General features: G+C 32.3%; 20 protein-coding genes, 1 long non-coding RNA gene and 3 other non-coding genes across 38 annotated transcripts; 15 read left to right on the top strand and 9 right to left on the bottom strand.

Moving 5' to 3' along the window:
- Positions 1–1701: 1701 nt before the first annotated feature.
- On the top strand, positions 1702–4115 carry LOC114184070 (1-aminocyclopropane-1-carboxylate oxidase 1-like). Its single transcript, XM_028071308.1, has 3 exons — positions 1702–2331; positions 3304–3661; positions 3758–4115. Exons 1-3 carry the CDS (start codon positions 1889–1891, stop codon positions 3965–3967), a joined length of 1011 nt encoding a protein of 336 aa, XP_027927109.1. The 5' UTR covers positions 1702–1888; the 3' UTR covers positions 3968–4115.
- Positions 4116–13597: 9482 nt separating this feature from the next.
- Positions 13598–14511, bottom strand: LOC114183976. The gene has a single exon (XM_028071195.1). It carries the CDS (start codon positions 14410–14412, stop codon positions 13807–13809), a length of 606 nt encoding a protein of 201 aa, XP_027926996.1. The 5' UTR covers positions 14413–14511; the 3' UTR covers positions 13598–13806.
- A 3589-nt stretch (positions 14512–18100) lies between these two features.
- On the bottom strand, positions 18101–19141 carry LOC114185947. Its single transcript, XM_028073923.1, has one exon. It carries the CDS (start codon positions 19061–19063, stop codon positions 18500–18502), a length of 564 nt encoding a protein of 187 aa, XP_027929724.1. The 5' UTR covers positions 19064–19141; the 3' UTR covers positions 18101–18499.
- A 1408-nt stretch (positions 19142–20549) lies between these two features.
- Positions 20550–27698, bottom strand: LOC114184920 (homeobox-leucine zipper protein ATHB-15). The gene is made up of 18 exons (XM_028072321.1): positions 26757–27698; positions 26490–26649; positions 26233–26333; positions 26040–26130; positions 25727–25822; positions 25533–25646; positions 25373–25456; positions 25054–25209; positions 24907–24981; positions 24587–24693; positions 24313–24505; positions 23667–23852; positions 23499–23579; positions 22702–22836; positions 22296–22621; positions 21686–21791; positions 21003–21152; positions 20550–20878 (listed from the first exon to the last, which is right to left on the bottom strand). Exons 1-18 carry the CDS (start codon positions 26960–26962, stop codon positions 20732–20734), a joined length of 2514 nt encoding a protein of 837 aa, XP_027928122.1. The 5' UTR covers positions 26963–27698; the 3' UTR covers positions 20550–20731.
- A 5436-nt stretch (positions 27699–33134) lies between these two features.
- LOC114185742 (nuclear pore complex protein NUP35) lies at positions 33135–37679 on the top strand. The gene is made up of 4 exons (XM_028073628.1): positions 33135–33292; positions 34091–34696; positions 36725–36836; positions 37044–37679. Exons 2-4 carry the CDS (start codon positions 34119–34121, stop codon positions 37347–37349), a joined length of 996 nt encoding a protein of 331 aa, XP_027929429.1. The 5' UTR covers positions 33135–33292; positions 34091–34118; the 3' UTR covers positions 37350–37679.
- Positions 37680–38484: 805 nt separating this feature from the next.
- LOC114185089 (probable inactive ATP-dependent zinc metalloprotease FTSHI 2, chloroplastic) lies at positions 38485–44571 on the top strand. Its single transcript, XM_028072593.1, has 11 exons — positions 38485–39955; positions 40204–40376; positions 40643–40744; positions 40839–41003; positions 41147–41287; positions 41910–42068; positions 42839–42924; positions 43126–43204; positions 43694–43816; positions 43925–43981; positions 44074–44571. The coding sequence occupies exons 1-11, from the start codon at positions 38566–38568 to the stop codon at positions 44287–44289; spliced, it is 2691 nt and encodes an 896-aa protein (XP_027928394.1). The 5' UTR covers positions 38485–38565; the 3' UTR covers positions 44290–44571.
- A 2972-nt stretch (positions 44572–47543) lies between these two features.
- On the top strand, positions 47544–48180 carry LOC114184794 (mavicyanin-like). The gene is made up of 2 exons (XM_028072101.1): positions 47544–47688; positions 47804–48180. Exons 1-2 carry the CDS (start codon positions 47544–47546, stop codon positions 48178–48180), a joined length of 522 nt encoding a protein of 173 aa, XP_027927902.1.
- A 2049-nt stretch (positions 48181–50229) lies between these two features.
- LOC114185917 (ankyrin repeat-containing protein At5g02620-like) lies at positions 50230–52835 on the bottom strand. The gene is made up of 3 exons (XM_028073872.1): positions 52089–52835; positions 51541–51956; positions 50230–51364 (listed from the first exon to the last, which is right to left on the bottom strand). The coding sequence occupies exons 1-3, from the start codon at positions 52540–52542 to the stop codon at positions 50324–50326; spliced, it is 1911 nt and encodes a 636-aa protein (XP_027929673.1). The 5' UTR covers positions 52543–52835; the 3' UTR covers positions 50230–50323.
- A 2755-nt stretch (positions 52836–55590) lies between these two features.
- LOC114186343 (tetraketide alpha-pyrone reductase 1) lies at positions 55591–57646 on the bottom strand. The gene is made up of 6 exons (XM_028074411.1): positions 57498–57646; positions 57230–57399; positions 56486–56674; positions 56247–56409; positions 55984–56173; positions 55591–55855 (listed from the first exon to the last, which is right to left on the bottom strand). Exons 1-6 carry the CDS (start codon positions 57604–57606, stop codon positions 55696–55698), a joined length of 981 nt encoding a protein of 326 aa, XP_027930212.1. The 5' UTR covers positions 57607–57646; the 3' UTR covers positions 55591–55695.
- Positions 57647–58905: 1259 nt separating this feature from the next.
- Positions 58906–61153, top strand: LOC114184148. Of its 3 annotated transcripts, XR_003604551.1 has the most exons (6): positions 58906–59048; positions 59166–59250; positions 59453–59546; positions 60224–60401; positions 60492–60617; positions 60810–61153. It is a non-coding gene; the product is annotated as an uncharacterized LOC114184148 (long non-coding RNA). The 3 variants fall into 3 exon arrangements; XR_003604550.1 differs by having other exon boundaries at positions 59166–59546; positions 60482–60617; XR_003604549.1 differs by having other exon boundaries at positions 59166–59546.
- A 243-nt stretch (positions 61154–61396) lies between these two features.
- TRNAR-UCU lies at positions 61397–61469 on the top strand. The gene has a single exon. It is a non-coding gene; the product is annotated as a tRNA-Arg (tRNA).
- A 117-nt stretch (positions 61470–61586) lies between these two features.
- Positions 61587–61659, top strand: TRNAR-UCU. The gene has a single exon. It is a non-coding gene; the product is annotated as a tRNA-Arg (tRNA).
- A 5579-nt stretch (positions 61660–67238) lies between these two features.
- Positions 67239–68316, bottom strand: LOC114184147 (dehydration-responsive element-binding protein 3). The gene has a single exon (XM_028071404.1). The coding sequence runs from the start codon at positions 68076–68078 to the stop codon at positions 67428–67430; it is 651 nt and encodes a 216-aa protein (XP_027927205.1). The 5' UTR covers positions 68079–68316; the 3' UTR covers positions 67239–67427.
- A 1275-nt stretch (positions 68317–69591) lies between these two features.
- On the bottom strand, positions 69592–73700 carry LOC114183725 (protein MODIFIED TRANSPORT TO THE VACUOLE 1). Its single transcript, XM_028070844.1, has 5 exons — positions 73329–73700; positions 72494–73219; positions 72180–72335; positions 70632–71534; positions 69592–69970 (listed from the first exon to the last, which is right to left on the bottom strand). Exons 1-5 carry the CDS (start codon positions 73533–73535, stop codon positions 69929–69931), a joined length of 2034 nt encoding a protein of 677 aa, XP_027926645.1. The 5' UTR covers positions 73536–73700; the 3' UTR covers positions 69592–69928.
- Positions 73701–73909: 209 nt separating this feature from the next.
- LOC114183272 lies at positions 73910–87192 on the top strand. Of its 7 annotated transcripts, none has more exons than XM_028070220.1 (14): positions 73910–74062; positions 74256–74328; positions 74611–74755; positions 75088–75287; positions 75665–75702; positions 76311–76390; positions 76839–76906; positions 77048–77369; positions 77688–77800; positions 77879–77944; positions 78254–78344; positions 78513–78580; positions 79218–79255; positions 79353–79826. In XM_028070220.1, exons 1-14 carry the CDS (start codon positions 74034–74036, stop codon positions 79537–79539), a joined length of 1518 nt encoding a protein of 505 aa, XP_027926021.1. In that variant the 5' UTR covers positions 73910–74033; the 3' UTR covers positions 79540–79826. The 7 variants fall into 7 exon arrangements, with proteins under 7 accessions (XP_027926021.1, XP_027926020.1, XP_027926027.1 ...); XM_028070219.1 differs by lacking the exons at positions 76311–76390; positions 76839–76906; positions 77048–77369; ... (4 more) ...; positions 79218–79255; positions 79353–79826 and adding exons at positions 83954–84033; positions 84484–84551; positions 84693–85014; ... (4 more) ...; positions 86651–86688; positions 86804–87192 and having other exon boundaries at positions 73911–74062; XM_028070222.1 differs by lacking the exons at positions 73910–74062; positions 74256–74328; positions 74611–74755; ... (9 more) ...; positions 79218–79255; positions 79353–79826 and adding exons at positions 81108–81320; positions 81518–81589; positions 82010–82111; ... (9 more) ...; positions 86651–86688; positions 86804–87192.
- Positions 87193–90209: 3017 nt separating this feature from the next.
- Positions 90210–91616, top strand: LOC114183327 (aquaporin TIP2-1). Its single transcript, XM_028070303.1, has 3 exons — positions 90210–90573; positions 90677–90924; positions 91042–91616. Exons 1-3 carry the CDS (start codon positions 90447–90449, stop codon positions 91411–91413), a joined length of 747 nt encoding a protein of 248 aa, XP_027926104.1. The 5' UTR covers positions 90210–90446; the 3' UTR covers positions 91414–91616.
- A 2489-nt stretch (positions 91617–94105) lies between these two features.
- On the bottom strand, positions 94106–95952 carry LOC114184176 (photosynthetic NDH subunit of subcomplex B 3, chloroplastic). The gene is made up of 6 exons (XM_028071445.1): positions 95527–95952; positions 95333–95443; positions 95090–95146; positions 94809–94871; positions 94619–94681; positions 94106–94316 (listed from the first exon to the last, which is right to left on the bottom strand). The coding sequence occupies exons 1-6, from the start codon at positions 95755–95757 to the stop codon at positions 94224–94226; spliced, it is 618 nt and encodes a 205-aa protein (XP_027927246.1). The 5' UTR covers positions 95758–95952; the 3' UTR covers positions 94106–94223.
- A 2402-nt stretch (positions 95953–98354) lies between these two features.
- Positions 98355–103538, top strand: LOC114185451 (tRNase Z TRZ3, mitochondrial-like). Its single transcript, XM_028073174.1, has 12 exons — positions 98355–98725; positions 98820–98909; positions 98988–99032; positions 99108–99162; positions 99336–99379; positions 99461–99931; positions 100110–100375; positions 100466–100610; positions 100704–100754; positions 101359–101762; positions 101838–102492; positions 103033–103538. The coding sequence occupies exons 1-12, from the start codon at positions 98420–98422 to the stop codon at positions 103348–103350; spliced, it is 2850 nt and encodes a 949-aa protein (XP_027928975.1). The 5' UTR covers positions 98355–98419; the 3' UTR covers positions 103351–103538.
- Positions 103539–104442: 904 nt separating this feature from the next.
- Positions 104443–106651, top strand: LOC114186030 (putative ALA-interacting subunit 4). The gene is made up of 8 exons (XM_028074028.1): positions 104443–104615; positions 104739–104797; positions 104884–104958; positions 105059–105175; positions 105284–105354; positions 105503–105803; positions 105901–106190; positions 106289–106651. The coding sequence occupies exons 1-8, from the start codon at positions 104561–104563 to the stop codon at positions 106347–106349; spliced, it is 1029 nt and encodes a 342-aa protein (XP_027929829.1). The 5' UTR covers positions 104443–104560; the 3' UTR covers positions 106350–106651.
- Positions 106652–107999: 1348 nt separating this feature from the next.
- Positions 108000–109780, top strand: LOC114184808 (protein JINGUBANG-like). Its single transcript, XM_028072116.1, has 2 exons — positions 108000–108848; positions 108931–109780. Exons 1-2 carry the CDS (start codon positions 108021–108023, stop codon positions 109666–109668), a joined length of 1566 nt encoding a protein of 521 aa, XP_027927917.1. The 5' UTR covers positions 108000–108020; the 3' UTR covers positions 109669–109780.
- A 1725-nt stretch (positions 109781–111505) lies between these two features.
- Positions 111506–115238, top strand: LOC114186359. The gene is made up of 4 exons (XM_028074427.1): positions 111506–111970; positions 113051–113495; positions 113597–113712; positions 114664–115238. The coding sequence occupies exons 1-4, from the start codon at positions 111553–111555 to the stop codon at positions 115077–115079; spliced, it is 1395 nt and encodes a 464-aa protein (XP_027930228.1). The 5' UTR covers positions 111506–111552; the 3' UTR covers positions 115080–115238.
- Positions 115239–116981: 1743 nt separating this feature from the next.
- LOC114186152 (auxin-responsive protein IAA27-like) lies at positions 116982–119524 on the bottom strand. Of its 2 annotated transcripts, XM_028074181.1 has the most exons (6): positions 119264–119523; positions 118673–119178; positions 118157–118386; positions 117736–117877; positions 117562–117623; positions 116982–117385 (listed from the first exon to the last, which is right to left on the bottom strand). In XM_028074181.1, exons 2-6 carry the CDS (start codon positions 119146–119148, stop codon positions 117348–117350), a joined length of 948 nt encoding a protein of 315 aa, XP_027929982.1. In that variant the 5' UTR covers positions 119149–119178; positions 119264–119523; the 3' UTR covers positions 116982–117347. The 2 variants fall into 2 exon arrangements, with proteins under 2 accessions (XP_027929982.1, XP_027929981.1); XM_028074180.1 differs by having other exon boundaries at positions 118673–119524.
- Positions 119525–132779: 13255 nt separating this feature from the next.
- TRNAS-CGA lies at positions 132780–132861 on the top strand. The gene has a single exon. It is a non-coding gene; the product is annotated as a tRNA-Ser (tRNA).
- A 2171-nt stretch (positions 132862–135032) lies between these two features.
- Positions 135033–137832, top strand: LOC114183597 (transcription factor bHLH68-like). Of its 6 annotated transcripts, none has more exons than XM_028070671.1 (10): positions 135033–135276; positions 135513–135849; positions 135934–136008; positions 136207–136272; positions 136455–136520; positions 136691–136747; positions 136868–136912; positions 137170–137217; positions 137328–137463; positions 137753–137832. In XM_028070671.1, the coding sequence occupies exons 1-9, from the start codon at positions 135152–135154 to the stop codon at positions 137436–137438; spliced, it is 930 nt and encodes a 309-aa protein (XP_027926472.1). In that variant the 5' UTR covers positions 135033–135151; the 3' UTR covers positions 137439–137463; positions 137753–137832. The 6 variants fall into 6 exon arrangements, with proteins under 6 accessions (XP_027926472.1, XP_027926473.1, XP_027926471.1 ...); XM_028070672.1 differs by having other exon boundaries at positions 137563–137819; XM_028070670.1 differs by having other exon boundaries at positions 137328–137819.
- The last annotated feature ends 2380 nt before the right edge of the window (positions 137833–140212 follow it).

The raw sequence follows: 140212 nt of genomic DNA on the forward strand, positions 1-140212 counted from the left end.
TTTTTCCACGTAGATAAACAAGGATGCACATATAATTTGCGTGAATGTTTTCTTTCTTTGTTTCTAGAAGCCGTTACATCAATCTGATATGATTTTTTTGGTTGCATATCTTATTTCTACAACGATGTCTATTAATTGATCCGTTGACCAACACATAAATAGTTTTAATAATAATTTTCTTCAACTGTGGAAGTCACTTGACATGGAAGTGCTTGGTGGAATGAAAGACAAGCTAAAGTAAACAGACATGGTTTTTCCAACTTATGACTAATAATATTCAACTTCCATGTTCTATTTCATCATGCTTCACAACCATTTAGTCAAAAGTTCCACATTTTTCTCCAAAACCAAGGTTATGGTTTGAAATAAAAATCTATGGAACAGCTTTTCTGTATTTGTGCTTCTTGTGGGCTTTGAATTTAAAGTATGTAATTGAATTGGCATAATCTTTATTCAACTTTATGACACCTTATTTCATTTTTTTTATTTAATATCTCTAAGAGAATACGAATTTCCTTTTGAGTTTCTTTAAATATAGTTCATTTATAGTTTTCCTTAGAACAACCTCTATAGATTGATTTATTCATGATGATATTATAATGTATGAATAAATTATATTATTTAAATAGGATCAAAAACATTTTTAAAAAATTTATTTTATAGGATTGAATTAGATTGATTCTATTTGCTAAGAAAAAAATCATATAATTTTAAACAAATTATATGAATTGAAATTTGAAACTTCAGTCTCTCATTTATAAAACCAGTTGGTGGAAAAATCAAAGTCGATTTTTGAACTAGTTTCCAATCGATTATACAATTGAATATTGGAAAATTAATATTAACTTAAATTCAAAGCTAATTGAGCAAGCTGTTTACTAAAACGTAAGATAAATCTAATTTGCAACGTTTGAATATTTTAAATTTAGTTTCATTTTTTCACTCTCCTACTCAGGTTTATTTTAGTGTATTTCCTTCAAGATCGTTTGTTCCGTTCCCTTCATATATTTTTTTCACTACTCTTATATTTAAAAAAAAATGTTTGTTTTGGATGGTAAAATTTGAAAGTTGAAAAATGATTTCTGAATTGTATAATATAAAAATATTTTTTCTTAAATTTATTTTTTATATTATATGATCTAAAAATAAAAAAATATCTTGTAGATTGTATAATTCAAAAGTCAAAATGTACAATTTAAAATTATTATTTTAATCAGTTTTAACTTATAAATCGAGTAATGTAGAAATATTTTTTATTTTTATACTGTGTCATCGGAACATTGAAAGTCATTTTCTCTTTTGAATGATACAATCCAAAAATGACGAGGAGAAAATTGTTTTGTATATGGAGGTGCCGAAAGAAACATACGGATGTACAAGAAGAAACTGCCTTCCTCGAGTAAGCCCATTATTTCTTGGGCTACTCTTCGGTTTTGAAGTTCAAAGTTGGGTTTAAGAAAATGGCCCACTATTAGTGAAACAATGGCATGTTCTCACCACATTTTTGTTGGGCTATTCAACTTCCGCGAGGATTTTTTTTGATAACTATCGATGCCACTCCTCAATATGCTATTCAAACCCCTCATCCTATGAAAGTTAGCACCCTCCCCCTCTTCCTTTTCTCTCTTCAATTCTAGTTTTATATTTAAATGGAGATTACATTTAATTAAAAGGTTAATTAAGTATGAAAGCACTGGTATAAACAATTTTATAGTTAAAGAAATGTGTCTGTGATGGTGTAAAGTGCAGGAAAGGTGGGACATGGTGATTATAGACAGGAATGGTGCTTCACTGTTATTTCTCTTCTTTTAATAACAAAAACAACACTCACAAATGAATCAAGAAAGTTGATTCGTATCGTATTCCTTCTCTCCTCTGCCGGACTGCAATGGATTTCCGTGCCCCGCCGCCATCTCCTGTGGCCTCCGCCAGGCGAACGTCCTCGCTCTCCAACGACGACGTTTTCCGCCGATTCTTGGAGACCTCTCTCCGTCTCCCGAACATTAACAACAACCACCGAAAGCCGCTTCCAAAGGTTGACTTTAGCTCCTTATGTTCCGACGACGCTCTTCGTCACGTCATTTCGGACTCTTTCGCAACTGTCGGATGCTTTCAGCTGCTCAACCATGGAATTCCACTGGACGTGATCGCGTCGCCGGCGGAAGCTTCTATCGCAATTTTCCAGGTGCCGCCGGAGAAGCGAGGCGGCGCAACGAGGTCAGCGGAGAGTCCGTGGGGTTTCGACGATGAAGATGAGTTCGTTTGGGGAAGAGATAAGGAGTTCAACCTCAGAATGCAGCAACTTTCGCCAACCGGATATTCCAATTTCAAGTAAACTAGTTAACTAATTAATTAATTAATTTAGCATGCATTTCATTTCAGTTGCTATTATCTAAGTTGCAGGGTATTTTACTACTAATATATGAAATATTAGGTACAATTTTTTATTAATATAATAATAACAAAAATGTCTAAATTTTATATTTATTATTATTTTATTAAAAATTAAATATGTTTTTATCTATCGAAACATTTTTAGAATTAAATATTATTTCATATGTAATGAATTTTGGAATTAGTCTCCCTTCAAAATTTTATACCAATAATTAGTCTCCCTTCAAAATTTTATACCAATAATTAATCTGTAGAAAAGTGTGAATTTAATATTTTCATTTTAAATTTGTTTGACATTTTAAATTTTGTAAGAATAGATCTCCGTATATAATTGTCGTCTAATTAGGTTAATGTGATGGATTTTTTTACATCAAATGACGTAAATTGTTTTTTAAAAACATAAAATTGGTAATTGTCTGGTTTGAAAGGTCTAAATTAAATAGAATGGATTAAAATGATTATTTGACTAAGTTGACGCGTGGACGATGTGAGTGTTGCAGATAGGTAATATAACTTCTTTTATGGAAATGGAAATGTGGTTTTATAGTTTGCAAAAGAGGTAAGGAAGAGAAAAAGGAACACATTATTGCGTGGAGGTGGAGTGTTTGTTTGGAGAAAAGAAGTGTTTGGTTGAAAACTTTTGGTCACGGGAATTCAGTTCCTGTTGCGTGTTACACCCAAAACGTTAGCTGAAACTTCACAATTGAGATAGAACACGACCAAACTACTTTATGGTTTATACATCAATATCAGACCACTGTTTAAAAGCACACGCAAGAATGAGTGTCTATGCAACACAAATTTAATTTAATTATCTCTTTTGCAGTGTGCATGCACTGTGAAACTTTCCGTATGGTATGACAGTTGATGAAAAAAGTGAGTCTGATTTTAAATTTCTTGAACATTCAGTAAGAAGATGGAGAATCTTGTGGCCAGGATAGAGAATGTGGCCGAGAAAATTTTGCAAGTGATACTCCAAGATTCTCCCCCAAAAATTGCAAACTCTGTGGACATGATTTGTGGGCATGAACGTGGGACACTTTGTTCTGTTTATAAGCACTGCTCAGATAACATGTCAGGACAATGTGCTAACTCTTTAAACTATGATGTGATCAGAATGCTGGTGAGGGGAAACCAATCCTCTCATTGCTTGTGCTTGCATCTATGTGACGGGTCTTCTGAGTTTCAGGTTTACTCTAAGAAAGGGTGGCTCTCTTTCTTTCCAGAAAAAGGAGCCCTTGTAATCACAGCTGGAGACCAAACTCAGGTTCATTCAAACACAGAAAATGAAATTAATTTACAGAACAGTTTGAGTATATATAGTACAAACTGATTTAAGAAGCTTTGCATTGGTTTGTTTCAGATGTTGAGTGATGGACACTACAAGGACGTGATTGGAAGGCCAATATTTAAAGGTGAGAAAGAGGACTGCATTTCAATGGCTTTCCTCTATTCACCGCCAAACAAGAAGAGCAATTTTCAGAACAGTGGGGAAAGAACTATTTCTCTGGGCTTGCAAGTCCTATTGGCCATGATTTTGACCCTTGTGTGTCATGTCCTCTTTTATGTCTAAATTTTTTTTTGATGGTGTCCTTCTTATTCAATGCAAAATACATCAATACGACTTTGGAACAAAAAGATTACTACTATAAGTAAATTTGCATGTAATTAACTCGTGTAAAATGGACAGATTCTCTTCCATTGTGTCAAAAGTTTGGTAACAGTTATCCAAGCAGCATTTTTTAACCACTGTAAGATACTGCATTGCAACTATGTTTGATGACAAAAATTAAACAACATATAAAAGAAAAAAAAACAAACCTATTTGAGTTATAAGTGTGAGACATTTGATGAGTGAAGGTTTTTATACAATGGAGAAAGATGAACCTCAAACTGAGTGTTTATGACTCAAAATTTTAGCATAAAAGTTATGGGGTGACAATGCGAACTCATTACCCTGATCTGTCGCACATTTTTTCTGCAGACTTGCAGGCCGACTTGACGGGTCAGTCTCTAATTGTCAACCCTGTACAAAAGAAGACTGTGTCCGTAGTGTGCCGGGCAAACATGGGCAAAGTCCAAACCAAAATTGTACCCCTTATCCGTGATATTGACACCCCTTTTTTGAATTTTTTTAGAATTATTTTCAAGATACTCGAGAGAAGTTCATTTTATGAAGATACTCAATAAAAAAATGTTTTCAATAAACAAGAAAGTAATGTGGGAAGATAAAAGAAAAAGTGGTATCCGTAGGGAGTTAGGGACAGTGCTGGAAAAGGGCTACAATCTCAAAACCATTGGACTGCAAAAAAAGAATCCAAACCAAAATTAAGAGTAAAGTAATGCTTTATGAACAGCATGTCAAAACACATTACTTTTTATTCATATCATGGTTGTAAAATGTTCGTTATGAATAATTTACCAAGAAATAAATGAAAGAGTGAAGCTTTTTGGCTTTGCTTTTCGCTGTAAATGTTGTGTTTGCCATTATGGATAAACAAGTTAATAATAAGAGTGAACTTACGATTATTGTTACCAGAAAAAAAGAAAAAACCACAACTGAAAAAGTAGGTGCAATTATAATACTGGAGAAGAAAAATAAAGCAACGAAATATGCATCTTCTTTCCAATTTCATACTGAGACGTAGATGTTGGTGGGCCTGATTGTTGGCTTCATTATGCACTTTTAAGCATCCCATTGGATAACCTAATTTTTCTACGGAGACACATTCTTAAGGAAGAGTTAATCTAGATTCTGAACACAATCATAATCTTTATTTTATGATGATAACAAAAGCGATTCTCAGAAAAATGTATTCAGCCAAGTGGATAAGACTTCATTTTATCCAAACCTTTACTTCTGGATTCTCAGATGATCCATGAATGCTTTGTCATAACTCCAAAAGTAAAGCATCCTAAACCCTAACCATTTTAAGGTCTAAAATAACAAAAGATGTAATTTGATAAGAAAAGTTCAATTTGGTAAAATATAATGTTTATAGATATTAAATGAAGGAAATAATATGATAAATATTGATTCATTTATTTTTGTTATAAGAAAAAAATTATAATCTTTATATAAAACTTTAATTTTATTAATTCTGTTTGAACTTAATATGGTAATTGAACACATGTTAAGAACCTTAAGTAGTAGTTGTTTAAGACAATTGAACTCTTTACTCTTTAGTTTTGCTTTATAAATGAAATTTTTTAATGATTTCTTCACTGTTAATTACGTATTAACGTCGATTTTATTTATTTATCTTTTAATAAAATAATTATTAATAGTAAAATCACCTAACTTTTATTTTGAAATCGTTTATGGTAAGAAATGAATTTTAAGTTTAACTCAAATATGTTTAATATAAAACAAATTTAATTATAATAGACTCTAAACTATGACTTTAATATTATATTAAAAATAAATTTAAGTTTAATTAAATTTATTGTAAGATAAAATTTATATCTATTTATATTTTATAAAATCGTCTTATCTTTAATTGACGTAAAGTCTTCGACGATATAAGTATACAAAAGAAAGGTGTTATTTTTTCGTTAAATTGTATACAATAATTTGCCTTAAGAAAGTAGGATAAGTATAGTAAAAGCAAAAGAAACGTATTTATATAAAACTGAATTTGGAACGCGGCGACTCGATTGGAATTTGCCAACTGCAAGTCCAGCAGCTTCATTCAATAACAAAAACATGATTTTGCTTAGTCTAATGGTCTTCATCTTTTGATTGATTGCTAGTTTCTGGCAACTATATATGCTCTATGTGGTTGAGTAAAAATTTTAAATTGGCCAAAAGCACTTTTGACATTCATTGTATAAGCTTTTTGGGAGCCTCACTTTCGTATCCATTAATTCTACCCTCTTTCCTTTTTATCCCTTCTCAAACTTACTTAAAACAATCACAATCCACGAAACCTTTCTTCCTAAACAAAATAAATTAAATTTAGGCTATTCCACGTCATTTTACCTCTTCATGAAACTTTTAAACCTCGAATATTATAGTAGGTTGCACAATTGTCCCGTGACAAAAAGTTAGGTAGACCAAGTTATAATCCAAGTAAGATTTCTAGTACGACAATTGTTGAGCAATAAATTGTTACAAGTGACATCAATTGTACCGTGACAGAGGTCAAGTGAACCGGGTCACAATCCAATAAATTGTAACAGTTTAGCTTGTCTTATATTTTTAAGTAAATAGAGTTGTGTCTTGACTAATAACTATAATTTTGATCTAGTGATAAGCTTGGATCCTAATAAATACAATATTTGATTTGAAATTGATAATGCTACAATGATACATTGTAGTAAACGAAAATTTATCATACAAGTGCAATTTTTAATCAAAATTATTCAAATAGATAGATTTTGAAAATTTTATCTATATGAGTAAGTTGTGATTTGTTGTACCATTTTAAAGTGCCGTATTTTTAAGAAACCATGATTTGTGTGAGATTTTTATGTGTCATTTATTTATTTTTATAAAATTGTGTTTGAATTTACTAATTCAACGACCTTAATTTTTTGCTTTATTGTAAAAGCACCGGTCCAAAAAAAAAGTTTGTTAAAAGTCGTGACTTCTATTTGTTTATTATTTTGTCCGGGTAACTTTTTCTGATAAATGATTTAAATTTTGTGTTGTGTGCTAAAGTTTTCGCCCATGTTTCTTTTTATTTTTATATCATACCGTTTATGTGGTAAATGATTATGTGTCTTTAACTCTTTTAATGAATTATAGCTTCTCAACTTCAAAATTATGCAATGAAGTATATATTATGAAGTCCTAATTTTGAGCATGACACACTTGTATGTATACACTTTTCAAACTTTATCCATTTTAAAAAAGTTATTTAAGACTACAACCGGTAAATTTTTTGTGTGAAAATCTACTTTGAATGTTACTTGCCTAAGTGTTTTTTGTTTTATTAGCTAGGTGGATATATGTGTCTGCTACAAGTGTGAGAAATATTAAAAATGGATTGAACGTGTAATTTTATAAGTTAGTGTGTAAGGTGCATTATATAGTGATAAGATGAATCTAGAAATTAAATCTAGAAGGGTCAATTACTCCACCTGAAAAAGTGGTTTGGTAGGTATTATAAACATTGTTGCCCTTATGGACAAATAAAGAGGATGTTTTATAAACAACTGCAACTCCAGATTTCCACTTCAATAATTGTGCACTCAGACGCCTCACTTTAATGTTATTTTCAAACCAGCTTTTGTAAGAATCCAAAATTCAAAAGAGGCATGTAGCAGTAAATTTAACGGTTAAATATGTTTCTATCTTTAATTTTTTTTTAAATTAATTTTTTTTTAATTTTAAATCAATTTAATCACTTATTTATTTAAATGTGTGAATTTAGTCTGTTAAACTAAATTTTTTAAGTTTAGTTCACATTTCAAATGCGTTTCTGAGTTAATATTGAAGCGAAAATATGTCAAACGATTCAAACAAACTCAAATACTATCATAAAACGTGATTGAAATATCAAATAAACTTAACAAAATTTAGTTAAAAGAACTAAATCCATATTTTTCTGGAGTTAAAGAATTAAATTAGACCAAAATTTTTAAAATGGACTAATTCAAATTCTCACATAAAGTTAAAGGACCAAAAATATATTTAACCTCAAAATTAAACCGACCGATAAAAGAAAAAAAATTAATTATGAGACACATTTTTTTACCATTTTATTCCTCTTCCCTTTTAATTTCAGTCTCATAAATTTTACCTTTTTCTTCATGTCACTTGTTATATACAGACTTAATAATGTTTTTATTCCTAAAACTGTGATTGTTGAAGTTATGGAGGAGAGTGAGTTGAGTTTTGTAGCCAAAGATGGGGAGAAAATTGGTAGTGGAAGATGAATTGGAGAAAGCTTAACTTGAAAGAAAATGAGCTTTTTTTTTTCCTTCACCCACCTCTTTTCCTAACTCCACTTTTTCCCTCTACCCCTAGATTCTGGAACCATTATGCTCACTTTCCACCTTTTTATTTTTTTATTTCTTTGTTTTTTCTAAATCTGTCTCTTTTAATGTGCTGTAATCAAGTGTTAACATTTATTTACATTCCACACCATGATTTTGGTTCGTCATTATATATCTCAAACAAACTGTGTTAAATAAAAACTAGTTGCTCATAATTAATTATAAGTCTGGTTATCCATAAACTATTTATTAAGTGACTAGTTTAATTTTTCAAACAACTTTATTATTTGAGTTTAAAACGTAAATATAAGTAATATGGTTTAAAAAAAGATAAATAATGTTAATTCATGCAAATCACATCCACAAATTCCACTCAATCTATTAAATTGTTTCTAAATGGTAGAAAAACATTTGCCCATTTTAATAAGAGATTTTAAAAAATATATTAATTAATATTTCAACCAAAATAATAAATATTAAAAAATTAATAGGATAAATATTTTTTTCTTCTTATGATAGAAGATTAATAAATATTAAAAATTAATAAGATAAATATTTGGATTTACTTATGATAAAAGAGTATGGATAACCATAAATCGAAGTTTCCATTCCACTTTATATACTATTTTTGATAAAATATTTTAGGCTTAAATATTAATTTGTTTCCATCTTATTCATGAATTTTTTCAATGAGATCTTAATTTTTTTAATTAAATTTTAATTTTCGTTTTTGTTCGATTTATTTTTTTTAATACAATTTAAATAGTTAAAGACATAATATATTAAGTGTGTGTTTTTTTAAAATTGTTTAATTTAAAAAAAATAGTTCACGTGACAAGTCAACATCATTCCGTGTGGTAGTAGTAATATCACATTTTAATGTTAGGATCACGTGTCAAGGTTAGTGTTATGTGTCAGAGTTAGTGTCATGTGTCAGGATTAGTGTCATGTGTCAGTGTCTTGTATTCAATTTAGTATGACATTTATATAAAATTAAATTTGTCTTAATTTGGAGAGAAACAAAATTGTTCCATTTAAAAAAATGGAACTGATTTGAAATAAGTTAACATAAATTTGAACTAAATTAAATATAAGACACTGATACGTGACATTAACATTGACATGTGACACTAACGGTGACATGTGATACTAACATGATTATGTTATTGTCCCGTGACACAATGTCATAAATAATATAAAAAAACAAAAAATTATGTATTGACATATGGCATACACAATTCAAATGTTGTTAGTATTTAGTGTAAACAAAAACAACTAAGGAAAAGAAATAAATCTGAGAGGAAACTTAAAAAGAATTACAGATGAGTTCAAAGATAACAAAGACAATAATAGTCCATATTCAGTAAGATTATCTGTTATTGAGTTGATTTCTCTAAAAACATGATTCCAACTAATGTAATTAACCTTTGTACCCATATGAATTATTAAATTAGTTGGAATCATGTGTTCAGAAAAATTAACTTGGTAGTAGATAATCTTGTCAACTATGGACTATCATTATTTTTAAACTCACTTGTAACTTTTTTTAAGTTTATTTTCACTTCTACTTTATTTCTCTTGTATATGGATAAAATTAAAAAGATGTATTCTCGCTAAATATATTTTTTCATGAATAAAAACATATTTTAAATTTTCTTAGATTAATTATTCTTTTTATATTAGACGAGGGAAAATACATACGTACGTGTGTCCAATTTTTTTAGTGGAGTAAAAATTTATTAAACTATAAAATATTTTTTAATAAAAATAATTATTAAAATAAATAATTTGTATGCTTTTTTCATTACAGAAATACTTTTATAAAATTGAAAAATAATTATTTTCTTACAAGTGATTATTTAAATTTAAAAAAAATGTTTACAATAAAACTGAAAAAGAAAATGTAACATCAAAAGATGAATCCTATATATAATATAGATAATATAACTCCATCTTTATTAGCATCTTGTAACTTTCAACATCACTTTGCTTTTAAACTGGAAGAAAAAGAAAATCAACTACTTCAGCACCCAGCTGGTTAATTAATCATTTTATAATTGCAGTGCACAGAGAATTTAATAAATAAATAAATGCTCATGACTTTTGTTAATTACTGTGGATTCTCATTATTTTGCACTCCATTAAAGTCTGTCTTTCTTTTACTATGTAATTATTCTAACTTTATTATTTGATCACGAATTTGACCAATTATTTTCTTCTTTGGACCGGGGTAGGTGTAGGAGGTTATATACAAACTTCGTACCATCTCTAACTAAGAATTAAACTTGTTTAAGTTATATAAAAAAAAAAAAAACTATATACTTATGTACTCTGCAACATTCTTCCAACAACAATTAAATAAAATATATTATCCCATTTTAAATTTCCCATTTAGAATTAAATGATTAATATATAAACAAAATTAATTATATGGTTATAATTTATGGAACAAAGATTCATCTCAAAGTTGGGTGTACAAAATGACAGGGTTATGATCTCAAATCATAGATTTTAATACCTTCACTTCAACATCATCATCATCTTGATTAATTAATTAAAAATTTCATGAATGCTGTGATTGCTCCATGATCCATGTCCTCATGCATTATAATGATTTCGACTTATCAACCACTTCCAACCATAGAAGACAAAACAATGTAAAAACAAACATTCCATTACAAAAAGTGTATGAGTGTATTTATTTTACGTTTGAAAGTGTTAGCAAAATAGAGTACAATAATAATACACTTAAGTTCAATAATTGAATTGTAATCAGTTCCTAGATTCGGGTTGTGACATAAATATCTTACACAAGAAGAGATAACATACGTTGAATAAAAAAAAAAAGAAATAAAATCGCCATTCAAACATACACACATAATTGCGATATACGTGGATAAAATTACGCCACGTAATTAACTCATCTTAATGACTAATTATTGTTCTGATTATTTAATGTTTCTGATTGTTCTGAATAAATTAAGAATTCTCTTACAGTTTCATGAACAAGAGTTTTTCCATGAACCCCAACTCTTTGAAACATGTCTGGTAAAAAAGCATATAGAAGCAAAATTTGAGTTGAGGAGAACCTATATGTGTGTTTGCTTTAACCAAAGGTCGTAGAAAACAAGGTATCATGTGGAATTTTAGTCAGGGTCAACCGTTGAAACTTGAACTCCATAACTCATGCTTTTCAATGGTGCTAAATAAAGGGAGCTATTATGGACCAAAAAGCAGGGCTCAAAAGTAAAACCAGACATATACTACATAATTTTATGCTCAAAATTTTGTTGGTAGACAGCTAAAAAGGTAAAAAACATATACGGTTACTTTGATGCACGTAAATGATGGTAGAAGGGATTTATTTTTGAGTGGAAGATGGTTGGAAATTCAAGTGTGAGTCTAAGTCTCACATTGGTTAGAAATAAGAAAGTAGAGCATTATATAACGATAAAGACTCATAAACCTATTGTCTTAAGATTTTGGGTTGAAAGTGGTGTCTATATGATTTTGATAAATGATAAGCATAGGAAGTGGTTGATCTTAACTATACTGATAAAATGTGAGATTTTATTTGAATTTTTTGTATGTAGTCTAATCAATGTAAAATTTTAAATGAGCGTGAATTGGTAACATATACAGAAGAATGTGATATATAGTATGAAATAATTATTACACGTGAAAGGTATATATATTAAAAAAAAAAAGATTGTGAGTTGTAAAATCTACACGTGTCTCTATATGAATCTCTCACACATCCTTAATTTCATAGTTTCTGCACACACTTCACCTAAACTTTTGGCTTTACGCTGCCACCTTTCATTGTGATTGCAAAAGTTAAAACGACTGGGTCACTTGTTTCCACCGTTTCTTCTTTGCCCGCAAGAAACAACAAAATAAATCAGCCACCTCACTTTGCTATTGCAACAAATTGTTATAAAAATATTAAATGCGAGATAAAAATACATATTTATAATTTTATTTTGTTTAAAGGCGAGTACATGGTAATGGGAACATCAAAAGCATTATTTATTAAACAATGTCAATTTGGTCGCCCCATTCTTTATTTGTGGGTCATCTTCCTGTGGAGGCGTGGACACTTTTTTCATAACCAATAACCAGCTTAAGCAACCCCCCCAAAAAAAAAAGAAGAAGAAAAAAAGTGGTAGTTTAGAAAGTTTGCATTAACTGGTTAATGCGAGTGAAAAAAAGTTAAGTTAAAGGGAGAAAAGCAAAAGGTGTAGTTAATAGTTTAACTTGGAGGTGTCAGTGGAATCATTTATGGGGACAGTAGTAGAAGGAAAGTGGGAGTGTATGTGTTGTTGCAGTAAAAGCCATTTTCACTTCAAACCAAACTACCCTCACCAATCACACCAACCAAATGTCATTCGTACAAACCCTAATGCAATAATTTGTTACCAAATATTTTCTATATCAAGTACTCTCCATCTTACACCATACATAATAGATTAAAAATTTAAGCGTGAATCTAAATTTTATATTGGCTAAAAATAAAAAAGTAGAACATTATATAAGAATAAAGACTCATAAACTCATTTTCTTAAGATTTTGGATTAAGAATAGTGTCAATTTTTTATGTGATTAGACTAAATCTTATTAATATTATATCTCCCCAATAAAACTTCTTCTATAAAATCTAACAAGTGAGATCATAAAAACCGACTCAGACGCACAAATCATATTTCAAAAATATTAAAATTCTCATAATTTGCTCTACTCGGTCAATCTTTATATTACATATTATTAAGGCTTGAGAATTCAGCCCAAAAACTCTGCAAGGTAGTGCTGGTATTAAATCTAATCTAAAGATTCAATATATTCTAGTAAAAAGGGGTACGAAGGAAGGATACCAAAGATATAGATTCTAATAATTGTTTCCAAGTTTGTCAGAAATCAGAATATTTAATAGAAAAATTCGTATATTCACTCGTATATTTTATAAGTTCAATTATCCTCTAATCTTCCAAAGAATGTTTTTCTGATAAGGTTTTCGTTCTTGTTCAAATTTTTACAACATTATCTTATACAAGTTCTCCTTGGTGGTGCTACTAGCTTCAATCATTAATTCTGCTTTTCATAAAGTAGGTTTAATTGAGCTTGCACGACTATCAACTCCATGGACAAATAAAAGGAAAAGGAAAAGTGATAGCTAGTTGAGAGTAACAATTCAAAGAGAGAAAAAAAAAAACACTAAATTTTAGCAAAATTTGATTTAGTTAAAAGAAAGAAAAAATGATAGTTTGATAGAAACAATTACACTCTGCAATTTTGTGTTTTATTGTATAGAAGCAGTAATGAAATTAAAGACATGCATGCATCGATATTAAGTGTGGTGGGGTATATATGTGATGAAAATATCCAAAAATTGATAATGAACAACAATACTACATTTATTATGAACATAGGGAAAATAAACACAAGGAAGTAATTAATTAAGTAATTAATTAATTAATCCTGCTTTCTGAGCTCCTTGTAAAACCTCTTAATGAACTCTTCCGCCGCCTTATCGACCTGGTGGTCGTTGTCTTGGTCGGAATCCCGCAGAGGGAACGGCGAGTCCGTCACCCTCAGCTGCCTCACCATGGGGCTCCGCCCGAACCCTGGCAGCGCAGGGGACGACGTCGTCTCGACCTTGACGTCGTTGTTCAGCATCTCCAACACCGTCTTGACTGCGTTCATGGTGACGGAGTCGTCGTCGTGAGTGGGAGGCGCGTGGACACACGCGAAGAAGTGGCGGTGGCGCTTCCCTATTGCCGGGAAGGAGAAGGCGCTGGGCGTGTTGCTGCAGCTGAACTCGTACTCCCTCGGGGCGGAGAATTGAAGGTGGGAGTCGTGGGAGGCGGCGGCGTGGTGGTGGTGGTGGTGGTGGTGGGACATTAGGTTTGCAATGGCTTTTCCGGCGAGCTTGCTTCGGCGCTTTAGCATGACGTTGAGGTCCATCATGAGTTTGCCCTTGGATATACCTTTTCTCATCATGAAGAACATGACACGTACCATGTCCCACACTTTCTTGGCTACTATCGGTGCCTTGCTTTCCATTTCTATAGGTTTCATTTGTATGTGAAAGGTAGAAATTTGATTTTGTTGTTTGAAATAATTTGAGAGAGAGAGAGAGTTAGAAAAGAGAAGAAATGGTTTGAGAGAAGAGGGTGAGGGAGGGTGTGTTTATATAGGGGGGGAGGGACAGAGGGAAGAAGGAAAACGTGGAGGTAATGTGTTGATTATTGAATGGAGATTAGAATTAGAATGACCAATGGGTGCATGCATGTTTGGTGTTACTTTATGTTATGTGGTTATTTTATTAGATTTGGAGGGTATGATTATTGGAGGGAAGTGAGAAGAGAGGACGAAAGGAGTACTATGGAGTGGAACCTTTTTAGGTATACAAAAGTCCCACATTGTACATCCTCTTCACGTTTCAGATTCTCTGCTTCCATTTTCCTTTTTCAACCATAAATATCTTTCCTCCAACATAACTTTATTTAGGATGCCAAATAAATCACGCTTACTATTTGGATCCGAGTTAATCTTTATATTGATGGGATATGAATTAGTATAAATAAAATTTAATCTTTTAAATTAAGTATAGAAACCTGAACCAATATATACGTATTTCTTTTGTTCTCGTACTTATACATGTTAGGTTTACATAAGGAGTTTTACTGGATGAGTCTAACCACATAAAATATTGACATCACTTTCAATTCAAAACCTTAAGACAATGAATTTATGAGTCTTTATCCTTATATAGTGCTCTACTTTCTCACTTTTAGTCAATGTGTGACTTAGACTCACACTTGAATTCCTAACAATCTTTCCCTCAGTGGTTAGTCCCTTCAACCACATTGGTACACTCCCCCTTTCAGCGGAAGCAATCCCAACTATGAGTACTCATTTTCTGTCATTTTTTGTACCATCGTTCTTCTTAATGGGACACGCTTACCTGGAACCCTTGTCCGAAAGACTTTCGATACTAGAACCATACTACACTCGTTTGAACTGGTTTTAACCATCCACTCTTATATCACTTGTTAGGTTTAAAGAGGGAGTTTTACTGGGAAGAACAAACACATTGTAGTCATGGATGTAAGCATACATATTTTATGTCGAACTACGTTAAATTCTTGTGTCATTTATTTTTCTCTCCTTATTTTTTTTTTTATTGTCTTGTTCCTAACAATACACATCTCAATATTAGTTATAGATAATAAAAAAAAAACTTATATTGAACTTTTTTCCATTAATTTTGTAATTTATTTTTAAGACATGCTTTTATCTTTTTTTTTTTATAATTATATATTTGATTTATATATAATTGTTATTTGATATTTATCAATTATAATTTCTTTTAATATTTGAATTTTAGAAAAATAACATTGAATACTTTATAAAATTATATTTTCTGCATTAAAATTTTTATTTTTTGTATAAAAGTTACATAAGTAATATTTATAACAGTAAAGGGTATGCCGCATCCTTAATTTTCAATGGGGACGGAATAAGAATGAAGATGAAACTACACATAGCTATGAAAATGAATTTAATTTCAAAAATAGTTAAACTCTTAACCTCCTTGTTACCGGTTCAACTCTTTTTTGTATTTTGTGGTGCAGTCTAACATTGTTTCTTCAAAACTATTAAAAAATTAAAAAATATTTAAATGAATAATGATAATACAGATATCTTTGAAAAAAATAATAAAAACAGTAAAACTAACTGTTTATTTCTTAAGATAGAAGGATGAGATTTTGAAAGAAAAAAAAATAGAAGAAAATTTTGGGTCGAAGAAGGCAACACCCACCTAAAGTTAATTGGTATTAAAATCAATCATTGGGTTTTAATTATGTAAATGAAATGATTGAAAATGACGTTAAAACGGATGATTATACGCAAACTAAAAATTCACCTCCTAAAGTCAGATTAGTTTACTTTAATAGTGAGTCATAGAAGTTTGATTTGTCTTCGTCAATTTCGTATTTTCTCTCTCTTAAGGTTAATCATAGAGTTCCTTTCGGAAACAAAGTCAAGAATAAAAGTAAAAAAATATATGGGGCCGTTAAACATGTTTCACGATATACGTAAAATGGAACATTAAACTTTCCCAAGTTTAAGTTAAATACGCAGAAAAAAAAAAGTCTTTCAAGGTAAACTTTTGAACTGAGAAACTTTGCTGCAAAAACTTGTTGCCATGGTCTCCGTTGAAATCATATATTGAATTTAGTTCATATTCTATTTATGTTTTTACTTAGAACTAAAATCTTAATTAAAAATAAATATTTTTACGACGAATTTTCTTTGACTTATTATATGACGTCTTTTTTAACTTATAATTATATTATATGATGTTTTTCTTGACTTATCAATCGTATTGATTATGACTTTTTGGTTGATTTATCAATTATTTTGATTATGATGTTCTTAATTTTGCTTTTTTCACAAATTAGATAGATAATTTAAGCGATTGAATCATGTGCATCACAAATGGATGTAGTCCACACATAACAAATGAGATGTAGAATAAAATTATATATCTAATGTTATGGTTAGTTATGATAATAAATGGTTGAAGCATAACAGTGAAGTTAACAAAAGAAAATATGAAATATTTGTGAAATTAAGGATCTCTATGGGGAGATTGAAGTTAGGTATTTTCTGTACTAATGGAAAATTCATATTTTACAATAATAAATTATATCGGTTTCATAAAATCGTTGTAAATAAAAAATGTGATCTGATTTTCGAATATAAGTGAACAGATATCATATTGGTTGAATTTAAAATCCAAGTAGTGTAATATAAACATTTTACATCTGTTCTCAATCCAATCGATGTAATATGTGTACGAAAAGTTTTCTTATATTCAACTTCTTCGAAGAGAAAAATAAATTTTATAAAAGTTAATAAATTTATTTAGGTTTGATATCCTTTTCGTAGTGTTTGTTATGGATAATTTTCATTTTGACAGAATGTTTAAAATGATCTTCATTTTTTACCGAATATTTAAAATGGTCCTCATTTTCGCAATTCGTGTTTTATTTGGTCCTTTTCTGTAACGCCGTTTAAATCAGTAACGGAGTACCGTACAAGTGACACTGTTGCATTGGGTGTGTTATATGTACTGTACAAATGTGGTAATTTAGTGTCGGGAATAGTTTAAGTGTGAGTCAAAGTCTCACATTGGATATAATGAACAAAGTTAAACACTATATAACAATAAAAACTCATAACAAAATTGCCTTAAGGTTTTGGGTTAAAGTGATGTCTAAGATTTTATACGTATAAGACTAATATCATATAACTATATAGAACTATAGTCTCCTAATAAATGCGAATTTCTTTTATTATATTCGTTTATGTATCTTTATTCATTTGATATTTCGATCTTTTTTCGTAACTATATGAAAAACATCATTGACTTTTCCACCTTTTAACAATTTTCTCCGTTACAGATACCTAAGGAACATGAAATCACGTTAAATTTGCATAGTCGAGAAAAAGAAAACAGTACAAAGTGTAATTTCAGTTTAAACACACGTGATCAACCACCCTATAAATCACTCAAATTTGAATTTTTTTTGCTAAAATTTCTTTTTTATGTTGTTTTTTTAAAACTCTTTTCATAATATATTAATAAACACTAATTTTAATATTTTAAAATATATTAAAAAAATATTTAAAACACCAACCCAATATATTTTTATTGTAACATCAAAAATCAATAAAAAATCTGAACTCAGATGGATGCATCAAAGTAAATTTTATTCGATAATAATACTGAAAATAGTAGAACACATTACATTGAATGATTCAAACAAGAAAAGCCACTGACCAAAAACCAGGCACAACCCTCACAACTGAAAAAAAACACAGAGAAGAAGTCAAGTCAGAAGGACCTGCTTCCAAAAACCAGAATGCTGTGAGAGGTTACCCAGAAAACCTTGGACTCAAAAGAACACAACTTGGCCTTCAATATTCTTTCCATGAAAACATAGGGCCATGTTCTTCCCCTAGAACTTGGAACAGTCATTAGTCAGTAGGAAAAATAATAAACAGGTAAATAATGAGAGAATCAAAACCATGTTCCCTTCGCATACATAGGAATTAACTAATGATTAGAACAGTAATAAGGGGTTAATAGAAACTAATTGGCCATTGTGAGACCATTCATCTCTCTTGTGATAGCTGGAATGCAACTTGAACTTCTAGCAATTCCTTTGTTTTGTGTTCCTTTGTCTCTAGGGTTGAAGGACTTGGCCCTTCTGTTATCTATTTTGTTCCTTTTGAGCATCTCTTTCATGGCCTCAGCTTGGAACAGAACTGGGAAAGCCCTTCCATATTTGTTGAACCTCACACATGCACTCATGTGTGAACTCAATGCCTCTTCCTTCTTCTTCCCACCATTTTTCTCCAACTCTTCCTTCACTGCCTCAGCACACAAACCACACACCCACTTCCCCAAGAACTTCTCACGCACACGCTCTATGTACTCAGGAGTGCACTCCTCGCACATTCCACAGCACTCACACTTGGCATCCATAACCTCAGTTATAGGTTGAAGCGACAGATCAATCCCTTCCTTGGTTAGCTCAAACGAGATGTCTGAGATCGTTCTTTGAATGTGATCATTTGAAAGCCTTGGAGGTTTGCACATGTTGCTGCTGTTTCTAGAGATTGAACTAGGCAAACACTCTCCATTGGGTGCCATATTGCTAACTGATGATACTGAAGGATCTGTTTGAACTCGATTGTGCTAAACGCGGTTCAAGAATTGATATTCATATGAATGTATGTACCTCATTTGTGTAGGTTGAAGGATCCTATTTATAGTGTTCTTGTTGCTTCCGACAATCTGACATTGTAAACATGTGTGGATCTTAGAAACGCAAATGTCAGTTTCAGTGTCCGTGAACTTGCTAGATTTTTTCAAGAAAGATCTAGATCATTTAATGCCAATTGTAGCTTTTCGAAGTCTGATAATAAATTGTGTGTATTTTACTTCCAAGTGAATTTCCACTACTCTTGGTAGTTGTGACTGCTGGAATATGGTGATGAAATTCTACAAGGTTCACGTGCACCATTTCTTCTAAAGTTAATCTTCACACTGAAAAGACAAAAGAAGAAGGAAAACTCAGTTTTTTCATTAGAACATGTTTTGAACATCTGTATAATACAAGCATACAGTGAGAAAGTTGGTTGGCATTAATAAAAAGGTGTTGCTTTTAGCAAAACGATTGGATATTGTCATCCAATAGAAGCAGAGATATGGAGCAATACAGCTTGTGGGGAATTCACATGGTGGCATGGTAAAACCACACATATTTGCCTAAACTTTTGCTTTTGTGTTGAACTATTACATCTAGCTATGTATGTCACACAAACCTTATTCCACAAACGTTAACTTTTTATGTTTCACGAGGGGCTGGAAAGGAGGAAGGAAAGCCATAGATTGCGATTAGATATCAAAGAAAAAGTTGCAGTCAGTGTCTGATGTATAGTGTCTGGCTCTGTATGCGCCTGAAACATAATATGACATGTGACGGATACTTAGGCAAATGCAAATGAATGGAACAGCACAAAAATGTAGTCGTGGTTCAAAACAATTAAGGAAGCCACTAGTCATGTCCTCATCAAAATATTGGTTATGAATTGAAAAGTATATTTTTTTAAGAAAACTCTCTAATTTCTTTCCTAGATGTGTGCTGCTTGTAAGGTTCAGAACATAAAGATGCAAGTTGATTTCTTAAATTGATCTTTTATTACTTTCCAAAAGTCTATTTATACATGAACTAGTTTTATTCAATTGAAACCTTAATATATTATTTTCTTCTTTTAAAACTCTTTAGGAAAAACGTATCCAAATATTTTAATTGTAAATGTACTCAACTATAAAAGGATATAGTTAACTATTTTGCATATATACACATACATTTTTGCGTGCGTATGCGTATGTGCCTAATTTCGTTGTTGCTTATGAGATACCACACTTCCTTATTGATGAGCTGTGTCGAAGCAATCAAATGCAGGGCATGTTCATTTTTATCGAAACAATATTTTTCCTTGCAAAAGGCTTACTATCTTTAAAGAAATCATTACCAATTGGTGATAATCAAGTTTGTTTAATAATTGTAAATTGCGTGTATGGCCCATATACCAATACTTCTCACATGCAAAGCGTAATTTACAAAAATGACTAAAACATAAAACGGAGCTGAATAAGTAAATAAGCAAACATGTGCTAACACATTAGTCGAAGTCTTTACATGCAATCCAAGTATTCGCAGCAAATACAGCAAAACAGCAAACAAAACAAGTCTTAGAAGAGTGTTGCATCTGTAACACTTTGATTTCTATTCTCTAAATATCATATCATAGGTCAAACGAAAGACCAGTTCATAAACATAAAGCAAATACAATGAGCATTCTCTTCTTCATTCAACACCTTCCAAGCTACTACTCTTTCATATGAGATGGGTCGCCCCATGCTTGAGAGACAAATACCACCTTGAAGGCACGCAAAACCCTGCCAAAATAGAATGAAAGAAATTCATTAGATAAAACTAATGCATGTCATCCGTCTTAAAGAAAAACGCGAATCAATAATAAGCCTGGTCAAAGTGTAACTAATGCACGTTTAAGTCGTAGACCTGTTGAATAATTTGGGGAAACTCTGAGCACAGAATCTTGCGACCATGATCATCGAATATCTTCTCCAATGTTATATCTTGCAGAGCAACTAAGGTGGTCTCCAGCATGTCAAGCCCTGCCTGGTTGGCGAAAGTGAACACAGGCAATGCCTGCAACAAGTTGAACGAAAGTGCTTTTCAAACTAGCAGAAGGGTTTATTAATCAGGGAATAAATTGTGGATTGGCAAATTTGACAGGTATACCCCTTATGGTGTTACTACGCACAAAACAAACTAACACTTCAGGAAAAGGAACAAAAATATGCATAATTCAATACAACTTCAAAAATAACTAGAAGTAATGATAGTTATTTGCAAGTCAAACAGGTAGAATTCCTGGGAGTACTATGACCTCAAAAGTAACAAATATCGATAGTTGATTCCTCACGTCTTACAGGTATAATTCCTAGAAGGTAGGTACTATGTACAAAAATGGTCTAATACTATAGACAAAAAAGAACATAAAATATAGGTAAAGCACTACAGCTCAAATAATTGAACATACTTTGACCCCCTCGTGCAGATAAATCATGCATTAAGAGTCTAAGTACAACTGAGTTTAACCATGTAGACAAACAAAATACATGATACATGACACACACTAGATGCATCTACTTCGAAATTGAAAGAAATTGGGGGCACACCTTTAGAGTGCAGCATAATATTGCATCTGAGTGATGCCACAAGGACTTGAGCAAAGATTCGTTCCCTTCGCTATTGGATTTAAGTAGCTCGACACCCAAGTAGCACCTGCAAAATAAATGGTCAAGATAGTCAAACAGGTGAGTCTGAATACAATGCTCTCCCTGAAACATCAGTCGGAGCCAAAATTATCAATATACGTTCATATGCAACTGAAGATACAGTTTACAAATGTATATAACATTTTTGTTGAGCTTATACAATAATTAACAAGAGGGCTAGGAAGAGCGGTCAACATTTGTGACTACAACAGTTTGTCAGCCTATGCCAACAAGTTGTGTAGAATATTCCTTTTCCAATTGGAAAAGTTGTAGGCGAAACTGCTTTAAGACATGAGGTGGTTATCAGAAAAAGGAATGTAACTAAATGTGTAGCTATACCAAATGAGGTCAGACCAAAGTGATTTATCATCCCCAAGACAATGTTGAAGAATAATGGTTTCACAAGTCAAAAGAAAATCGTGCAGGATATGCAAACCAGTACTATTGCTAAATACACCAGCCTTGCAGTAATATGAAGGGAAATAATACAAGTAAAAAACAGTGTACACACCTATAACTATTGCAGATCCAGCGAGCTAGTGTTTGCGCTTCAGGGGTACCCAGTGGTGTCCTGAGCCCAGCTTGTGAACTTAAATGAGAAGGAGAGAGTGCTAATGCTACCCTTTGGACAGATGATATAATGCTTCGAACATACTGGCGTGCCATGGATGCTACATGATCTTGCATATGACTTTCAAAGGCAAATTCAAATGCTATTGTCATCACAGATCTCATAGAACCAGAATTTCCAGAATAATCATTTGATGCTCTGTTTCCAGTTGGGCCAATGTCTAGAGCAGATGCCAGGTCAAGTGTGCGATTTGGATTGGATGCTTCCTGCAAAAATTACAATTGCAATAACAAAATGAACGCTGTAAAAAGGTAAGTACCAAACTTCAAAAAATTATATGGCTAACCTTTGCAGAATCAAGAGGGATGATGCGAAATCCAGAAGGCAGAAGGGGGGCATCATCAGCAAAGGATGCATCAATTGGAGCAAATATAAGCTCTGCACAGGTTCCAACAGCATTTTCATCCATTCCACTGCACAGCTATCAAAACAAAACAAATGAACTATAAGTAAACACAAACATGTATAAGCTAGAGAAAAAAAATAATGGTGATTGGTATGATAAAAAGGCTATCATTCAGAAGCCTCAATAGTTCAAATAATACTGAGCTAAAGCAAGTTACTTGTTCTACTAAAAAATTTCAAAACACTAGGGGATAATAATACATTTTCCTCGTCATAAATTGGGAGGAATGGGCAGAGAGCACCATGCGTATATTCATTGGGTTTAAATTATAAAAAATGGGAATAACAATATACTGAGTTTTATATTGCGTGTCACTTACAGAAATGTCAGTACTAAAAGAAACAAGTCAATACATAAGTTTGAATTTTGATCCCTAACATGCACCCAACTCTCAAACATTGCAATAGATAAATAGTAGCACAGCACACCAACGGCAAGCTATACTTAGGCAAGAGTATTATACAATGATTATATCCATAAATAATTCAAAATTGTATAAACAGAAAAATTGGAGAAGTGACAAAATGTAGAATCAAGTGATAAAAGTAATAGTACATCAAGATCGGGGAGCTTAAAAGTTCGTATAATTGTTTTCTGTATGTTAGCACCACATCAAGCAAGACGTATCATCCCTGACCAGAGAAGCACAGAGCAACCAATAAAAGGGGAAAACTTACTTGCAAAAGAAATACTTCTCTGGGCATTATTGCATCTTCAGGAGAATGAGCGATTCCTTCCAACTTAATAACTTCAAGAAACTAGAATAGATGGGCAAGAGAAGTTAAGACTTGCACAGTTTCTAAATTCGTAATACGTGTACTCAATATTTGCTACCAATTTATTACCTCCTCATGCTCGATGGTGTGGGCTAGAGGAAGAATAACTTGACCACCATAATTTCCAACACGAGATCCTGGTAAACCACAAGGACCAACTTTAATGGCAGCGGCAGAATAAGCATCCATGTTGTTGTCTGCCCATTCTGATCTATGCTCCCGCAGGAACCTGAGTAGTATGGCTGGAGGCACATTCTGGACAAACATGAAACATGGTTATAGAATGACAAAAGCAATGTCTACACGATTTTTTTGTTAGAATAAATGCAGTGAAGAAGAAATAATCATTAATAAACTAATTACACTACAAACAAGGCATGTCGAGCAGTTGTAGATTAGAAAGCTCAGCCGCAATCAAACAACTTCTTATGTGTCTCACAATCCAGTTGTATGAGAAATGTTCCATTACCGAGGGAATTGATAATCATAATTACAATCATTCGTATTCCATGCTTCTTCTTCAATTAAACATGGGCTAACAGGCCATACAATTAACAATACGCAGCCAACTCTAAAAAAACTATGTTCAGTATATAATCAAAGCCTTATCTATCTCCTCTTCTAAAATTTCTATAGCAATAAAGGACAAATTGGTTCACTATTAGTGTTATTTTATAATTTAGGTAAATTCAATGAAATTTGACAGGTCCCGAACCTGTAATAGCATTGAAGCTTTGGCACACAAGACTGCATTGCTGATAGATGGAAATCCATTCGCAAAGGAAAGATTCAAACCCATTAACTTGTCAGGGGATGAATTCACTAGAACTGTAACATCATCAACACCATCATTGCCGATCATTGACCATCCCTCGTCAGTGAACCCATTGATTGCCTCATTGAAGCCACTGTCAGGAAATGGATGTGAGATTATAAATTTATAGATGCAATGAAATTCAACAAAAATCAAGCCCTAGTTAAATGTTAACCGGCTGAGTCTCTGGCCAAGTGCTCGAAGGGCTGCAGGTCGTCTCCCCCACCCAGTCACATTAGACTGAGAAACTTCATGCGAAATCTGCCTTAGTTGACGTAGTGCCTGGTAAAAAAAAAGAGAATTGTAAATAAGCCATCATAACCTTTAGTTAACCACTACACCCTTAATCTAAATTCATGTACTCTTAAAATAGTAAATATTGTCCAATTTTATAGAATTATAATTTATAAATATAATTGAAATAAGACGGAAAATCACAAATTATTGAACTGCTGTACGATTGTATCCTCATTAGCAATGAAATAAAAATCATACCACCATAGTTGTCTTCTGAGCCAACACTGTTGATGATTCATACAGTGGTCGCAGTACTTCAGGAACACTCCACGGCTACACACAACCATGAAAAAGTTACTTTTGTCAAATAAAAATGATTAATGTCGCTGATTGGAAATCATATACCTCCAAATCCATGTGATCAACAATGTGAATGATAGAACCACCTCCCTCACAGGGTCTTATAAGGTACCCACTAGGAAGCATCTCTGCTCTAACAAAATGCTGCACGGGAGGCATGGTTGGACCATTTTGTGTATTTTTAAGAGACCTCTCACATATCTGAAACAGGGAAGCATTATAAGAATGGTGTAGATGTTACTGGGGAACAAGAGGGCTGTTTAATAAAAATGTATGACTACGCATTGCACATATGAGGTTTCTATTATTAGCTACTATATATTTAATCAAACGTGAGCTTCAAGAGGTGAACAGAGTCACTTACTACAAGGCTCCCATCTTCTAAAACAGAAGTGTAGCGCAACAACCAGAAGTCACGGGCAGGTGCCAACGTGGTTGGTGCATATAGCTGATCATCAAACAGGAAAAAAAGATTTAGTCTATTTGTTACATCGTCACCATTCATTCAAATATATATGCTTTACCTGCATATAAAGCAGCTCTATGGTTCCACCATTTGCTGTGGGCAGCACATTCAGAACATCCACAGCTCGGCAATCACGAAACCATGAAGGCCGATCTTTGAGGATTTCTGCAACCTGGAAAAATATAGTTGATCATGCCATCAATGAATACAAGCAAGAAATTAACGAGAAGTCAATAATTTCAGAGCACTGACCCTTGTGGGTTCTAAACCGACAAGGCCGCAGGCTCGTGCTGCCACACCAGTGCAACCATGAGAAATAGCAACGATTCCAATGGAATCCGGACCAGGCTGCAAATAAAAAAAGGAATTAATGAAAACAATATTTTAGAAATGTTGTTCACGTATGACATTCTCCAAAAGATAAACCCTTGTCAGAATGGGAAGTCACTCAAATATGTTAGTTTCGCCATCATTTAACCATTATGACAGTGCCTCGTCACATTGAAGGGATTGAAAAAATAAAATAACTATTTGAATCATCCAATATTAAAAGTTATTAAATCACCTTCATTCCAGGCATTTGGACCCACTCAACAGCAGTCCCAGTAGCCTTCGAAAGAAACTCTGCTAAAGTCTCTTCTGCAATGGACATAAGCCTGGGAAAAATGACAAGTCATTCCATGAGTCCACACAGCCAAGTTTTTACAGACAACAACGACAGAAAGGGACCGAAGCTCATTAATCATATTCCCACTAACCCTGCAGGACTTGCATCCCTTGGGGGATGCTGGGTTGTTAAACTGCGTTGACCGCTAGTCACCGCCGACTCACAGCTCGTGTCTTTGGTTGGAAGCGCAGTCTGCAGAGAGAACAGCATTCCAACTCAATTCTAATGCACGTAAAATAAGTAAAGGGCAGAAAGAGAACAATTTACCCTGAGACTAAGTTGTTAAAGTACTACAAAGATAAATGAATAAACTTTTTTTAAAAAGAACGCAGTTGAGGAAGGTGATACATTCTGGGTGTGTTGGCGAAAGTAGCCATTTTCGTAAACCAACTGAGACACCTGCTTCTGCAACCTATCATTCTCCTCCATGAGAAGCTTGTTCATGGCTGTGAGCTTCCTATTTACAGCTTGCAACCGCGAGGCCTCTTTTCTCTGCTTCTCTCTACACCTGAAATTCACAACAAACACAACGCATTGAAGAGAATACCAAATAACAATAGTATTGGGCAAAGAACCTTAGAACCAAAAAAAAAAAAACCAAGTAGGCAAGTGCACCTTCTGTTCTGAAACCAGACTTTGATTTGCTTAGGCTCAATGTTGGAGAGAATAGGACACTCGCGAATGAGCTGCTGGCGGCGAATGGAACTGGGTTTGGGGCAGTCATGATAAAGTCTCTCAAGGGCCTCAACCTGCTCAGGCGTGTAACGGACATATTTCCCGTTATCCAATCCTGGTTTACCATCCTTGCAGGACATTGCCATACCTACACAACTCTACCACCCAGACCCACAACCAAACCTCAACAACAATTTCGGTTGCTCTACACAGAGCTAGCTACTTTTGTTCCCTCACTAACACAAATCCATAAAACATTAAATCCTTCGAGATCAGACCCTCGAACACCAACCTCATGCTAAGAACAACAACGATCTAATTCCCACCAACACCAACACAGTTCTCCGACATAAAAAACTAAAACCAGAAAGGAATTTATTTAGCAACGGAATTCGATTCTCAAAACAGAACGTCCACTGAAGCCTGTTGCGCTATCTCCCTCCTCAACCCCAGAACAAGCCCAAACGACGCCGCTTCCGCTTCACCGATCTTCATCCTTGGAAGTCCCACACACACACTTTCTGCTGATATAATCAAATCGAAACGAATTCCAGCTGATCCTTGCACCGTATTTAGGAAGCTACCAAACAAACGCCATTGGAGGGACAAAGGAGAAGAAAATAGATCAAAGAAAGAATGATTTCTTGACTTCCCTTTCTTTCTTTATGAGATTCTGAAGCACTGTGAAATTGCCCTGTGAACTGTGATGTGCCCACTGATTACTACTTTTTTTGTTTTTTGTTGGGGATTAAAGAACTGAAACCCTAGGATGGCTAGGTGAAAGAGCAGGCTTTTGCTTTTTGGAGATGTTGTTGCTTCCTCAATTCATGTGTTTCACAGATTTGCTCCGCTGTGATTCTTTTCATTGGTTCTTTCACTTTCGGTTCAAAATGGAGCACCCTCCTTTTTCTTATTTCCATATAAATTAATTAATTATTATTTTAAAATTTGCACAGAACTGCATATGAATTTACCAAACTCTCCTTTTTCCCGCGGCTCTTCTGACACCTCCGCTTTGGAACGCAGGCCCCGCCGTTCGCGTATCATTGTCTGCACAATCTCATAATTACCCCCACTGCTTCATTCATTGAATTCCTTCTCTATATCTTTAAACAATTTTATATTTATATATTTCAATCCATTTCTGTTATAATATAATAGTTTTTACATGTTACGTAGAATGAAAACAAATAAATAAATAAATAATTACACATAAAACATTGTTAAACAGATTGAAAGAAGATTCTACCTTTGATTTGCTTTTCATGTGATTGGTTCGCAAATAGATATGAACATAAAGGATAGATCTTACACTTTAATTTTGTTACTAGAACTGATCGAAGGGTCCCACGTGCCTAATCGTAAAATGTTTCTTTTGCCTCTTCGAGTAATGCAAATAAGCATCATCAATGGTGTGAATACCAAAGTCATGATTTTTTTTCTTTCATTTTATATTTACACTTTAACTCACTGAAACTGATTAGACCGGCAGAGATATCAGGAACTTTTAATTTAATTTTTCACCTTCAATAATCTATGAATATCAAACTATTTTTTTAATGTTTAATAATTATTTTCATTTTGTGGGGTAATAGTGTGAAAAAGAAATATGGAAGGATGGTGTGGTGTGCAATGAGTGGTGATAATGGCAGATGTGTAAATAAGAGGAAGCCCAAGGGTTTTTGGAAAGGGTAGAATGGGAAATGTTAGATTGTGATGAGAGTCTTAAAATACACAAAAGCATGGGAGGAGGAGGTTTGCGTAGAAGTGGAGTGGGTCACACAGGACACCATCATGACCTTTTTGCATGCGTCTTCATTTTAATATATATATTCTTTCTTATTTATAAAATAAAATTTTTTAAGATTTATTATTATCACTTTTTGAAAATTTTAAAGTTTTATTTTATTTATACGGAGAAGATGATGATGCAGCACCGTATAAATACAGTGTGATTCCAAAATATATACTGAAAAGTAAAATACGATACGGTTGATACGGTTGCCGGTTGAAATGATCGGTGAATGTGACTGATACGACATGTGACGTTGAAGGGAATGGTAAGTGTGTAGAGTGACATATTACATACTACATATTTATACTATTTTTTATCCAAAAATACTAACAAAATATACTGTTTTTGTTTAATCATTAAGATTTATATTTTTTGTCATTTTTTTATGTTTGGGTTAGTGTGTGGGTTTTAGTTCTACTTTTTAAGTTTTGGAAGGATGTGAACAAACAGAAAGTATCATTTGGTTTCTAAATTAATGCTTTGAGGTTTATTCATTGTATTGTTGGAGAAAATTACACTTTTGCTACATTAAGTATCATCTCATTTTTCCATGGAGTCTTCACATAAATGCAATGATCATGGATAAAAGTGAAAGGTTTTTCTCTTTTCTCTTTTTAAGATATCTTTCTGTTATAGGATTTAGAAAATACAATTATGTTTTTTTATAATAAAATATGTTTCTGCTGTGTATTTCACGATATTTTGGATTTATGTTCATTTAATACAAATTATTTTTTATATAATTAGTCCTTTAAGTTTTAACCCTAATTTTGTCATCATGAGAACATCAATCGATTTAAAACTTCTTTTAGAGGCTACTTCTTGAACAGATGGAATGTCTTTCACTCAATTGATTAAACTTTGAAAAAAGTTAAGATAGTATTTTGTTTTTTTTAAGAGAAACGTTTTTGTGATATTTTGGATTTTGTTTTTATTAAAGGATGGGGATGGGTTTGACAGGGAGGAGTAGAAGCCAATACTAGGGTGAGTACGGTTGAAAAACATTAACATATATTAATTTCAATTAATAATGGATTTTTACTAATAATTTTACATATAAAATTAATATTAATATGCTTAAAGTAAATGTAAATTAGTGTATAATTGTTGTGAAACGACAACTACGATCATATATGTTTATCAATTCATCGAATTTGATAATTCCTTCGAAATTTAAACATTAAATATACTGGGATAGCTATTTGATCAAGAACAATCAAAAGAATAATGCAATAAATTAAAAGAGACAATTATAATACTTTAAAACACCTTATGAAAGTCATTAATCAACAGCATTATGTCCCTTTCTACTATCATTAGAGACACCTTTAGAATAACTATCCTCCGCTTCTCCATTTTTTACCTTCTTCATCGTATTCCACTATATGACATTAAATTAAATAAAAAGTTATAGCATCAAAAAAAAATTATGAAAAAAAAAAGTGAAATTTAAACTAGGCAAATTACCATCACAACAAACATGCTTCCAACTCAAAGTATAAATAATTATTTTTACATTTTTTTGACAAAAGGTGACTTCTATACTTATCAAGAATCATCAAACCAATGTTGACAACTATGGTAATTTAAATACTTGACAAGTTTCTAGTCATCACTGACGATTATGAAAAAACGTTGACAATTAATCTTTCACCATTGGATGTTCTTCCATGTCAACATCTAATGTTGCGTCATCCAAATATATATAAATTTTTCCTTCACATTTTAGTAATAGGTTTATCTTTTTTAATATCCTATGCGATAAATAAAAGAAAATTATAAATGAAAAATAAAAATTTATAACAAAGTAAACATTAATGATTTGGTAAATAATTTGCATAAAAAGGGTTTGACTTAATGGATGTAGCAATGGATGGTAGATAATTGTGCTTACACTTTAGAACATTTAAAGTTAAGCTCTTTCTAGAATATCAAGAGAAAAGCTTGTACAATGTTTTATTATCTTCTTTAACTCTACCTCCAACAAAGAGGATCAATATATTCATAGCAAAATCTCAATGTTTCCAACTTCATTTTTAGGTCTAATATTGTCCCAAATGCAAGAACAATGCAATATTCATCCCAATATTTGTCAAATTTCACCATCATCCTTTCAGCCATATTTATTATTATTTCTTCTTCATCTTTTATACTTTCCATTAAAATACATTGGAGTTTCCAAACTTGAAAAAAAAAGTTCAGTTAGATAGTTATAAGTAGGATAAGATAAGGCAAAATTTAGATTTGTAGCTTCATTAAACAATGACAAAAGAACACTAATCTTTTATGTTTTTTTCCATTTCTCCTCAAATGGATAATACTTTTAATTGTCATCAATTAGGTATAAACTTGTAAACACTCGATGATATTTAAGAGCACTTTGGAGCATAAAAAAAAGTTAAGTTTCATCTAATAGGAACATCTATAGACAAAGCACTTGATGCATCAATATCACATACTTTTTTAATGCATTGTTTAAATTTGATCATTATACTCTCATGTCTCCTTACATACTTGATGCTCTCCCTAATTTGATTTAAAGTGTTACCAGGCACCTTCAATTCTTTTTTTTCACAATCAAATTTAAAATATGTGCAAAAAAACACACATAAAAGAAATCAACATCACATGAAAGAAATTAGCATAACAAATTAAAGAAATTTTCAAAATAAACTAACTTTTTATAGGTTTGAGCAAAACATAATTGATAAAAGCATGATTCAACGTAATAGAAAAGTTTTTTTTTTCAATGCCCCAATAACGACTACATATTTATACCCTCGTTTATAATTTAATTTTGAATTATTATTTATTTTTTTGTGTTTAAAAATTGATTTAAATAAAATTTGTTATAATTGAACTTATTGAATTTATGGAATAAAAATGTCTTAAGAAATAATTTTATAGTTGCATAAATTATTCTTGTTGATGTAACTGAAGTTGAGTTAAACTCATTGAAGATGTTAAAATAAATTGATTTAAATTTCAAACACTTACAGAATAAAACCAAAAATCAACAATTTATCTTTTATGCTATTTAATAAATGGATTTAAGAAAGAAAGTTTTTGAAATTAATTTTTAAATTTTTAAATTTTATAATTTAAAAAATTATTTTAAAAAATGGGTTGTATTTGAAATATACCCTTAAATTTGAAAGTTTTTTTTAAAATTAAATTTTAAGATCATATAATACTATTATTTTTACACAAACATAGAAAAAACTCATAAATGGTATAATTTAAAAGAAGTGATTTTTATTTTTGAATTATATGATATAAATTAAAAGAGAGTTTTTAGATGATACAATTTAAAAATTAAATTTTAAAAATAGAATCAAGATTTTGAATTTTAAGAAATAGGAGAAGAAAATTATGAAAAAAAAAAAATCCAAATAAGTTCATCCACAGACACAAGTCTTGATTATAGAAATCCAAAGAAGTCATGAATATGTTGGTAAAGAGAGTTCCTATTATACTATTTAGGATTAAATATATTTAAAAAAAAAATAGAATTAATCTCTTTCTCTTTGATTAAATTATTTAGTCTCTTAAATATAAATTTATTAACTAAATTTTGAGTTAAATTTATTTAAAATATTTATTAATCTCATTTTTCATTAAAGATTTGAAAGATAAAAATAGATTTAATCTTAATATTTATATTAAAATTTATGTAATAATTCACAAAACCTAAATTTCTCAAGAGTTACTCAGGACAAACCATATTTGAATAAAAATAAAATTACAACTAAAATTAACAGTTTTTTACTAATGCAATTTTATTATATTATTACATAAATGGATAAATTAAAAAAAGATACACATAAGAAGAAATTTTATTTTTATTTAATTGATTTTCCTTTTTACACTCAAAACATATTTTTGTTTTTCCAGAAAATCATGTCCAAGAACATAGTTATTATTTATTTAATATTTTTTTAAATAGTGTCTGTAAATGTGTTTTTGGGTTTTATAATTTCTTAAATTGATTTTTCCTTGGCGTGCATAACTGTTTTAAATTGAAATTATGCTTACATACATACTGTTATCATAATCTTTATTATATATGTTTAAACTTCTGTTGGTCTACTCAATTTTTTTTATTTGAAAATAGTTATTTTGAAAATAAAAAATATTTTAAATTTTAATTTGAAGTTTATTTAAATTTTAACTTACTCACTTTGTGTATAATATTTTTTCATTAATTAAAACAGTGATAAAAAATAGAAAATAGAATAACAAATACATCAATAACTTGAATTAAAAAATTTACGAAATTAAATATATAAATAATCAGAATTTTAGGCATAACGTTTTTTTATATGGAAATATTTTAATACTTTAAAGACAATAAAAATAATTTTATTTATTTATTTTAAATTAGTTCCTTAATAAGTATTTAAATAAATTTTATAAGGCGAGTTTCAAAACAAGGGCCCGATGGCTAAATTAAGGAAAAAAAAAAAGAAAAAGAGAAAGGAGAATTAGGGTTTTGAAAAATGAACAATTTAAAACGACTTACAGCATTATTACAATATACATAGAATTGCTCCTTGGGGAGGTGGTCTCTTTTTGCTGAACTTCAGCGTTTTGGTTTGGGAGGGAAAATACCAAAACATCAAAAGTTGAGTCTCAATCAACTCAACATTTGATTGCATTCAAATTCATTTCCATATACCAGGTACTCTCTCTTTCTCTCTCCTCTGTACACTCTATGGATTGAATTTCAGTCCCCAATGTCATAAAGCGGGGATTTCAGAACCGATTGTTATATGCGATCGGGAAAAAAAACAGGTTTATGATAAACTAATTGTTTGTTTTTTGTGTAGTTTCATGTGTTTTTGCTATATTGATAAGTTCGTCCTCCATTCTTTTTGGTCCAGACACTTTGTGAATGTTAGTTATTATCTAATTTCTTGCTGGTTGTAGAATAAATTGATTGTGTGTCTTAAATGGAGATCTTAATTTGCGGATTGCCTAATTATTTACATATTTTTTCATGATTTTAAGCTTGTTTTTGTTTTATATGAAGTAGTAAAATTTGCTGACTCCCTAGTTATTTGATTGGATCCAGCTTCTGAAAAGTGAGTTCATGAGAAAATTAATGGTTAATATTATGTGCAGTGCATATGCATACAAATCATTGATGTTTTCGAATATCAATAACTATTTTTCTTATCAATGATTGAGATTATTACAATATTTTTTCCTCAGTTTAGAGGAGTCAAATCCTATTATTTTGCTCTTTTTCATTGGTTCAAGTTTCTGGGGTAAATGAAAAGAAAAATTGAATTAGTAGATAAATTTCTTAGGTTCTGATATGTGCCACTACTCAGCACAAGGAAGTACTTTGTATGCATTGAATTTAGCTCCTTGTTAAATCTGCTCATTCCTCATGCTTAGGAACCTACACATAGTCTTACTCAGCTTTTTCAGCCAATTTGGTTTCAATGCATCTGTTATGTCTGCTTGTTCGCAGGTATTAATTCAGTTGTTCGAAATATAACATGAGCACTACTGTGCAAAGAACTCCGAGATCCGGTAGACAGTCTTTATTTTTCCAGGATTTAGCTTCACCTGTTTCTACCCGTAGAGGAAAAGTTTCAAGTCCTGGTCAGGCAGCTGCAGTATCTGCACTATGGCGTGAGAACTTTGGCAGTTCGGACCTTCCTCCTCCACCAGTTTTCACCTTGGAGGACAGGTCTGATTTTTCTCCTGAATCAGGCATACTAGATTATCAAGTATCACCTGAGATTAAGTCAGACACCAGAACTCCCATCCAAACTTCTAATAGGGAATTTTCAACTCCTGGGAAAAGCAAATCTGAGGCTAGCACATCTTATGCTTTGAGAGGGGTACAACAAAACCAGCAGACCTCACCGGGTTTGAGTTGGTGGTCACCTGCAACTGCAAAGAGTGTTGGGGAACAAGATGAGAAGGGAAAAAGTTCACCAGTTGAGGGTGTGGTTCAGCCTGGTGCTTTGATAACTCTCCCTCCACCGCTGGAAGTGGCAAGGCCTGAGGTTCAGAGGAATTCGTTGCCAGCTGGCAATCTCAATGAGGAAGAATGGGTAACTGTATATGGGTATGTCTTAACTCTGCTTTAGCATTTTTGTTTGTCTATTTTTTGGGGAATACATGCATTCCTCTACAAATTTAAAATTGTCCTTTTAATTCTACCAAATTTACTTCTATCTTACCTAAAATAGTGTGAATAATACCGGCATAAATTTTTACTTCTATACTCCTAAAAGATCAAGAAAACTTGCTCCAAACGCTTGAGAGTATACCCCTGCTCCTTAAGCACAGAAAGATCTTATTCCAATTGCCAAGACTGCTTTGCAATGCATGTGGTGAGAAAAAAATTTCAACCATTTCTGATTAAAAATGACTAATCTTGCATAACTGTGCATACTAGTAGGGGAAAAACTGTGGTGTACTATTTAAGTTTGTAATATTCCTTTACTGTTAGTTTGTATGATATACTGCTATTCTAACTTCCTACTAGGGATTTTAGTGGAGGCTTTTTATTCTCGTTGTTTTTAAAATTGTTAGTATAAAATGAAAACTCCTGTGAATGCCAAGGGAGTTACTAGAAAATATTGCTGGTATAATTTATCTCAAATTCTCAGTGAGGATTGAATTCTAGGAACGATGCAACTGGATTACGTTGTGTGCATGTGACAGGAATATAGGAGTAATGGCCTTGGGGCACCAAACAATCACGTGGACAGTGTGGTAGTTGGCTGAAAGGAAAATTTGCTATGGGAATACCAATGTGGTGGAGGAGAACAGAGGAAGTAGTGAATTTTGTTCAAGATTATTACAATGAGAAAAAAGGGGGAGAGAGGGAGGGTAGACAAAAAGGGCAATTGGAAACTTTAAGAGATAAAAAATACAAAAAGAGTTAAGAGTAGTTGTGGCTATTACATATATAAGTACATGAACTGTGCTGTAATGTGGAGAGAGGTGTGGAATAACTCACAAGAATTTGACAGTGACCTTGTTGGTGAGGCATTGACTGTTTTCTATGATATATGTAGTGTTTTATTTGCTTGAAATTTGTGGGGGGATGGGATACACATCACATATATTTCACTTGCCTGTGTTAATTCTCAGACCTAAAACATATTCATACTCATTTCTGGCAATACTTGACCTTGATGCTTCTTTCTTTTATACATACCTTTTCTCCAGTTCTATGATCTTCCCTTCTCATGTATTTCAATTTTTAGATTCTTTTAAGCTTTAAGTCTTAGCGAGAATTAAAAAGGAATAACATTTGAGTTCCTATGGTCTCTCAAGATTTGACAAATTTATAATTTCAGTGAAATGATGTTTAATGTGCTTAATGATTTATTGAATTAGGATTTGTAGAGTTAGTTTTTGAGTGATGTAGTACTGTTTTTTTTTTTTTGGTCCCTGTATTTTGTTATTGTTCATTTTTTCGTTTTTTTCATTTATCCTTATGTAATATATCATTGTCATGAAAGGATTAAATAAGTTATTTTATTTTTTTCATTTTTTCATATATTCTAGTGTGTGCCTTTTCCTTAATGTTTTTTTTTTTTCAGTTTTTGGGAATACACTCTTAAATTTTTTTCACGTGACCAGTAGATTTTTATGTAGCTATTTTTGAGATTTGATTAGAGTAAGCCTTGGGGCAGCAATTAGGTTGCAGCCATGTGATGAAGAGGTCACAGGTTCAAGTCCTAAAATTAGCCTCTTCATTTGTGGGGCAAAGGTTGTGCATATATACCCTTCCAGACCTCCTCACTAGGTGTGAGCTATGTATACTGGGAGTGGGTTGACCTATTTTTGGATGAAAAATCAATAAATAAAGTACTTTTTATATGGAGAATATGTTTTATGTTTTTATTACCTATTTTCACTAACAGTACAAAAATATTACTTTACTTTCACTTTGATTTTTGCTAGAAAATTTATATGTATATGAAATGGTGAAGATAATACCGTGGCTTCACTGTCTGTCACACAAATCTCTGAAAAAGAAATCAAAGGAAATTTTTGAAGTAAAATGAACCTTGCAGAGTTTAATTTTGTATTTGTATATAGCAATATGCGTTTTTTTAACAATGCTCTTTTTCTGCAGGTTTTCACCCGGTGATACTAACATGGTTTTAAGGGAGTTTGAAAAATGTGGTGAAATTTTGAAACATGTTCCTGGTCCTAGAGATGCTAACTGGTTGCACATTTTGTATCAGGTTGGTAATCTTTTCCCTACTTGAATGTAATTATGTTTTTCGTTATAAATCAATGGTTGTATTTTAATCCAAGACTATCCGTGGAGCTTGTAGTTGTCAATTTTTTTGATATATTAAGAAGTGATTCAATTTTTTAAACCTTGCTATACTTTCTTTGAAAGTGATTTTCTATTGTTTATCAACCAACTTGATTTATTGCTAATACAGAATCGATCCGATGCACATAAAGCTCTTAACAAGAATGGAATGCAAATTAATGGAGTACTAATTGTTGGTGTGAAACTGTTGGATCCCATGCAACGCCAAGCTTTAAATGAAAGGGTTAACAATCAGGGATTTATGCCCTTACCTCTACCCTCTGCTAGAAACTCAGAAGTGAGCACATTGAAAGCGCCTACTCGACCTTACTATCAGCAGAATGGCAACTCCACTGCACGTCAGACTGGAGGAACCATTGCTTCCCCAACAAAATCATTGGTGTCCAAAATCATGGACTTGATGTTTGGAGTCTAAATTAGTTGTTCGGCTGAATCAAATTAAGTATATCATTCTGTTTTGTTGTACGCAATGATTTTACTTTCTTCGTGCACCTTGAAGAAGTTCGGCATGTCTTGTTCATTGGATTGAGTTGGAATATTTACTCTTTGGATCTCAATTGTTAGAATTTGTGGCATTTTAGCGTATCAATTTTATCGATAACTACACTACACAGATCAGTACTACTCCTGTGTTTTGAGAAACGAGAACACAATATATAACTAAAATGCCCATGCACTTGAGATTTTGGGTAGAGCATAATGATGTTTGATTTATGCATTTTGGAAGTGTAGTTATATTCAATAACATTGGAGGTTGTTTCCATGTCTCTACCTTTTTGAAGTATGTATTTTTAAAAAGGTGTCAAGCTGCAGTTAAATGATTATTTCTTAGACGCACGCACTAGGTAAAGATGTTTTGCAATTGGTGGTTGGTTTCTCCTGTACTTTTTATATATAAGATTCATATACTTTATCTGTGTGTTCTCTCTGGTCTCCATAATGATTACCTTTTGTCGTCAATTCTCACATTGCTAATTATAACATTCATTTTTTTCTTGTCACTTACGGGATTGAATGTGGTGTGATCCAGGAATTAGCCCATGAGTTATAAAAAAGTTTATGTTTACAATGAACACTCAAAATACTGATGGACTTTTAGCCTGACAGAAAAGTTCTTCTCAATATAGTAGAAGTCTAACTGAAATATATAGAAATCACATTTAAAACTTACATATGATAGAAGAATTTTGAATTCATTGAACCGTGAGCTCATTGGATTAATGTTTTTGGACCTCGGCTAACCGGTTAAGATAAAGTGAAAATATATAAACAATTTAAATATTATCTGACTTAATATTAAAACGAAAATGTATCAAACGGAATAAACAATTTAAATATTATCATGAAATGTGTTTGAAATGTAAGATAAATTTAATAAAATTTGAGTATGAAAGATTAAACCTACATATTTCTAAACATAAAGAAGTAAATTATATAAAATTTTAAAAATAGACTAATTTTAAAATTTAAAAATATATTTAACTCATTTTTATTTCATAAGAAATGTCTAAACTGTATATATATCATGAATTATTATTTGTTACGGGAAAAAGAACTACTTATCCGAAAAGAAAAGGAAGCAGGTTCATGGGAGTAGCCATATCTGAGAATGTAACACTAAACATTGTGGCATGGCTTCACATTGCTTCCTTCGTTATTCTTCTTCGTCCTCATTTCCCCTAAACCCCAAATTCAGAAGCCCTCCAAAACCAGCTTATTGCCCTTCCATCTTCTCGCGAATTCCAACCCCAAAATCCGACAATGACGACAACAATGCCGACGACAAAGACGACAACCATAAAACCCCAAACCACAACCGCTTCGACTTCCTCAAACTCTCCGTGACCCTTACCGTCATCTCTGCCTCCCTCCCCCAACCGGCCGCCGCCGCTGCCGTCGTCACCAAGGGCAAGAAACGGTCGTCCAAAAAACAGTCCGCCAAAAAACCCGAAGCTCTCTCGCCGGAGGAGCTTAAAACATGGTCTGGAGGGCTTCCCGTGGTCGCCGATCGCCTTCCCTACAGCGAAATCATCGAGCTCAAGAAGGATGGGAAGCTGAAGCACATAATCAAACCCAGTTCTGCGAAATTGAGGCAGCGCAGCGAAGCGGTTCTGGTTGTTTTGGACGATTCGAGAGTGTTGAGGACAGTGTTGCCTTCGGTTGAGAGTCACAGCGAGTTTTGGGATTCATGGGATGCGTTGAAGATTGATTCAGTGTGTGTGAACGCATACACACCGCCCCTTAAGAGGCCGGAGTGGCCTTCTCCTCTGTTGTCAAACATTTACTTGCCCCCTTTTTTGGTGAAATTCCTTGTAGGTAGTCCTGAAGATATCGAAACAAAGCCCAAAAAGGAGTCGAAGAAGGCTGCGGAGTATAGAAAAATGAGGATGGAGTTGAAGAGGGAGAAGGAGGAGGATCTGAGGAGGTTGAGGGAAGAGAGGGAGATGACGGAGAGGAATATTAAGGCTCAGAAGAAGGAGGAGGAGAGGAGGAGGAAGAAGGAGATGAGAAAGAGGAGGTACCGGGAATCGATGCGCCAGGCGAGTGAGCGGAACGAGAGAATGGCGTATTTTTGGTCCGATTTGGCTAACAATAGCAATGTGGCTAATGCACTTGGGGTGCTGTTCTTCTACATTTTTTACCGGACTGTGGTGCTGAGTTATAGGAAGCATAAGAAGGACTATGAGGACAGGTTGAAGATTGAGCAGGCTGAGGCCGAGGAGAGGAAGAAGATGAGGGAGTTGGAGAGAGAGATGGAGGGAATTGAGGCTGATGATGAAGAGATTGAGCAGGGGAAAGGGGAGGAGAATGATTATTTGAAAGTGGCAAAGCAGTTTATGAGATCAGGAGCGCGTGTGAGGCGAGCACAGAACAGAAGGCTTCCTCAGTATCTAGAGAGAGGCGTGGATGTCAAATTTAGTGATGTTGCTGGTCTGGGTAAAATTCGGCTTGAACTTGAGGAGATTGTCAAGTTCTTTACTCATGGAGAGATGTACCGAAGGAGGGGAGTGAAAATACCAGGTCTCTTTTTGCTCAACTATCATAAACTTTTAACAGGAAAACTTAAAATTCATGAAATTTTATAGGACAGTTTCCAGGGACTAGTTCTGGCATTTTCCAATCTTGCGCTTGGATACATATTTGATTATCGGTTATATTCACATAGTCTTTATATCATTTGTCTACTAGAAAAATAAGGAAAGGAAGAGATCACTGCGCTTTACATTTGACTTGTTTAAAGTTGAAATGTTAATTGGTGACTTCACCAGGTGGTATACTTCTTTGTGGACCCCCTGGAGTGGGAAAGACATTGCTGGCCAAGGCAGTGGCTGGTGAGGCAGGGGTTAATTTCTTCTCTATTTCTGCTTCACAGTTCGTGGAAATATATGTTGGTGTTGGGGCTTCTCGTGTCCGTGCACTTTACCAAGAAGCCAGGGATAATGTACGTGATATTTTTTTTATCTTTTCCGCAGTGTTCTAACAATTTTTCTTACTTGTTTAAAGCCAAATTATTAGTTGGATTTTGCAACTAATTTATTTTGTGCATTAGCATGTAAACTTGACACATCCCCTTGTTCCTCGTTATATTTGTTCCGAGCTGATTGGAGACCTTTCTTTTTTACTATACAGCATTTTCTTGTCTTCTCTTGAAATTTACTTTTTTTTAGCTTCGGTCAACAGACTCCATTTCTGTATATTATTTTTCAGGCCCCATCTGTTGTCTTCATTGATGAGCTGGATGCCGTTGGAAGGGAGCGTGGCTTGATTAAAGGTTCTGGTGGACAGGAACGTGATGCTACTCTTAATCAGGTTAAGCTGGCAGTGCTAAACTTGCGATCTGCATTTCTTAAGTAAAATTTTGTGTTTATATTGGTTGATGTTTCCTATTGACTGAATGCTCCAGCTCCTGGTGTGCTTAGATGGGTTTGAAGGAAGGGGAGAGGTGATCACCATTGCATCCACAAACCGACCAGACATCCTGGATCCTGCACTTGTGAGACCTGGCAGGTTTGATCGGAAAATATATATCCCCAAGCCCGGCCTAATTGGCCGCATAGAAATTCTAAAGGTAGCAGCTCCTCTATATATTTCATCTGCATGTAGCATTCAGGATTTGGTTATTTATTTTCTTTCATTCATAGTTGTTGATTTGTGATTTATGGCACCTTTAATAGTTTGCCTATTAAAAATTTTACACTCTGGGTGTCATAGGTCCATGCTCGTAAAAAGCCAATGGCTGAAGATGTGGATTACATGGCTGTTGCTGGTATGACTGATGGAATGGTTGGTGCAGAGTTAGCGAACATAATTGAGGTTGCTGCCATCAATATGATGCGTGACTCGAGGACTGAGGTAACGGCTTCAATATACAATATTGCCAGATAGTTACTATTCAGTAATTTCCTTACAGGAAATCGGTAAAGTTATTGCTGCATTGTGTATGGCATCCCGCGTTCAATATCCTTAGCAATTTCCAAAATCAAGCAAGCAAAGAAAAATGTTTCTCTGACTTTAAGGGCAAGCTTCATTGAATAATACATTCATTTACTTTGTAACTCTTAAAAGAATGCTACCAGTTTCTGTGTCTCCAGTCTCCACAAAAAGAAGTTTCTTAATGTGGCACAAGAAAACTTTCGTACATCTATAACTATTAATAAAGGGGATTGTTTTTTGTAAATTTTTGGTATACACATTTCACTACCCATGCTACCCATTATCAATGTAAACTACCTTATTAATCATTTTACACTTTACATTTTGTAAACTTTTTTATAATTAATTTTTGAGAATATATTTTTTATAAGTTTAGTAATATTTATTTTTTTAATAATAATTAGAAGAATTAATTTTTATTTCTTATGATAAGGTAAAAGTGGACACACATTTCATACATGTACATAAGGAAAGGAATTACTAGTTGGTTGCTGTAACGTTGTAGTTGACAGTGCATCGTTTCTTTCTTTCACTATTGCAGATTACTACTGATGACTTATTACAAGCTGCACAAATGGAGGAAAGAGGAATGCTAGATAGAAAGGAAAGAAGCACCGAGACATGGAAACAAGTAGCTATAAACGAAGCTGCAATGGCTGTCATGGCTGTGAACTTTCCTGATCTTAAAAATATAGAGTTTGTAAGGGCTTAACACTTTCCATTTTATTTTTTGGTTGGCCATATTTTGTCTTGTTTGAAACGATGAATTCTGTTAGAATTGAATTATTTTGTAAACGCCCTAAAAATATTTTATTTTCTTTAATAGTTATATCAAGTATTTTCATGTGCAAAGTCATTTGCATGCAATCTTTCCTGCTGGTATATATGCAAAATATTAGTAAAAGGCCAATTTTATTAGAAAAAAACTGCGCTTGAAGTCAATTTGAAAGAAACTAAGTTCATGGAAAAAGGATCCAAGCAAGATTCTGCTTGTCCCCCATCTTAAAAATAGTTGTTTTTTCCATTCCTTTTACTATGAATATTATTGTGTGCCATGCTTTTGGTGTTTGAGTCATATAATATGGTACTTATGGATAATATTTGAAGTTGACAATACAACAGTACAAATGCAATGCTAAAAGAAACATTTAGCCAAAACATAAACTAACTGTTATATTGAATGGAAAATGGCTGCATCTTACTTAGAACAATAGCTTGCAAAGTAGAAGCTTGTCCTTTGTTTCTGGTTATCTGTATGCTTCCACAATGCTCTAGAGTAGACATTACGGTTTAGCAATTCAGGAAGTTGACCTTCATTTGGTATTTTGTTCTATATCTTTTTGAAATTTACTTTCTGTTGTCTTTATTCTCATAACAAAAATTCTCTTTACTCTGTTTCATGAATATCTGTTATCTGAATGTTGCTGACAAGAAATGTGACATTTTAGCTTTTTGTTTGCATTGGTGTAGGTCACAATTGCTCCTAGAGCTGGTAGGGAATTGGGCTATGTTCGGGTGAAGATGGATTCAGTCAAATTTAATAATGGAATGCTCACGTATGGGTTATTTAATTAAACCTGTATTCCTTATATTTAGCTGTTGGAGAATGCTTTCCAAATGAAATGCTTGTCTGTTTTCAAAGGCTGCCTGCATTATGCATTTTAAATTATTACTGCACGACCAAATTGCATTGCAAACTGTGTTTTTTGCTTCCCTTATTATTTTCCTCTTAAATTTTAATTGCTACTACGGTGCAGTCGACAATCCCTCCTTGATCATATTACTGTTCAACTAGCTCCACGTGCAGCTGATGAACTTTGGTTTGGGAGTGGTCAGGTAATAGAATAGTTTTACATGCTTTCCACAGACTTCCTTACTCTATTTTTGCATTTCTAAAGCTAAAGGTAAATACACAACCAGGTCAAACAAATAATGCAATGAAAAAAAATTATTTCCACCATCGTTCATGTTTTAAGGTGTTGGTCAACCAACTAGCCTTAATGAATGACACACGAATGTTTTTTCTTGGGACTTTGGATTTCTGTGAGTGGGATCAGAAGGAAAATTAATTAAAGTATATGGACTTCAGATTTCTATAGGGTCAGAGAAAATCTAAAAATGACTCTTTTTCTGAGTTAGTCATTGATGTTATTCGTTATGATTTATTGCTTAATATTTTTACCTTTGTAAATTATAGGTTTTATATCAGTACACAAGTTATCTGTGTCAAATGTTTATTTTGTTGGTCCTTTTTATTTGCTCATACATTATTATGGGTACGTTTTGGACATGTAGAAAAATTTAACTTAATTTTCAATCTTTCAGTTGAGTACGATATGGGCTGAAACTGCAGACAACGCTAGGTCTGCAGCGAGAACATTTGTTCTTGGTGGGCTTTCCGAGAAGTATCACGGAATGTCCAACTTCTGGGTGTCCGACCGAATTAATGTATGGATTCTGTCTTGAGTTTTATTTTCGTACGATGTTTCTTATTTGCTGCTTTGGCAATGATAGTATTTGGCCAACTTACAATTTCAACATGTTTCATTGTCTCAGGATATTGATTCGGAAGCAATGCGAATTCTGGATTCGTGTTATGAACGAGCAAAAGAGGTATGTTGTAATGGAAGGAAGGAGAAAGATTATTGTCGAAGAATATGCTTCTGTTTATTTAGTAAAAGTGAAAACTTTATTTTGTATTTCAGATTCTTGAGAAAAATAGAACGCTGATGGATGCTGTGGTGAATGCACTGATGGAGAAGAAAAGCTTAACCAAACAAGAGTTCTTCCGTCTTGTAGATTTGCACGGCTCTCTAAAACCAATGCCTCCCAGCATACTTGACATACGGATTGCCAAGTGCAGAGAATTCCAAAAACTCATCGATAGTGGAAAGGAAGCAAGTTTGAGTAGCCACGCATAACAAATTGCAGATTTTGGGGAATATTTTTACTGTACCTTCTTTTTGTATTATAGTACATTCTTTACCCCAAGTCCTTACAGAGTATGGACATAATTTTTGTTGGATAGCCTTTGCCAGAACGTTTTGCTGGAAAGCCAAGTTACGATCTCAACTATTATTCTGCAGAGAGACATTCCTGAACTATTGTTTAACTCCCACCAATCTCTGGCATTTCTGATTATGCCTTTGTTGTCGTCCATGTAATAGTTACTTGAATCAATATCATATTAGTTTTAAGTATTATGTCTTTTCCACAATTTTATTTACATTTTCTAACAATGCATCATACATCATCCACACTATTTCTTATATAACGATGATATGGAATGTTACTTTTCCACTAGTACATTATAATACAGTATTAAGTATCTTTTTGGATGAAATGTCTATTTCTGCCATTTTTGTTATTATTTAATAACATAATTCTGTGTTCTTGTTTGGTTTATTTAATTTTGTTATATCGATGGTTGTTTTTCATTGAGTTTTCCGTGTTAGTAGGCTAGTTATTGAAAATGGTTTTCTTTTTATTTTAACATCTACATATGTTTTTGCCGTAATTGTTTTTATTATATATATAATTTCAATAGTAGAATATAAACATTAGTGTAAAATGGGCAATTATTTGAACGTTAGTCCAATAATCAGTCAATGCAAAAAATGTCCGGGTGACTTTTTCATAAATAAAACATAAAAAATGATGTTGTTCTTTTGAATCCGGGCGTCAATTGCCAAAATGACGTTGTTTGATGTTGACCCACTTAATCCTGATGTCAATTGATAGATAAAGTTGAGACATTTGGATATGAGGTTGATTTTTGGTTTTCATATACTTTTGATTGCGCACTTATATATTATTGCATAATTATTTAGTTTAACACTTTCTTTTTATTAATTTACACAAATTTTTTTAGCAATTTTAGAAACTTTTTTAAAAAAATTTCTTTCACCGATTTTTTTGAAGTGAAAATTAAAAAAAGGTGACAACTTTTGACACCTGGAGTTACACTGCCATAGTCAAAATCTGCTATAAAATGACGACAGTTTAGGCTTTCCAGAATCTATCATCAACAAACGTAGACTCCCTTATAACTGACATCTTTGAACGTCGGCCGTCTATATAACCGACGTCCTTGGAATTTAGATTGTCAAAAAATCAAAAATATTAAATATTAAAAGTTTTTTTTAGAAATAATTATAACTAAAATGTTATAATTTAAAAATATAATTGAAATAAAATAAATAAAATAATTTCTATGGGTTGATTGAAGTATGTGTATATAAAAAAATAGAAAAAAAATGGTTGTCGAATGGGATTGTGTATTTCCAATTTCAGACTTTTTTAAGAAAGTATTTCTTTGGTGGAAAAGGAAAACGAGTATATTTATAATTTAATAAGAGATATGATATAATGAAAATAAAGTGATTAAAAAGATAGTAACATTAGAGTATTAGAGTATATGATATAAAATATTAAAAAGAACACGTTAGGTAAAAGTATTTGTATATATGATCACTTATATCTACTTGCCCAATAAAATACACTGCTTGGTTTAAACAAAATATTACACTTTTTTACTCTACATTTGTATACATATATGATAGATTTGTATAGCAATGTAAAAGCCAATTCTGATAAATTTTCACAATTGTTTTTTAACATAGTTCTACTGCTACAATAGGATATGATAATTAATTTTTTTTATTGTCAGAAAATTCTATAGTGTGCATATAAACAAAAACATTATCCATAAAATCAAAATAAAATAAAAGAAAAATAGAAAAGATTAAATAGAAATTTAGAAGTCATCCTATTCTAAATAAGATAAAATATTATTTATATAGAGGATAACACATCAATTATTTTCAATGAATAAAAATAGAAATATACGTGAGGAGAAAACAAATCAACTTTCAATTAAAAACGAGGTTTGAACAATGTTTCACCATAAATCATCCTTCCCTTTATTGATGAGATTGACATTCTTGGTAAACCAAGAAGAATATATATGATCTTCCATCCTTAATGTGATTTTTTTTTTCTATTTAAATTTTATGTGAATTGTAAGAATTGATTTGGTTATGATAAGATAAACATAATTGAAGAAGAAACAATGTTATGGTAAAGTAAAATGATTATAATTTAAAAAAATAGAGATTTACCTACTTTCTTCATCTAATTAGTTGCAGATAAGATGCATGAATGTGGAACCGCCTATCATCAAAATATTTTAATATTGAATTGTGAACTCAATTATGCAGGTTCTTTTATTTCACAAAAATGATGTATTTTGAAAAGCAAAATTTTATTAACATGAGTAATCTCCATTAATATATTTTGCATTTCTAAACTTAAGAATATAATTTATTAAAAAATATTAATTTAGTGTATATTTAAGCATGTTAACATCATATGAAATGTGGATGATATTTAATGACAGTTATACAGAAAGAAGTGAAGAAGGTAAATCCCTATTTTTTTTTTTTTTTTCTTCCCAAATTGACATTTTTACCTGTTTACTTGTTTATGAAAAACTGAAAAACTATAATATATAAATGACAGTGTTTTTTTCTTATCTCTGAATGGATGATGTTTATCTTTTCATACGCAAGAAAGTAATTTAACTCTGAGTAGGGTTCATAAAGAGATTTAAAAAGGAAAAAATCACACCAAAATCATGATGATTAGGTAAATATAAAAGAGACGAACGATTGAATGAGAAGAGGTTAGTTAGTGGACAATTTTGGTGATAACGTGTGAGCAGTACTTAATGGTGGTTACAGTTCATCACTAAATCTCTCATTTTTTACAAATTAAGTAAATTGACATTTTTACCCGTTCATCTCTACCTGAAAAACATTAACTCTATTATCTTCCCACACAAATCATTTTTTTTATTTCAATTATATATTTCACTATTAAAATTATATATAACAAAATGGCGGTTACACTAAGATATTCAGTGATCAGTTACATAGTATGTTTCTCCACAAATTCAGCTGCATGAACACTGCCACACGTTACCACTAAAACTTCCCACTAACCAAACCTTTTCTCACTTCATATTTCATCTTCTCTATATATACTCTTCTCTTCCATTTCTATTCGTTTACCACCATCCATTGCTTCCATACATTGTTGCGACAAAAACGAGAAAAACAAGACAACAACCATGGCCTCCCTTTCGATCGTCCTATGTACTTGTCTCATCATTTTCATGGCTGCCACCAACACTTCTGTTCACGCTTCCATTCATTACCACGTTGGTGGTAGCCTCGGTTGGCACCAACCTGACCCCAACAATACTGAGTTTTATAGCCAATGGGCTCAGAGGAACAGGTTTCAAGTTGGTGATGCTCTCGGTAAGCTTCTTGAATCACTTCACTTTCATTGTTACTATGCATATCATGATTTTCATTTGGTCAGTTTTGTAGTGAAGTCATGGAAACAAATGCATTAACGTTGTTCTTTACGCAGTTTTTGAGTACCAGAATGACTCGGTTCTCAGTGTGGAGAAATTGGATTACATGAATTGTGATGCAAGTAACCCTATCACAGCTTTTGACAATGGTAAGAGCACTTTTAACCTTGACAGGCCCGGGGACTTCTACTTCATCAGTGGAAACAATGAACACTGCAAGAATGGGCAAAGATTAGACGTGGATGTGATTCATGAACACCGATTTTCATCTCCACCACCCATTTCTCTTCCGCCGCAAGGGCTTCCACCAATGGCCCCTCCACCTTCTGATCAAGGTTTTGAGGATTCAACATCAGCCTCAGTGATGCTTACTGCTACTTCTATGTCTGTTTTGGTGATCACGTTTGTTATTGTGGTGCTGTTAGCACCCTGAATGTGTTTGTTAAGGTTACGATGACCAACTAGTTGTTTTTGTTTTTGTTTTTGTTTGCTTCTGTAATGTTTAGGTTAGTGATTACAGTTTCAACTCTTTTTTTACTGTTTTAGTTACCTTAGGATCATTGTGGATTTTAGCAGTGTATTTATGGCCATGACTTTACTATTGGTCATGCAAACTTCTCAACATTCAAATTGAATATTCACTGCAAGAGTCTGATTTTTTCTTAATAGATGATTTTGATGACCAGAAGTAAAAACTACTTATATCATTCCACTCCGGCGAGGTGTTTTTAACTAAATAATTCAACGTTCAAAGTGTGTAATTCATGCAATCTGAACAAGTAAAAAGAAAAATACTTTTTTAACACTCACCAGTTTATAACTCACTCTTACGGGTATTTTAATCATTAAAAAAAATTAACTTTTGTATTTGTAAAAGAAAAAAGAGATCGAAAGATAAACAAGTGAAGTATGTGTAAAAATTGGTTGGATGTAAAATTTTGTAGTACCCGAAAAGGCTTTTTTGTAAATTGGGGTTCTTTTTACTTTTATTTGTAAAAAGGGGTCCTTCAAATTTTTTTTTGTGAATCTGGGTTATGTCACCAGGGGGAGGACGACTTTGAGGGTGAAGTCGTCCTCCACGATAACGGTTTCTTTTTTTTTTTTTCAAAAACAAAGTCGTCAGGTAGGGTAACGGTTTACGTTTGGCACCCTGGGAAGTCGTCTTTCAAGATGACGACTTCATTTTGAGTTTTTTTTTTTTTTTACAATAAATTTAATAAATAAAAATAAAAATAAAAATAAATATTAATATATTTTTAAATTGATTAAAAATTAAAATACAATAATTTAGTTACTAGAAGATAAGAAACAGTCATCTATGTCCTCTAGTTCCACATGTTGGTCTTCTTCTCGGTCTGTTGGGACGTGTTTGAGGTTGTTGTTGTTGTGGTTCATCATCATCATCATCATCTTCATCTTGATGACTTTGGACAGTTTGCGGAATTTGTGGTGATTGGGAAGGTATTGGCGGAGGATAAAATGGCATTGATGATGAAGATCCTGGATAATAGGCAGATGGTGGTGTCATGGCTGTGGTGCCAAACATATGTGATGGACCAGCACCATAACTTGACGACATTTTTTTGCAAAACTGGGTCGTATTTTTAATCATTTAAAAAATATATTAAAGTTTATTTCTATTTTTATTTCAATTTATTACCATTTACTGTTTTTAAAAAAAAACTAAAATGAAGTCGTCATCCGTAAACACGACTTCACTAACGCAAAAGCAAAAACCGGCCTTCAGCCGGACGACTTCCATTTTTTCTAAAAAAAAAAAAAAAAAAAGGTGAAACCGGCCTTTGGGAGGACGACTTCACTTTTAAAGTCGTCCTCCCCCCTGACGAAACGACCCAGTTTTGTAAATAAATTTTCAAAGGACCCTTTTCTACAAAATTTTGGTCAAAGGGACCCCATTTTACAAATTTCCCACCCGAAAAGAAAAGCATTTAGTAAATATGTTAGTTTCATCCATGAATAATTTATTTCACTTGATAAATATGTTAGTTTCATCCATGAATTAATGAAAAAATTAATTTTGTGATGTATTTTATAAATTGACAGATGCAAGATGACATTATATATAGTTTGAGTAGTAAGATTTATAAAGATTTATATTTAAGGCGTATAATATTAATGTGGAAAATAATTTTTTAACTATTAAATTTTAAAAAAAGAAATTTACAATCTTAAGTGACATTTTTTAAATGAATTTTCAATTTTTTATTCTCAATATTCTAAAAGCTACTTAAAATATCACGTATCATGTTATAAAAAAAAAGTTATGCTGTATTAAAAAACAGACTTTTAATTAACGATAACAGTGTAAGGCCCAAGTTCAAGACTCTCCACTCCACACACCTTAAATTGAGACTCTGTTTCCTTTGTCTAAATTTATCTGTACTCAAACACTTAACAAACAAGGTCAGGGACAATCTTTCAAGAGAGATGGAATAAAATTTCCATTACTCATACCCTCATTTCAGGTTTAAATTTTTTTCTGTGTTATTTTAGTGTGTGATGTAGTTTTAGAAGAATTTTTTCACACAGCATTCTGATTTTGAGAGACAGATTAATCAGTATGAATGGTAACCCTTTGAATAAGAGCTCTCAATATCTGAATTTTGACTTTCCTTTTCGTTGTCTGCAGCTACATCATCTCCTTCTTTCCTAGTCTTTTTCCACTTTGATTTTCTGAGCCAGTGTTCAATCAGCATCACATTGAGACCAATGAAGATTGTGCCCAGAGAGCCACCACCCAGAGCAAGTAACACAACAGATAGCCATTGCATCTCTGGACTGTGTGGCAAGATCACCCAAATGGCTGCAACATAGCCAGTAGCCATAAATGCCACAGCCACCCACATTACCTTGTGAGTGATTGCCAACAATCTTGTGTGTGCCTTTCTTCTAAATGGAATGATACTAACAAGCACAATTACTATACATAGAGATGTGAATAGTGCTATGTTGTTACTTATCACAAACACCTTGAAGGCAGTTGTTTTTCCCACCGTTGACTCACCCACTGCTCCTGCTTGGTTCACACCACCAGGGGGACTAATACCAGCAGCAAAAGTTACAGTTGCAATCAAAACAGCTACTATTATAATGGTATTCCTCGCGTTCAGTATTGCCTCTCTGTGCATCTCATAGTGCTTCTTCCTGTTGCTCTGACTATAGAAAAAGTTACTTAGATTTTCCACTTTTCTTTTGGTTTGATGCTTCTTCTGTTTCCCTGAATTTGTTGGGTATGGTTTATAGTTTCCATTCTCAGTTATCTCACTCATTTGAGGCTGGGAAGGTGATCTAGATTTGGTGCTTGTTGCAGAATCATAATAAGCAGTAACCGATTCATTTTGATTCGGCAATTCCACTGGATTAGGTGTAAACCTCCATGACATAGAAAGACTAGATGCTACTGGGGACACAGAATTAGATGCTACTGGAGACACAGATTGAATGCTTCTTCTACCACCAGCTCTTATAAAAGTGGCTTGCAATTGCCTATTTTCTGCACTGTCCTTATACTGAACTAGGATATCAAGTGCTGTGATCCCTCCAGAGTTCCGAGCATTAATATCCATCTTTGTCTTGTTGATCAAGAACTCTGCCATCTGCAATCATCATAAAAGAAACTATGAGCACAACTACTGACACATGAAGCTAGATTGGCTAGGATGTACCATAATTAGTTCATGATAGTTCATTTTATGGATTGAAGTCCTAGCAATTTTTCATCACAGAATCAACAATTAAATGATATTGCAAAAGGGAGAGAAGTAGAGGCTACCTTGTAGCGTTTGCCTATGACCGCAAGGTGTAAGACGGTGTTGCCATAACGATCTTGACAGTGCAATAGATTGGTACCATTGGAGGCATGTACCAAGAATTCCAATGCATCGTGCCATCCATATCTCACAGCTAAATGGAACACTGTCTCTTCCTCTCTAGTGATCCGGTTTAGTGAGGCAGCAATGCTTGACGCAAAATCTTGAAGGATAGAGACTTTCCCGTTCATCACAGCCAGGTGCAATGGTGTATAGCCATTGTTGTTGTGTAGTAAACCAAGATTTGGATCACGTCTTAGTAGGATCCATGCAATCTCTCTGTGTCCTCTCTCACAAGCATGATGCAATGGTGAATTCCCGTTATCATCAATCACTTGAGTAAGTTCTGACCACTTATTCAACAATTCTCTAACAACATCTGTCAGAAAATTTCAAATTCCTTAGATTAGCTATCTAAAACTGTTAGCAGGAACTGACTCATGGGACGTGAGAGTCGATAAAAGTTAAAAATCACTCAAACTCAGTGGAGAAAAAGTAGTTTTATGTTTACCTGTGTGCCCTCTTGATGCAGCAATATGGATACAAGATTGATCAAACCCTGCTGCTACTGGCTCCACCTTCTCAGATAGATTGAGCAAGAGTTTCACCATGTCAAGATGGCCATGGCTGCAAGCTAGAAAGCAAGCGTTTTTCCCATCCAGATTAAGCTTACAAACAGCTGAGGAATTGGCATCCAACAGCAACTTTAAGACAACAACATTGTCTTGTCTGCAAGCCTCGTGAACCGGTGTCTCCATGTTTTTATCCTCAGCAGAAACCATGTCAGGGCACAATCTCACAATATCAGATACTATTTTGGTGCAGCCGTACCTGGAAGCAAGGTGTAATGGAGTGCTGAAGGAATCTGCTGTTCTCTGCTGGAGAATTTCTTCATTCTCTTTAACTAGGCTAGAAAATGTGGTTATATCATTGGTTCTAACTGCAAGATAGAACATTGGATCCATATTCTTGAGCTTGAAATTCCTTGAGGAGCAATAACTTTGTCAGAGAAAGGTTCTTATACAAGAACTTGAAGAAAAAGCTTGGAAAATTATCGCAGGACGGTGAACATTGACATATGAGGATTTGAGCGTTGTGCTTTTGATGTACATGTCGGAAATTACGTTTCAACATTTTCAAGGAAAATTCTTGTGTCAGAACGGAACCATCTCAAAGTCGACGTTGTTTACAAATATTTCCAAGAAGCTTCTGCGCATGCATGACCTCACTTGATGAAAGTCAAGTGTTTATTTGATTCAGTAGTTCTAGAAATTGTTTAGATTACCATCATTTTTTTCATTATTGATTTACGATTAAAACAATAAAATACTTTTTCTTTTCATGTTGAACAATTGTAATATAGAAATAACAAAGTTAGACAAAGAAAAGTTGAACATGCATGATTCTTCTTCTCTTTTACCTTGTCTTTACTTGCAGACAAAAATTGTGGATGCCCCACACGTCTGCAATGAATAGTAACTGAAAAGGGAACGCAAAAGTCAACACACTCCATTTTTGTGGGCCGTTTAAAAAAAATGGCTTAATATCTATTGGCAGAAGACGCTGCAGTATTCAATATGATAGTGGCTCATCATTCACACAACTTACTTTGCTTAAACCTGGTTATATAACGCCACATATATTTCTTCTCAAGAATAAACTAATTTTGACTCTTATTCCATTCATAAACTTAGATACACTCCCTTTTCCTCTTGTTTTAGAATGCACATTTCACTTTCTTAAAAAAAAAATGTTTTAACGCAAAATGAGTATTTCAGATTTTTTTTTTTTTTTTTTGTCTTTGGTAATGGTTTGGTAATGGTTCATTGTATGATTAATAACTAGTTTTGAGCGTCTATTGACTATAAGGCCTTAGAAAATTTATCTCTTCAAATACCGAAATTAATATTTTAAAATTATTTGTACATATCATAGAAAAAATATAAAATATTTTTTAGAAACATTTCCATAATTGTTCATCATTTATAAGAGATTTATTTATATTGAAAAAAAAAAGTTAAATATCTATGTTTGATATTAATCTTTTTGTGGCGTAGTGTTTTTAGAATTTATATATTCCCCAAATATTTTATAACCAATTTTAGATAGTGTTTGGATTTGCTGAAATTTTGAAAACATAAGAAATAGAAAAAAAATGTTATATGAAGGAATTTGTCACTTTTCTATTTATTTACCCTCCATGTAAAATAAGATAATATCGAAATTTATATTATCTCCATCTTAATTTTTTAAATCTAAACAATGAATAAATATATTTATTTATTTTATTTATAAGATATTTTTAGAAATTGAAATATTTTTTAAAACTAATTTAAAAAAAAATAAACAAAATACTCTTAACATTTGATCTTGCCTTCTCAATATTGATTTTTAAAATTCTAAATTTTAAATTTGATTAGCTTTATCCTAATCTTTGATTAAAGTTCTTCTTTTCGTGAGATCACATCTTCATTTATTTTCATATTCTTTAATATATATCTTCTCTTACATATCTCATATTTGTTGTCTTTTATTAATTTCATGATAATAACATTGGACATTTAATGGGTGTTAGAATGTTATTCGTTATATATTCTTTTGCCATTGAACTTCAACTTCTTAAAGAGATATTTATCTTCTTTTTAATTTTGAATTTTCTTTTATAGTTTTTTCATTTGTAGTAAACCCCTATTTTATCAAATCTAAAACAAAACTCTTGTCTTTTATATGAACTTTGAGTATTTATAAGTTGTTAGCATCTTTAATCACACTCAATTTGTTTTTCAAATGATACTTTATAACTTTTATGTAGAAGTTGAACAACACTCAACAAATTTTATGAACACATAAGATATTAAAAATTAATGACAATTGACGATGGTGATATTTATATATCTTTTCTAAATGTCTCAGTTAATCGCATTTGTGACATTTTTCATCTGGTCTCCATCAACACTTATTGTGTTGCTTTGGTGATTTCTTTTTGCAGTAGGGACAAAACGAAAAAAAAAAATTTGTTTGTGAGTAAAGTATTTTCAACCGCACGATCTTAAGACTCTTTCATCCTTTCCCGCTCAAACTCCCTTATCAAATTTAGCATTTTTATGTCTTCATATCCCCTTTTTTTTTTACTTTAGGCAATGAGTCTTTTAAGAGAGAATTACCCAAAAACATAATATCAATGAGATATGAGTCCAACTTACATAGCACCATCTCTAACTCAAAATCTTAAGACAATGAGTTTATGAGTCTTCATCTTTATATCATTTTCTCACTTTTACTCAATGTGGAACTTAAGGTCACCTTTGGATGACCCAATTAGTGTCATGACCATGGTGAAGATCATTTGTGAAACACCTACAAATAACTTCACATTTGGCTTCTTTATCTTTTTTCTTTTTCCTTTTGCATTTTGATTTGGTCCATGATAGGATTCTATGCAACAACTCATTAATGTCATCTTCTTTCACGACTTCTCATAAATCTATCTACTTTAGATCATAATTTTCACTATTAGATAATGGAATATTTACTTGTAAGATATCTCTTCCTCTTTCTATTCTACATGTGTTCAAGAAGAACAAAAACTATTGATAACGAAATTATGATTTTGAGATTATAAAAAGAAATATGTTTTTTGGAGGAGTTTATCATCTTACAAAACAAAATATGACATTAAAATATTTACAATATCTTAACCATAATGTCTTAAGTTTAAATAATAAATAAATATAACACTATGGTATGATAACATTGATAAAGTTAAAAGTTATTCTGAAAGTCAAATGAAATTTGTTGATTTATATCTATTATTTGTTTGTTGAAGTTATTTAATAATGTGCATTGAGGGTTGTATGATGAGGTGGTCGGTACATATAGTAGCAAAAAAAGTTCACAACAGTTATTAGAAGATTATTCGTATTAATTAGGTCTAGATTGATATGTTTTTCCCAAATGTGAATTTGAATAATCATTTCTATAATTTTTTATTTAATATTTTTATACTACTACCCTGTAACTAAACATTATAAACATCACAATACATATGACATACTATAAACTTAATAATGTTATTGGCCATTCAGCTTCATTACAGTCTCAACTAACTACGAAGTTCATCAAATGTTATGTTGACATTCAGGAATTGTGAGATGACCTTGCTTAACAAGAGATGCAATGCAATCATCAAACATTTTTTCGACGGTCTTAAATTTAAATCCCAGACTCTTCAGCTTTTCAGTGTTGAGTTCGTAATATGGTCTATCCACTTTCTCGAACCTGAAAATCACAAAAAGACAATATTTAATTTACTTATCACTGTTCTTTTCTTATGTAGAAGTTACAAGAGAATGATGATATGTAATGAGAATTATCTGAAGAAAAAAAATATTATTTCATTGACGAACCGGGAGATGGAGAGAGTAGGATAACGGTTGGCTAGCAATGAAGCTAATTCATCTTCGTTCATGACTACAGAGCTGCAAAGGTATCTACCATGGGAGCTTGCATCTTCATAAACAAGGATTTGGCAAAGGGCAACATCATCTATATGAACATATCCCATTCTTCCAAGCACTTGGAATCTCTTCGTTTCCCCTGTTAAATCAATTACAATAACCAATCATTATTCCAAAAAAATGTACCCATATCTTAAGGGCAATGCTTGTACCTTTGAGCAAGCCTAGAACATCAGATGCAGTAGAACATAAATTTGGTGGCAAACAGGGTCCAATGATGAATGATGGTAGAACTGTCACCAAATCTATCCCATTCTCTCTGCAGAATTCCCATGCTGCTCTTTCTGCCTCGATCTTTGACATCGCATACCATGCCTTCAACATATGCACGCTACAAATTACAACCCACCCATGCTTTATTTTGATGCCCGAAAACATAAATTCTTATTACCTGGAGTTTCTCGCAGAATTCCAAGGAGCTCCACGATGATTCATCTAGTGGTATGTTTGGATCAAAATCACTTCTTACCCTAACAGTAGAAGATGACGAGGTTAATACCACACGACCAAGAGCTGCGTTCTTCCGACATGACCGCAACACGTTAAGGGTGCCTTTCACTGCTGGTTCCAAGATCTGAGTCTATTTTTTTACAATGTTAAGATTCTTCATGTTACTACGTACGGACCATGGTACAAGCAAACAATTAAAAACTAGTTTTTATGTTGGGATGTGTGTCACTGTGAAGTCCCGATACGAAAACGGACACGAAATGACACGGACATGGACACGGAAATGAATATACGATGGAAATGAAGATATCACTAAATTGAAAAACACAGGATATGAGACTAATAAATTGTGAATTAAAACAAAAAATAATCTAATTTATCAATTTAATATCTAAAAAAGTGAAAAACAGTGATCATGTAATATTGTTTTTCCTTATTTTTATAATTATAATAGAAATTTATGTGATAAATTTACAAATATATAAAGTTTTTTAAAAAATTATTGAATTTGTGATTATTAATACTGTGTTAGAGTTATGTCAAAATTATGTTAAAAATAAAAAAATGTATTTTAAATTAAACACTTAATTGATATAAATCGTACGAGTGTCAATGTTCGATAAGTGTCGAAGGGGACACGCCATTTATGAAGCTTGTCCGAGCTTCATAGGTGTGTGACATGTACCTTAGGATCAGTTATAGTGCTGAGTACGGGGGAAGCGACATGGAAGACTCCTTTGCATCCCATGATTGCGTTGTCGAAGCTTCCCTCCTCCATCAAATCAGCTTGGACTAGTTGGAGTCTCTCAGTTGCTCCTTCTAGACTCCATAGGTATTCATACTTCTTCTGCTTCCCTGCGTGTTGTAGCTAGTTAAATGACAAACTTACGAAATTAACAGACATTTTTCTGATGTAACATATGATTTTAAGTTATCCAAAAAAAAAAAAAAACCTGAATCTCTGACTGTTCCGATGACATGATAGCCGGAGGAAAGAAGTCGCTTAATGAGCCAAGAAGCGAGAAAGCCTGAAGCGCCGGTGACACAGACTTTGTGTTCCATATCACAAGCGAAGGTGATGATGATGGATCGTGCCCTTCTCCCTGCCTCTATATGAAGCCTCCTTAATGAGTCCTCACAAGAATAAGATGATGAAGCTAATTTTCTAACTATCTTTCAACTCAGTCCTCAATGAAGGAAGAATGTGCTACCTACTTCACCAACTCCTCAGTCCTCAATTTCATTTTTCTTAACTTTAACCATGATGGAATGGAATCTTCACATTTATAACTCAGAATCTTTCTCTGGATTTTTTTTACTAACAGTTAACATCTATCATATTTATGGATCCCATCATTTACAAACCACTCTTAAACGAAGATTTACTAACGATTTTTTAAAAATTATAGAGATGGATGAAACATCTTTAATAATGTATTCACTTTTTTCTTTTACTATGATACAAATTTTTGTTTTTAAAAGGCCCTCATGGCCTAATGGGATAAGGCGTTTATTAAATACTAGTAACAGAAATATTTTTCCTATTTCTAGTTTTTAACACTCCTGAAGGATTTAAAAATCAATAACTTTGTTATTTCTTATGATTTTTATGGATAATAATTCTATATAATGAGATATAAGTTAGAAAATACTTATCTTAAGATTATGAAAATGTCTTCATTCGTTCATGTATTTTAATTTCATAAGAAATCTTTATAAGTGAGTTTGTTAGTATAGTTGTTTATGTTTATGACATAAGTAAATATCTAAGAACTTCTTAAAAAGTATGTTGGAAGAATAATGACTTCAAGAAGTAAATAATAATCATCGCGAATTTTATCTCATTATTCAGATGTCATATTTCACCCATTATAATATTGTTTAGTTATTCATGGTTATATAATTAGCAATTATAATTATAATATAAGAAAATTTGAACATCAATATTTTTTAAAAGTTTGTCTACAATGTTGAAGTTCAACACCACAAGCTGAAGATTTATTAGTTTACTCATTGCACCTTTTCCCTTCGAATTTGTCCATCGTCGAGTTTTAACGAGACAATATTCTATGCATTTAAAAATTATTTACTTTTCTTATTGAATAAAATGCGTTATATATATATATATATATATATATATATATATATATATATATATATATATATATATATAAAAGCTCAAATACTGACAGGAGAACATCACAGCTTTTCTTCTTCTAAATTTAGGATACATACTTTATGAATATATTAATATAAATATATAATGTTGATAAATACAGAGACATTACTACCTTTTTTGGCGCGTGTTAGAGAAATAAAAGGGATTTGGATTCGACTAAATAAGTACAGTTGAGAAGAGACTCTATGTCAACTACTTTCTCTCGCTTTTTTTTCTTTCTTTCTTTTTGTTCTTTTCTGCTCAAACATCAACTGTAAAGAAAACTCCTTTTACCAGGAAGATGGTCGATGCTTCACCTAAAATGTTCAACAACGTTTGCCCCACGGTTACTTTTCTTCTCCATTTATTATCACAAAATGTCTTACTTAAGGTTTTTTCCCACTCTATTGTCCTGTAGGATCTTGAGATTGAATTTAATGATGATGCACATGGTTTCTTGCAGGGGCAAACCAAACCCTCAATGGGCATGTCTCCTCTCAAGATTTTCAAGAATCCAGTTGGTGAATGAAAAGGTTCAATTCCAAAAGGTTTTTTATTCTTCTTATCTTCCCATTGTATTAATTAATTGGAAAGAGATTCTGTATTTTCATAGATTGGACGATGGAATTAATCAGGTACTCAACTTTGATTTTTCTAATCTATTGCATTTTAATTGGGGAATTTTCTCAAATCCATCATTTCTTTGTATTGCCAGTTAGGAATGATCGTTTTCTTCCTCAATCTTTACAGAACATTCTGGTTTCTTCAGCCTTGATAGTGCCAAGAAGCTTTGATTCAAGAATCCATGCATTTATCTTCGGATCAACTTTGGCCTCATACCAAGGTTTTCTAGTTTCTCTTCAACTGATTGAGGCTATTCATTTCTTCTTCTTTTTTTTCTTCCATTGTATTCATTTTGGCATCAGTAATAGACTTTTATTTCCCTGTTGTGCTTCAAAATTTTGGTGATTTTGATAAAACATTATACGAGTGCCACATTATTCCGTCATGATTGTTGGCTTTGATATGTTTTCACCATGTTTGTTTTTTAGTTCATTTCTCTTATACTTTTCCCCCCATCACGAGAGTTAATATACATGATCCCGCTAAAGTATTGTTCTCTTTCGACCGTAGCTGGTCCATTTCATATTTACTCTGATTATTTATGTTACCTTTTGGGTTAAATTACTCCGGGGTATCTTTGTTTTTTACTTGTTCAGCGGGCTATGCAATCTAAACGTGAAAATCCATTGCATTAATTTTATTGTTATGGTTATTTCTGCTGATGTATGATGAATGATGCTTGGTGCCATTTTTTCCTTTTGGTATTTCAGTGGTGATAAGAAACCAATTCCTTAATGCTATCTTCTGTATACATGTATCTAATATTTCACCTTTGCTATGTTCCCAAGATAAATTTCTAGCTCTATATGTTTACTATATCATACGCTTGTATTTCTGTGCGGTTTGTGGAAGATTTCATAAATGGAACTAAGTTTCATCCCTTTTGGATTGCGTTAGGATCCAAACACGCACAACGTAGTGGCCAAATGCTTGATCATTCCTTGATGCACGATTTTTCAGCCTTGTCCTGGTTTCAAGAATAAGTTTTTATCGTTTCAAGATTCTATCCTTCTAAGATTCGTTGGAATCCGTCTGCCAGTAACCTTGCTTTTTCAAAGCAATCCTACAAATTCAGGTTGATTCAAAACACCTTTAAATACATTACTTATAACTATTGGTTTACATGATTACTTGTTACCATCTGATGGAATTTAGTTTTGTACAGAGAACCTGATTTACAAATGCCAGCAGAATGAATTTGAGGGGAAAAAAGATACAATATCATCTGATTTTGACGATTAGAAGTTTTCAGGCCATGGAAAATCAAGCTCATTTAGTTATACCACTGCAGGTATGCATGCATTCTGTTTAAAGGTCCTCGAAAATTAACTTTGTTTCTTTGAACTGGTCTTGTTTGATAATGTAAATCATATATTCTTCTGTTTAATGAATATTTATCCAAGAAAAGTTTATACTATTTTTTTGCTATAAAAGTTAATAGGTGGAGTTTTAACTTCTGTTGTTTTATTTGCCTCTTGTGTAGAAACTCATTCAAAAGAAATAGGTGGAGTTTTCCTTCTTATCTATTGGAGGCTATTATACTTGTGAAAAGATGTTTGTGGTATACTTTCTTATTCTTCTATACGGAATTTAGTATGTCCTAATAGATCATGATCATTTGATCCAAAAACAAAAGCTTAGTTTATGAACATGACTTCTAATTAAGAAGAAGAAAATTGTAAGTTGTCCTACAATTCTGTCTATTAAAACATGATTTATAAAATCAAAATCATGAGCATGATTTCTTTTGATCCAATTTCATACAACAAAAATCGTGTTCTGTTCTTGGTACACGACTTCTTAGTCCATTTTAAATTAAAACTGAAATTGGTCATGATACATGTGAGTTCTACATGTAAAATTGTTTTTCAAGTAGACTTATTCATGAGATGATAATTTTTTTAAAATCTGTTCATTCTTGTAATTTAGATGTAAGATTATAATCTTTTTGTAAAAAAAAAAAACTAATAATATATACATGTGTATAGTATTAATGATTATCGATTATTCACTTTTGTATTTCATTTAAATGTCTTTTATTAATTTAGATGTAGAAATATTAACAACAAAGCGCCCATGGCCTAATGGATAAGGCGCTTGACTTCTAATCAAGCGATTGTGGGTTCGAGTCCCACTGGGCGTGATTTGTTTTGCATTTTTAGATTTATATTTTATTAATTAAGAGAAATTATATATTTTTGTTTTTTTGTTAAGTTTATATTTTAAGGTTATATATATATTGTTCTTATTTAAAAATATAGCGCCCATGGCCTAATGGATAAGGCGCTTGACTTCTAATCAAGCGATTGTGGGTTCGAGTCCCACTGGGCGTGATTATGTTTTGCATTTTTAGAATTTATATTATTATATAATAATGCTATTATTGAGTTATAATGGAAGAAAGATAATTAGGGTAAGCAAGTCTATCTCGCTTTTAGGTTAAAAAATATGTTAAGTTGGACTAGCCTTATTAAGGCAAAGTTTCCATCAAAGTATCAAGTCTACCTAAATTAGTTTGGAATGAAATTATATTATTTTTTTGTTTTACGAATTTTTAATATTTTATGAATTAAAAAAAATGAAGAGTAAGCAAAAATCTATATTACTTTAAATCCATTTAGAGTTTATATAAAATCTAAATTCAGATATTAATTATAGCACAATTATTATTTTAGAAATTTAAAACATAAGATGTGTTTATGTCACTTAAAATAAAGTTAGATTAGATTAAATTTAAGTAAGATAAAATCATGTTGGACTCCTGAAAAGTCAAATTGAGTCAGTATGGATTAAAGTCAAGTCAACCTTATTGGGTTTAGGTCAAATTGAATTGGTGTGGACCTAAATTTGAATTGAATTGGCTCGTCTAGATTAAGTCGAATCTAGCCGGTCCATACCAAATTAAGTCTAATTAGTTTAGATTATGTCAAACTCCAGTAGAATAAAAATAAATTGGATTAGGTTAGTCCAGGTCAAGTTAGGTTTATGTTTAATTGATATATCAAACCAACATAATTAATCATGTTAAACTGAATTAGATAGTGTATAAGTTAAATAAGGTGAATTTTAATCTAAATTTAATTTAAATTAAAAAATCAATATAATTTATTTAAAATGGAATTGAATTTTGTATCCATATTTTTTATTAAATTCAAACTAAATTTTAAGAAATTCAATTTATAATCATCTAACAAAAAGTATTAAGAATTAAAAGAAAGCAAATATTATATGGTATTGAGACATTAATAAGTTTAGATACAATCAAAGAGCGCTAACACGTGATTAGATTCGTTCTGCCTTGGATTTGCCGGACAATCGTACAAATGACTATGAAGTAAGGATCACGTGGCAATTGATACAATATTAGTATATTAATTTTTACGAGTGACTCATTCAAAATTAAAAGGTTATAATCATATTGAAAGTTCTTTCTAAAAATTTGTATATGTGACGACTGAAATACAATTATACGAAGCAAGCCAAGAAAAATAGTCTATAATTTTCAAACATGTTGGTAGATATTCTTATATTATGGTCCGCAAACAAATGGCAAACTTTTATTTTCTTAAATAACTTGTGAAATTATATATATATATATATATATATATATATATATATATATATATATATATATATATATATATATATATTGTTTATAAGTTAATTACAACCATTATGTCATAACTAATTACCTCTCACATTTCCCGACTGTAATAGTATTTAGAGGTAGAAATATGTCAAGGGAGGTTAGCCTTTGAAACTTAGATATGCTATTTCTTATAAAAATAGAGTTAATTTAAGTTGTTTATTTATTATAAATCATTTTGTAATATGATTTGACAAATAATTTTAAAAAAAATTGATTTGTTGCAAATCTTTTTAGAAAATTAGAACCTTACTGTTTTTTAACAATAGACACGATGCCGGCAAATTTATTGTTTTTATTGTTATACACTATTATTAGTTTGGTAGTTGATTTTTTTTTTTTACAGAATTAGCTTGATCATTTAACTGTACCCACTAATAATAACAAAATTAGAAGATTATAATCTTGACCACTAAACTATATACATACTAACGTTAAAACTATTTTAATAAAAGGATTATAATGCATTCGTTTGTGTCGAGCCGATTTTAATTATTGGTTCTGATATAACTTTTTAGGTTTATAGAAGAGATTTTACTAGAGAGATACAACATCAATGAGACCTGAATTTAATTATATAAGACATTGATATCACTCTCAACCCAAAATCTTAAAACAATGAATGTATGAGTCTTTATTTTTATATAATATTTTACTTTCTCATTTATAACCAATATGAAACTTAGACTCAAACTTAAATTCTTAATTTTTTTTAACTCAAAAGAAAAAAAAAAAGTGAGAAAAGTTTTGAAGAAGATGGAAAGTTGTCATCATTGATGTAAGAACGTAGGAGTAGCTTGTGTTCTTACCTTTTCTCCTTTTCTGGGAGAATGTCACTGTCAACAAAGTACACACATGCTAACACAACAACTATATAATTTTAGCTTCCTCTACTTCCTTTCACTCTCAATCTCTAATTTTTTTTTCTCCAAGAATCTGGATTTGAAAACGAGAGAGACAGATAAATGAGTGCTTTTTATATCTCTAATAGTTTAATATAAGGACGAATTTAAGTCTCATAAAGTAAAAATGAAAAATAAATAAATTGAACATCACATAATGATGAAGGTGTACGAATCAACTAGCTTAAAGTTTGAATGTGTGATGTTGTCAGTTTCTTTTGTAAAGTGAGTCTTTCATTGATTTTGTGCATTTTCGGTGAATTATCTGTAAAAAAATTTCATGAGTGCCAGTACAGTTTACAAAATATATCATTTATTTTTAATTAAGTTCATAGTGAACTTGATAAATTGGTGATTCACTTGTCATTAGTCTTGCCACTAAAATTACTTTCTATTAAAAAATTAAGATATATTTTTATATAATGTTCGACATTCTTATTTTTATTTAATATGATATTTAGATTTGTGCTTAAATTTTTAACAATCTTCTTTTATAGTGTGAGTTTCTTTACATTAATAAATTATTAATACATTTAAACGTGAGTCTAAATTTTATATTAAACAAAAATTTAAAAATTGAATAACATATAAAGAAAAGACCGATAAATTGATTGTCTCAAATTTTTTTGAAGGAAGTAATGTTAATTCTTTTAAGATAAACTCACATGCAAGTGGTGTTATCTCTTCAATAAAGTAAACATTATTTTGAATGTGCAATTAATTTTAATAATATTGTACCACTGAATTTGAGACTACAATATTTATGTTATCTAAAAAACATGGAAGATAAACTAATTTAAATACACATTTTTTTTCTTTAATCCTTCAAAACTCTTTCTAAAAACAAAATCTATGACATAATTTAATTAAGATGATTAATGAACATAATAAGAATGATAATACTACTAGAAATAATGATTAGTTAAGCAGTATGGAAGAATGTATACTAAGAAATGAACAAGAAAGAATTAAAAACAACTGAACTGAACCGCCAAGTTCGAATTGATTAACGACACACCACACAGATTTCAACACTCCCTTCACTAATCACTACACTTAACAATCACATGTTTTTATCAATTTTTGCTCATATTTTAAAACTCATTTTAGAGTCAAGATTTTTTACTGTTTTTTTTCTCTGTCATTTCCTGAACATTAAAAATACACTGTACTAATATTTTAGATATCTTTTTAATATATTTTAAAATGTTAAAATTAATAATAATTAGTATATTATGAAAACATAATAAAGAAACAACATACACAAAATCAACAGAAAATCTAATATACATTTTTTTTATCGTACTTCTCCCATGAAACATGTTTTATTTTTTATTAAACGTTCTTATGTTAGTGTACAAGGCAATTAAAGCAAGGAACCGTGAGGAATCTTTTCAATACTTTTTTTTTTCCTTTCAATGTATTAATTTGAAGTGTATTTTGTGTTGAAGTTGAAGTTTGATTTGTACCAGTAATCCTTAAGGCTTAATTAATCGGAGTTGCACATGCCACAAAAACATTGCAAAGTAATGAAACAGCACCAACCACCAACTAGTGTGTAACATTTATGGGTCCATCACAAATTCGCACGCGACTTTGCTTCCTCATACCTAATTCTTCAACCATTCATATTTAGACAGAAAATCCTGATTCATCCACTATTACAGACAAACAAATATTTTAGAGTATTAATTGCAACTCAGCTAAATTTTCACTCAAAAAACCCCAACAATACTTTCAATTACATACTTCATACATTATCTCTTAAATAGGTTTTAAATAATTGAGTTTGATATATATTGAGTTTTAAATCAAAACTTTACATATATTACAAACACATTTAATGCAAATATTTAAATTATAAAGGTTGGGAATGTGGTAGGGTTCCGACAACCTTATGTGAGAAGAAACGATGAGACACGTATTCGCTGTACCAAAATCAATTGCCATGAACAACACGAAAACCTAATTTGTATTTTAGTTTAACTCTTTCTTCTAAAAATAACACTAAAGTTTCATTCTTCCAAGAGAAAGTGACCTTCTTATATCATAACACTACACGTTATTTTTCCCTCATCATAACCTGTTAAGTTAAACTCACATTAAAAAAAGGTGTATATCAAATTAAAAAAAAATCGTACATATTTAAAGTCAAGTATAATGATTTTCTTTATAAAATGTACAGAAATAAATTTTTTTAATCCCTTGTTAACTATGTGTAACCAATATTCTTGTGTACACCATCATGTGAGAGTTTTCTTAACGTGTGAGAAAAACAAAAAATTATGAATAAGAATATTAAATATTATAACAAATACATATAAATTATTTATATAATCAGTATCACTTCAATGCAGTATTTGGTGAGGGATGGGGAGGAAGAAAGAAAACATTATTTTATTTCTTTTGTTTATAATAGAAAGGATAATTGTTTTTGGTATTGGGAAAACTTTTTAAATTCAGAAGAAAATATTCCTCCCAGACTTAACATGAAATAAGAAAATGAAAGTTTTATTTATTTATTTATTTTTGTCTCAAGTTCTCAAAAAGTAAAATATTTTCTATAACATGAAACATACAAATTTATTTTGGGTTAGCTCACTACTACAAATTCTCATATTACATGGGATTTTTCTTGCAAATTTGTTAAAAAAAATTACAAGAAAAGACTTTTTCTACCATTTTTTTTATGAATCTTAATTGGCAGTTAATTCCTTCGTGGGTAATTATTTTCTACAAAATTATAAAATTTGCGAGTATTTCCTACAAAATTTTTTGCGAAAAATGTTTTATACAAAATATTTTGCAGAAAAATTGATAGTAATTTCTTGCATTTTTTTTTCACAAAAATATTTGTAAGTATTTTCTACGAAAAAATTTAAAAAAAAAATTGACAAGACATATGAATTTTTTTAGTAGTGACTTAATCATATTGATTATTAATCCGATTTAAGGTACAATAATAGCATCAAATATTCATCCCATACAGAAGCTATGCAAACTAAAAAAAAGCTGAGAAAAAAATGTAATGATTTTGGACTAATTTTATATTTTACAATATTTTTATATAATGTATTTATTTCATTATTTATTCCAAAAGAATTACGAAAAAAAAAATTATTTTCCTATAGTACCTTTTAATAATTCAAATAAGGCAAACTCTCGGTAAAATAAAATCTCCTTTCTTCTGATAGCCGCAGAAAATAACATAAAAGCATTTTTCCTTCTGATTTTGTTTTCTATAATTAGAAACAAAATAATTTAGTAAAAAAATAATTAGAAACACCGACACAATCTTAAAAAATAGTGACACATACACACTTTTTGGAACTTGTTGAAATAAAAAAAAAAAACACTCAGAATATATATTCTATCACGCAAATTTTATTAATTAATTTTTTTTGAAAACTCAATCTTCTTCTTCGAAAAGTGAAACACAGAGCTACGAATTAGAGAGTGAGTGAACTAAGCAAAAAAGCAAACAGGGATTTGAATGAGATAACAGAAAAGTGGAACATGTTTGATAATATGAAAAAGATGGAAAGAGTTGAAACTAAACAGAACATGTTTTTTGATGATCACTCTGAAAGTGGAAGAATCCACACTCGTCTTCACCAACCATCATCTCACAAATGCTTCCCATTGCCATGGGAGGGTACAACCAACTATCCACCGAGTCAATAAGCGCGAACTCACTTCTCGACTCCACCGATTCCAAGCTCTCTTCTATGTTCGGCAGTTCCACAATCTCGCTTAGCTCCGACGACTCCGCCTCATCGGAACACTCGCGGTCGAACTCCACCATCGCGGCGGCTTCCGCGGCGGCCACTTGAATGTCACGTGGGGCGCACGTCACGGGTCTGGGGAGCATGTTTACTAGGTTAGGGAAGTTGAGAACGGCGGTGTGGCCCTTGATGCTCAGAGCTGCAACATCGTGCGCGCGTGCCGCCATTTCAGGCGTGGCAAAAGTTCCGAGCCATATGCGTGATTTCTTGCGTGGCTCGCGAATTTCGGATACCCATTTGCCCCAATTGCGCATTCGAACGCCGTGGTAGACGGGATGCTTGGTGGGGTCTCTGTTTCTCTTGGGCTTGCTCTGTTTTTGGGTCTTGCTCTGTTTTGGAGTCTCTGTTTTATGGGGTTTTGAAGTGGAGGAGTTGGTGGCGCTGCTACTAGGAGTTTTGTGACACGGTGTATCGATCATTGTTAATCAGAATGGGAATGTTTGAGAGAAGATTAGAGGTTGTGGATGATAAGAGGAGTGAGGAAGAAACAGAGCATATGGGTCGGCTTTGTTGTAGTGAAGGATAGATTATCGATAAAGCGACCCTTAACCTACCAATAATATACTTCGTGAATCGTGACAATGCATAATGTGTTAAGTTTAGGTTTACTAGTACGATGGGAAACAAGAAGAAAATAGAGAAGACTTTTTATGAGTAATAGAACTAACACTGTTAAAGAATAGAAATGCATAAAGTTTTTCCTTTTCTTGCACAGGATTTATTGGGTTATGTATAAGGTTTTACAGGGTACATTGGCCCCACCCAGGCATCGTATTTTTTTTTCTTGAAGATACGTTTAGTTTAGTGTTATATTTCTTGCCAAGTCTCACATGTCAACATCGCACATTTCTTGTGTCCGTTGGAGTCGAATTGTTGCTTTGTGCAATTTCCATTCTCCATTTGTATAAAGAAATTCAGAACCAATTGGTGGTGTGGTGTCTGCAGACGCCACTAGCCATTGTTCTTTTTTTCCTTTCTTCAAATTTCTGCTATTTTTTTATTCATAGTTTCGGACAAGACCTTGTGACGTTAATTGGTAAGAAAATTAAGCATCCCTTGTACGAAAAGAGGATCAATAATTTGTTGACGAGGACATTTTAGGGAGTCTAATATTCGATAATGTCATAATCATCCTACGTATTGATACTAACAGAAGCAACATATATCTCCATCCTGATTCAAAAGCACGCCTTCCATCTCAGTGTTCGGAATTTCCAAATTCCAGAGGGACAGGGGCACCTCTTGCTATGGATTATTTAGAACCTATCTTAATCCAAATTGCCTGAGATGTGACACTTGAAAATGGGATTTTATTATAATTCGTGCCATTACTATTTGGGATGTTATTCTTCTTTTGTTATGAGTACTTAATAACTTCAATGTTGAAAAGTAATGGGAGATATATAAACTTCTTTTCACCCCCAAAATTTATCTCAGTAAGTAAAAAGAAATCACTGATTTGTATGTCGTGGTTATGGATCATTCTTGTTCATCTCGTTCAGATCTCATTGGTGTTGTTCTCCTCAGTGAAACCCCCTCTGTAAACCTGACAACAAATTCATGAATATTTTAAAATATCAAAATAACAACAATAAAATAAATTAGGACAGATAACAAGGGAAATGTTGGTTGTCTGAGTCAAGGAGTTCAAAATAGTATACCTCGATAACTGAAGGTGCCTCGGAAAAACAAAAGTCTGCTTAATTCAACATATTTAATAGAAAGACAGTAGCAAATTGATTAAGCAATGTTTAAAATTATAGGTGTAATGTATTTTATTACTAGAGAAGAGTGGATACAACTCTTTCGCCATTATTATCTTTGGTTATGAAACAAGTAAGAAATCTAAGAAAATTTACATTATTTGTTTTGCTTTAAACACAACTCATAAACATTGCTGCAGGAAAAGTAAGACATTATGCCGGATGCATATGGTATTGCTGATAGTGCCCGCAATACAGCTCAAAAAATCTCAACTACTTACAAAAAGAATAAAATGAATAAAAAGGCAACATTCTAGAGTTCATTTTCGTTCAAAATATCGGGAACTGGTAGTAACCATTACATATTCTTCCAATTGCTATAACTGTGCTCATATTTTGTTGACGACACGGACAAATAAAAAAACATCGACAATGCTCCATCATGGCAAAGAAAAACAACTTTCTTCATCGGAAATTATGAACGGGTTTGATTTATTCGTGTGAAATCCACTACAGCGTCGTAAAGCACCATAAATCTTTGTCAACAATAGTAAGATATTGAAATTTCAAATCACTCTCCTTGAGTCATTTGCTGTAGCAAGATGATCCTACAAGCACGAAATACCATGATTAAGTGCGTCAACCAAAAACTAGGCAAAGTATGCTTAAAGCTATATCTTGAAATGTGAGGAAAAATGAACATGATTTTATAGATAATTGAAAATTGTACAGTGAGGGTTTAGCGCTTTCATAATGTATGCCAGTCTAGAATTATGGGCAGAAAAACTGGTCTGATTACTCCAAATGAGTAATCAGTCCTAAACAGATCTAATTAAATCTTAGGAAAATAAAAGGGAATAATGATAATAATATATGAGCAACAACACATAATATGAAATAATCCAGTATATCCAACTCAACCTATAGTTTCAATAAAATAGAAACCATGACCTGACGGGCTAAATTGGTCATCCTGGAAACTATTTGGTATTCAAGGTGTTCAAATATGAATTTCTTATGATATCTACAACAATTCCGCATAAAAAAGGGCTTGTACAAGAAAAAAATGAAATGACTAATTTCTTATGATAAATCACATTCAAACGACTGAATTCCTCTCATGCAGTTAAACTTTACCTAACAAGTTTGGATTCTACAAAGCAGACAATTCATTGCAGATCATTAAGATCCTTAAAGTAGCCGATCCCAAAAAAGGAAGATCCTTAAAGTAAATCATTGGATGGTTAATAAATTTAGTTCAAGACTTACTGAGATAAAATCAAATGCTTTAGTTTCTTCTTTCTTTGAACTGTTGATCATTGAGCTAGGAGTTTGCGTTGCAAATTTTGATTGGAATATGTCCGGAAGAGGTGTTCTTTCATTGCTTCCATCATTTCTAGCTGAACTGGTATCATGCCTGGTGACATTATTAAGGTGTTGGAAATTAGTCATTGTTGCCAGAAATTGCTGCTGAGCCAAGAGATTTCCCATGGCATAATTAAGTGGCTGAGAAGAATATGGTTGGTTCAACATAATCCCAGGTTGTGCAGCATAAGATGGATGACCAGAAGGAAATACGGAATTTACATTGAAGCCAACTGCCTGAGAGCCCAACATGCCACCAAAACCGTTGTCCGGTCTCAGATGACTGGCATGACTATTTAAACCAGAAAAAAAATAATCAGATTGCATGGCAGGGGATGTTGCTTTCTGTTTTGCACTGGATGTATTTTCATCTACAGACAAGCCAGCCAATAAATGACCAACAAACTCTCCATTATTTCCGTGCCTGGAATTAGTGGCAAAAATGTCATTACTCACATGATGACTCTGTTTATCATTGCCAACAGTCATCCTTGAAAAGATATCGCTATGCTCTTTGTTTTCATTAGAATGAAATGACACATCAGCAAAGGGGTCATCATCATTTTTTATTTCGTTACTAAAATTTCCAAATAAAACATCAGCCAGTGCCGGAGGTACGGATGGTGTCAAATTTGCTATATTTTGATCATTTACTCTCTTTGTAGCATCGCCTGTTCCATGATAGTCATTAAAATCACCAGTGTCTAACAAGTCAGGAAACTCAGCAACAGCAGCACTATCCATCTTCATAGCCTTCTCTGAATTAATGGAACTGTTTGGTTGGCCTCCACCTAAAAGACCAAGAACCTGTCCATCAAATGGCCAAGAGCTAAATTTAATTTCAAAATATTAATCTTGCACTCCAAAGGTTGCTCTTAAATTTGTCTGCTTCCTTCTAAGAAATTTGGTATAGGGTGATTCCTTTTGTTTGTGTAACTTTACCCAAAAAAAGAAATAACTGCAAAATATTTTGCACCGTTCTGAGAAATAACTGAAATTTTTACCAGCATCTATAATTTCATACTAACTGCAATCAGCTATCAAAGTTTTTTCTCACAATTTAGACTTTTTTTTAATGTTCTAGATATGATATCAGCTCTTAGTGGGATGATGACAGAGGGACATGATGCTAAATAAGAAAGAATTAAGATCTTAAAAAAATGAAACCTGTGTAAATGAAAACATAATTGAGTGAATAGAAAAATGGGAAATAAATACAAGGTAGATTATCCGATTAAGTGGGAACAAGGAGAAAAATAAACAAAAAAGGGAAACTTTGTATCTTAAAGATTTAGGCCTAGGCATGCATTTATTTACATGCCTATCACCAATATTTCAGTTTTAACCAATCATGGTTCAATATATACATGCCTACTAAAAGTAATTTAAAAAAAGAAGAATATTAATTGATATAAGAAAAAATAAAATTAATGAGAAGTTGAAATTGTGTACCTTGTTTGCCTTTTCCCTTAAAGAGGCTTGGGGGGATTCCGAACATCTTAACACCAGATCCTTGTTCTCAGCAAAGTAAGTCGCCATACGTGAAAAATTATCATCATCTTTGTTTCTAAGGATGGACTCTAGGACACAAACAGCTTTGACACGAACCTGAAAATGTAGTCCCCAAAAGAAGTCAAAATGAGATGAGACGACACATACATTAATATGCAGCAAATATCAAGTGCAGAGTTGTGTAATTGACTTGATATAGGCAAACGTTTGTATGAATTCTAATTTTCACAGAAATGTCAACACAATACACATGCCTGCCACATTGGAGATTGGAGCTTTTGTTCAAGGGCATGACATAAAGCCATGGCATCCAACTTTGAAGCCTCTCTTAGGAAAACTTCAATGGCATCTCGATTGGGCTGCAGGCGCACGCCTCCAGAACTTGCAACTGTCTCGAGCAATCTCTCCTCTTGTGTCTTACTCTCGGCATAATCAGCACCCGTTTTCCCATTCGACAATTCCGTCCTAGTTACACCTGCATCCTGATTCCAAGGGCCACCAGATTGGTTCTGCGAAAGTGCCGACGTAATTCCACTACCATACGCAGTGGGTTCATATCTGTCCTTGTATGTTCCACTCGCAGCTTCATTCTTGATAAGCGAAGAAGGGCCCTGTGTGAAGGCATTGAGTCCTTGCTTAATGGTTGCACTTCCAATATCAACAACCTCACTGAGAAACGATTTCTTATCATGAGAAGGAGCTTGATAGTTGGTGTTCCCAAACCCTTCGATCCGTCTATTGAGATCAGGGGAAGCAGAAGCCGAAGACGGTGGCTTGCTGATGTTATCATCCGCAGAAAAAACAGCAGAGATAGCCTCTTGAGCAGTGTCTCTCACAGCCTTGTTGAGTGCATCGCCTTTCAGAGGATCCAATTGACCCTTGTACTGTAACAACAGCCGAATTGCCACCGAATGTCTCTGCATTTCCCTTCTAAACTCCACACCACACTTTCCAACCGCATACTTGATCAATCTCAAAGCCTGTCAAATGCAAACCAACACAATGATCGGAATCTGATTTCAATATTTTTTATTCCTATTCCAGGGAATAATAATAATAACAATGATAAATTAGAATCTGCATGCGTACCTTGTGTTTGACGACGGGGCTTTTATTGTCGAGGCGTTTAAGGATGAATTCTGAGAGTTCCTTGACGATGACAGGATGCGATGAGCGTAGGAGCTCGCAGATTTCATCAAGTTTGTAGACAGGTGTGACTTTCTCTTCATCGGAGGTGGCTGAATCGATCAAGCGCCACCGCCAGTACGATTCCACCGCTCTTCGACTCGAATCCATTATTTTCTCCTTCACAGATTTAATTTATTTATATTTATGGCAACACAATTCTCAACTTCGCTGTACAGTGAGTAAAACAACACCCTGCAATTTGAATGACGCTGTTCTCTAGTTTCTATATCAATATAGTTGTAGTTCGAGATTCGGAATGGAACTGAGAAAGAGAGCGATGAAGGAACGTAATTGAAGATAGACGAAAGGCTTTTTGCCACGAAAACAGAAAATTCACCCAGGACGTGACACGTCAGTTGCTGACTCACCACGCCATGTGGAAACTTATTCGTACGCTTCCAGCGCACGTTAGAACCTGCCATTATGCTGTGTTTGGATATGGGAAACAAATCGATAAAACAAAACTCCGTTACCTCAACTCGATCGAATCTTTCTTAATAGAAAAACTTTAAACAAAATAAAGAAAGAAAAAAGAAAAATTGAACTCACCAAACAGGCCTTGCCCTCGTTCCACACTCGAGACATCTTCTTCATTCATTCGTTGGGATGATAGCTTGCAGCAGGTCTCTCATCAGGTTCGTCTTACAAACAATTTTTCTCACAAAATAAATAACGACGAATTTGGTATCTCGATATCAATGTTAGGATCTGCAATTTCAAAACTCTCGTGTTTGAGCACACACGAGTTATCTTCTGATTTTTTTTCTGTTCATATTGCAACGCACTCTCCTTGCAAAATAAAAAGTTTGGTGTGCTTTTGCTTTGTAGAGTGGACCGAGTTCTCAAGTTTACCAATACATATCTTGCCTCAAATTCAAGGCCTACACGTTATTACTTGCAGGTTCCCGGCTTCTACTCCCGTGATTTCTTTGTATACGGTTTTCTAATTTAATCTTCATGTAATCACTGTTTTTCATTTTTTTTTTCTTTAGTAAGTATTCCTAGTGAAATTATAGTAACATTGCGATTAATATATCTATCGATTGGAATTGGGTGACCTGGAGCAAATTTTTTGCTGGACTGAGATGATGTCTCAATGAGTTGTGATTGTATCAAATTTTCTATTGGTAGTCTAAGTTTTGAACTCCTTTTTTCAGCTTAAAGTTATTTCATTTAACAACAGGGCCAGAGTGCTTATCATTGTTTAAGCTGCAATTTTATGACGGGTGGTAGGAAGAAGAAAATATGTCTTGAAGACCATAGCATGAAACAGAAAAAAGTGAATTCTATATGGAGACCAGTTGCCACTAAGGCCAGTGCTTGTGAAGGTTTGTATTTTTTGTCCTGGGACATGCCTATGATTTTTATTATTTCTTTTTGCGTGATGCGACATTTTGGAAAATGTAATACACGGTAGAACTAGTTACTTTTTTTCTTATCTTTATATACATACATACGGTTTAATTCCTCAATCAAAATTAGCATTTTTGTATATTTCATGCTATGCACTTGACAAGCACTCAATGCTATGGGGGTAGTGTGATTTTTGAAAAGCATGTTACTATTACTTCTTAGGAGAAGAGTATGGGTAGGACGGTTATTCATATTATATGATCTGGTTTTTATGAAAGCTTGATAAAGGACGCAATTCTTGAGTCAGATCGTGGCAAAGTTCAGGAAACGGGCTGTAGCACATCTACCACTGTTTCAAATGATCATGTCATGAAGGTAGCTGCTGAAGCTATAGATGATTTTGCTGTATCAGCTACTAGTTCAAGCCAGTTGCAGGATACTGTTGAAAACAGAGTGCTACAAGTAGATTCCTCTGTCTCCTCTGAAAAGCATTCAATTTCTGTGCAGGCAAGATTATAATTTTTCACTTCCTTTCCTTTTACTTTTCTTGAATTGATAGTTCATACTTACGAAGATACAAACCAATATTTGTTCATTGTGTCTGTTACATGCTGGTTATCACCATATATCTTTAGTTGGTTGTTCTTGTTCATTATGTTTAGGTTTCATGCAGTATTGGCTGCTTCATGTACGTTAAAGGTTACTCTAGTGCCAGAATCAGTCAGTTTGTTATTAATTCAACAAAATACGGAAGGAATTCATAAGAAGACTTTCATTAAAGCCTATGTTGCTGATATGTTCTCTCCTTGATGTTATTTGAATCTTGACATAGTTTTAATTGTTTAGTCTTTCATCTCTGTCTTAATTTTGTGTTTGTTCTGCAGGTTGGTGCTTCTCTATTTCGTTTTATTAAAGGAAAAGGGTAAAACCTATATTTTAATTTCTCTTTGGCATAATGGCATTAATAATATTACCTAACCAACTTGAAGTAGATAAATATCAGCTAACGAGAGGCTCAATATGACATTGATAGAAACTGTGAGGGAAAGAATATAAAAATGTAAACTTTAATTGCAATAACAGGCTCCTCCAATGTGAAATAGAAAGAATTACAATTCAAGAACCTATAAGCTTCTCAGATTACGGAATAATCCTACCTTCTCAAGATTGTATAAATTTTGCCTCTTTATTTATATACAGAATATTCTCCCTTGACCCTCCTTCTCTCCCTATTATGATTTCTATTAATAGGTATAACAAACATGGGTGAAAGTGATAAAGAAAAATATTTTTATGATTATGAAGGGATAGGGGAAAATATGCTTTGATAAAATAGGCTGAAAAGAATAGCTATAATGCATGTTATGAATTGTATCAATTTTGACTTGAGATTCATGTTGCCTACACCATGTGGGATACGATTGCCCAAATCTTGTTTCTGTTGTTATTATCAAAGGGAAACGGTAGAAGATTGTTCTTATGACATGTTAATTAAATTAAATGCTTCTTATATACTCGATACTATTTCAGGGGATCCACACAGAAAAGGATAGAAGAGGAGATGGGGGTTAAAATATTAATACCTACTTCAAAAGAAGAGGATTTCATTTGTAAGTTTTGGTTACCTAATCTGCTCTCTATCTTGTGTAGGTCAGATTTGAGATAGTTATCCTTTTATCATGTTTGTGTTTTAACTTTGATATTGTCATTCTTTGAGATATTTAAGTTATAGTTGATTTGACATAACTCTCTTTTATTCAAAAGAATAGAGTGTATTGACATTTGACAATCATAATGATGATAATAGGTCTTTGGTTCAAGTTGTGTTTGTTCACTCTTTCTAAGCAAAAGTCCAATTCCTTTGAAAGGCCAAAACATAAATATGTTTGCAGGAGCATGAGTCTTACATTGGTTGAGTGTGAGATACAGAACTTCTGTTTAAAGTAGAGGCTCCACCCTCCTCTATAGCCTGGGAGGTCCTCTAAATCATGATTACTCTCATAAGAGTGGATAACGGTATTTGATATCTTAACTATTCAATATAAATGTCTATTGCAGCCATTGAAGGCATTTCAATCGATAGTGTGAATTCAGCTTCAGAGAGGATACAGGCTATAATTGATGAGGTCAGTTTGCCTGTCTGGGAAATCTCTCAGATTCAAAAGGCCTTTGATTATATTTATCTCATTTTTGCTTTTTGTTTCCTGTGTTTACTTTGCAGTCACATACTAGACTAATATTATCGTGTTTTCTTGTTTTTATGACAGAGTGTTAATAGTCGAAATCTTGATTATTCACACTTCATATCCCTTCCACTGGCCATTCATCCTGAGTTAGTTAATAAACTCATCAATTTTCAACACTCAATTTTGGGAAATGTTTCTGACAAGGATGAGAGCACTGATACTGATTCAAATGAAGAGGAGGGCACTACTGAGACCAAAGGTGTGGATCAACTGCCAAAGGAAAATGCTGGTGTTGGAGTTGAACTTAAAGTTGATGATAACAGTGAATCAGTTAAAGTTAATCTTACCGAGATACCCCTTGTCAGTTACAAACCTAAAGCATCCAAGTCTTCTGCTTCATCTGGTATCAAAACTATCTGGTTTCCTTTGTTTAAGATATTTATAGCTTAGGGAATTTGAATCAACAGTGAAATTATATCCATTTCACGTGTTTTGTTATATTTACTGTTCACCATCAATTTCCACTTGTGGAGCTTGTTACCTGAATTCTTGTTAAATTATATATGGCGTCATGGCTACCTCCCCGAACCCTAAAACATGTCCATATTACCTAGTAACCAGTTGTTGTCATGGTTAATAAATTTACTTTGTCATGTAAAAACTCAACAGGGATTACATGTTTATGCTAAATAACAACTTTTCTGTTATGTTGTACTTGCAGATCTGGGTATTGACAAATCTATATTCATCAAGCCTAAAACATTTCACCTTACAGTACTCATGCTTAAGCTATGGAACAAAGAACGAATTAAGACTGCCTCTGAGGTCCTGCAGGTAAGTTTTGTTAAATTCATCATAATAATATATTATAAGAATTAGATTTTTTTCATTTATGTTTTTGAAGCTGTGTAGAGTATCTCCTCGAAAGTTCTGGAAACCTTGGATAATCGGCCACTCTCTATAAGATTAAAGGGACTGGTATGCATCTACTTTAAGCACCATTTTACTGATATTATTCATATGAAATGCTGCTTATCTGACAAGATATAGAATGATATTCCTACTAGTACATTCACTAAATTTAGAGAATGAAGTAATCGAGCAATATACAAGTTAAAAAGATTGATATGTAGTTTTTTATTTCCCTTTGAAAGCTTGCGTGTAAACATTTAGGCTTCACTGAAAGATTTCCTACTGTGTGTGCTAGAAACTTTTACCAATCAAATTGATCTCTTTGTGATTTTGTTTGATATCTTTGACGAGAGAAACTTATGTTTACACTTGTAGGAATGCATGAAAGGTTCTTTGGCAAAAGCCCGTGTTCTATATGCTCCTGTGGAAGAAATTGGCAGTGAGGGCCGTCTTTTACGTGCTTGTCGTATCCATATGTGGATTGTTCTTTTTGATTATATTTGGGCGGGGGTGGAGTTTAGTTAAGGATTCATTTTTAGTTTTATGAAGTTCATATAATCATGGATCAGTGTTTGGTTCCTGATTTTGATTATATATTGTTCTCAAAGAATTGTCTTTTCCTAAGCTTTTTTAGAAGTCATTATTGATGCATATGTCGAAGCTGGACTCGTCTTAGAGAGTGATGCTAAAGATAAACTGAAGGTAAACTAAATTTATCTGATTCATATCTGTTGCTTTTGGATAAATTATAAAGAAGTGTTTGTTTTAACTTACCTTCAATTAAATTACTTTAGTAAAGGCCATTTTTACTGTACTAATCTACTGTAAATTATCAGTTTTTTATGATATATTTTATTTTTCCATCGCAGAATGTATCAGATTTTTCTTAATATGTTGTCAGCTCATGTTTTCGCATAAATCATCCAAGCATTTTTATATCAGGGACAAATTCCCATGCCGAAGGCTATTATTTGTACATTATTTTTATCCAAATGATAATCCCTTGTTGTATTAATCCAAAAGTAAATGTTTTGTAACTGTATTAACTGTAATATGACAGTTATACAGTGCTCTAGCTTTCATATAAATACTTGTAATGCTTTGATTCTTTGATGAGAAATTCTCTGTTTCTCTCAATTCTCTACTAGTGTTGTGCCTTGCCTAAATGTGTGAATGTGTTCTGTCTTAATCCATCATCTATCTTGACCCAACCCTTTCCAGCATTAAATAGTTAAAGTTTGGATATACTTTTTTTTTTCAATACCCTGCTAGGAAACCTTAACACCAAACAATTTTGATAGTTTTCAGTGATCATCTAGATTTTTCTCCTGTTTTGCAGCTACACGCCACTGTGATGAACGCAAGGCATAGGAAAAGGTGGTACTCCCCCCCACCCATTTTTTCTGCTCGACAATTTTCTTTGTAAAAGTTTTGGTGATTTCTCAGTAAGCTGATATGTGCTGCTTATGTTCAGGAATAAGCGGAAAAGAAAGGTTGATTCTTTTGATGCAAGAGGCATATTAGAGCAGTATGGATCGGAGGACTGGGGGCAGTATCTTATTCATGAAGCTCATCTTTCGCAGAGATTTTCTTTCGACGAAAATGGATACTATCATTGTTGTGCTTCAATTCCTTTTCCTGGAAATACGCTGGTAGAATGATTGATGTTTTGTTCATTATTACCCCACTATCTTTTATGTGGAATAAGGATTTAAGTGGTAGCTTCATGCAATATATTAAACTTTCTACCAGTTGAAGAAAACGTCTGGGGCTTAGACCAATTTTCAGTGTTAGGGTTTGTTATTAGATGACAGAGTAGTGAAGGTTAGTATTTTTTTAATGGACAGGATTGCCGGTGTCAAAATACTATTTCAGATTAATCATGTTAGAAATTAAGTCAGGTTAGTAATTGTTTTTGTCAATGATAGAATTTGTATGTATCCAAGAATCTTGGATTACGAAATTTGTCAACGATATATATATATATATATATATATATATATATATATATATATTATCTTTTTTATTTATTTTTTTTTGACAGCGGAAGTCCAAAATTTTTATTAAAAGTCGACATCTGAAAATAATAATTTTAGAGTGCGATATGTGATACTATGTAAAAAATCTTAGAAGTATTGGAAGAAACTCTTTTACTTTTGAGGATTTTTCATTAAGTTTAACTTATCACATTGAAAGTATATTGTCAATTTTATGGTGATTTTAACTTTTAATGTAATTATCATAAAAAGTAACAACTTATTTTATATCATAAAAAGTAACAACTTATTTTATATAGTAAATCGTAATTAGATAATCGAACAATTTTTCTATTGATAATACACAGAATTTTCATATTGTAACTAACAAAATGTGTAAAAGAAAAAAATGTGCTACTTTATTCAATTAAAACAGAGGACAGAAAAACTAGTAAAATGAGCCAAACAATTTGAATCTAGATTAATGATGACATAATCCTAATTAACCAAACCATTTACAAAAAGTGGTTTCAGCAAGAAAAAAAAAGAGAGGGACCAAAAAGTCTTAAAGACTATACTTGATTTAGGTCCAATTTGCCGACCACAGTTTTTATAATCACGGAGCATTATTTCACATATTAACACCCAAACATTTGTTTATTTTACAAATTTAGTACACTCCATAACTTTTGTTATGGGAAAACTCGATATAAAGAAACTTACTTCAGCTAAAACTTCTTGCTAATAATAATTAATAAGTATAATACAATTTCTCTTCTCTTCAAATCTCCAAGGATTTATACAAAATATTTTCTCCGGATAACGATACAAGAAAAAATCCATCGGGAATTTAAGTAAACAATGGTAGAATGAAAAAATGCCTTCCTTTTTATAACGACAATAATATTTTTACATTTAAATTTTGATAAATATTTTTAAAATCTGAGATAATATTTTTTAAGTAATTTTGAAATAAAAAAAAACGAGAAAATAAAAAATAAAAAAATAATTTAAAAAATATCAATTCACATAGTGAAAGAAAATTATCTAGATTTACTTGTTAAAAAAATATTTTTCCTTTTATAAGGATTTCAAAAAACATTGCTTGAGTGGCAATACTATCTTGCAACTTCAAAGTTTGATGTCAAGGTGCACCATGATTTGTTCTCCAACTCCTTTATCCAAGAAAGGTGCAATAAAGAAATAAGATTAGTTTGAAAAAATTATAAAGGGAAGACTCGGTGAATTCAATTATCTAACAGGTATCGTTTGAAGATAGAAGAAAAAGTGTAGTGTGCATTTGTACGGAGAGTTCTACTCCATTTTCCGCGTGGGTCCAATTTGTTGGTGACTTCAAAGAAAGAAAAGAAGAAATTGAAGTCATCAAAGATGCTACTTTCCGTAGTTTACACTCGAGACATTGTCATCCATTCTTTGATTATAGCTCGCGCAAGGTCTCTCACCAGGTTCGTCTAACAAACACTTTTTCTAACAAAATAAACAACTACGAAATTGGTATCTCGATATCATTGTTAGGATCTGCACTTTTCAAAACTCTTGTGTTTGACTACACACTTCAAGTTATCTTCTGATTCTTTTCTATTCATTTTGCAACGCACTCTCCTTGCAAAATTAAAAGTTTGATGTACTTTTTGCTTTGTAGAGTGGAACGAGTTCTCAAGTTCACCAATACATATCTTGCCTCAAATTCGAGCCTACACGTTATTACTTACAGGTTCCCAGCTTCTACTCCCGTGATTTCTTTATATACTGTTTTCTAATTTAATCCTTGTGTATTCGCTGTTTCTCTTCTTCTTCTTTTTTTCTTTAGCAAGTATTCCTAGTGAAATTATAGTAAACTTGCGATTAATATACCTATTGATTGGGATTGGGTGACCATGAGCAAATTTTGCTGGACTCACTTTTACCCTCTCAAAGAATTGTTTTACACGGGTTATGTGGCGTCTACTTATACATGCAATACTGTACTGGACTGGACTGGACTGAGATGATGTCTCAATAAGTTTTGATTGTATCAAATGTTCTATTTCTATTTGTAGTCTAAGAGTTTTGAACTCCTTTTTCAACTTAAAGTTATTTCATTTAACAATAGGGTCAGAGTGCTTATAATTGTTTAACCTGCAATTTTTGACAGGTGGTTGGAAGACGAAAATATGTCTTGAAGGCCATAGCATGAAACAGAAAAAAATTAATTCTATCTGGAGACCAGTTGTCACCAAGGCCAGTGCTTCTGAAGGTTTGTCTTTTTTGTCCTAGGACATGCCTCTGTTCAACTTCCGGTTGTACCAACTACCAACAATTTTGCATTACGCTTATGATTTTTATTATTTCTTTTTTGCATTATGCGACATTTTGGAAAATGTAATACACGGAAGACCAAGTTACCTTTTTCTTATCTTTATATACACACGGTCTAGTTTCTAATTCAAAATTAGTATTTTTGTACATTTCATTTTATGTACTTGACAAGCACTCAATGCTATGGGGTAGTGGGATTTTCGAAAGCTTGATACTTATTACTTCTTAGGAGGAGAGTCTGGGTAGGACGGTTATTCATATTAAATGATCTGGTTTTTAAGAAGGCTTGATAAAGGATGCAATTCTTGAGTCAGATACCGGCAAAGTTCAGGAAATGGGTTGTGGCACATCTACCACTATTTCAAATGATAATGTCATGAAGGTAGCTGCTGAAGCTATAGATGAAATGGATGAATCAGCTACTAGTTCAAGCCAGTTGCAGGATAATATTGAAAACAGATTGCTGCAAGGAGATTCATCTGTCTCCTCTAAAAAGCATTCAATTTCTGTGCAGGCAAGATTATAAATTTTCACTTCCTTTTACTTTTCTTGAATTGATAGTTCATATTTGCCAAGATACAAAGCAATATTTGTTCATTTCATCTGTTAGATGCTGGTTATCACCATATATCTTTTGTTGGTTCTTGTTCATTATGTTTAGGTTTCATGTAGTGTTGGCCGTTTCATGTACGTTAAAGGTTACTATAATACTGGAATTAGTCAGTTTGTTAAATAGTAGGACTTCAACAGAATACAGAAGGAATTCATACGAAGACTTTCATTAAAGCCTATGTTGCTGATATGTTCTCTCCAAGATTTTATTTTAATCTTACGATAATTTTTATTGTTTGCTATTTTTCTTCTCATTTTTTGTCACTATTTTACTGTGAAAAGTAATTTTCTCATTTGTTGCTTTTTCAGAAAATTTCATTCGAATTATCTTTCTTGGTCCTTGGTTTTGGTCTCTGGTTTGTCTTGTTTTAAAAGAAAGAGATACACTTTCCTTCGATTCTCTTTTCTGATTATGTATTGGACAGTCAAAAGCTTTAGTCTTTCATCTCTGTTTTAATTTTGTATTTGTTCTGCAGGTTGGTGCTTCTCTATTTCCTTTTATCAAAGGAAGATGGTAAGAACTATATTTTAATTTCTCTTTGGCATAGTGGCATTAATAACAACATTACTTAACCAACTTGAAGAAGATAAATTTCAGATAAAGAGATGCTCAATATGACATTGATAGAAACTGCAAGGTAAAGAATCTGAAAATGTAAACTTTAATTGCAATAACAGGCTCCTCCAAAGTGAAGTAGAAAGAATTACAATCCAAGAACGTATAAGCTTCCCAGATTATGGAATAATCGTACCCCCTCAAGATTGTGTAAATCTTGCTTCTCTATTTTATAAAATTCCTCAATACACTCTCTGATTCCCTCTACCTTGATTTGTATACAGAGTATTCCCCCCTTAACCCTCCTTTTCTTCCTATTATAATTATTTCTAATAATAGGTATAACAAACATGGGTGAAAGTGATAATTTTTTTTTATGATTGTGAAGGGATAGGGGAAAATATGCTTTGATAAAATAGGATGAAAAGAATAGGTATATGCATGTTAGGAATTGTATCAATTTTGACTTGAGATTCATGTTGCCTACACCATGTGGGATACGATTGCCCAAATCTTGTTGCTGTTGTTATTATCAAAGGGAAACGGTAGAAGATTGTTCTTATGACAAGTTAATTAAATTAAATGCTTATTATATACTTGATACTATTTCAGGGGATCCACACAGAAAAGGATAGAAGAGGAGATGGGGGTTAAAATAATAATACCTAGTTCAAAAGAAGAGGATTTCATTTGTAAGTTTTGGTTACCTAATCTGCTCTCTATCTTGTGTAGGTCAGCTTTGAGATAGTTATCCTTTTATCATGTTTGTGTTTTAACTTTGATTGTTGTCATTCTTTGAGATATTCAAGTTATAGTTGATTTGACATAATTCTCTCTTATACAAAAGAATAGAGTGTATTGACATTTCACAATCATAATGATGTTAATAGGTCTTTGGTTCAGGTTGTGTTTGTTCACTCTTTCTAAGCAAAAGTTCATTTCCTTTGAGAGGCCAAAACATAATTATGTTTGACAGGAGCTTGAGTCTTACATTGGTTGAGTGTGAGATACAGAACTTTTGTTTAAAGTAGAGGCTCCATCCTCCTCTTTAGCCTGGGAGCTCCTTTAAATCATGATTACTCACGTAAGAGTGGATAACGGAATTTGATATCTTAACTATTGAATATAAATTTCTATTGCAGCCATTGAAGGCATTTCAATCGACAGTGTGAATTCAGCTTCAGAGAGGATACAGGCTATAATTGATGAGGTCAATTTGCCTGTCTGGGCAATCTCTCAGATTCAAAAGATCTTTGATTATATTTATCTCATTTTTGGTATTTCTTTCCTGTACTTACTTTGCAGTCACATACTAGACTAATATTCTCTTGTTTTCTTGTTTTTATAACAGACTGTTAATAGTCGAAATCTTGATTATTCACACTTCATATCCCTTCCACTGGCAATTCATCCTGAGTTAGTTAATAAACTCATCAATTTTCAACACTCAATTTTGGGAACTGTTTCTCTCAAGAATGAGGGCACTGATCCTGATTCCAATGAAGAGGGGGGTACAACTGACACCAAAGGTGTGGATCATATGCCAAAGGAAAATGCTGGTGTTGCAGTTGAACATAAAGTTGATGATAAGAGTGAATCAGTTAAAGTTAATCTCACTGACATACCCCTTGTCAGTTACACACCTAAAGCATTCAAGTCTTCTGCTTCATCTGGTATTAAAACAATCTGGTTTCCTTTGTTTAAGATATTTATAGCTTAGGGAATTTGAATCAACAGTGAAATTATATCCATTTCACGTGTTTTGTTATGTTACTGTTCACCATCATTTTTCACTTGTGGAGCTTGTTCCCTGAATTCTTGTTAAATTATGTATGGTGTCATGGCTATTTCCCCGAACCCTAAAACATGTCCATATTACCTAGTAACCTGTTGTTTTCAGGGTTAATAAATTTACTTTTTCATGTAAAAACTCAGCAGGGATCACATGTTTATGCTAAATAATAGGTTTTCTGTTATATTGCAGTTGCAGGTCTGGGTATTGACAAATCTATATTCATCAACCCTAAAACATTTCACCTTACAGTACTCATGCTTAAGCTATGGAACAAAGAACGAGTCAAGACAGCATTTCAGGTCCTGCAGGCAAGTTTTGTTAAATTCATCATAATAACATATTATAAGAGTTAGATTTTTTTCATTTATGTTTTTGAAGCTGTGTAGAATATCTCCTCGAAAGTTATGGAAACCTTGGATAATCGGCCACTCTCTATAAGATTGAAGGGACTGGTATGCATCTACTTTAAGCACCATTTTAAAGATGTTATTCATATGAAGTGCTGCTTATCTGTTGACAAGATACAGAATGAAATTCCTTCTAGTCTATTTACTAAATCTATAGAATAAAGCAATGGAATGGAACAATATACAAGTTAAAAAGATTGATATGTAGTTTTTTGTTTCCCTTTGAAATCTTGCATGTAAACTTTTAGGCTTCACTGAGAGATTTCCTACCGTGTCTGCTACAAACTTTTACCATCAAATTGATTCTCTGTGATTTTGTTTGATATCTTTGACGAGAGAAACTTATGTCTACCCTTGTAGGAATGCATGAAAGGTTCTTTGGACAAAGCCCGTGTTCTATATGCTCCTGTGGAAGAAATTGGCAGTGAAGGCCGTCTTTTACGTGCTTGTCGTATCCATATTTGTTATGTTTTTTGGGCGGTGGTGGAGTTTGATTGAGGATGCGTTTTTAGTATTATAAAGCTCGTATAATTATGGATCAGTGTTTCACTCCTGATTTTGAGTATACATTGTTCTCAAAGAATTGTCTTTTCCTAAGCTTTTTTAGAAGTCATTATTGATGCGTATATTGAAGCTGGACTCGTCTTAGAGAGTGATGCTAAACATAAACTGAAGGTAAACTAAATTTATTGATTCATATCTCTGTTGCTTTTGGATAAATTATAAAGAAGTGTTTGTTTTAACTTACCTTCAATTAAATTACTTTATTAAAGGCCCTTTTTACTTTAATAATCTACTATTTATTATGTCAGTTTTATAATATATTTTATTTTTCTATCTTAGGATGTGTTTAAGTTCAATCTTTCTGCTGAGTTTTTTTGTGCTATCCTCTGTTAAATATTAAAAACACTGTTTTTATACTTTAAAAATAATTTTAATATATTAGTACTATTTGTGCATTATTTTTAGCCGAATAATACCTTTCCAGCATTAAATTATTAGTTTGGAAACACTTTTTTTTTTCAAGGTCGTGCCAGGAAACCTTAACACCAACCTCCATTTGTGATAGTTTTCAGTGATCCTCTACGTTTTTCTCCTTTTTTGCAGCTACACGCCACTGTGATGAACGTAAGGCATAGGAAAAGGTGCTACTCCAACCCCACAGAACCCAACAGATCTCCCTCCCCCCTCAATCTCATTTGTAAAAAATTTGGTGATTTTTCAGTAAGCTAATATGTCATATGTGCTGCTTGTGTTCAGTGATACGTGGAAAAGTAAGACGTTGAGAAGAAAATTTGATTCTTTTGATGCACGAGGCATATTCAAGCAGTATGGATCAGAGGACTGGGGGCAGTATCTTATTCATGAAGCTCATCTTTCGCAGAGATTTTCTTTCGACGAAAATGGATACTATCATTGTTGTGCTTCCATTCCTTTTCCTTGAAATATGCAGGTAGAATGATTGATGTTTTGTTCATTATCACCCCACCCCACTATCTTTTCTGTGCTAGCTTCATCAAGTATATTGAACATCATTATAAAACTCAGCATTATCACTTATATTTGTATTATGTTGCATTTTGAGACCTTTATCTTGTATGTAAACAGATAATATGAGACAATTATATACTTCTTAATCATTTATAATACTGATTTTTCCTCTATTATCAAAAAACTTTAAAAATAGGAGATCTGAGTATGAAATTAAATGATCGATGCCACTTTCAAAGCCATTAAATGTGCCGATCCAATATTAGTCGTCGATTGGCAGGGAATCCTGTATTCCATACAAAATGAAATATGGCAATGCGAGTGAGAACTCCAAATTTATCATCATCTTTGGTTCAATTTTGAATTCATTAATTGAACTTAGGCAAAAGGGAAACAAAACTATATTAATGAAGATTATGTTATTAACTAATCAACTATCAATGCTAAAATACTGCTTATTTTGTAGCTCCATGCATGAAGCTATCTAATATGAACAGTTGGCAGATAAAGATTCATTTGACAGAATTATTGTCTTAATAGTAACAAAATACCCGTTAAGAAGTGATTAAATTAAAAATAGGTTTAATTAGTCAGATGATATTCACTCTCATTTAGATGTGTCAATCTCGTATCCACTTTTAAAAAGATGTCAATTGAGTCTCAACTTTTGAAAGATACCTCAAATAGGTCTTTTTCAACAAAGAAATATTAACACTGTTAACGGTATTGATATTTATAGTGACTTATAAAATTAAGTATTTATATTTATATTAAAATTTAGCAGTAGAAGTCATGAATTAAGTTAACGGCTTTAGTATTTTTTGTCTGAAAGAGAGTTGATTAAGATATTTTTTTAAAAGTTGAAACTAAATTGACACATTTTTAAAAGTGGGTACCAAATTAACACATTTGAACAAAAGTGAGTACCATCGACTAATTAAATCCTAAAAATATTAAGCACTTATGTCATAACTGTGCTTGAAGTTCCATAAAATTATTAAGCACTTTTTTTCACTAAATGAACATTCATTTTTTTTTTCTTGGATAAAAATAAGAAAAATTGAAAGTGGGGTTTGCCAGCTATAACTAACTGTAAAGTAGCTTAGAGAAGTTGTTTGATTAGCAATTGTGGCTTATATGAATGAATCTTTCTGGAAATTAATCAGTATAGGAAGAAGGGTTCTTATCTAATTGTTTTTTTTGGTGCTTAGAAATGAGCAATTTTAAGCTTTATTTAAAACAAGTAACGAAAGCTTCATAGCTAACTACCAGACATTTCATGTTCCAGTTTGGCATATGCTAGGAGAGGACAAAATCACCATGCTGGATAATGGATCGATATTCAAAACCATTATTTTTTTTTTCATTTTCATATCTTTTCAAGTCTCTCTTCATACATTCATTATTATTATTATTTTTAAATTCCAGCATCACATTGTATTTTAATTTTCTCCATAAATGGATGTGAAACAATTTTAGTGCACGAAGTGTCTAATTCTGAGCCTAGTCTAAAGGAGGATGATCTTGTTCTTTTCTTTTTTCCTTTCTTTTTTTCAAAATAAATTAAGCATGTGTTATGTCTAATTAAAATGATGGACCTGTAAAGTGTCCATTTTAGTCAATGATGTTTTAGGGAAAAAATGATGTGAATAGTTGAAAAAGGTGAAAAAAAGTTATAACGGACACTTTCCACCCAACTTTACTTTCGAGGATTTTTCGTTAAGTTTAATTTTTCACATTCACAGACTAATCATATTGTCAATTTTATGGTGATTTTAACTTTTAATGTAATTATCATAAAAAATAACAACTTATTTTACAAAATTAATTGTAGTCAGATAACCACACGATTTTTTCATTGATAATATACAGAGAATTTTCATATTGTAATTAACAAAAGGTGTAAAAAAAATGATATTTTTTTCAATTAAAATAGAGGACAGAAAAACTAGTAAAATGAGACAAACAATTTGAATCTAGATTAATGATGACATAATCATAATTAACCAAACTATTTACAGAGAGTGGTTTCAGCATTATAAAAAGAGACGGGCCAAAATGTCATAAAGACTCTGCTTGATTTAGCTTTACTTTGCTGACCATATTTTTCATAATCAAGGATCTGACGTATTAACATCCAAACATTTTCAGATAAAATCGACAATAGGTAAAAGATGAATATTGTAAATGAATATTTGTTTGTAACATGTATGAGTATTTTTTATATCTGAATGTTAACACAGAGATACAGATATGATAGTACCTATAACTTGTGGATATCCATATCTGTTATACTCTAATTTAAATTAAAAAAATTAAAAATATGATTAAAATATTAATGCACTAATTTTTAATAAGTTATATTTTATCAATTAGTTTTACAAAATCTATTTCTTTGTAACATGTTATTTAAGAGAAATTATTTGAACTTTGTTTAAAATTTATAAATATTATGTATTGCATTTTGTTTAGATTTATAGTTAGGATATATTATTAAATATTTTAATTTGTTTTATAAATATTCACAGATACATATAAATATTAAAAATATGCAGATATTCGCATAACAGATATTCACACGAATATGAGACGATAAGAGACAAAAATATTTATTGTAGAGTATACAGAAGTGAGTATCCATACTCTAGTATCCGGTTGACATTCCTAATTTTGAATATTGTTGGTTTTACCCGGTATAATGTTATTTTGATCCTCAACATATTTTTATACACACTTTATATAAATTTTTATATATATATATATATATATATATATATATATATTAATTTCTTTTTCTAAATACAAGAATTAATTTGTGAAAATGATGTTAAAAGAAAAACATTTTTCTTTGATGGTGGTGTTTGTGGCCCAATATTTATTCATGTCCTCCACTTCTCTTCACTTCATTTTGTTCTGTGATTATTTGCTTCACATTACATTGTAGTTGTCCCTACCAAACACCACCTCTCTCTCCGCACTACCCACATGAACCAATCATTCATCACCTTCTCGACATTTCTAATAAATCGCCTTTCACGCCATTGACAGCTAAGCTTCCCACAAAAAGAAACTCCTTCAATATGCATTCAATCTCTCACTCAGATTACTTCTATTTAACTTTCACTCCCCTGTCATATTCAAATATACAAAAACAAAAAAAGTTTAGAATAAGAGATTTTTCACAAAAAGTGATTAACCAAGTTTCTTAACTAAGATTAATGATACACAAACGGACCAATAATAACATTGGTGTCATGAACTTATTCAATAAGCTTTATACTGTTCTTGACAATTTCTGCTATTTATATTGCTTCTGATATGGAAGCCTTTTGTGCCATATTTCTAACTCCCAACTGCACCTTCTTATCTTATACACTCTTCTTCTCTGAGCTTCTCAGAAAAATTTCTGAAGATGGCTGGCATAGCATTCGGACGCTTCGATGATTCTTTCAGTTTTGCCTCCATCAAGGCCTACATTGCCGAGTTCATCTCAACCCTTCTCTTTGTTTTTGCTGGTGTTGGTTCAGCCATAGCCTATGGTTAGTTTTGAATTATGTACATATACATGCATAAGTTTTGACCTAAAAAATTGTTGTGCTTCCTTAATTTTTCAACTTGAATAATGTGCGAAATCTTTTGCAGCAAAGTTGACATCAGATGCAGCTCTTGATCCTGCTGGGTTGGTGGCTGTTGCCATTTGCCATGGTTTTGCTCTCTTCGTTGCTGTTTCCGTTGGAGCCAACATTTCCGGTGGCCATGTTAACCCTGCTGTGACCTTTGGGTTGGCTCTTGGGGGTCACATCACCATCCTCACTGGTCTCTTCTACTGGATTGCACAGATCCTTGGCTCCATAGTAGCATGCTTTCTCCTCAAGTTTGTCACTGGCTATGTAAGTTCAAACTAATTGTTCATAAACATGGCATAAGTTCATGATATCAGTTACTGAATTCTGATACTGTTGTTAGAAAAAGATAGTAACAGTGTGCATTATATCTGTTGTTGTCAGAGTATTCCTATCCACGGTGTTGCTGCGGGAGTTGGAGCCGGAGAAGGAGTTGTTACTGAGATTATCATCACATTTGGATTAGTGTACACTGTGTATGCCACAGCTGCAGACCCAAAGAAGGGTTCACTGGGTACGATTGCACCCATTGCCATAGGTTTCATCGTTGGTGCAAACATCTTAGCTGCAGGACCATTTTCTGGGGGATCCATGAACCCTGCACGTTCCTTTGGCCCTGCAGTTGTCAGTGGTGACTTTCATGGCAACTGGATCTACTGGGTTGGCCCTCTTGTTGGTGGTGGTTTGGCTGGTCTTATCTACACCTTTGCCTTCATTCCCACCCAGCACCATGCACCTCTCGCCACTGATTTTTGATTCACTGATCAATACCCTTTGTTAATCGCATGGTTTAGTTTCTGTGTAATAAAGGAGGAAAACTCACTCTTGCTTTTTCCTTCTTTTCATCTCAGCTTTTTCTTTTTCATTTCATTTTGGTTTTAATGTAAAGTTGGAGTCATTGTTTTCTTGTACGAATTCATGGTAGTTTTTCTTGAAACACTGTTATTGTTTCTCATTTATATCTTATATTTTTAGTTTTAAACAAGGAGGACTAACTGGTATAGTGTGACATTATATTAGCATCAATCAGTGAGGCAGAAGTTTAGTAAGTGTTTGATAAATGAAAGTGAGCAATGGTAAAGCAGATAGAAAAGAGAAAGATCTTATAGTAATTTGTTGTTGGCTATAATGTACCAGAAAGTGGAACTGAAAGGTTTGTCTTGTAGGCTTTTATTATGCAGGGTAAAAACGCAGTGAAAAATGTAAGATGAAAATGGAAAAAGGGAACTGAAATGATGTGTGCTTAGTGCTGCAAATTTAGGATGGACATGGAAAAAGTGCATATGGGTGTGGGCAATGGTGTGAATGGGGACAAGGAAGTGGGAATTATTACATATAAAAAGGTTAGAATGAAAGGAATCCAAGCAATAGAAGACAGGGAAGTAAGAACAAGTGACACCAATCAGAAACATTTTGGTAGAGGGAGGGCCACAAGCGTCCTTGGATGTAGCAAAAAGTTGGAGTACTGTTAAGTGTTCAAGATTTTCACCATTGAACTACTACGAGATTAAATCATAAGTGTTTGATACGAGAAAGTTATAAGTGTTGGGTTTATATATATTTGTAGTATGACATAGATGTTACACATCATCGACTCTTATACTATAACATTTAAGATATTTGACATCAATTTTAACTCTAAAATTTTAAAATAATAGTGTTATGAATTTTATTTTTATAATATTTAACTTTGTCTATTTTATTTAATATAAAATTTTAACTTAGATCGTAGAAATATATTTTTGAAAGTATGAAAACGAGAATCGGTAAAACTGTAGTGGGAAAGTGAAAAATTTGAAAGACATTTCCAAACAAGCTCTCGTTGACGTCGCGTTACATAAAGTCTTGGTAAAACTCTTTTTGCTCTCGTACATTCCTTTGTAAAGTTTTTGATAATTGTGATAATTAATTATTTTTAATGCTTGTAGTAATTCTTTGTTTGTCTTTTATAATGCATTTTTGTGTTATTTTTATGAAAAAATTAGGATTTAATTTCTTCTTTTTAAGATAGATATCATTAATTTTTTTGTTAAGTAAAAAAGTGGAAGAGTGAAGGAAAATGAAGAATTATCTTCTAAGATTTCTTGTCCAGCTCAAAGATAGGTAGCCCAAAATAACATTTTCCGGCCCAACAACTCAGATATTTGTCCAACAAGATGATCACATATCCATCCAATGAGTGAGAGCATTTATGCTAGTGGTTTGAGGTTTAACATAGATGTGAAGACAAATTAACTAGTAATTTCGATGTTCGTTTGAAGACAATTAAGAGTAAGGAAATGAAATAATTAGTGAAATTTATTAGTTTTTTTATCTTGCGTGTTAGGAAGTCATTTGAATTGATTTATTGATGAAACACAATTTTACCGTGGTTAAAGAGTTAGATCCGACCCCGCTTCAAATGAAATGAATATGTGTGGACGTAAAAGTGAGAGATCCAATCCTATTTCAAATGGAACATATCTATGTGGACGTAAAAGTGAGAGATATGATCGATCCCACATGACATGGAACCGATCTATGTGCTTTAAAGGGAGAGGATTCAATCCCGCATGTGCATATCCAATCCCAAATACATGAACTTTATGTTATCATGGATTCTCCTAGTGGCTCTTTGATGACTCAACTTTGTTTTTCTTTGTTAATTTTTTTTTTTCAATTTTACTGCTTAACAAAAATTAACAAAAACAAATTATTCATACAAATATTAATTATACTACTTATTACATAAAAGGCAAAATTGTAATCTCACCATCTCACCGATACTTTTACTAAAACATATTTTTTAATCTATTATATCAATCATATCTTTTGCAAACTTTCACAAAAATTATTTTTAAATTTATTTACAATCATCTCTAAATCTTTTAAAAAAAACAATACATAATTTAATTTTAAATCCACTCAGATAAATTATAATTCTTGATACAAAAGTAATCTCTGTCTATAAATAAGTTATGCTTGTCTAACGAGAATTTGCTTTTTTTTTCTTTTCTATAATGGTTGAAAAGTTGAGTTTTAGACAAAATGAATAGTTTTTTTATACGGGTACACCTTTTCTATCTATTTGTTATCAAGACGAAAAGAGTACCGTGATTTATTTATTTATTTTTAAATAAAGAGATATGCACAACTGCATAAAGTATAAGATAATCAAGATGATGCTTCAAGAAAACTTTATTAACGTAAAAATGAAATTTATTTTCTTTAAATTTCATGCATTGTGTGATCATTTTGCTTTTTTTATTTTTTTAATTTATTATATAAACACGGTATTAACTTATTTAGTAACAACTCATTAAGATCCGTCTGAGGACGAAGGAGGTACTCTACACGAAAACTTTAAGTTGTAATTATCATGTTATTATTGTAAAAAAAATATATTTAGAGGGTGGTACAGCATAATATTATATAGCCTATGCCCTAATTGCAAGTTTTCAAGATTTTGTTGATGATTTTCATTTGAAAAAAATAAAATAAAATAAAGCTAAAACTAAAATGCATGGCATATATAACTACGAAGAATTGGATTTATATTATTAATTAATGTTATTTGGTTTTGGGCTTCACAGAGGCTCTTCTGAATCCCAGGTGGGCTCTCCACGCTTTGTATATCTCCATTCATGCCCTTTCCACTCTGGCAGCTGTTGAATCACAACCTGCATCAAATAAAAAACTAATTAAAAATATAATACTATCATAAAAATTCACATATATAATTTTTTTAATTTATTTTTCCATATACAGATTAATACAACGTAAGAATAGTTCATATTAAATATAAAAGAAGAATGCATAAAAAGAATTATATCACGAATTCTTAACCTGTTCTTTAGATATATGAATTAGTGTTTTACTTGTGTATAAAAAATACATTGTGATTGTATAAAGAATTAACATGTTGGTGTGAAGGGAAATGAATTATGTGTTTAAAGATGAAGGATGAAGAAAAATCACGAACCGCTCCTCTGGTATCTGGTTCACCAACAACTGTTTGACATGCTAATCTCCAGTTCTTTGGTTTCTGGTAAAAGAAAAACAAAAAAAAGAAAACACATGACAACCTTAATTTTCTTCTTAGCCACAAACGTGAATTTTAGCGAAAAAAATGTCACAAACAAATTTTGAATCTGAATTCCACTATCTATTACCTTCTTCAGTAACTTTTTCTCTTTATCAGTGCGAGGATTCAGAAGCTCTTGACCTTCAAGAACCTACGAAACCATTCATACAAAACATGAAAATATAAGACTGTAAAAGGATGACCCTACTAAACACTTCTTAAAAGGTTATCAATATGGAAAATGATTTCTTAACTACTAAATTTTCACAACTTTTTCTTATAATATTATATGATATTTTCTAATTAATTTTCATTTTTTTATTCTTAATATTTTAAAATTTATTATTGTCCTGTCATTATATAACTTACCTCCACCATACATGTGCCACAAGTTCCACCCCCTGCACAATTTAACAGAGCTCTGGCCTGGAAAAGATAACAAATTACCAAAACCATATTCACATAACAAAACAGGAGTTACAGAGCAAATTATTAGAGTTACAAAGAGCAAACAGAGTTTGTTTCATGAGCTGGAAAACAGGAACGTTGTTAAGAAACATGCAAATGTTTGATAAAAGAAACTGTTTTGTTTGAAGTTGCAGAGGCTATTACATAGGGTCCATAGAGCTCGACGTTGGAATCCATCATTGTCTTCCTAAGCTTCTGGCCGCCACAAGCAGAACGAAAGTGCACGTCTGGTGTTCCATCTGGCAGCAGCACAGACTAACCAAACCACCACCAAAATCAAGGGTGAGATAGATTAATTTAGAAAAATGAAAATGTAGCATAAAAATTGTTGAACTTACACTGACAAATACAAAGCCAACATAAGGTGGCTTGTTGGGGTCATCGATGTCTAATAACTCTAACTCTGTGTCTGAGTCCGAGTCTTTCTCGGGGACTGTGCTAACAGCTCTGATTTTGGTTCTTACAAAGGAAACACGCTTAGAGGAACAAAGATGTTTGTTGTTGGATCTGAAGTTGTGGGAAGAAGGACGCAATGTTTGAGAAGTGAATCGGAGTTGCAGGAGTGACATCTGTGATATTTTCGAAGGTTTTGTTGAAGTGAGGATATTTTGGTTGGAAGTAGAATGAATGGGGGTTGTCGTTTGTGGTTGTTTCTGTGATGATGATCTTATCTGATAGAGTTTGTTAGTTAGAATGGCAATGGAAGATGTGTGTAGTACTGTGAAAGGAAAATGAATTAATAAAGGGATAAGGTGAGGGCAAACAATGGTTGAGGTTGAGTTCGGCTCTGTGGATTGAATGAGAAATTTGGATAGAGTTCGAGTTGAGTTGAGTTGAGTCAGACATCTTTAAAATTAAGTAAACTCATCTGGTAAGATTATACATATTTATTTATTTTGTCAGTTTAATTAGTGGAATGATAATTACTTTAGTTTAAATATGTCACTTTAGTACTCGCTTCTAAAAAATGTGTAAATTTAGTTTTAATTTTGAAAAAGTGTTTTAATCAAGTCTCTTTGAGACAAAAAATACTAAAATTGTTAACTTAATTTAAGATTTTTATCACTAAATTTTAATATAAATATCAATACTTAATCTTGTAAATTATCTTAAATATCAATACGTTAATGATGTTAATAATTTTTTTGCTGAAAAGGACCTAACTGAGACATCTTTTCAAAAGTTATGACTCAATTGACACTTCTCTAAAATCAAACTGACACATCTAGATAGAAATGGATACCATCCGACTAATTAAACCTTATTTTGTGACTCTTCATTCGTATAAGTTAAAGAACTTAAATTGTAGTATGATATATATATTTTAAAAAAATACTTAAAAATACAATGTAATTTAAGTTTGTAACAACTTATCTATTATATATATATATATATATATATATATATATATATATATATATATATATATATTGGAAAGGCAAATATTATGTGTTATCTTTACTTTGTTTAATATCTACATTATGAACTCAAATTGTTTTCACATTAAGTATCTCATAAAAATTTATTAACATCCTAACGAGTTTTTTAACACTTCAATTTTTTTTCCCTTCTTAATCACTGACAATTTCAGAAAATTAAAATTTAAAAACCATTTGATGGATTTAAGGGTGATTTTAAGTTATTATTATACGAGTATCTATTTGAAATTTCCAACACTCACTTTTAATACTCCAATCGTTCCCTCTATTCCTTAAGAAATTAAAAGAGAAACCTCATGTAGTGGATTTATTAACTTTTTTACTTTTAAAATAAAAATAAAAATATGTAATATATGTATTTTTTAATTAATCCTTTCCTTATTGTTTATCATTTTTCGTAGAATTTTCATAATTGTTAAAGTCTTGACCATGTTGTTAGAAAGCAACTATAATAGTTATATGAATAAATAAAAATATTTAGAACCTAGTATGTCGAATAACAGCCTAGTATATGAAAGTTAAAAAAAAAAAATAGTGACTAAACAATATATAATAATAACAATATGCCAGACATATTATGGTTTGTAAAAATCAATAACCTAAACAAACAATAACAGAAAATAATTATTTAGAGATAGAAAATATTTGAAATTTTGAAGAAAATTCTACAACTATCATTACTGAAATCTCAAGCATTTAAATAAAATTATTTTATGAAAATGATATTTACATCATATAAATAAAAAGTTGGAAAAAATCTATGAAAATTTCAATCATTAAATAATTCATTGAAGCTTATATGATTTTGAATACAGTATATTTTATATGATTTTGAATAAACTGTATATATTTCTAATATTTTAAAATTTCAATTTACTTACTAAATTTTGTTTGATAGACTTTATTAAGTACTATAAATTTTTTTAATTGTTTAAAATCTTAGTTGAATAAGTCTGTGCTTGACATCTAATTCATTAATAATGGTTTATCCAATCATTTTATTCAATCCTCATAGATGAAAATTGTTAAACTATGAAAACTTGACTTAGTAAAGCAAGTCAACGTAAGATGTAGAATAAGTCGTGTGTTTAAATTCCTACTATTCTTGACTGAGTAAGATAAATATAAACTATATAAAAATTATTTATGGATGTTAAATATTTGTCATCTCATCTATTCATCTTAAATTTCTAGTAACAAAAAAATATCAATAATTTGAAAAATATTTATGAAGAAAATCACGAATGGTCAATATATATATATATATATATATATATATATATATATATATATATATAATTCAAAAATTAAATAAGAAATTTTCATAGTAATAAATACCCGTGGGTAGTAATTATCCGTCGTGAATTTTACACAGACACAATTATTTTTGTCATTCCTATCACCTACTAATATAACATCACGTATATTTAAAAAATACGTCACACAAGCGCGACAATACACACGCTAGTTATTAATAAAAAAATTAAGTTATGTCTGATAACTGTTATTAGTGTACACAATTCACTATTAATTTTATTTTTATTGATGTAAATTATTTTATTATTTTACCTTATAAATTTTATAAAATTTAATTAATTAGTTACAATAAAAAGTTACCTATAATAAATTCTAAAAATTAATTTTTTATTATAGACTAGAATAATATATATAATAAAGATACAGATAAAAGAAAGAAGAATGAGGGAGTGGGAAGGAGGAGAGGTAGCGTGGGGGGTGGGAGGGTTTTATTATGGCCAAGTCTAAAACCCTCTTCAGATAAAAGGCTTCCACGATGGCCCAACTTTCAAAGTTTCGGAACTTTCTTCTTCTCCCTCGTTCTTCTCCTTCTCCCTTTTCCCTCTCCAAACCCTCCAACGTCCAATTCCGTTCCCTCCTAACCGTTATCGCCTCCTCCAAACGACACCGTACCATCCCTCCTCTCCGCCGGAAAAGCACGACGCCCAAACCAATGGAAGTGAACGAATCCAACTTCAACAAGCGAAGGGCCGAGGGCAGAGACAGTGCCGACGGCCCCAGGAAGAACCTCCAACTCAAAGTTCGCAAGCTCAACCCAATCAATACCATCTCATATGTTCAGGTATCTCACTTTAATTTTCATTCCTCTTACAAAACGGTTACTTATTTTGCCTAATTGCAATTTTGCTTAATTGCAATTTTGCTTTCAATCACAGATATTGGGAACTGGAATGGATACTCAGGATACGTCTCCTTCAGTCCTGCTTTTCTTTGACAATCAAAGGTTTATATTCAATGCTGGAGAGGTAACTCCAAACCGTATTATTATCTGCTTTTCTGTCACTGCGTGGAGGCTTAAATTTTACATTTTATCTTCAATTCAGGGATTGCAAAGGTTTTGCACAGAGCATAAGATTAAGTTATCAAAGGTATCGTATAGCTTTAGCTTCGTCTCGTAAAAATATAGTTTGTTCCTTCTCTTACTTTTGTTCATCTTTCTTCAGATAGATCACATATTTCTTTCTCGCGTCTGTTCTGAGACTGCCGGTGGCCTTCCAGGTGTGTATTGCATAACATATCTTTTTTTTTTTTCTTTAATAATGTAGTACTTTCTTTGAATTCTTTGACGTGCAAATTGCTTCTTCTTTACTGGTAATATTAGTGATTCAACAACTATAGGGCTTCTTGAAATACTCATAGTTTTTTTTTTTTTTTTTTTTTTCAATTCACAGGTTTACTGCTTACTTTGGCGGGCATGGGAGAAGAAGGGATGTCTGTGAGTAGCATTTAGCTTCGTATGATCTTTCATTTTCTTCATATATATTTCTTATAATAAATGGTTTCTTTTAATTTGTAGCTTAATATATGGGGGCCGTCTGACCTTAAGTATTTAGTAGATGCCATGAGATCTTTTATTCCCAGTGCTGCCATGGTTCACACAAAGAGCTTTGGGCCTATCTTCAACACCGATGGATCCACTGTGCCACGTCAAAGCAAGCTTTTGGACCCCATTGTTCTTATTAATGATGAGGTGGTCAAAATATCAGCCATAATCCTTCAACCAAATTTCGTTGAAGGTCTGACAACTTCTGAAAGCTCTTCAGAAAAGAGGATGGACCATAGTCCAGATACCCTTGATTCCTCCAATGGCAGAAAATTACCTGCTTCAAAACCTGGTGATGTGTCTGTAGTATACGTTTGTGAACTTCCTGAAATCAAGGGAAAATTTGATCCAGAGAAAGCTAAGGCTCTTGGGCTTAAACCTGGGCCCAAGTATCGGGAACTGCAACTTGGAAACTCGGTGAAATCTGATCACCAGAATATCATGGTTAGTCTCAAAACTCCATATTATTTACCTAAAGCAGAGTAGAAGCAAAATTGGAAAAAGAATTAGAATTTGAGACGCAGCTTTCAATCTGTTCAAGAAATGCTTTTGTTTATTTTAATTTCATGTTGAGCTTCCGTACACTGTAAAGTAACTTCTTTTCTGTTACAACCTATAATAGGTTCATCCAAGTGATGTCCTGGGTCCTTCTGTTCCTGGTCCCATAGTACTTCTTGTCGATTGCCCAACAGAATCCCATTTGGAAGCATTATTGTCTGAACAATCACTTGCTAGTTATTGTGATCAAACAGACAACCTAGCACAAGATAGTAAGATTGTCAATTGTGTAATTCATCTAACTCCTGCATCTGTTGTGAGTTGTTCAAATTACAAAAAATGGATGAACAAATTCAGTTCTGCACAACATATCATGGCTGGACATGAAAAGTAAGATGCTTGTCTTTATGGAGAGTCTCTTTTCTGGTTCTCCTGCCTGCATTATCACTGATTAAACCTGGTTGCTCGTTCTCTTTGCAGAAAGAATGTAGAGATTCCTATTTTGAAAGCTAGTGCAAGAATTGCAACACGACTTAATTACTTGTGTCCTCAGTTCTTTCCAGCTCTAGGATATGGGTCCGTTCCTAATAATAGCTCAAAATTCGGTTCTCTTGCTTTAAGTGAGGTTTGTCTCATGATACAAGATGAAATTTGATTGACAAAGGCAATTAAGACATGAACCTTTCTAACTAAATTGTTTGATTTGATTCCATTGCAGTGTTCTTATTCAGATCTTTCTGAAGTAATTTCTGCTGAAAATCTTCTTAAGGTATGAAAGAGTGATGTGATCTGTGGCCACCTGTCTGTTCACTTATTTATTCTCATAGAAGTCAAAATAAAGCCTTTGGAGTATGATAAGCTAATTAATGTACAGGCTCAAATAACTTTCTAAATAAACATTTCTAGTTGTCCAACTTTTTTGTCTTCAAAATTTCAAGATTTTTTGTATTCATCACTTAGAAAGAATATAAGAGCGATATTCTTCTTGTCAAGTCCTAGTGGAGACTAGTTCATCATGGACCTGATCACGAATTTTTATAACAAATATATTGAAACAAGTTCTTAAGACTCTAATTTTTTATGTGTAGTCATTTGAGCATGTACCTTTTGAAGAATCTCAGCGATCTTTTTTAATTGTTATCTTTGATTTGACCTACTTGTCTAAATGGAGCTTCTCTTAATCTTCTGACATGACCAAATCACTTTAGAAGATTTATATTATCATCTTTTCCTTGATAGTGCTGCTCCAATTATCCCCCAGATACATTTGTCAGCAGTGGTCACGTTAGGACTATAGTTTCAATTAATTGATCTCTGTCTCTTCCTTTTGCCAAGTTTATATATTGATAGATATACCACTCTCTGCTATACAGTTTACTTTGCGTCCGTATGCTCATCTTGGGTTGGATAGATCTTGTATTCCTACTACGGTGTCTTCCTCAGAAATCATTGATAATTTACTGTCAGAGATTCCAGAGGTTTCAGAAGCAGCGAATCATGTAAGTCAGCTCTGGCAAGAATGTAGTCAGACAAAGGACGACTTAACTCCTGTGGTGGATCATAAGATGATGATTGAAGAACCATGGCTATGTACAAATAGTATTCCTGCTTGTCTGGAAAATATAAGGAGAGATGACTTGGAGATAGTTCTTCTAGGAACCGGTTCATCCCAGCCATCAAAATACCGAAATGTTAGCTCAATATATATAAATCTTTTTTCAAAAGGAGGTTTGCTCATGGATTGCGGTGAAGGAACCTTGGGACAACTTAAAAGAAGGTAAGTCTATCCATATAATTAACATTCTTTCATCTTTTAATATGAACTATTGGTTGATGTATCCCTTGGAAACAGATATGGTGTTACTGGTGCTGATGACGCTGTGAGAACTTTAAAGTGTATTTGGATTTCACATATTCATGCTGATCACCATACAGGCTTGGCTAGGATTCTTGCTCTGCGCCGTGATTTGCTGAAGGGCGTACCTCATGAACCAGTACTTGTTGTTGGACCTAGACAGCTTAAGAGATATTTAGATGCATACCAAAGACTTGAAGATTTAGATATGCTGTTTCTTGACTGCAAGCACACTACAGAAGCTTCATTAGATGCTTTTGAGGATGATTGCCAAGGAAATTCAGTTAATTCTCAGACTCTGAACAACAACAATGGGGACCTTATTGCATCAAAAGTTGATTCAACTTTGTTTGCTAGAGGATCCCGTATGCAAAGCTGTTTTAAAAGACCAGGTAGTCCTGTTGACAAAGATGTAGTTTCTCCTATCCTAAAGAAATTTAAGGAGATAATCCATGAAGCTGGTCTGAGGGCCTTGATTAGTTTCCCCGTTGTGCATTGCCCTCAGGCATTTGGTGTTGTTTTAAAAGCAGAAGAAAAGACTAATAGTGTTGGAAAAGTGATACCTGGCTGGAAGATTGTATATTCTGGTGACACGAGGCCCTGCCCAGAGCTAATAGAAGCATCTCGTGGTGCAACAGTTCTTATACACGAGGCAAGTAATTGCTTGATCTTGTTTTAGCTTTTGACGATTATTTAGCATTTGCTGGAAATATCATAAAAGGATGAGGAATGAGATCACTGTAGAAAGTATGCTGTCAAGTGTTCTACTATTCGCTTGTTAAAGCTAAGGTGGTTGTAGTCGATTTCTAACATTAGCGATCCTAGTCATATTTCTGACCCAACAATGATAAACACAAGCCATAAATCTAGAAGTTTTTGGCCCTTTGGTAAATCTTTGGCCAAACCAACCGCCTTTCTCATTAATTCTTACAGTAGAATTTGTATCCTTGTTTATTCTTTTGCGGTCAGTTACGTAGTGTTTTTTAGATCGAAAAATTACATGTTTCTTAGATCTTTTATATATGAAAGTGATAGTCTTATGATATTTTTACTTCAATTCTTTCTGCAATGAATTCTTTAATCCTAATAATATATATTATCCTCCACGTTAATGTATTTCCTTCAACATTGGCTCTTCTTAATGCAATCACTAGTGAGGCCGCGGTTAACTTTTGTTTTTAAATTGATGCAGGCAACTTTTGAGGATGCTATGGTAGATGAGGCTATAGCAAGAAATCACAGCACCACAAACGAAGCCATAGAAATGGGACAGTCTGCTAATGCATATCGAACCATACTGACTCATTTCAGCCAAAGATATCCCAAAATTCCAGTGTTCGATGAAACACACATGCATAGAACATGTATTGCATTTGACATGATGAGTATCAATGCAGCTGATTTGTCCGTGCTTCCCAAGGTTCTTCCATATTTGAAATTGCTTTTCAGAAATGAAATGTCGGTTGACGAGTCAGATGATGTAGTTGAAGCTGTGAGTTCAGCTTCTTGACAAAATGACCCCATTCATTGTTCTATTATTTTTTAATATTTATAATTATGATTATACCCTCACTTCATTTTTGTTTAGGGAGTACGGTCTGAATGCCAAAGACAATTATCTGTGGAAGTTCATTTAGCATTGTATTTAACAAAATTTATTGTTTTCCCTCTTCAGTTCTGGCAAAAACAAATTCATCTCGTCCAGTCTCCTTCAAGTTACTAGATAGTATTTTAATTGGGTACATGTTTAGTAAATATAAAATAAAAAAGGTATTTTGACATCACTGTTTCTAAATTGTTAGCATTACACAACTGCTTTTCTTAGTAAAATATTATCTTAATTTATATGGTTGGAGTGAAAGCGATACAGGTGCAAGAATCAGTGTTCAAAAGGTATTGTCTTAAATGGGACGTCAGTTTAACATTTTCCTTTTTAATTACTATATGGAAATATCGGATATTAAATTTATTTAATAGTATGAATGAGTATATGGGATCAATATTTTTATTAATAAAATAAAATAGGAATTCAGACTATGATTATTATTAGGTTTGAGCAAATTTTTGTGTTCAATTTTTCTTTATTTAGATTTTAACTTTATTATTTTTTATATTTATTTTTTCATTTTACTACCTTTTTGTATTTTGTTTACACCATTAACAAATAAGTCCATGTGTTTTTCATTCAGGTACCCTAATGATTTTAACTCAATAAGGTATTGGTTCTTAAGAACTAATAAACCTATATAAATAAACACTCACTTTCAAAATTAAATCGAAAAAAAAAAATATTCAAAACTCAACTTTGTGAACTATTAGAATTAGAATTACAGTTTTTGTTAGTATGGTATTCTCATATGAAAAACGATTTTTAAACCGTTAAATTCTTATTGTAAAAGAAGTTTAAAACTGTAAAATTAGGTTCGCTTTTTGTACTAGATATTTTTAAAATTAAAATATAAAAATAAAAGTAAACAAATAACTGTAAAATTGGAAAGATGAATTTCATTTTGAGTAGACGAATTAGGCGGGGCGAACGGTAGTTACGGTGGTGAAATGGTCCCAATCAACAACATTAATCTGATTCTGTGGTCCACCCACAACCGCATTCTCTCCAAACCTTAACCACAACTACATTACAGTTACTGTTTTTGTCTCTGTCTCTCGCTCTGTAACTTTTTTCCCATCCCCTAGTTTACTTCTTCTCAACAACCAGGGATATGCCCAATGAAGACGACGCTACCCCTTCCCACAGATCTTCCAAGAAACCCATATGTGTGTTCTTACGTGCTTTCGGTTACATACATAAATGCCACTTTTAATTTCTTTATATTCTGTGTTAACTATGTGTTTGCATTAATTATCGCTCATAATAATCTTAATTTTGTTTTCTTGTAGATACGGAATTCTCTCAGCAAGAACTTCCTGCATGGAAACCAATTCTAACACCGGGATGGGTACGGCGTTCAACGCAAACTTCTCTCACTGTTTTTGCAAATGTTCTTCTAACAATTGATTGGCGATTTTATCTTTGCTCTCTCAGGTTATTGCCACTCTTTTTGCCGTTGGAGTCCTATTCATCCCTATTGGTCTTGCTACTATGTTTTCATCAGAGAGTGTAACATCTCGTGTTCATATAACAAACTTACAGTGTGAAATGGATTTGGTGCTGAAGCTGAACGTTTCATTGATAAATGAAGAAATGCTGATGCATGCAGGTGGAGGAAGTTGTAATACAATACGATGAGAGTTGCCTTCCAAACTCAAATGCCAACGATGCAATGGCATATATTCAAAGCAATACCACCAACAAGACCTGCGTCACCAAATGGACTGTTAGTAATAAAATATGTTCAATTTTTCTTTTCTTTCACCATTTTCTTAATTAATTACAGTTCCTCGTTTGATACTTGTTTGAATACTGTTTTGTTGCAAGTTTACAGGTTGAGCATAGAATGGAAGCTCCTGTTTATATCTATTATCAGCTCGACAATTACTATCAGAACCATCGCAGGTTTGTATCTACATTTCTGCATAATTAAAACTGCTGGAAAATTGTATCAGTGACAGTGTTCAAATTAGCAAGAACTCTTTGCATGGAAGCTATTAACAACATGTTCTTTATCTAATTAAGATGACATGATTTTGGGTGATTGTTGAAGATATGTGAAGAGTAGAAACGACAAGCAACTGTGGAGCAAGGGAGAAGATGGGGAAACAATCAATTGCTATCCTGAAGACATGATAAAGGAAAAACAGCCAATTGTTCCGTGCGGCCTCATTGCATGGAGCATCTTCAATGACACATACAAATTTGTATCCAAAAACAAGAACTTGACAGTGAACAGAAAGGACATTGCATGGGGGAGTGACAGAAGGTTCAGATTTGGCTCTGAAGTTTATCCGAAAAATTTCCAAAGCCGAGATTTGATTGGGGGTGGACACCTCAATGAGAGTCTACCCGTAAACGCATACATTTATTCCTTTTAACTATTGTTACCTTGGTTTTCATTTTTCCTTGTCTTTAACCTGTGTGTTGTGTTATGGCATGCATGCATAGTTGAGGCAGCAAGAGGATCTCATAGTTTGGATGCGAACGGCTGCACTACCCACATTCAGAAAACTGTATGGGAAAATCGAGGTTGATCTTGAAGCGAAGGATGAGATAGAAATAGTGATAGAAAACAACTATAACACATACATGTTTGGAGGGACGAAGAAGGTGGTTCTCTCAACCGCGACTCTTACGGGAGGAAGAAACCCTTTTGTAGGGACAGCATACCTTTTCATTGGTAGTATCTCCTTGTTCTTCACTATAGCCTTCATACTTCTCTATGTCATCAAGCCAAGGTAATAATATCATATCATGATTTTGCAAAAGCAGTTTCTGATTATACCACAAAACTTGAAATTTCAAACTGAAATTTTTGGTGATGCTCTCATTGCAGGCCTCTTGGGGATCCATCTTATTTGTCTTGGAACAAAAATCCAGGGGGTTTTATCAAATGACAAGCCATGATTCATCTTTCACTCTGGGACGAGGCTTCTTCGTTTGGTCTTGGTTACTTTACCTACTTTAAACTCAGAGTGTACATAAACGTTTCTCTTTGTTTTTTTTTTTTTTTGGTTCTGTTCATTCTTCTGTTGGAAAACAGAGTTACAGGTACTCAAGTTTTGATTGACGAGGTAAGCACGGGCCTTAATACTAGGTTTATTTTTTTATAAATAAAGGACTTGCGCTTATGTTTTTGTAAAACATTATTTGTATATGTAATGATTTAGCAGAAGGACACAGTTATGAGAATTAAATATAACCAGTGAATTAGTTTGCATGTTCATTCTATTCAATACGGAATAAATATGCGAAAACAAGTTAAATATTTTAATTTCTTATTAACAATTTAAAATCCATGGTCAATCTATATTTTGACATAGAAACTAATTTTCATTTAAAATGGTTATATTACAAATTAATTATGTTTATGAATCGTGACACATTAGTTGTTTAACAATGCGTTAAATTATTCATGAGAATTTCTCTCTAAATATATAAAGCTATTTCTAAAATAAATAATTTGTAACAAGAAACAAAACAATGTTAGACCATTTGGCTAACATCTATGGACCCAATTCATAAAAGAAACTCACCTGAGTAACACTTCCATTTTCAAACTTACAAGAAAAAATGAGGAGTGGCAACTAAAAATAGTACAACAGAGAAAATGAAAACAAGTTTCATGATCAATACTCACCCAGAGTTAGCTGGTTAAAGTTGTAGCCTAATGATAATAGATACTGTGTGTTGTGGTAAATATGATGTCAGTGGCAGTGGATGCATTTTGCTGTAAAAGCTAGAGGGTTCTACAAAAATTTTCTGAAATTAAAAATTTTCTGAAATGTATTATAACAATTTCCGCAACCACTGCCATCTATTTGTGTTTCTGCACATTTATTTGTTCTTTTCCTCAGCAATTGCCTAACCAAATTTAAGTGAGAATTATGATGTCAAATTCCAGAGGGTTTGGTGAACCATTTTATGATGGGAGCTTGAAGGAATTCCTACGATGGAACATCTAATTAATGTCATAAATAGTCTTACATATATATTAGAAGAAAAGGTAAGAAGTGGATGAAAAAACTCAATTTTCTTTACTTAAAAATGTCAAATATAATGGGATATTTACATGTGTTTTATGGAGAGATTTACACTCTCTTCTTCAAACTTCTCAAATAAAACTCTACTACACCCTTTTAATTATAAACTTTCTAAATTATAATAACACCATATAATCCATATAATAGGTGCCAAACCTTTTATTTATCACATTCACATGCGTGTGTACCTCAAATTTCAACAAAATAAAAAAAATCTTTTTTATGAACACCCCATGGCCACTTTCCAGTCTTCTTCACATGTCATAATCTTGAAAGGACTTTCCATTTATTCGCTATCGTATTTTCCTGCACCAAAAAGTTCACGTCAACTCTGCCACAATTTCGATTAGTTAAGCATCAGTTTCACAAACTAAGATCGATAAAAAGACTAAAACTATCAGTAATCCAGATAAAAACTGCATTCATGTAAGAAAACTCCAAATTGCAGAACTATGAGCTAAGGCAGAGAAAAGAAACACGACCTCCATAAAAGTTGTTGAGAGAGTTGAAGTAAAGCAGCAAGTAATGCGGCATCTAACAAAGTATGGAAATGTACCAATGTTTCTGAGTTATTTAATGCGTAAATTGCACTATATATCATTTTCAACCATTGCAATAAACGAAGTAATAGCCAACATCTACCACCTTCCCAAACTTCACACCACACCAACTTCATTCACAACTCATAACCACATAGCCACCATCGATCTTTCTTTTGGTGGTGAGGAAGAGAAGATCAATGATCATTTACCTCATCGATCAATGGACGACCCCAACTCACCCCATCTCAACGCATCCTTTGCTTTTAGATCCACAACTCCTCATCAGAACAACCTCTCCAGAAGCCATTCTTCTAAAGAAACACCTTTCTCAAACTTTCTTAACTCCCCACCACGCCTCTCTTGCCCTACTCTTTCTCGCAGCCTTCAAAACTCTCCTATTTCCTCTCCTCTTCATCCCCATCACCACTTTTCTCCTCCTTCTCCGACTAAACTCTCGGATTCTTCTGACCCTCAAACCACTTACCACTGTGCCTCTTCTGTCCTCAGAAACGATGGCCAGATCCTCTCCATCGCCTTCTCCTCAAACGGCTTGGTCTACACCGGCTCCGACTCCAACTTCGTCAGAGTCTGGAAGCTCCCTGAGTTCACCGAATGCGGCCAGCTCCGGACCAAGGCCTGCAGGGTGGTGGCTCTCGAGGTTTCCAACGACACGGTCTATGCAGCCTATGGTGATGGCAAGATAAGGGTGTGGAGAAGAACCTGGGATAAGGTTCTGAAGCATGTTCGCTTGGCTACCATCCCTAAGGCCCTCGGCTATGTCCGCAGCTACATCGCCGGCAAAGACAAGACAGTAAGTATATCTGCTACGTTTGTCAGTGTTCACAGATGTTGTTGGTTTGTCGGTGTTTTATACGTTTGTCGTGACTTAACAGATGCACAAGGGGATAATCACGTCGATGGCAATCAACACGGCGGAGGACATTCTATACACTGCTTCACTGGACAAAACGGTGAAGGTGTGGCGAATCTCGGACCTGAAGTGCATAGAGACCATAAAGGCGCACCCGGAACCGATAAACGCGATGATCGTGGCTGATGATGGGGTCCTGTACACAGCCTCGGATGATGCCACAGTGAGGGTTTGGCGCAGAAACTTTTGCAGCCATGACCAGCCGCATTCTCTGACGGTAACCCTGCACGCGAAATACTCACCGGTGAAGGCCCTAACGCTGACCCCAGATGCTGGAATTCTGTACGGTGGGTGCACTGATGGGTACATACACTTCTGGCTGAAGGGTTGGTTCGCGGGACAGTTACAGTATGGAGGGTCGATCCAAGGGCACACCCATGCAGTGATGTGTCTGGCGAGTGTGGGGAAATATGTGGTTAGTGGTTCGGCTGACTCGACGAGCAGGGTTTGGGGAAGAGAAGGTGATGGTCAACACACGTGTCTGGCGGTTCTGGTGGGTCACAGAGGACCGATTCGGTGTGTGACAGCATTCATGGGAGGAAGATTGGTGGAAGATAATGAAGATAGTTGCACCATTTGCACTGGTAGCCTTGACGGGGTCCTCAAGGTGTGGCGTGTTACTCATAAGACTCTTAATAATCACTCTTCGTCGCCGCCGGGGGCTCCCACCAAGTATTTTGAACTCTACAAGCATCTTTGATCAATGGAAAATATTCTTTTGTTATCACTCTCTTTTTTTTTTTTTTTCTTTCACCTTTTTACTTTTTCTTTGTATTCTTCATGCTTCACACGTCGTAACTTTTAGTTTCAAATTTTTGTACAGTCATTAGGTTATTCAATATCTTAAAATTAAAGATATATATAATTAGAATTTACTAAATCTTATATATACTTTGCGAATTATTATTTTAAAATTTTAAAATTTACAATCAAACTTCTTCAATTTTGAAAAAAAAAAAATGAGTTCCTTGTTGAGGTACTATTCTGGTTGGAATTCCTTTCACGATTGTGATGCTTTTTTGCAGCATGCCATTTTTATATATATCAAATTCCTTTATTTCATTTTTTTACTAGTCTTTATATTCCTCTCAACCCATTATTCAAAAGAATAAAAATCAAGCATCTACTTTTTTTTTGTATCCTTAAAATATAATATCAATCCAATGTTTGAGTATTGCAACATATTTATCTTTGTTTATCCAAAAAATAGGTTTTATGATGTAATAATGTTGGGAATAGTCCAAGTGTGAGTCAAAAAGTCCCACATTGGATAGAAAAGACAAAGTTAAACACTATATAAGAATAAAGACCCATAACAACATTGCCTTAAGGTTTTGGTGTAAAAGTGGTGTCTAAGGTCTTATATGTGTAAGACTAATGTCATATAACCATATAGAACCACAATCTCTCAATGACCATAACTATGCCATGTCTATAACCATAACCGTATATGAAAAATATATATAACCTATCAAATAACAACAGAGAAATGGTGCGCACATTAGTTGGGTAACTACGTGTGCAATCAAATAATTAAAAGTAGCACAGAGAATCAGAATGATAGAGACACTTTCTCTTGAAAAAAAAATGGTAAATTTGATGAAAGAATAACATGGTTTAAAATTAACGAGCGACAACATTAATCAAAGAAAACTTATAATTTCAATAAGAATACTACGTTGCAGAAGAATAAAACTGTGTTAATGGTTAAACTTGCAGTTCTAGTCGTTGTACAGTTTCAACTTTGGTGCGTGAGCTAGAAGATAGAGAAGATGGAAAATGCTTAAAATAAGCCAAACAATTTAGAAATGCATCGTGCCAGTTTGCTCTGTTAGAAACATAAGAACAACAATGTCTCTTTTTCTACACATTAGAGCGAAAAATACATTAAAAAAAAGAAAAGAAAAAGAACTAGAAAAGGTGTTTTTGGTAGAAGAACCTATTGGACATGTGTTGTAATGGTGTTGTGTGGTTGCATTTCTAAGGCGCTGTTTGGATTACTACGAGCTCTCCACCTTTTCAGTAACCGGGCAAAGCCGAAACACAGCAAACGCAGAACGCAAAGAATTGAAACGGAGACCAAAGCAGAGAGAAGATAAGCTACGAAGGAATTGGAACGCCTGCATCCAAACAGAGCTCCCAGACACACCATGGCATAATTGGAACACGCCATTTGCATTGATGAAGAACAATTTATAAGGGTTCGAGTTCCTGAGTTCCTTCACATGGCAGATTAGTACTTTTGAGTTTTCAAAGAGTATTCTTGCCTTTGCATTGCACACCATCGTTTTCGTCCCTTCTTTATCAAATAAGGAATAAATCACTTTCAGATATAAAATTTCACTCTTTTTTTTTAATTATTTTTCAGTAATTTCTAATCACATAGCAGAAAACACAAGTGTTGTTGTTATTTAGTTTTTAATTATAGGTATAGATATATTAAATTTGTTTTTGCTGAAATAAATAGTATGGTAATAATAAAGGACCGGTTTTACAAAGAGAAGAGAGGGGGTAGATAGAAAAGGTTATTTATTGATTTAAAATAAGTAAGAAAAAAAAGAAAAAGAAGAAAGAAAGAATAAGAATGTCATCTCCTCGACCAGTGTTACAGGTACAGAGCACCACCCCAACACACCGCCATCCCAATCTCTCCGCCCCCTCAATGTTGGAGCGCACACTCTCCACCCGCCGCGTTAACTCCTACGGCGAAGGGGACGCCGAAGCTGGCGGAGGCGCCGATGAATCCAAGACCAAAAAGCACCAACACATTTTCTTCCGCCTCACAACCCGAGCCTCCAATTACCTCGCCCGAATCGCCGGTTCCGGTTCCTTCTACCTCCCTTGCATCGTCGTCTCCCTCTTCCTCTTCTTCTGCCTCTCCTTCCTCTTCACCTCTCGCGGCTTCGTATGCATCTCCTCCTCCTACAGACCCGTCTCGCGCACCGCCTTCTTCGACTTCGACGGCATCGACTCCGATTTCGGAGCCCTCGGCGTGCCCTGCTGTAAGTCTCTTTGCGCTGATCTGATCTCTTCCTTCGCCATTTTTTCGGTTTCGTCTGGATCCAGGGGGGCAGTAATTCCTGGTTCCGAGGTGCGGAAGATAAAAAAGTAAATAAAATAATTAAATGCTGCGTTCGATTTTCTAGTTCCGGTTCCGGATCCTTGAATTGCTTTTGTTGTTCCTTCCTTAATTCTTTGTTCTGGATTTGGCATTATCATAGTACTGATGAAATCCAACCCCTGGGGAAGTGTATGCTAAACTAGCCAGCTATTCACAGGTTGTAATGTAGCCGTGCTTTCGTTGAATTATCAATTCTGTTAACCGTTGCTCTTAAGTTAATCCTTAAGAAATCAATAAAAGGAAAGTTTTGGTTTCAAATAAATGCTGTAATTTTCAATAAAACGTTTCCTTGGTATTATTGTGTACTGTTTCATCTTAGAATTTGGATTTGTCACCCATTTAATACACAATTTTTACCGCATTACTTTGAGATCTCTAACTCACTTCTTTACACTGAGGACTTCGATTTGCTAGTGATATGATGATGTCCCAATGCTCGGTGGCCCAATGTGCTCTACCTCAACTGTTAAGACAGACTTCTATACTATTTTAGAATTTAAATTTAAGTCTAAATCACTCTCAAAAAGTTAAGTTATGAAGTGAAGGTTGTTCTTTCCTTATAAACACGTATTAGTAGTCAATCTGGTATCTCCAATATAGCTTCCTAGAAATTTTTGTAATAAAAAATATAAACAGAGGAGTAAATGCCTTTAATGTCTTAGAAATATGAACAACATTTAATACTGACTACAGAAAAGGAGGAAGAGGATTAGGTGGGTGATGTAGGGGATAGGGGATTTCGAATTATTCTATTGTTATTATGTAACGGAAATGTGTGAAGTGTTTGTCGCCAAAATAATAATTTATGAATGAGCATGTCCTTTTGAACACTCTGGAATTGGGATTGCAATGTTGATTTTTAATTTTAACGCTGTTTGTTTCACATCCTTACATATTTTGGAATCGTGAAGTCACGCAATTGAATTGTTGTTGGATACTTATAAGCTTATCCTTGGTAAAGGCAGATCGAAACATGGTAAAACTGTGGAATGGACATCAAAAGATTTGCTCAAGGGTCTAGAAGAGTTTGTTCCTATATATGAAACCCGGCCAATCAAGAACAACATGTATGGGATGGGTTTTGACCACAGCTTTGGGCTTTGGTTTATTGCCCACTGGCTGAAGCCAATTCTGATGATCGAGAGTGGTGCTTTCAAAGGACATTCCACTTGGGTTTTACGCCAGGCTATGCCAGACACACCCATTATTTCTCTTTCGCCTAGGCATCCAGAAAAGTACCTGAAAAAGGGACCAGCCTATGTTGACGGGAATTGCACATATTTTGCTGGGAAGGACTTTGTGGATTTTGGGAGTGTTGACTGGCCCAAAGTCATGAAAGAACGCGGGATTTTGGACCTTAGTCAGGTTCTTATATTTTTTGATGACCATCAGAATGAATTGAAAAGGTGACTACCAATATCTTTGAGAAGCAGAATTTTATAGTTGAGGATTTCTGATGAAACTGTTATTGATTAGTACTATTATATTTTATTTATGTCCTGAGCAGAATTGAACAAGCTTTGAAAGCTGGGTTCCATCATCTTGTCTTTGAGGATAACTATGACACTGGTACTGGTGATCATTATTCATTAAGACAGATATGTGATCAATCTTATATTATAGGTAATGTAAACTCTCACTTTCTAGAATTGTTATACTTAACTTTATTTGTTTCAGTGAGCACTGTACGTAACTCGAGTTATAGACACTCATCAGTGTTGCATTTCCTCTTGACATATTGGCTAAGGCTTGATATGTTTCAATTATCTATTATTGATGGCTTTTGGCTAGACTGACTAAATATTAAACTTGAAGGGCTGAGATGTTGTATTAGATAAATTGGGGGCTTAGAAACACTCTACAGTTAAAAAAAAACAGCAGAAAATGTGGAATTGAATCCGAGTTATTACTAGAAAAGTGATTTATTCTATGCTAAAGAACTTTCTCAATTTATGGTTTTGGTTACAAAAATTTTGCATTGGTGCTTTAATAAGGGCACCATCCAGTTGGAAATTGGTGTGAAACAAAATCATAAAACATAATAAATATACAATTGCAATTATGCAAATCCAAACTAAAAACCATTTCTTAGACATTGCTGAAATAAAAAAAAAATGTAAATCATTGTCATGGTAAATTACTTTATTTTATTTTTATATATAACACTATCAAATCTCATTACATTTTAAAAGTGATTCATGAAGAGATCAGTTTCCCTCCTTGGTTTATGAAGAAAGAAGTTTCTATGTTTCTATATTGCACATATTTATATGTTTCTTATAGTTTTATTGTATATAAATGCTTTATAAGTGTGGATACTTCACCAACACGTATGATATGTATGGCTGAAATATCCTAGAGTATGATATCGAATACAAATCCGTGAAACATCTTAGTATCCATGCTTTACAGGTTTCAGATACCTATTGAATATTCTCTCAGTGGTGTGGAATTAATTTTCTCTCTTTTAAAATTATAATATATTATTCCATTAGCATTAGGAGCTGTATCTGGTATGCAATACCCTGTTCCATATACAGAAATTCACTTTTATTTTTCTCCTTTTGATCTTAGGTGGGGGGCATAGTTGCTTTAAAGACAGTGATGAAGCCAGGATCAGGTCAAGGAGGAAGAAACTTTGGGAGAAAGCAGTTGATATAGAAGAACTGTGTGGGCCAGGTGAAGCATGGTGGGGAGTTAGAGGCTATATGCGGGATAATTTTAACCATAGTAATAAGCCAATATCTTATGCACAACATTTCCAGAATAGCCGGTATGTTGAATCTATTCTTGATGTTTACTGGGAACTACCTCCTGTTGCTGGTCCTTCCCTCACCCATCAAACCAGATATGATCCTGCTCGTGCACCCACTCCTATTGTTGAAGATGGTCGGTATGGCTTGTTCCAAAGGCTAGGTTTGGCGAACCTTGACAAATCTGTATTTAATGGATACACTCAGATGGTTTATTTACAGATATCTGAACAATAATTTAGAGTTGTTTAGACAAGGATATGATATAGTGAAGGAAGTTTTGTACCTGTATTATGCATGAATAGATTCTTCTGCCTGATTTGGCTTAAGATGTAGTTTTATTAATTCTTCTTGGCCGTTTACTTTTGAAATTAAAGTTATCCTTACTCAATGATAGATTCTTTCTGATTTGGTTGTCACTTGTTCCCGTAACTTGGTTACCATTGTTCTCATTGATCTGAACTTATGTTACCAGTTTCTAGGCCGTCATGATGAGTAAATCTATCTTTGTATGTTTGATTTAGATCCAAAGTTCATAGTAAGAACCTAAGAAGCATAAATTCCGACACGAATGTTGTCTTCCTTTATTCTCTTCTTTGCTTCTAGAAACATTGTTCTCATAAAACAACCTTTGTTCAACCAGCCAACCAACCAGTGTGCTGCTGTTGAACAAATTAGTGTTTGATGTTAAACTGGTAGATCTTGTAGTAGATAAGTCAGTCATCTTAGATTCCCAATTAATCTTCTATAGCTAGCAAGACCTTACATGATATGCAATGGCCCCTCCTCCTTAGATAGCTTAGCTCTTGATACATAACATAAGCCAAAAGGGACATATAATATTTGGAATGAATAAGATAAGAGATAACATAAATCGTTTTTCTTTTTTACTAAATAAAGGTTATTTGAGCTGAATATCATGTAAGTGGGCAATTTTTTGAATATTTATGGGATTGAACAAATCGTGTTTGTTTGGAAACACGATTTCAAAATGAAGAAATCTGTCTGAAATGCACCAGATTTTGACTATTGAAATTTGCAGTTTAATGTACTGAGTTTACTTTTTTCAATTTTTTTATTATTAAAATTGTGGATTCAATTATAATTTCAATGTTTTTAATTGTTTCAGTACCTCAATTAGTTACACATTTCTTAGGAGGTGAGTTTTTAATAATTTAAATATATTTTCATTGTGAAAATCTTTTAAGAGTAAAGTGATAACTGATTCAAGTATTCAAATTCTAAAATTGACAATACTACGGATACGATAATTGACTTTAAACGATATTATCTTAACAAACTCGAGGTCGAGGTTGAAATATTAATGAAATATTAATGTCATATGTGGGAACAAAAATGAGATTTTAAATACAAACTCTTGTTTTTCAAAAGAATTAAAACATTTCTTTCTTTCATGCTCACGTGAAAAATGAAAAAATGGTTCCAAAATTATATGACTTAAAAGTTGAGATCAAGAATATTTAAACATAATTTCTTCTATTAATTTTGTAAGATATATTTTAAGAATAAAATTGTGATGAGACTTGAAGCTATAATACATACAATACCTCATATTGATCGTATTGATATTATTTGAATGAAGAACTTGTAGTTAAAATATCCATTACTTTTCTTGAAATCAAACTTTATTTTTTAATTATTGTTTGCAGCTCGTCCATGAAAGGAAGTACGTGTTGCCATGTTTTTTATTTTCTTTAGCACTAGCATTTGATCGATGCAATAGTTTTTGTGAAACATGGAAATAAATTCTCAGTTGAAGTTTCATTTTTCAGTGCATTCAAATTAGTCCGATATTCATCAATCAGTTATGGTAACTGTTACTTTGGAGTAATCACGCATGTGTTTCTACAGAAAATTCAAATGGGATATAGTGTTTTTTAATTATGATATAACGACTTGAATTTTAAAGATAATGTAACATCGTTCATGTGAAATTAAAACAAATAACTTATGAATCTACTCGAAATTATAGTCTAATTACTAAAAAATTTCATTTATCATATATATGACAACGTAGCAGTAACAGAGGTATTCTTAGTTTCTGAAAGATTGGTGAACCAGGCGAGGGCTCGTCTTATAATGATGTCGGTGTATAATATAACATCCTTGCTAACATTATAAGCCAAAGAGACAGAAATGTTTATTACCATTTTAATATTGAAATACAAATGTTTAGTATGTATATTTAAAGCCAATACATGAAGAAAATTCAGAATAGTAATAGGGAATGAGAAACACAACAAACAATTCTTTTATACAGCAACTAGAATCCAAAGATGCACAAACAAATTATGTGTATATATTTTCTGGATGTGTCCAGTTGAATTCTACTGATAAAACTTGTCAGACTATTAATGAACAAAAAACTGAGACACTGAATAACATATGCTTTTGATTTTGAACAGAATCATACACCGGAAATCCTTTCTATGTTTTTATATGCTTCAGTGAATACCCCGCTTTGGTATAACGGGTTTTGCTGCATTAGTTTTGGCTTCGAGATTTCTCCATGGCTCTTGGAGCTGCAATGAACACAATTGAGAACATATTATAGGTAATTTTTCATTCCAATATAAAACCAGTTATGCATTATGATGAAAAGATGATACATTTACAAAGGAGTATATGCAGCATGCCCATTAAACACAACTAAAAACGTTATCAAGATAGCATTTAAATAGCTAACACAAAGACATACCTAGTCCAATTGCTTCAGAGCCTTTCATGATCCTTAGTCTCCGACATGAATCAGTGAACATCCTGCGTTAACAAAGGAGAATTTTAACGAGTTCAACCACTGTACTGTACTATCATCATTGAAAAAAAAAACTTTATACAAATTATAATCATGGCAAGAGGAGAAATAACTTACTCCCAAGGAACATCACCCACAAGCATCCAGTCTCCATCTTTATCTTCATATGTAAGAACATATTCAGATCCATGAAGAAGATCCCTCAGAGAGCTCTCACTTAGTCCATCTTTCCCAGGAAATCCAGGAGAATTGCATTGACCTAATTATATGAATAAGAAAATGTTAGGGTGCAAAGTGGTTATGCAGAATTTCACAAGGGAAATATTTTGGCTAAACAAACAGCTTAGGCTCTTTCTTTCCTAGTAAAACTACACAATTTTTTAGATTTAGCATACAAATTTTAGTGGTTACAAAAACTATAAGCCTTTAAAAGTCGCACTAAGAAACTTAGAGAAAAAGGGCAAGCAATCAATTTTACATATATGATAAAAGATGGTCTGTCAAAAATCAAACTAAGTGGCTGAGGTTGAGGTAGTACCAATGGTAAAGCAGCTGAACATCTTCTCAAGAGCTGAAGAAAGTTCCATGTAGTTGTTATAGGTTTTGAGATCAACCTTTCTAAGATAGGGAGCACCATCCATACTCACTTTTACATAAAGACAACCAAAACCAGGTTTTCCCTCGCCTTCATCATTGTTTTTTGCCAAATTAGATGCCATCGTGTTCTTTCGGAAAGATCGAATTGGGGGCCACCCCACAACCTGTGCCCTGTTCCAAAGTGTTCATTTTCATTAGCACCAAAGGAAAAAAAACCACACAGTATATTTCAAAAGGCTAATATCTCGTTCATGCGTGCCAATTCAAATCCTCTATGAGAACGTAAAAAAAAAGTTATTGAACAGACAATTCTAGTTTCATGAATTGCTATATCTTTCAACAAAACCAAGACATGTAACTCAAACTCTTTCAAGCAAGAAAGCAAACATGTGGACTAGGAAACAAAGAAATAATAATAATAATAACTGAAACACAAGAAGGATGCAAAGAAACATACTTTGCATCAGAAGCAGTGGCATGACCATTTGTTGCAGCAACCTGGTCATTCTTTTCCTGAACCGGTTTGGCAGATTGAGGAACTGCACCAATCTCTTTGATGGAGGTGTTAGCAAGCGGGGTATTAGTTTGAGTATCTAAACCAATAACAATGCCCCCTCTAGGAGAGAACAAAGCAGGTCCTTGAGATCCATCAGTGACAGAAGAACCCCTTTTCCCAGAAGAAGTGTCAATAGCATCAGAGAAGCCCCTCTTAGCCCCAGCCTTCAAAGGGGTTGCCACTGAACAAACATTATGCTTGCTCTGCAACTCTTTGCCAAAAAGACAGAGTCCAGAACCAGATTTTCTCTCCGGCGACTTGCAACCAGGGAGACCAAGCCTCAGTTCTGTCTCCTTCAGGTTCATCGACGAGGTTTTACCATCCACAGAAGATGACGACGACGAAGAAGAAGATAGTTTGTCAGAGCCTCCGTCCATTGACGGTTTCTCCGCCAACCCTATGTAATCCTGTTCCAATGCTCTAGACATCAAAAACAGAAGATGATAGTATCCAAAATATGCTGCACAGTGTAGTATAGTATATGGTATATACTCTGGAATTGGGTATGCAAGAAAGTGAGAAAGCAGAGAGCTTGAACAAGAACAAGAACAAGAGCAGTTATGGTGTGATATTGACAGCAAGTGGCAGGAGCTGGTTTTGTTGATGCAGAACAGAACCTTCCCTGCTGTTTCTCTAGTAAACTTTTTTCTCTCCAGTGCCAGAATAAAAAGAGAAATAAAAAATGATTTTTTAATTTTGATTAGTATAAGGATTTGGAGCGACAGGTGGAAGTGTTCCCCGGCAACCTTTTACAGTGGTGAGGAGAAGGAAATAAATAAAGAAAGAAAAGTGGAAATATTAATTATTATAAGGTTGAAGGTATGTGAGGTTAAAGAGGAACAGTGGCGGTGCATATTCATCCACGCCCGTATCGTACTGTAATAATTGTGAAGATCCGAAAGTGGGAAGATGAGATCCGACGGTGTAGGTCACACTATAGGGTTGTTGGGAGACAAAACGGGGTTCAGTTGTTGCCTTGCCTTTGCCCTTCCCTTTCTTTTTCTTTTTGTTTTTTGACAGAGTAAAAGCTTTATCATATCATTTCATAAATTAAATTAATGTCTTCTCTGTCTCTCTCTCATGTCTGCTTCACTTCATTCCCTCTTCTTCTTCTACACTCACTTTCATTAATTTCTGCATTTACTTAACCCATATCTATTTCTTCTTTTCATTAACGTAATTGATTAATGAATGTATTTTTCATAGTTTTAGCTTTAATCATCTTCTACGTGATCAATTATAAGAGTATTTGAAAGATGGTAACTTGTTTTATTATAACAATAGAAAAATAAAATGATATTACGATAAAATTGTTATGAATTAATGATTGTCCATTGATTTGATATATTTACTCATATGATTCATTACTCTTTATGGTAGATATTTGTATTAACTAAGTTGATTTGTTTCCTTTATGGATTACGTATTGTATCTATAAATAGGACTCTTCCTATCAATAATAAGACACAGATGAGTTGCTCCCTATTCTCTCATTCTCTATTCTCTCTTGTTTCTTCTCTTCTCTATTATCTGTCGTCATTCTCTATGTTATTCGCTTTATTTCATAACACGTTATCAGCACGATGTTCCAACCAATTGAGGACTAGTGGAAGCTCTTTCTCTATAACGATAGTGTTATGCGTGTCTCAATCCAGGCTCTTTCTAATCCTTTCTCAAATTATAATTTTACCTTATATTATTCCTCTTGTGATAAAAATTATTTAACTTTATCGATTTTCATCTTCATCTTATTATTTTTATTTTTATTTTGACGATGATTATTATTATTATTATTATTAATATAATTATTTTATGTGCTAGTTCTAAACACACGAAATGTTGCAAAATTTGGATTTGTGACCCTTGATATTACAAGGAAGAATTTCTTATATTGGATTTTAAATGTTGAAATATATTTAGATGCAATGGATATTGGGATACCACTAAATAAAGAAATAAAGCATCTAAGCAACATGACAAAAATATTGTGAAAAGAGATTTCACAAATATTGTGAATTTATTTCATGCCTGTGTATGACTGGCTGGACAAAGCAATAAAGCTTTTGATTAAAAATCATGAGATTTGCCTAATCTGCTCCATTCCCAGAAGTGAATGCAGCAATAAATATTATGAATTTATTTCATGCCTATGTATGGCTGAACAAAGCAATGAGCTTTTGATAGAAAATCATGAAACCTGTCCAAATTGGGTTATGCTCCATTCCCAGAAGTGAATGCAGTAACATTTGATTTATATTTTCATGATCGTGATCGTGATATTGATTATGGACATGGTTATAAAGAAAATTTCAAAGCCACAGATGTGAAAATATTGACAAAAAGATGAAAGTATATATTATCATTATGGTAGTAAAGGCAATTTGAGTTGTACTCATTGTACACCAAAACATCTTACAAATGATGAGAAGAACATAGAAACACACTTTACTTATAAAGATGGTGATTCTGATTATGGCCATATGGATGCTACTCATCTTGATATTATTTTTTTTTTTGCTAAAGCAAATGGAAGCATTGATCACCTCATTGATTATGAGAGTGTTAAAAAAAAAATCTCATATTGATATTTACATTTATTTGAAAAACCAATGTTTGCACTAGTACCAAAAGAATGTGCCTTATTGATAGTGCAAAAACTTATACAATTCTCAAGAGTAATAAATTTTTCTCTTGTTTGATAATGTGAGACATTGATGTTAGTATTATTTATAGTACTACAAATATATTTGAAGACTCTAGAAGAGCTACCATACTTCTACCAAGAAGTTGAATAGAAACTTATTAAGTTTCAATGATATTTGTCTAAATGGATATTATATTGAGACAAACAATGAAAAAGATATGAAATATCTTTATATCTCTATGATTGAGTTGAAAAAGAAAGTGTATTGGAGAAATTATCAACATTCTCTTATAGTTTGTACTACAAGTTTATTAGTACAATTGAAATGCATGTCATGGTAAACCAAAAATTTACAAATCAAAATGATTGACTTATTTGACATGATCAGTTATTATGATGCGAAAAAAAAAAGGTTGAAAAACTCATGTGGACACGTTTGAAGCGTGGTAAACCTATTGGTTCTAATGATAAAAACTCTTGAATGAGAAAGTGAGTTAATATTCAAAATGACCTAATCGAAAAGGTTGAAATCCCAAAAGATTCATTTGACATAATTAATGGTTCGGTTCCAGAAGAACCTCAAGTACCTGAAATGGTTGAAATGATGAGATCTCAATAAATTATGTCATGAATCATAGAATATGGAACCAAAATAAAGTTAACATTGACGAAACTTTTACTTATAACAAAGCGATGAATGTTATGAATGACAATGAAGATCAATAAGCAATGATCATTGAAGATTGTCGGCGAAGAAAAGATTGGCCAAAATGAAAATATGCAAAGAAGCATAATTGTATTTGCTTACTGAACGAAAGGTTTTTGGACGTATAGTTCGCACACCTGAAGTTGTGAAACTTGTTGGGTACATATGGATTTTTGCGCAAAAATCAAATTAAAAATGATGAAATTGTTAGATACAAAGCATAATTGGTTGCTCAAGGTTATTCACAAAACCTTGTATTGATTAGTGAAAAAACATGTTCACTAGTATTGGATGCAACCACATTGCAATATTCGATTATCCTAGTTGCACAACAAGGTTTGCATTTACATCTAATGGATGATGTTACAACCTATTCGTACGGTTCTTTTGAGAATCATATTTATATGAAAATCCCTGAAGAATTTTATTTGCCCAACAAGACAAATTCTAAAGAGGGTTATTCAATAAAATTGAACATGCTCTTTTATTGATTAAAGAAATCAAGACGTGTGTGGCATAACCGTCTTATTGAGTACTTATTAAAAGAAGGATATAAAAAATGATCCTATTTGGTCTTGTATTTATATGAAAAGATCCAAATAATGAATTTGCCATAATTATTGTTTATGTAGATGACATAAACGTCGTTGAAACTACTAATGAGCTCACAAGGCAATTGAAAGAATTTGAGATGAATGATCTTTGAAGGGCAAAGTCTTGTTTGAAATTAGAAATTGAGTATTTAAATAAAAGTATTTTTATACATCAAGAGGCTTATATGATTAAGGTGCTTAAAATGTTCTAAATGGACAAGTCATGTCCATTATGCACTCCAATAGTTGTGAGGTCGTTAGATGTTGATAAAGACTCTTCTTAGACCTCAAGAAAATGATGAAGATATTCTTGGTCTAGAAGCACCATATCTTAGTGTCATAGAAACACTAATGTATCTTGCGAATTATACTCGATCTAATATTGCATTTGCTATAAATTTGTTAAGCAAGATATAGTTCTTCAACTACAAGAAGAAAATGGTTTGGAGTAAAACATATACTTCGTTACTTTAAGGGTACTACGAATATGAGCTTATTCCATCCAAATGATTCAGATTCAGACCAATGGGTTATGGATATGCATGTTATTTTACATATTCTTAGAATGTCACAATGGTTGATCACAAACAAGATGTTTGTTCACATGTGGTAGCACAATGGTTTCATGATGGTATATGAAACAAACCATAGTAACAATATTGTCTAATCATACAAAATTATGAGGAAAGTTGTGAATATGTTTGGTTAATGTCTATTATTCAACATGTGCAAGAAACTTGTGACTATCCCCAACAAAGATGACCATTTATGAAGACAACAGTGTATTGAAATGATGATATAGATATCCAAAAGATTCATTCATGTGAAAATCTGGAAGGTTTATTTATAAAGTCTTTGCCAAGAAGAACTTTTGAGCAATTGGTCCACAAGATTGGACTTCGTCATCTTAATGATGTAAGTTTACATGAGGGGGAGAAATATAAGATGTAAAGAACATTATTATATAGAATGATGTACTCTTTTTCCTTCACTAGGTTTTTTATCCCAAAGGGTTTTTCCTAGTAAGGTTTTAACGAGGCACATTCTTTATCAATGGACACTCAAGGGGGAGTGTTATGAATTAATGATTGTCCATTGATTTGATACATTTACTCATATGATTCATTACTCTTTATGGTAGATATTTGTATTAACTAAGTTGATTTGTTTCCTTTATGGATTACGTATTGTATCTATAAATAGGACTCTTCCTATCAATAATAAGACACAGATGAGTTGCTCCCTATTCTCTCATTCTCTATTCTCTCTTGTTTCTTCTCTTCTCTATTATCTGTCGTCATTCTCTATGTTATTCGCTTTATTTCATAACAAAAATTATTTTCTCTCTGTCTTTATTTCTTTCCTCTGTACCACACTAGCTGGAACATAACTGCTAACAAACTGACCCTAAATCATTAGTCTTCCTACCTAGGTTTGACCAAAAGTGAACTCTCACTCACCCAATTTCTCAAACCAAATTACTTTTTTATTCGGTGCCAAAGATCACCGGAACCATCTAACTATATGTTTACATTTCTAGGATTACAAATTTGTTTATTTAAATAAAATAATATGTTTAATTGTTATATATTATTTTAAGAATTAAATATACTTTTAATTCTTAAATTTTCATCTTAAATTAAAATTTGATCTCGTTTAAAATATCGATACATTTTAATTTTTAAACTTTAACGATGAATGAATATAATTTTTTTAATTTAATTATGTTAATTTTATTGATACATCAAATGTATTTTTCGTTAATATTAAACTCAAAATATGTTAAACCGTATAAATAACTTTAACACTGATATAAAACGTATTTGACATATAAAAATAATTAACATAATTAGATTAAAAAAATATATTCATTTATTTTCAAAATTTAGGATTAAAATATATCAAAATTTTAAATAGAAACAAATTCGTATTTTTGATCGACACTTATGACTAAAAGCATATTTAACTCTGATTTTAAACTAATTATTATGTAAATTAATAAGCTTATCTTTATTTCAGAATGCCTTAGTTTGTTTATAGTAAGAAAAGTCTGCATTATTTATAACAATTTCATATCGTACAATACTTTTTAGTTTATTTTTTCATAAACTGATAGTCTAAAGAAGTAGCATAGGCATGATTGAAGAATTTGTTAACTAAAAAAGCAAGAAGTATTAAATTTAGAAAACCTGTGTAAAGAAAAGTGAGGTTGGAAAAAGCAGGTATATATATAGATTTATTTGCATGAATTATTTGTTTCATCCTTAAGTTAATTGAATGGAAGAGTTGGTACATTGCACAGACATAGATTATGCCCCACTTCTGAGTATATAATGAATTTTGGTAGTTGGTATAGTTGTACATGTCTTTCCTTCGTTATGCTAAATGGGGTTCCTAATTAACGTAGAACCCTAACATAACATGCTTCAAGTGATTCAACTTATAAATAGTGTGTGTGTGTGTTTTTGTGTTTAATTATAAATTTGATTTCCCAGAAAGAAGATATGAAAAAAGCGTTAGTCTTGTCGTAATAATTTTGGGCCATGGTTAGAAATATTGAAAGAGGTTTTTCTGTGGGTTTTGGTCAAATGATGGATTTGTGGTATAAATCGATAATGATGAAAATAACAGCTTAATCACTTTAACACGATGATGATGATGATGATGATACATGGACCATGGTGTCGTGTCCCATATGCTCCCCACGCCATGTTTAAAGCTTCTTCTTAGGACATCACTGCTTTAATTAAACAACTGCCTCAACGGATATACTATAACTACCTTTTTTTCTGTCTCTATAATAAACTGTTTCTTGATTACACATTCAATGAATCAATTTTTTTTCACAATTCTTATGATTTTCGAATCTCTGATTAATTTATTTAATTCACACTTGCAACAAGTTCCAATATTGATTGATCCAACTAAACCTGTGTAAGTCAAACTGAGGATAATTAATATATTGTTTTTGGTATATAGATAACTGTTTTAGCAAATTTCAAACAAGTTCATATGAAGATTTTGTTGCATATATAACATCATTGTTAAATGATAAAAAGTATATGTTAAATATATAACATTCAAAATGAATACCTTTAAAAAATACAACAATTTAAAAGTTGGGAAAGTAGAACTGTGATTATGTTTTTTAATTGTAATTTATTCGTTGCTAACTCAAATCAGTCGAACATATCTCTAGAACATCACTTTACAAGTCGTGTGTTTTTAAGTAATACAAATCATGATTTGAAATTTATGATATATTTGACAATTTTAAAACGAAAACAATTTTTTTATCATCTGTTTGCTTTGTCCGTTACAAAAGTTGATGTTATATGTAAAGATTCTTAAAATGTAATATTGCTTTAGTAATATTTATCTACCCTCATAAATAATAAACATGTTATTTAAAAATATATTTTTTAGTTAAAAAGTGAACTTAAATCTAATTTAATCTCACAAAAAATGAAATTTTAAGATGAAATTTGCACTCATAAATATACTCTAAGATGAATTTATCTTTAGTCCAGGTGAAACTTACAACACATCCCAAATGCGAAAGTATATATATAGACTTGACATTAATTGATGGTTTCTATAAAGGATGGAACAATATATTCAACAAACATCGAATCTCGATAGAATATACTCAATAATAAGTTTGATATAATGTTAAATGGTGAACTTTAAACATAACTCAAATTCATAAAATTGACTTATAAAATAAAGTTTGCTCTCACATATACTTTAAATTGGTTTTATCTTTGGATCAACATGAAATTTCCAACATTATCTATCTTCATTAATAAACATGTATTTAAAAACTTATCAATAATTTAAAAAAAAAAACATAAATTATTATTGAAACTACACCGCTGTATCAATGACATGTACCTTTCTATAACTTTTTCTTTTCAATTGAACAATTTTATCCTTTAATAAATAACATTAATTTTTTTTATTTAAAATATACATTGTAACCTAACTATTAAGAAATTATTATATAATCTAAACTGATTAAATAATCTTTTTAAAACTATTTTAACAAAAGTGTTTAAAATTGTATTATTAAATTGTGGTAAACATGCAAAAATAAGGGTTTACGTAGTTACTTATACTCTGAGTAAAATGAAATTGAAAATCAGAAAGTTTGTTGTTTTTGGGAAAAAGGAAGGAAAAGTTGTTTAAGTGGCCGTTTAGTTTGACTAAACGTTTAGTGAAAGATTAATTTCCCCACCTTTGATAATATTCCATTCTCTCACTTTGGCCACTTACTAAGTTGCCAATACTATGATGACACGTGTTAAAAGTGAGAAATTAATGGGACCTGTTTGTTGCGCACTATTGCCACAGTGAAGAAAGGTCGTAAAAACTTGTTTAGAATCCAAACATCACCTTATAAGATAAGCACATCCACACACTTTTCCATTTCCTTTGTTCATATCTCCAATTATACATTGTTAAACTAATATTAAGTTTAACTCATAAAATGGCTCATTAATTTGTTTGTTTCACAAATAAAATAATCTACTACTACTAAAAAAACTTATATTTTTTGTCAATCTTGTTTTAAAAATTTTTTTGTAAAAAATATTTACAAATTTTTTTGTGAAATTTCTTTTTCAAGAAATTGCTACCAATTTTCTTGCAAAATATTTTGTATAAAACATTTTTCGTAACAAAATTTGTAGGAAATAGTTGTAAATTTTATAATTTTATAGAAAATTATTATGCACGAAAGAATTACCTACCAATTAATTTTTTTTTTAAAAATGGCAGAAAAAAAATCTTTTCTTACAAATTTTTTAAACAAATTTGCAAGAAAAATCTCATGTAATATGAGAATTTATAGTAATGAGCCTTTTTAGGTTTGATAGTAAATTAGTCAAATATTTCCCAATCATTATATTTAAAAAATTCATTTATTCATCCATTGTGTAAAAAGAAACTTTATTTGTTAATTAAATCATATTTATCAGAAATTGTTTTAAACATTATTTTGTCAACTAGTATTTTACCAGTAGATTATAAAAGTAAATTTATAATATATATATATATATATATATATATATATATATATATATATATATATATATTTAAATTTCCATACATTTTTTTATGGATGTATTATCTAATAAGAAATATTTACATATTTCATATATCATATCATACCTTAAATTCAAGCGAGGTAATAATTTGTTAAATGATTTCGTATTTGTAAGAATTTTTTTATCCATAATGAAAATTAATAAAAATATGACATCCAATAATTGAATTGATTAAATTTTAATTTTCTAAAAAGATTTCAAAAATTTATAAAACATATACAATATTATATTTTTGTGATAATTAAGATCAATGATAGTACGTAGTACTTGAATGCCGTAAATTGTTGTGTTCCACATTGTCTTTTGTTTTCTTTTAACTTTTTGTCCTGCTTTAATTTTTGCGTGCTTTTGCTTTCGGCTTTGTGAGGGATTGAATTTTTGTATTATGGGCTTGTTTTCTTTCCGAACTTGAATTTTCCGACACCAGAAAAGTTATTGCACATGAAAGTCATTTTTTGATACCCGCAAAGTGAAACCTCTGATTTCTATGCTTACTAATTTGTGGTCTGTTTGATGAAGGAAACAAAACAGAATAATTGGAATTTGACATTGACATATGTTAACACGTTAGTATTACGGTGCTCGATTTAGTTACACATCATTTAGAATTATGAGATATGATTTTTTATTTTACTATATAAGAAATCTTATGATGTAAAACTGAAAATATTAAAAATAAAAATACTTCCTAATATAATCACGGACGTAAAAATACCTATTATACATCGAATTACGTTAAATTCTCTTTATCTATTTTTTTTTCTAATCAAGGTAAATTTCGAGGCACAGTTATTGCAACTAAACCAAGTCTTGACCAAGTCATAGGTCCTGCACATAAACAGGGAATTTTAGTTCACGCATCAATTTTCGGCACAAACTTTTCATGTACCATATTAAAGATAAACTTACCAGGGAACAATAATTAGGTGCTGCATTGTGAATATATATTCTCATCAGATATATATAAGTCTGTTAAAAATAATTCAAGACCAAGAGCATATCTTAAAAGAGACACAACACAGTGAACTGTTGATAGAGTTGTAGCAAAACTAAATACATGCACAGTTACTTTCGTAAGATTTCATATTCTTGAATTGACTACACTTCCTCCAAATTTAAATAGTAATTAAGACCAATACTCATCATGTTCAAATACTGGCATCTTATAATTATTATTTGTCAGGCATGGGAATTCAGATAGAAATTTAAAATATGTTTCTAATAGATTATGTGAGTAACATATTTGTTTATTAAGTAAAAATTTGACAATTTACTAAAAGGTTCATTTTAATTTCTTTTTGAGGAAAAAAGTTTCGGTGTGAACTGGGTTATATACTTTTTCATATGTTTTCCTTATTTCCTGTAAAAAGAATAATGTACTGCATGGCTATACTCTTAAAAATTGAATAAGTACATATGCATGTAACCTAAGAAAAACCTGAAACTTGTTTTCAAAATTACAAGTTTACATGTTTTAATAATTAAACTTGTAGTAGTAAAAAATAAATATCCAAACATGCTATGATTAATCATGCACCTATACATACCATACCAATTAAAATCTTTTAGGTACCAACTAAAATCTAATTTCATTTCTTCAATTCGATCAATCTATTTCATTGTGTTATTGCTACAAATGCTTCGTTGCAAATATCTTGTAAAGATAAAATTTCCACTAAAAAACCTTCTTAATTAGTCTCTACTATAATAGCATCATTGAGGAAAAAAAAAACCATACAAAACTATTCACGTTGATGACCTTGCAACTTTAATTATTATGAAAAATAATAACAACAATTTATGTTTATGACAAAAGACACATTGTAATAACTTTCTTTGTCGAGAAAAGTTAATTGCGATGATAACAATTTGTATGTTATAAGAATGACTGATTGCCCCTACTTTAGATTATTGGTATACATTATTAATAATGGTTAAGATGTATGTAAAATGTGACAATTTGCTTTAATGATTAGCTATCGGAAATATGTTGCAACACCATAAGTAGTGAGAACTTCATTAATTATGTTTTAAAACTTTTCTCAGCAACACCAATTATGCACCATGCTATGATATCCATTCATTGAGAAAAAAAAATAATTGTTTTCTAACATTGGAGTTTTGTCTATGGCAAAAAAAAATTGAAAAATTGCAAACAAAAGAAGCATAGTAAAGAATATAAAAGTGTTGATGGATCCTTGGAGATATAAAGGATTATGAAGAGATAAACATCAATGAGATGGGAACATAATTCACATAAAAGATATTAATATATTTTCTTATACTTATCTATTATTTATGTTGTCCGTTCATTACAATAGAAAATATTTGTCTGATTTTTTGTCAGAAAAACTTTAATATTTGATTATGATAGTACTCCTTACGTGGACCATCATTCATATAACCAGATATATTTTGATTCTCTGTCAAGAAGACTTTCAATACAGAGACTGTCTGAGACAAACCTTCATCTCTGATATCATCCTTTTAACTTTTTTATTTTTATTCAATGTAAGACTTAACCTCGATCTTCGATAAAAAATGAATGTGAAGGCCGAGAAAGAGAGCACCAAAGAAGATTATAACACTATAACAATTTATAGTTTAGACCACACTAAAATAGATAACGGCTAAATAAATGTAGCCTAAATATATAATAAACAACATTTTTATAAATGATGTATAAATATCATGAAAGTCCATGATTATATAATTGTTGCTTTAAACTATGTCGGCAAAACTAGTAAAAATGTGGTCTAAAAACATATGTAAGGTATAAAATCAACATGTAAAATTGCTGTCTATTGTGAGAATTTTAAGCAACGGTTTTTAAAATATTGTCATACTAAAAACCGTTGTCTATTACCTATAGTTACACTCACCTATACCACGTCTAAAAAATTGTGGTCTAATCTTTAAACCGCAGTTTTTATAATTTATATCATAATTTTATGCCGTTGTCTAAAGTGATTTTTGTTGTAGTGTAAGTTTATAATGAAAAAAGATAGAAATGAAAAGGAAAGGACATTATTTGTTCTTCATGAGAGAATGAAAGCCACAAGTGATTACTTGCACGTTCAGCATTGTTTACAACTCAGCTAAAACCCACCCGTTTGAAAATCCCATCTCAACCAATTACACCATAAATGAATGAATTTTATTAGAATGAATTACCTTTAAAATTCACCTTTTTATATACCTTGTTGAAACAAACAGTTAGCTTAATTGTAGGGAAAAACAAATAACATAACATGCTCTGATAAGTTAGGAGTTCGAAGCAGAGAATTACGTTGTTTCTGCAGTTAGTGACATGGTTTTAAATTGTTACGCATGATATAAATTCCAATGCTGCAGTGACGTTTTAACTGTTGGAGGTGATGGCAGATGATGAAGAACCGACACGAAACCAATTACTGTGTGATGTAACAAGCGCACGTTGCAGTGTCAAGTGTGAGGGTCCTAAGGGAATTGCCTAAAGCTACAACCTCCAACTTCAACAATGTACAAATGAAAATGACCCATGCCATTCATGTTTTCAGATCTTTCCATTACATGATATGCACGAAATATAGTACTTTTTTGTACATGTATTCATCTCTCTCACTTAACCCGTTATTAACCAAATTTTGTTCAATGTTTTCCACAACCACAATGTAAAAACTGTGCTGTTACATGACATTAGAACGAAACTAGAACAACGAAAAACACGTAAGTTTTCACTGCTATCATATATCTGAGGATCACTTTTCACATATTTTTTCAGTCTAATCCGTTTCTTTTGGTGCAGAGAATCTGACCATTAGTTGTGTGCCCCAGATAGATATATGGGTCACTTTTATGCATTGAACAAGAGATAAGTATCAGTAGTCTCTTTCTGTATACCAACCAACCGCACTTCAGAAAAAAAAAAACGATGAAGAAAACAGGGTTCTGAGAAGTAAGGACAGAGTATATTTACAGTGACAACCCAATTTCTGAGTGGAAGTTACATGTTTGGAATCTTTCTGAGATGAAAAGACTTTCAAAAGTTGCAATGATGTTGATGAGAGCATTTCAGAATTGGTGAATGCATTATCTTTTTCATACTGCCAGTCACCAATTGTCAATCCGAACAACATGCGTATCAATCTCCTGTTTCTTTCTTTATAGTTTTTGTTTATTCTATTTTTTAAGTATTATACGTATTTTATATTTTTAAAATATTTTTTATTGTATTATTTAATCATTGATATGCACAGTAATATTATGGATTTTTATAATAATTCATTTAAAATTTATATGAAATAATTGTTATATTGTTGAGAAAATTAGAAGTGTGAAAAGAAAAATGCTCCCCATCTTTAAAGGTGGTAATGTAGTTGTAGCCATAGCTTAGTTAGCGATGAAAGGTGTGACTTGTTCCTAAGCATGAAAACGTGCTTAAAATGTCATAATCCCCAGCCATTATTACCATTAGTGTAACTAATTGAGGCAATTAGGAAATACTCTTGCAAAATAATACTATTGTGTTTAAATAAATATCCAATAATAATTTAAGTTAACGTGCATAATGTAACTTCAGTCAATTATAGAGTAAAAAGAATGAAAAAGGAGGAAAAACAACTACGTTTTTGACGACACAAATAATCATAGAAACAAGCCCAAACTATTTTGTCATTTATTTGAATTAAAGTATCTTATTATTAATCGTCATAAATTAACGATAAATACAATATTTTTTTCCTTTTCCATTATAATCTCCTCGTTTTAGATGACCTAAATTTCAAAATGAAGACTACTGATCGTTGCGACAATTAGGCAGGTGCTATTCTATTGTATGGGCTTGGGCTTTAAATAGACCACAAGTGGGCCTCTCGAGCTGAAGTGATCTGTGTAAAGCAATAAAGTTTGGAAATCTGTGTAAACTGATTTTTAGTTAAGTAATAAATAAAACTTATTGTTTTAATTTAACAAAAACGTCGATATGTCCGAGTGGTTAAGGAGACAGACTCGAAATCTGTTGGGCTTTGCCTGCGCAGGTTCGAATCCTGCTGTCGACGATTTTTTTTTTTAATTTTTAGCTTTTGATGAAGAATTTACATTTTTTGATAGATTCGCTGTGTGCATGTGCTTAAAATCGATAAAATTTTATTTTATTTATAGAATGTTTGTTATGATGTTATTTGTGAGGTAGAAATAAGAGCGTAAACACATGAATGAACGAAAAAGTTAGTAGAAAGAGCACGTGGTGGTATCGATGTAAAACTTGGCCTTGGCGTTTGGGAATTGTAATTTTGTGTTTGATGCATCTTCTGCATTCTTTACCTGCTTTTGGATCATTCTGCAAACACTCTGATTTCTGGGTCAGTGCTCACTCAAACTATACACTATTATATATCAAATCGAATATTTTCTTTCCTAACACATTCCTTTCCGACCTTTCTTTTATTATCTTCTTATTTTTATACATCAAATTCTTCTAACTCTATTTATTCTATTACTTACTTTTTAACCAAACTTCTTTTGCTTATTTTAGTTCATAAATAATCAATATTGTCAGATGAAAAATTTATTGGAATGATTGATTACTTCTTATATGTATGAGTTTTATTAAGAGACTACTATATTACAAAATTTTCGTATCTTTCATATTGTAGATTAGAAATTTAAGTGTGAGTCGAAGTTTCATATTGGTTAGAAATAAAAAAGTAAAGTACTATATAAGGATAAAGACTCATAAACCCATTGTATCATTCCAATGAAACCCTCTCTCTAAACTTAACATTGTAATATATATATATATATATATATATATATATATATATATATATATATATAATTGTTATATTGTAGCCAATGACATATTTGATGGTTTACTGCAAAATATATACGTACAAAGAAAGGCCAAATTTTATTATAAATAAAGAAACCACTAACTTCAAGTAAAATTGGTTGTACCTTCATTAAAACATTTTAGAAAAAAAATCATGATAATTAATTTACCTAATTTTATGTATTTTAGTTGAGTATTTTTTTTTCAATTTTATGTTTTTGCCATTATTTACTAGTATATATTACACATTTTTCATTGTTTTATTCCATTTTAAAATTAAACTGAATAAATAATCTTATTTGAAATTTAGTCAAGTGAAAATATAAAAACAAAAAATGTGAATTTGTTAAGTTTCTCTACAATTAGAACGAATTTTTTTTCGTTAATTTTTTGAGGGACTCACAAAGTATAATTTAATATTATTTAATCAAAATCATGACATAAGGATTAATTGTAAACTAACAAATTATTTGATAATGACAGCAATTTTAATGGTTATTTGAGCGCTTGTCTTTTGTGGCATAAACGTAGAATCAGTTTGAACCAATGATGTATATAAAGAATAATGGCCAATTATGTGAGTTTAAGTTAATTACGTCATTTTCTATATTGCAAAAGCTGTGTTAGTGATTTGAATCTCATGTCATTTCCTATCACTCTCTACTTTGCTCTTCTTTTTTTATTCAGCCACTACATTTCTATATATTTTTGTTTCTTAAACTGAATTATTGGTGCAAAAAATAAAGTCACATTCTCATTATTATTATTACTATCATAAAAAACAATGTAGACTGAAATTTGTTATATATAATAATATTTTCCTGTTTAATATGTAGATGATATTGTTTTTCTATTTGACTTTAAAAAATATTTTAAATTTACATTATAAAAGGTACTCACGTAAAAAATAACTAAAGCATTAATATATTTTATTACAGATATAAAATATATTTTGCCGATAAAAGAAAAATATGAAGATCCAATATCGAATTGTAAGTATTCTTTTTAAAGAAACTTTGGTGTTAACTTTAATGTGTGTTGTAATTTTGGATTGTTATTAGTAAAGTGAGAAGTGAAAAGACAAGAGATAAAAACTAATAGACAAAACACATAAAAAAATGTTATATGTGGAATAAGATTGAAGATAAATAATAAAAGATGACTCTCACATAGAATTTAAAGCAAATGCCCCCATTTTATATGAGATTAAAAAAAGTAAATAACCACATCGTAAATACAATTAAATTGAAAATGTTTACAATATTTGATTCAATATAATCAAACTTTTTTATTACAATACTAGGGAAAACTCATTATCATACTTATATGTTTACATTTAAAAAAAATAAAAATAATACGAGTCATTATAAGTTTCTTCAACCGCCAGTATCAAAAACTTTCAAAGGTGAAAGTGGAAAAGTAGAAGGCAAAAAAGAAAAAGGAGACTGAAAATTTGATTTCTTACGATAATATTACTTGAAAATTATCGCATCAAAGTCATCCAGAACAGGTAGCAAATGATGACAGGGTTTCCTAACTGGTGGAGCATGCATCCACCATCTTTCATCCCTCCCCAATATCTTCTTCCACCTTCTTCATTTTCTTTTAATCTTTTCACCCAAAATCCAGACCCTCCTCTTTCGTAAGTCAAAATTTCTTCATTTCTTTTCTCTGTCTGTCATGGCGCTGTCATCTATGTTCTATACCAACGTTGTTGTCGTGTCTCGTAAATGCTACAAAAGTATTTCTTTACATTCTTTAACTACGGGATGATCAAAGAACTACACGCATTTCTGGAATTGGTGCAAAGTGCAAAGATAAATTCTTTTCACATGACGTATCTGAGACAAAGATTTGCTGTTTCTGTTTGTTTTGCAGCACTGGATTATCCGGAGAAGAAGAGAAACTTGGTTTCATCGATTTTCAGCCGAAAACGTTGGGAAGCTGGGATGTCCAAATTCTTAACACTGCTTCTTATGGAGTTTCTAATAACTTTGATGAAACAAAGCAAGAAAATTCTCAAAGGGGCACTTTGTACGAACATGGGCGTCAAGAATTTCAGCCCGCTGACTCATCTTGGTCACACATGGTGCCTGTTTCTTCTCCCGGCTCTTCTTCTGTCACTACCACCATCAGTGGTAATAACAATATATTGGATTTCACTTATAATAACTCAGATCACAGAAAAAATCTTCTACAAGACCAAATATCCGAGGTAACAAAAACTAAAGATCTTGCCGTAGATTCTTGTTATTTTCTCTTGTCCAAATTTAATTCCTTCTCTTTCTTATGCTCAAAGTGTAATAGCACAGCAACACTTAGTGTTTGTAAGAAAGCTAGGGTTCAGTCATCTTCGAGTCAAGCACCTCTCAAGGTGACTCTTTTCTCTTCATTTTTTTCTTTATATCTTTCTCCAGCGTGGTGAGTGAGCGACATATCTTGAGCGTTTTGTTATTGTTGTCTTTCTTGGTTGTCTGTATTCAAGATTAATATTCTTTTTCAGCCAAATAATTGTTGGAAGAGATAAAACCATACATTCATGTAATGATTTTCATGTATGAATCTTAATCAGGTTCGGAAGGAGAAGCTAAGTGATAGAATAACAACACTTCACCAACTAGTTTCCCCGTTTGGAAAGGTAACTAATGAACTCAACTATAACTGTTCAGTTATTATTATTGTTATTGTACACAAACCATACAAAACCAAGAGAAACCATTATCGCAAGTGTTTTGTTTAAGAAATCCCCATGAACATTCTTTTCAATCCTCCCATGATCCAAAACTTACATTTCGTTTGTGATGTGCTTCACTTTTGCAGACTGACACAGCTTCTGTCTTGTTGGAAGCCATTGGATATATAAGGTTTCTGCAGGGTCAAATTGAGGTGATGTTTCTCGCACATATATTATGTATACTAATTAATGTAAGTTTTTCAGAGTGGGTGAAAGCATGCACTTAAAGTTTTACCAATATTGAGAATGCTTTCTCCAAAAACACTCTTACGAGTTATGGCCGATATAAAATTTTATTCCTTTTTCCCATCCTTGGATTCAGGCACTAAGTTCTCCTTACTTGGACGATGCATCAAAAAACACGACGAATCAACAGTCTGTAAGCACCCATTTCCCAAAGACTTGACACACTAGTTTTAGAAGGACAAAAAAAAATTACCTATATTTATATGTACTAGAATATATAATTGAAGAGAATGTTTCTTTTTTCAAACAACAGGTTGATGGAGAAAGAACCTGTGTTTTTCCAGAGGATCCGGGTCTGGTATGCTTTATTGGATCCATCACTTCATTATAAACAAATTAGCAGCCCTTATTTGCAATTATTGAAATATTTAATCAGCGAAAAGAATTCGAAGGCATTGAAAGTTGAAACATGGAGATTTCTCAGCTTTTCATAAACATCCTTTAACGCATGAGATAAGGCTGAAGTCAAAAAAGATTCAGACTTGAGAGAGAAGTGAAATTAGTAATTGACACTTTTTATTTTTACCTTTTTCCCTCTTTTCTATTCCCATGTAGCTGTTGAAAGAGAATAATGGCCTGAAAAGAAAAGGAGGTACAAACCAGGTACGTATAAAAGAACAAGTTTAGTATTGTTATGAATGTAGCAATGAAGTGAGAAAGTTTGCATGGTTAATCTGAATATGAATAATTTGGTATTTGATTATTATGCGCAGGAAGCAGAAGATAAAGCAAAGGAGTTGAAGAGTAGAGGGTTATGCTTGGTGCCGGTGTCTTGTACCCAACATGTTGTGACCCAAAATGAGTGGCACGGAAGAGGATTTTAAACATCATGTACTCACTCTGATCTAGGTACAAGGATTTGGTATTCAAATATTTTGCTTCTTCTAAACATGCATTATCAAGATCCAACTGAAATTCTTCTGTTCACATTATTGAAATTACATTCAGCCTTCTTCTATGACAAATTTGCATGGAGACATGCATGCATGTAGAAGTAAAATGAGGTAGTTCAAGTCTCAGTATATAATGAGCGATTGGATAATTTTGTTTGTGGTGTTGAAGAATTGTATTTGTTGAGAATTTGTAATTGTGGGGTTTGGAAGATGCATTTGAGACATTTAATGTTGTTGTTTTGTAGGAAGAAGGTTTGAATGGTGATTGTGGAATTGTATTTGTTGGTTAGTGAGTGTAATTGGAAAAGCGAACAAGTTGTTGTCAGAAGGTTATGGCAGACATTCATGTGGATGGATTCATACATGGACCCCATCATCTTACTCTCTCCATTCATCTTGGACCACTTTCCTATATACTCAAGTGCACCCCTTCTATTCCCACCTCACTCTTTCATCATCATGACATGCATGTTACATCATCTCACCCATACATTGCTCTATATTAATCTTCTTATGTCTTAATTTTACATGTTCTTTTTTCTAGTAAAAAGCCCAAACCACATGGGCCTCGTATCTCTACAACACAAGGGAAGTTGCATATGGGCCTCATTTGGGCCTTGGCCTGCTCTTTCACAATGTCTTTATATGTTTGAATGAAAGTTCGTTGCGTGAGTTCGGAAGTGTCCATACACACAATAAGACTATGTGTCATTTTATTTATTTATCTCAATATATTAAAAATATGAAATTTTGTAATTATCATAAAATGATATAACAGTTAATTTAAAACAGTAAATAATTTTATTATTTTTTTATAAACATGATTTTTATTATTTTTATTAAAAATATATTAGATAAAAAGGTGGTCATACTTTTTCCCGTTTTTTCACTTTATCACCTTCGGAAAATAAGAAATTGTCACCGTTATACACTAGTTTTATTAATGTTAAAATAAAAGAGTATCTATAAGTATAAAAGCAAATGTTTATAAAAGTACAAGAACAAAACAATATAATTCCAATTTGACAACATTAGTTCATTAAAGTAACAACATTAATTCATTAAAGTAATTGTTGCATTCCCTTATACAAATTTTAATTGATGTCAATTAGAGCTGTCAAAATGGGTTGAAATCCGCGAGTCAACCCGGCTCACCACGGGTTCGGGCCGGGTTGGGTTGAAATTTTCTTACAAATTTTAATACGGGTTGATTTTTAACCCGGCTCATCTGGGTTGAACCCGTGGTGAGCTGGGCTTGCTCACTAACCCATAGATAAAAGGATCACACAAGTGTTTTATTTTATTTTATTAAGTTGGGCTTTACATTTGGGTCATGTTAGGTTGTTTTTTTATCGAACACATAAATAATTTGTAATTTTTTTTATTTTGGTTTGTATTTGGATTGTATTAAAGTTTATTTAGAGTCTAATTAGAATTATAATTTAGTTTTGACCGAAAAAAAATTAAAAAAAAATATTTTTTAATTCAGTGAACCCGTGAGCCAACCCGTTTAACCTGCCAACCCGTGGTGGGTCGGGCCGGGTTCGAATTTTTTTGGTTTGCTAAAAAGTGAGCAGGGTTGAATTTGCTCACTAAATCATCAACTCGTGGTGGGTCAAGCTGGGTCGGATCGGATTACCTGTTTTGACAGCTCTAATATTAATATACTCCTTCTATTAAGAATATCGAGTGTGAAAAGAAAAAACGATAACAAGCATCACGATGGATTTAACTATTGTTTAGTAGTAAAATATAGGTCTAATTAGTTTCTAAAATATTTTAACTATTATTAACTATCACAATTTAACTTTACAAAAATACTTTCCTAAAATAACGTTTCTAAATAGTAAAATAAAATAAAACGTAAAGTTAAAGTATTTTTTTTTAGATTTATTTTCTTAAGTAACTTGATCTACAACAGATCAATTTTCAGCTTTTTCAACTATTTTTTTCAGCATAATCTGTCCAATGATTGACTCAAAATTAGATAACGACGTCACTTTTGCCGATTTTATAAAGTTTTGACTAAAAGGTGTACGTGTGAACCTTTATCTAATCATGTACGTTTGGTCCTAGAGTTTAATATTGATATATATAGTATAATAAAATTGCTCCATACCGCTAATTAATAGAATATCACAGTGAATTTATTATATGGGTTAATTTATGACTATACAGAAACATAAAATTCTCTATTTATTAGAAAGAGATTCACTATCATTGTTTACAGTTCTCTTCAAATGAATATATTAATTAAAGCCAAAAGATAATATATTGATTTTCTATGTGCTGTTGTGACGTTGTTTTTTAATGCATAATAATATATTGTGGAAGTGTGGACACACCCATAAAAGTGGTGGAGAAGTGGGCCTCGTGAGAAGCATGCGCTATTTCTTTATTATTGTTATTTTTACAAATTTTGTAGTGTTTTTCGATTCAGCTTCGGATAAGGGACCAATTTAAGTGTGTTTGGATTCACAGAATCATTCAGTGCTATTAATCCATTTGAACCAAACACGCCATTAATCATGTTAGGAACTATAATACTACATCACATGCACAAAGCATAGTAGCTTCTGTTAAGTTTTGACAAAAAAAAAATATTATTTTTTTTATTAATTTAACTCGTGAGCCAACTCGTTTAACTTATCAACTTATAGTGGATTGGATCGGATTTAAATTTTTTTAGTTCACTAATAAATGAG

This window comes from Vigna unguiculata, chromosome 5 (assembly GCF_004118075.2).
Source record: "Vigna unguiculata cultivar IT97K-499-35 chromosome 5, ASM411807v1, whole genome shotgun sequence".
NCBI lineage: Eukaryota > Viridiplantae > Streptophyta > Magnoliopsida > Fabales > Fabaceae > Vigna > Vigna unguiculata.

Coding starts and splice junctions, on each gene's coding strand:
- LOC114186343 (XM_028074411.1), bottom strand. CDS start 57,606: ATGGAACACAAAGTCTGTGTCACCGGCGCTTCAGGCTTTCTCGCTTCT. Junction 57,400..57,497: donor CGGAACAGTCAGAGATTCAG/GTTTTTTTTTTT, acceptor TACAACACGCAG/GGAAGCAGAAGAAGTATGAA. Junction 56,174..56,246: donor TGTTCTAGGCTTGCTCAAAG/GTACAAGCATTG, acceptor TTGATTTAACAG/GGGAAACGAAGAGATTCCAA.
- LOC114183725 (XM_028070844.1), bottom strand. CDS start 73,535: ATGGATTCGAGTCGAAGAGCGGTGGAATCGTACTGGCGGTGGCGCTTG. Junction 72,336..72,493: donor TCCAATCTCCAATGTGGCAG/GCATGTGTATTG, acceptor CTACATTTTCAG/GTTCGTGTCAAAGCTGTTTG. Junction 69,971..70,631: donor AAGCATTTGATTTTATCTCA/GTAAGTCTTGAA, acceptor TCGTGCTTGTAG/GATCATCTTGCTACAGCAAA.
- LOC114185451 (XM_028073174.1), top strand. CDS start 98,420: ATGGCCCAACTTTCAAAGTTTCGGAACTTTCTTCTTCTCCCTCGTTCT. Junction 99,033..99,107: donor ATAAGATTAAGTTATCAAAG/GTATCGTATAGC, acceptor ATCTTTCTTCAG/ATAGATCACATATTTCTTTC. Junction 99,380..99,460: donor TGGGAGAAGAAGGGATGTCT/GTGAGTAGCATT, acceptor TTTAATTTGTAG/CTTAATATATGGGGGCCGTC.
- LOC114183272 (XM_028070219.1), top strand. CDS start 74,034: ATGATAGCTTGCAGCAGGTCTCTCATCAG. Junction 74,063..74,255: donor TGCAGCAGGTCTCTCATCAG/GTTCGTCTTACA, acceptor TTTGCTTTGTAG/AGTGGACCGAGTTCTCAAGT. Junction 85,015..85,325: donor CAAGTCTTCTGCTTCATCTG/GTATTAAAACAA, acceptor GTTATATTGCAG/TTGCAGGTCTGGGTATTGAC.
- LOC114183976 (XM_028071195.1), bottom strand. CDS start 14,412: ATGAAACCTATAGAAATGGAAAGCAAGGCACCGATAGTAGCCAAGAAA.
- LOC114184176 (XM_028071445.1), bottom strand. CDS start 95,757: ATGTCACTCCTGCAACTCCGATTCACTTCTCAAACATTGCGTCCTTCT. Junction 94,872..95,089: donor GTGGCACATGTATGGTGGAG/GTAAGTTATATA, acceptor ATGGTTTCGTAG/GTTCTTGAAGGTCAAGAGCT. Junction 94,682..94,808: donor AGAAAAAGTTACTGAAGAAG/GTAATAGATAGT, acceptor TTCTTTTACCAG/AAACCAAAGAACTGGAGATT.
- LOC114185089 (XM_028072593.1), top strand. CDS start 38,566: ATGGCTTCACATTGCTTCCTTCGTTATTCTTCTTCGTCCTCATTTCCC. Junction 39,956..40,203: donor GAGGGGAGTGAAAATACCAG/GTCTCTTTTTGC, acceptor TGACTTCACCAG/GTGGTATACTTCTTTGTGGA. Junction 40,377..40,642: donor ACCAAGAAGCCAGGGATAAT/GTACGTGATATT, acceptor ATTATTTTTCAG/GCCCCATCTGTTGTCTTCAT.
- LOC114186030 (XM_028074028.1), top strand. CDS start 104,561: ATGCCCAATGAAGACGACGCTACCCCTTCCCACAGATCTTCCAAGAAA. Junction 104,959..105,058: donor CTATGTTTTCATCAGAGAGT/GTAACATCTCGT, acceptor TGATGCATGCAG/GTGGAGGAAGTTGTAATACA. Junction 105,804..105,900: donor ACCTCAATGAGAGTCTACCC/GTAAACGCATAC, acceptor ATGCATGCATAG/TTGAGGCAGCAAGAGGATCT.
- LOC114186359 (XM_028074427.1), top strand. CDS start 111,553: ATGTCATCTCCTCGACCAGTGTTACAGGTACAGAGCACCACCCCAACA. Junction 111,971..113,050: donor AGCCCTCGGCGTGCCCTGCT/GTAAGTCTCTTT, acceptor TCCTTGGTAAAG/GCAGATCGAAACATGGTAAA. Junction 113,496..113,596: donor CATCAGAATGAATTGAAAAG/GTGACTACCAAT, acceptor TGTCCTGAGCAG/AATTGAACAAGCTTTGAAAG.
- LOC114185742 (XM_028073628.1), top strand. CDS start 34,119: ATGAGCACTACTGTGCAAAGAACTCCGAGATCCGGTAGACAGTCTTTA. Junction 34,697..36,724: donor GAATGGGTAACTGTATATGG/GTATGTCTTAAC, acceptor CTTTTTCTGCAG/GTTTTCACCCGGTGATACTA. Junction 36,837..37,043: donor GGTTGCACATTTTGTATCAG/GTTGGTAATCTT, acceptor TTGCTAATACAG/AATCGATCCGATGCACATAA.
- LOC114186152 (XM_028074180.1), bottom strand. CDS start 119,199: ATGTCTAGAGCATTGGAACAGGATTACATAGGGTTGGCGGAGAAACCG. Junction 118,387..118,672: donor GCCACTGCTTCTGATGCAAA/GTATGTTTCTTT, acceptor ACTTTGGAACAG/GGCACAGGTTGTGGGGTGGC. Junction 117,878..118,156: donor GTTCAGCTGCTTTACCATTG/GTACTACCTCAA, acceptor TCATATAATTAG/GTCAATGCAATTCTCCTGGA.
- LOC114184794 (XM_028072101.1), top strand. CDS start 47,544: ATGGCTGCCACCAACACTTCTGTTCACGCTTCCATTCATTACCACGTT. Junction 47,689..47,803: donor TCAAGTTGGTGATGCTCTCG/GTAAGCTTCTTG, acceptor TTCTTTACGCAG/TTTTTGAGTACCAGAATGAC.
- LOC114184920 (XM_028072321.1), bottom strand. CDS start 26,962: ATGGCAATGTCCTGCAAGGATGGTAAACCAGGATTGGATAACGGGAAA. Junction 25,210..25,372: donor TAGAAGATGGGAGCCTTGTA/GTAAGTGACTCT, acceptor TCCCTGTTTCAG/ATATGTGAGAGGTCTCTTAA. Junction 24,982..25,053: donor TTGATCACATGGATTTGGAG/GTATATGATTTC, acceptor GGTTGTGTGTAG/CCGTGGAGTGTTCCTGAAGT.
- LOC114185917 (XM_028073872.1), bottom strand. CDS start 52,542: ATGGATCCAATGTTCTATCTTGCAGTTAGAACCAATGATATAACCACA. Junction 51,957..52,088: donor TGCATCAAGAGGGCACACAG/GTAAACATAAAA, acceptor ATTTTCTGACAG/ATGTTGTTAGAGAATTGTTG. Junction 51,365..51,540: donor TCATAGGCAAACGCTACAAG/GTAGCCTCTACT, acceptor TGATGATTGCAG/ATGGCAGAGTTCTTGATCAA.
- LOC114184070 (XM_028071308.1), top strand. CDS start 1,889: ATGGATTTCCGTGCCCCGCCGCCATCTCCTGTGGCCTCCGCCAGGCGA. Junction 2,332..3,303: donor ACCGGATATTCCAATTTCAA/GTAAACTAGTTA, acceptor TTGAACATTCAG/TAAGAAGATGGAGAATCTTG. Junction 3,662..3,757: donor CAGCTGGAGACCAAACTCAG/GTTCATTCAAAC, acceptor GGTTTGTTTCAG/ATGTTGAGTGATGGACACTA.
- LOC114183327 (XM_028070303.1), top strand. CDS start 90,447: ATGGCTGGCATAGCATTCGGACGCTTCGATGATTCTTTCAGTTTTGCC. Junction 90,574..90,676: donor TGGTTCAGCCATAGCCTATG/GTTAGTTTTGAA, acceptor AATCTTTTGCAG/CAAAGTTGACATCAGATGCA. Junction 90,925..91,041: donor TCAAGTTTGTCACTGGCTAT/GTAAGTTCAAAC, acceptor TGTTGTTGTCAG/AGTATTCCTATCCACGGTGT.
- LOC114184147 (XM_028071404.1), bottom strand. CDS start 68,078: ATGATCGATACACCGTGTCACAAAACTCCTAGTAGCAGCGCCACCAAC.
- LOC114184808 (XM_028072116.1), top strand. CDS start 108,021: ATGCGGCATCTAACAAAGTATGGAAATGTACCAATGTTTCTGAGTTAT. Junction 108,849..108,930: donor TCGCCGGCAAAGACAAGACA/GTAAGTATATCT, acceptor GTGACTTAACAG/ATGCACAAGGGGATAATCAC.
- LOC114183597 (XM_028070671.1), top strand. CDS start 135,152: ATGATGACAGGGTTTCCTAACTGGTGGAGCATGCATCCACCATCTTTC. Junction 136,521..136,690: donor TTCTGCAGGGTCAAATTGAG/GTGATGTTTCTC, acceptor CCTTGGATTCAG/GCACTAAGTTCTCCTTACTT. Junction 136,748..136,867: donor ACACGACGAATCAACAGTCT/GTAAGCACCCAT, acceptor TTCAAACAACAG/GTTGATGGAGAAAGAACCTG.
- LOC114185947 (XM_028073923.1), bottom strand. CDS start 19,063: ATGGCACCCAATGGAGAGTGTTTGCCTAGTTCAATCTCTAGAAACAGC.